At 40.4% G+C, this 144,179-nt stretch overlaps 1 protein-coding gene across 1 annotated transcript; it reads right to left on the minus strand.

The window, feature by feature from the left end:
• Positions 1-26,396: 26,396 nt before the first annotated feature.
• On the minus strand, positions 26,397-109,829 carry edil3a (EGF like and discoidin domains 3a). The gene is made up of 9 exons (XM_088291861.1): positions 109,460-109,829; positions 78,892-79,020; positions 66,268-66,381; positions 61,493-61,674; positions 55,884-56,039; positions 54,346-54,490; positions 54,055-54,239; positions 35,413-35,568; positions 26,397-29,095 (listed from the first exon to the last, which is right to left on the minus strand). Exons 1-9 carry the CDS (start codon positions 109,521-109,523, stop codon positions 28,946-28,948), a joined length of 1,281 nt encoding a protein of 426 aa, XP_088147987.1. The 5' UTR covers positions 109,524-109,829; the 3' UTR covers positions 26,397-28,945.
• Positions 109,830-144,179: the final 34,350 nt, after the last annotated feature.

A 144,179-nucleotide genomic window follows, 5' to 3' on the forward strand; every position in this document is an offset into this window, starting at 1 on the left:
GCACACCACTCCAGGGAGCACTCACACTTGGAGAATCTTTATTGGACTTATCTATTCTCAACTTTCACGTCCTGTTTCTGACCGGCAGCTTCAAGCACGCAAGTTCTTTTCGCCTTCCATGTGTAGGACTCAAAGAAATAACAATATGTTTCTTTCATCAGAGGGTGCAACAGTCCTTGCTGTGGAGATAGACGGACATTTTGTCAAAGAAAACCATGAGGGCAACAGATGAAAGTGAAACAAAACAGAAAACACATTTTATGTGCTTACACTTCTTTGTGGCTGTCAAATATACATAGAGTACCACAGGACTTCGAACTTCAAAGCCATTTCCATCTGTAACACGACAAAACAATTTCTTCAGACCAAAGCAGACCTACATTATAACATTAGTAAAATACAACCTCAAAACTCAGTGGATCAATGAGGTCTGAGTAAAGACACCATACAGCATGAGCTGGACTTGTTTTTTTTTGTTTTTTAATTATTTATTCATTTCCTTTAACACTCCTCTCACTGCCACTGAAGTCAGAGGAAAAGAGGACAAACGCCAGCCGTACGACGTGAGTAGACTTCAATGAATGAGCCCATTATGCTCATTCGGGGTCAGATGTCAAGCACAAATATTTAGGATTTGCATCCTGTATGAAAGCAAAGTTGTGTGTGAATGACAAGAAATACTACTAATGACTCAATGCGAAAACATCAACATTATTTCCCAAGCACGCTGTAATGCAGTATTTACGATCTACTGTCGACCAGCTCAGACACATGCGGGTGCCTGACGCAACTCGGGAGCAACTGCATTACCCGGATGTGACTGTTTGTGAAAGGCCAAAGGTGCTCGGTATTATTCGGCGAAGGCGACAAGGCTGGAGAATTGGTTCAATATTGACTGTGTCTGTGTACTGACATTCTTGCGTCTGGGAAACATGACAACGCAAAGGCAACAAATTAACCCCTTGTTGAAACCACCCTTGATGAAAGGCTTACTGTGATACTTTCCCACTCCATTGCTGTTGAACTTCCAAACCGTGGAAGAAGCAATTTATAGTGGACATGCGTCGAATAAGACAAACGACAACAATAATGTTGAATGAAGGTGTCGTGTAGGGCCGGGACGATACACCTTTGTCACAATCCGATACGGATCCAGATAATTGGGTGACGATGCGATACAAATTGCGATACTTATATATTATAGTATTTAACATAAAATATGTATTACAAAGCAGAGGCATGTGTTCCCAACGTTTTAACTTAACTCATTCACTGCCATCAAAGGTAGAATGAGTGTACTTTTTTGTCTTCTCTATCAGTCAATGGCAGTGAATTAAGTGCCATTTCCCATTTATTCAAGCGTCAGAATAGAAAAATAAACAACCCGTTCCAGTAACTGTTGCTGACTCACAGAAGAGCAAGTTAGAAAAAAAAAAAAAAGAAAGTTTGGATACTTCCTCAACGTATCGATACTTGGTATCGGCACAAATAGCAGTGCTGTAACAAAGCACTTTCCATATGGTGTAATATAAATGTGTTATAAAGGGATAATATCATACGCTATGCACATTTAAAACAAGCCAGTGTTCTAAATACAAAAAGTTAGAAATGACAAGACTCAAGGAAAGTTTTAGCGAAAGCAGAAGCTCATCCGTAAGTCCTCGCTAAATTCCAGTCTTGTATCTGCATGCAGACACGTGTTCCACCGTTGCCAGCATCTACTGGCGCGTCTCAACAGACCAAACGACAGTAAATGGAAATCACAGACATCCTGGAGGCTTCCAGGCCACACACCAACACGACTCAAACAGCTGTGTCAATGCCCCCTCCCAGCACCAAAAGCCAAATAACGGAATGGTAATAAGATTCTGCCTGGTGCCATTTCACAGTGTGCAAACAGGAGGAACATTTAAGCGCCAACATTTCTTTTAAAAATGTGAGCCTCTTTATTTACTATGTAATGTAATGCTTGTAATGCTTTTCTTCACTTTCATTTCAAATGAAACGTCTACGATGAGGTGAGGTTACCAAAACACTCCATCCATCTGCTCCTGGTCCGGCCCCTCTGTCAAATTTTCGAACCCATTGTGGCCCGCCAATCAAAAAGTTTGTCCACGATAACTATAATTTCCAAACACGTGCATATGCATATATTTTGACCATGGATTTGGAATTTCATTGAAAAGTGCGAAAGAAAATTTGCCAAACACAGTCAAATAAAATGTTGGGTGAACTCAGCATTTCAAGGTAACACAATTTGATAACATTTTAAGTTGGCAATTCAACTACATGTTTGAAGCTTTGCCGTTGCAAAAGTTGGCTTTCCTCCATTTTACAAATCAAGAATGAACTTTTGACAGAACAGTTGTCCTAAAAAAGAACATTTTGCTCGCGCCGACTAACCTTGTTGGCATTGATGTGAGTAATTGACATTTTAAGTTTTTCCAACTTGAAATGTTTAAGGTCCCAAGAATACAAGTTGCATTTGTTTTTTTTCAACAGTGACTCTCTTTCTCTTTGTGGAAGCTTGAGACTTCCCTGCTCAGTTCGAGCTTTATTGAGCTGTGATTGGCTTCTCACGTTGGCTTGAACACATCATCAATCACTGCCGTCCCCAGGTGCCCCACTTCTGGCCCCCCCCTTTTATATTAGTCTCTGAAGGGCCAATAGCCTGATGGATATCGCCGAGGGATATCGTTCATCTCTGCGGGAGATGGTAACAAGAGGGGGTGCGGAAAATGGACCCACCCCCACCGTCTGGCACAGACATGAAGGGAACCTCGACACACCATTTAGGTGTTTATGCGCTATGATACATCAAGGCCACGGATGTTATTTTACTAAGACGTTTCTCGATGACTGCACCGAGCATTGTTATCCATCCATGGTTTTGATGTGTTTAAAGGGAATGAGGAAAATAGACAATGATAGATTTATCCCGGGAAAGATATCCATTCAACCACATTAGCCATTCGGCATGCAACTAAAAGAGATGCTGTGACATAATGTAGTATACGAAAGCGAAAGAGCAGGTAGAGATGCTTGTATGGTTAATGGAGCCACAGCACCGCATTTTGTTTTTGCAATGAAGGAGATAAGAGCCTGGCTGAGCTCAACTGTATCTGTTAAGGGATGCAAACACACATATATTCCCAGCTGCTGATATTATCGGTGGTGGGAAATAAAAGCGCAAATACTCTGTTACTGTACTGTACTGTACTAGATTTTTCCGGTAGGCCTATCTGTTTTTACAGTATTTATTTTTTGGGGGTGACTTTTTATTTCATTTCATTATTTAAACCAGTTATTGTATCTGACAGATACAAGTGATTATATTTGATAGCTAATTAATTACAAAAAATCTGTAATTAATTGTGATTAGTCACATTTTTCAACTACTAATTTTTGTGAAGTTCGCAACAGATATTTACTTGATTAATATCTTGTAATTATTTTGAAATAACCAAATATTAAGTGTATTTGAAATGAAATAGCTTTCTTTGATCCCTGAATACGATTTAAACAACATCTTAACAGGCATTTTCCTTTGTAAAAAATTCTCAAAACGTATACCTTTAGTTGTGCCCACAAGCACCACACGCCAGCTTTGTTGGTTTGCAAGGTTCGGTGTTAACTTAAGCATTGTGTTTTGTTCTGAGATGATGTGTTAAATATGTACAGCTAATATGGTACATTATTTGAATTTGCCTTTGCAAGATATGCAAAACATTTTTTAAGTAAATAAAATGGAATTAACTGTGTTAAAATATTTCATTGCTTTAAAAAAATTTAAATTAATCTAGAGTTCACGCTTACATTTTGACAGACCTATACCTGTACTTTTTTCCTCCTTACTTTGTCAATATAGGCTTGTTACTTTTTTATTTTTTTTTTTAAATGGCAGAGGACGACACTTAAGATGCTGTCCTTTATTTGAATTTCAGGAAGGTACAGAAATACCGAATCTAAAGTTCTTCCTTTACGTTAACTTATTTCATACAAATTTCTGTACTTCTACTTAAGTTAAGAGTGTGCGTACTTTTGCCACCTGTGGTTATTGTACTGTGGAGTTATGTCATATAGAGGGTTGCATTTTGCATGAAGCAAACAACCCAAATTATTATGAGTTGTATCAAGTTGATACGCTTGTGATGTCTTGCAGTATTTAGTATATTTTAAACATATAAACAGCATTAAAATCTACAATGCAGTTTATAAGAAAGGTTCAGCAAATGACGTCAAGTGCTCTGTGAGGTATTGACCACTAGATGGCAGTATTGTACACGTTTCACTTTACTCCACTATTTAAACGGGTTGCGGTTCGGGTAGGGTGTAGTCAGGTTGGATGCTGCCACTGCACTGGATGTCGTAAAATGAACTCATTTCAGTCCTGAGTCCTGAGTCCTGACCCATTACACCCCACCGTTGCAATGAACATTTGAAACGTCAAATAAGCCAGATACAAACAACAGAAATATGCACTTATTGTTGAAATGACAAAATATACCTGAAAATCATACAAAAATATTTCCTAACAACCCAATTTTTTTCTCATGTTACTCCCTGCTACTAAAATCTTTTAGCCATCTAGAGGAAGAGAAAAAAAGTGAGAACATGACGCAGCAGAAAATGACACCAATTGCATCGGTAAGCCTTTTATTTATTTATTTATTTTAAATTTAATTTTCAGCCACTCAAACCAATGCAACACCGCTACTCACATGAGAAACACAGGCTTATATTGAATTACTTATATATAAGTAAATACTTATATTCAATTTAACTTTTTTAATATAGCTAGTGTAGCAGTTAGCATAGCAGGGAACACAGCTAGTATGTACTCCCTGGTAAAAACTGTAACATTAGCATTAATTTGCGACCATGTGACTGTAAGGAGAATAGCAATGAAGATTAGTTTGTATTAAAAAATTTAATTGTAGTTTTATTTATTTATATAAGGTTTATTAAAAACACACATTTTATTTATGGCAACAAGATATTACAAGCTTTTTTTTTTTTTTTTTACATACATGAATACCAGCTTGCCACTATTTTCTTTTGGCTTCTCTTTTTTTCTCTCTCTCTAGAGAGAGTCTGCTCCACCGTATTGAGAGGAGTCAGATGAGCTGGCTTGGGTCTCTAGTTAGGAAGCCTTCTGGACGCCTCCCTGCTGATGTGTTCTGGGAGACCTCCCACTGGGAGGAGGCTGGACTGCAAATTCCTCGGGATCCCCCTGGAAGTGCTGGACAAAGTGGCTTCAGCTGCTGCTCCGGCAAGTGCATGAGTGGAAGAAGATGGATGGACGGATCTGGATTTCAAAACTAAGTATCCATTAATTTGTTGGTGGAAAAAAAAGAGAGAACAATAGAGGGCAATTATGCAGTAGATAAGGAGTCATATGTTTATATATTTTCATAGTGAAACTGACACTCTTGGGGCGACCATAATCCTGAACGCTTTTGGTGGTTAAATTAAAGGTTATTCCATAGTCGTTACATACTCTGTTTGGTCAACTTTCCAAACACTTGTGTGTTCTCTTCTCTGTTGGAGTATGTTAAAATGTTCATTTTCCTGCCAGACCCTTTCACCTTTCTCTGTTTGTTGAGGAAGGAGTAAAGTGGTATTGAAGAACGCTCTTCAACCACCTCCACCAGCACCTTCTACCAGCCCAGCTTGCATTATTGAACATTCTGCAGCACGACCACGAGCAAAGACACCAGGTCAATGTGAGAGAATCCGATCAGATGTAGTGGACATGTTCTATTTAGATAAAGGTCAAACCTGTCCTCAGACAAGAATGCCACCCATTTGGGAATGGTCCAAGGGTAAAGCCAGGTTAACATTATCATTTACTTTCACTAACAGTGATTTAGCGAATAATTGCGAAACTGCGAAAATTCCAGATTCAGACTCAGCGTAAATTGTTTCTCTTCTTCGGTGAACTGAAAAGTCAAGTGAGGAAAGAGGTCATCGACACATCCAAGCATCCCTCGATGTACCTTGCTTTGCATGCTGGAACAAATAAGGCCCTTTACCAAACAGCTGGAAGCATAAAACTATCCAATTTGTGTTTCCAATTGCAATTCAGGCGCCTTGTCCAACCTCTGATTGAATTGATCAATAAAATCAATTGATTAAAGTCTCTCCAGACGCTTTCGCCCGCAAAAGGAAGCCCAATTGAATAAAGCAATAAGGAATCAAATAAGTAAAGCACAATAAAAATGTGTCGTTAAATGCAGAAAAGGATGACCTCATCGAAACAGAAATGATATCATTGGGAGGGGTCCGTCTGCAGCAGCTTGAAGCGTGAAGGATGATTTAGCTATTTTTGGCCACACTAAGAGAATAACCATGCAGCTTGTTTCACGTGACCTGAGGTGTCCTGCTGCTTAATAGCTTCGAGGCATGTCAGCAAGGCCATGGGGGGGTTAAAAAAAAAAAAATTCCCTCTTAAAATTAGAAATTAGTTGTTCATTTGTACAATAAGTGACTATTTATGGTCTTTTAATGCATGCATTTTATGTTATTTTTATTAATAGAGGTAAGTAGCATTATATTTGATTTGTCATTATACATTATTTTGCACTCCAGTTGTATTGGAAACTTTACCTGTGGAAAAAAAATCTGCAATGTCTTCCGTGTGATTAAAACGAAATAGATCTTCCTGAACAAGAAAGTATTTACATATGAGTCATTATCCAATTATTGTCACAGCTGACTGCACTGGAAGATGAGCGATTTAATGGGATGCATTTGGGGATACTGAGATGGAAAGTGGGGGTGGTGAGTGAAAAAAAAGAATCGGGCCACAGGGACCTAACAGGAGCAGCATCCTTTTGACAAATGGATCTGTAGGAGTTTAGAATATTTCTTGCTGTTTAGTTCATCTCCTGATGTTTCTAGATAGCTGGTAATTTCTCTTCATAACACCCAATGGATGAAGATAATTCAGTTTGTGAATCGTGAAATGTGTCCACTGTAATTTGTTCAGTGTTGCACGTACAATTTTCTACTTTTCTTTAGTTCTTTCTTTGTGCTATGTAGCTCTGTCTTTTTCTTTCTGTATCACAATGAGGTGGTCTGTCGATAAATTACAGCGCGAATAGCAAAAGTGAAATGTGAATGTGCCGTGTGTGTGTGTGTTTGTGTGTTAGGGCACCTGGCCCTGCACCTTGAGCCCCTCCCTTTGTGTGTGTGTGTTTCAGGGCTGATGAGACTGTGGTGCTTGGCCCAGGTGTAATCAATTAGTGTCAACAACAGTACTTAAGATGGGCCCAGGCTCCACCTCGTCGCCTGATCTACACTCGCACCTTTGAGTTTGTGCGTCCAGCCAGCTTGTATAGCCAACAAGTGTTTTAGTATCCTGACCTTCCTTGTTCCACAGATTGTTTGTACTCTGCTCCTTGCTGTATCCTGCAACCCCTCGGATTCCTTTTTTTTTTGACCTGGCACTGCTCTCACTGGACTGCCAACACCTGCTGCAGCTTTTGTTAAATAAAACCCTCACCCTTTCTTACCAATTCAACCGCCTTTTTGCTCTCGGGTCCTCCACACACCCAACGACCTAATAGCGTGTCTCTTGCAGTCGATTGATTCACACGTAATGTATTAGACAAAGGTGTATTTTCAATTTAGGGTAATTGTCACCAAGCCTTAAGTGGCAGTTTACAATGTGAATGTGACGATGTGAATAAGCAATTTTCTTATCTGTACTCAAAGACACAAAAGGCTTTTTGTATTGATGGTGTTCAATGACGCAGATATTTACTTTTGAGAGCTGTTTTCAGGATTTTGAGAAAGAAAATGGCTTTTGCAGAGGAACAGGTGCATTACTGCACATTAAGATAACTAACTAGTACAGCAAATGTCAAACTTCATTCGACATCCATACATAACTCACTGTTTATTTTTGAGAAAATTAAAGTGTGCCTTATAGTCTGAAAAATAAGGGATGTAAATTGTTTGAAATGCACAAACCGTTTTGAAAATTTCAATTCTGCTCTGAGATGTGTCCCAAAACAAGTGCAAAAAAAACTCGAAACACATGCTTCGGTGGAATTGTAAAGCTCATCTACAACTCCTTTGTAATGAGTGTTACAAAGAAGCCAGAAAGATGAAATCTTTTTATGCTAGTGCGACTGAGGTCTCGCAAGATTTACTCCGTCTTGCATTTGTCATTTCGTTTTCAACTTTAGAAGTTACAACCACAAAAATAAAAGGAGACACTATTAATTTGAATCACGATTGAATTAAATGGAATCAGAAAAAGTCTTGTGTGTGTGATTCTGGCCTATTTCCCACTGTGTCTTGTGTTACGATGGTACCTTGCCTTTCTGTATATGAGAGTACTGAGAAAGCAACTGATTGTATGTTGGTGCCAGCTAATCCCCCAGTCATGTGTGAAGACTATCTGTTAATAAGGAAAACCAGCAAATCTGCCAGGATGGCCTAGTGGTCTAAGGCGCCGCGTTCAGGACCCAGTCTCCCCAGGAGGCCTGGGTTCGAATCTCGAATTTCCCCATTGTGGGACTAATAAAGGCAATATTATTATATTATTATTATTATTAAAAGAGAAATCCTCCAAGGCATAAGGTATCATATGCATGTGAAATAAGTGCACTGAAGATTTCCCTGGCCCAGATGCCGAGTGCTGTAATAATATTCTTTCTTCCGAGGATCATTTGTTGACAAACGCAATTCATGTCTAGAGGCTGTGAGATTTGACCAATTATCCATGTGTGCCATTGAGCATCCCTGCTTGAGCTGCATATAATAATGCATGTGTTTGCCTCCACAAAACCCACTGGAAAGGCCATTCCGTCCGTTCAGCCAGCACTGAAGCTAGCGGGGAACCTATCGTTTAAATCAGTACGTGACTAATAAAGCAGCAATTGAAAAGACATTAGAAGATAGTATGTTATTTCTTGGCGCAGTTTAAACAGCTTGATGGAGGATATTTTGCAAAGTGTTTCCTTATCAACAGGAAAAAAACAAAAGGAATTTATGTTTACTCTCGTTTAATTCTGATACTTCAGTACGGGCGTTATAGGGGTACGTAAAAAGAATATCTCTCAAAAATAATTTAAATTTAATAAAATTTTTAGGAATAAAACCTCTGCTTTGCTTTTGTTCATATTTTGAAGACCTTAGAATTTAGTTTTATGTGGTACCAGAACCACTGTTAAAGTTTATTACGCTTCAGTTTTGTCTTTTCAGGATCACCGTCCGAAAGTCATGATTGGAGTGTGTGAGTGTCCTGTTCCCTTGAAGCTTTCGCACAAACTAAAGAAGTTAATATGAATGTGGTAGGAATTACGCAATAAAACGGACTAGCATCATGTGGGGGCGAACATACGTGTCACAAATGAGAGAGTAAAATCAGTGTACAAATTGTTGAGGCATACTAAAACAACACGGTGTCGTTTTCTTTTAATTCTAAGTTCTCTTTATGGCAGCACAATCTTTCTGCGAGGTTAAAAAAATGGAAGTTTCTCTGCATGTTGCGTCGCGGCAGCCAATCAGCTCAGAGACGTAATACGTCACACTCAGTGTCATGTATACTTGTCGTTGTTTGAAGGATGAGATAATTGTCGTTGCCGTCTGCGGACATCCAGAGCTTTACAACATGGCCAGTTAGCACTACAGGCAGTTAAAAAAAACAAAAACAAAAAACGAGACCAGGCTTGGAGGCAAGTGAGCAAGGAGTTTGACGTACCTGCTATGTTTTACTTTTTATTTATTAAAAAAAAAGAACATAAGGTCATATATTGTAGAAATAAAAACTTCAGCAAACTCAAAGACGAATGATTTCGTCTGTCTGAGGTCTTACATTGTGTGACTTTGTATCCACTTTGGATGAGAGGTCCTCTGAAGGTCGGAAGACGCTTTGACGCGGCGTTGGCTGCTCAGACAGAGCGCAGGTGACAGCCATGCATTATGTAGAAGACAGGAAGGGACGACTGGATGCAACATTAAGACATTCACACGCGAGCAAAGAGCGGCATGGTTGACTTTGAAATGATCGCGCTGACATGAACATGAAGAGCGGGGAGTGAACCCATATACCGAAGAAAGCTCGCAGTTCCTGTTAGGTCCAGACACGGGGGGAATGGGAGGTGAGTGGTGGGCTTTGTGGATGATCCTGGGTACTGGATGGTCAATATGGGGGCACGTCAGTGATTAATTATGTCTTGAGAGTTGTGAACTTCTTTCACTGTCGGCTTTCCACCCGTACTTTGGTCGTCAGTAACTGCAAATCATCAAGTTAGCTTGTGATCAGGCCACTTTCTTAACCGGTGAACATATTACATTTTCTTCTTTCTGAAAGTCTTGAGTTGCTTTGACAGTATTTCACAGAAAGATAAATGAATTTTCTTTCCAAAGGAAAAAAAAAAATCATCACAGTGTCAAGAAGCCCGGAATACTCTGTAGGAGATCAACATTATTTCTTTTTCTCTGAGCACAGCTCATCCGGTTTCAAATATAGTGGAGGTCATGGCAGGGACATGCGGGACTACAAATGGAACAGGCTCACTTGTGTTTATTGATGATGTAACGGTTGATATAAGTAACAAAATGAAATTGTGCGGTGTTTTAGAATGTAAAAAAAAAACTGGTAAGATGGTGCTTTTTTGTGCAGATGAAGAACAACCTGAAGCTTTTTTTTTTTAATATTATGAGAGCAGCTGAAGACCTTTTGAGGGAAAATGAAAGGAATATATTTTAATGGGCAAGTCAAGCGTCTGATCTGACCTCAAAAGAGCAGTGCTTTTCAAAGTTTTTACACCAAGTGCCACTTCAAGAATATACTTAGCTGTCCAAGTACCGCTATTATGACTGACATGATAATACAGTTATGTAAAAGGCCAAAGTGTTCATCAAAAATGCAAAAGCTGTTTCATTCTTTATCTCTTAATTATTCCTTCTTTAATGTCAGATACTGTAACATAATGCACATCAACTCATTTTAGTCGCCGGACACTTGGAATTTACGGCTTCCCTCGTGGGCCGTTATGACGGTGAACCTAAATAAACGTTTAATTGTGTTATTACACAAGAAATTGTTGGATTACTAGTTAGCACCTTGTGATGGTACAAGTTACGACCCGCTTGTTAGCATATGCAAATCTCCATCTCTCCTCTCTCTCTCGGGCCTAACCAGATGCTCCACAGACCAGCAGCAGTGATCTCTTCAAAGACACTCAGAAATATCAGAACTCAGCACAACGCAACAAGACAGGCTCTCTATAACCCCATTACGGTATTATACAATATTATAAATGAAACCAATATCACAAAGCACTTCAGTATTGCACAGTAAGTCCACAGTGGAAGCTTAACTCCCACCACAAGCAGAAACTCCCTCAGTCTTTGCTGCACCACGCTGGCCCCTTTGCAATAAAAAACGAACTCAGGCCGCATTTCTACACAAGGTAACACAAGCGTTTATCTTTTAAAGAACTATAATGTATTCACCAGCCGTTTGACTAAGATCCCCCTCAGAGAACTCCTCGCAGGGTCACATCTGTCCTCCATTGTGGTTGGGAGAGACGCCTCAAGTAAAGCACATTCATCATCTTCAAAGTTGTTGATGATATTTTTTATTAACTGTGAAAGATTAATGCCGCAGATTAGGTCACTGCAGGAACTGGCATCTCGTTCACTGTTCACGGTTGGTTTTGCAGGAATAATGGTGATATATTTTAATTTGCAGTAAAAGGGAGATATCAGATCAGCCAAATGTCGTTTGGGCTTATTACTCCCAGCAGTAGAGGGAGTAGCGCCATACCAGATCGAGAAGTCTGAACTGTTTTCAGCACATCATTTTTTTTTTCAACCTCTATTAATAACATTGTCTTATCTTGTTTTGGTGCAATTTTCTTAGTGACTGACCTATGGCATACAGTGCTCGCCTTGACTGGGAGTAGATCTCCAGTACCCTAAGTCCAAAGTCAGCAGTGATACCCACTGCACCATATCTTACATTGAATGATAATAATCATTACAAGTTTGCAAATAACTGGAGAAAAAACACAAATTAAGACAGGACACCAGTCAACTCTGAAAATGTTAAAATGACACTTTTGGAGTTGAACCCCAAAAAGTAACCCTGAAATTTTAACACTCCAAACGGCTGCTGCCTAGTAACAAGTGACGATTAAACACGACGGATCGGTGTTTTCCAACCTATATTGAACAAAGGCAAAATGCAAATCCTTTGAAAAAAAAAATCTCTCAAATGGGAAGACCATTACACATCTTATCACTGTACTATAAGCCACTGGCATAGACCGGCAGACAAAGACAAATTATAAATAATTTTTCTAAACAATTCAATGAAATTGGACAATTTCCCTACATAGCTTAGGTTTTCATGTCAGCTTCCAGACTTGACAATAATTCCCTCACGATTTTAGCGCTCTGTGCTATCCTTGGTAAAAGACATTTGAATTTTTCAAAGGTACACTTAATTAAGGGAGCTAATGAATGTAAACAGAGAATCTTGGGAAGCTCAAGGCTGAGGTAAAACTGGAAAGAGACCACCGGTAAGCGTAATAAAGAAAGGCAGAATATTAGCTCCTGCATGCACACAAATCAACGACACACGAGGGGGACGTACTCCACAGGCTTCAAACGGTTCTTGTAGGTACTACTGACATTAACAAGTGTACACGGCGCCTCTTGATTAGTCTTTCAACAAGCTGCAAGTTCTTAATCTTAATCAGTCTCTTATCTCTGGCACCAGTTGAGGTGAATTAGTGGCCTTCACCCCCCCCTACCCCCCCTTGGCGTCTCCTCATAACTCGGCCATTTCTCCTCATTACTGCTTGAAAGGACGATGTGGCTTGGCATGATAATGCAGCACAGCGCTGTTCGCTTGTTAGCGCTATTCTCATTTTCTGCTGTATGACTGATGTGTGTCCTCTGAGCGCTCGCCCACACCGATTTTGCAACTGCTGTTAAAATTGGAAGAGTGCAAATTGAGGCATTCAGTTGTGTATGAGAATGAGAATTCACAGATTTGTGCAAAAGAAAACTTTCATGCGGTATTCCGTAATGCTCCATTTAGGGAAAATAAAGTTTTACATTTTATTCACCATTGCATTGATTTGCAGTGATCATTTGCACTTGGCACACTCAGCAACCATGCTGATAAAACAAATTATAGTAAATACATCGTGTACTTCTGCCAACTTGCTTCCAAGGATACTTGCTACTTTTTCTTCAAATCAGAACCAGCCAACTGGGACACACATGCTGAAACTTGCCTCCAGCTTTTTGGAAGATTGTGATTGTTCAACACAAACTCACAGTCATTTCAACCGCAACACTCTAATCCCAGAACAGCTCAGGCCAAAAACAAGATGTAAATAAGTGATGAAAAAGTGTATGGGGCAAAAAAAAAAACATACAAAATGGAAAATGGAACAAAAAAATGTGCATCTTATCTATGATATTTTTTTCATGTTCCTCTCCCCTTTCAATTAAAATGACAGCCCCTGAGTTGTTTTAAAGGAATGCCATTTTGGGGATTGCTTTGCCCGATCTGATTGTGATTTCACTCGCATTCTTCTCATGCAAATGTGGTTTTCTGTCATCCTGTTTTTTTTTGTTTTTTTTTCATGTGCAAATGAAACAACCACTACGCTGACAGCTTGGACCTCGTTGGCCACATTAGCCGTATCAGTGGTTAGATGTCTCAACACTTCTAAGGGTTGTTCTCCTTTCGGTGATGCTGAAAGGAGATGTGCTGATGCTCAATGTGTTCAGGTTAAAGAAAATGAGAAAGAACAGATAAGAGGCAATCCAACACCCAATGTACAAGGTTGTAGAGTGTACCTGGGAAGCCAATATAAAATGTATCATGCAAAAAAACGTTGTCAGTTTGGAAATTTCACTTATATCACACATATCACTTATGACAAAACTCTTAAACTCTTCATTTCCTTTTGTCTGGGTCATTGTAGCACAGAAGGACAATTTCCAAAGTAACCACCGACTGTCAGGATCCACCTCATTTCTTTTTCCATCATCACTCTCAACAATGGTTCTCCTCAGGGCTGTGTGCCGAGCCTCCCTTTGCTTCATTATGGTGACTTATGAATGCTCAGCCCTAAACACAAAATTATTAAGTGCACGGCTAACATCGCTGTAGTCGAATGCTGGTGAGTTAGAGTACTAAGGAGATGATCACGGATTTCAGGAGGAACAAACATTGTCCTCACATCAGTGGAGCAGCAGTGGACGGGGTCTCCGCTTTTAAGCACCTGAGCGTCAATCTCAACCAAATCTTGCCATCTGATTAGAGAGGCACGCCAGTGCAGTGCCTCTACTTACTGAGGAAACTAACTTAGGAACGCTGTCCTCAGCGGCACAGTCCCATCACAGTTCTAAAGACGTGTGCTACAGCGTACTCTCTGCTCCAGCATCAGTCAGAACAGCACTCGGTGGTGAAGGCTGTGTAAAAGATTCTCAGGTGCAGCCTTCCTTCCACCACTGACATCTTAATTTTAAATCGCAAGACGTGTGCCACTAGCATAAGGAAGGATTCCACACATTATACAGACTGCTTTCCCCTCTTCCGCTGGGAAAGACACTGCGGCGCAGTCAGAACAAGGCAACGCACCTGAGGATTAGTTTCTTCCCCATAGCCGTGAGATGACAACAAACAAACACACACGCATCCACACAGCCAAAACTGCATACTGATGGATTTCACATGTTCTAGACCAGGGGTGGGCAAACTTTTGGATTGGCAGGCCACAAAAGGTTCTAAAATTTTTCAGAGGGGCCGGACCAGGAGCAGATTAATGGAGTGTTTTGGTAACCTCACATCATCAGAGAAAAAGAAATATGTTTAATTTTAAATGTAAGTGAACAAAAGCATTATAACATTACATATGTCTTTGAAAAACCACAGTATTTAGAAAATAAAACATTAACCAGGTTTATTCATTTAGTTTTTTGCAAGTTCGGCGGGCCGGATTCAAACGTTTAACGGGCTGCATGTGGCCCCCGGGCCGTAGTTTGCCCACACCTGTTCTCGACTGTTCAAATATTGTATTTATGTATGGCTCAGATAATGGATGGCAGTATGAATATGTTGTTGTTGCAAATTGTTCAAAAGTGACATTTTGATCTAGATTAAGCTCTTGATAAAAATGAAAGTATTTTAATAAACAAGAACCAATGACGTGGACGAGAGCACGACCTGCTGTTTTCACCAACAAGAGATACGATCCAAATGGCTCATGAATTAAAATGTCATTAAAACGTAAAGCCTTATCAGACCACATAGACTCTTATTGCGCGCCTGCTAAGGAAACGTGAGTGCACAATTTTCATGAGAGCGCTTAGATGCCGCTACTCCTGCAACAGCCATTCGAGTAATGAGATAGATGTGAGCGCATGGCGTTTGGACAATTAGCTAACGGCAATTCATCTTGGTATTACTGGTATGGGTTTGTGGAGCCGCTCGCCTCATGCAAATATCTCATTAAAACTAAATTAGGTTTCATGACGACCAGTTTTCATGCTCCATAATATTTCCTCTCACATCATGAACTCGGAAACATATACGACGTAACTCTCAGGTCAGCGGGTCAGGACCCATGTTAGTGCGTATGTGGCTTGGAGGGGGGGTTGATGAATACAGATGATTTTCTCAAATTAATTACAGTCATTTAAAATGATGTTTTGCAGCAAATGTTAATCAAGTTCTGACTTCAGCGCATGCAATACAACATAAATACTGGATGAGAAAAATGTTGAGGACAGAATAAAGGATGTTGTTGAACAAGATGCATCATACATAGCAACGGGGCAGCAAAAAGGTTCTCTGTTTGAGCCCTGCAGCACTAAACATAAAACAGTGAGCGATGTGGCTTCATACTGTTCGTATCTAATCAAAGCCCAGACCTTCTTGTATTGAGTGAAATACAGAAATGTCTGTGCCTTTGTAAACATGGCTCGAAACGAAAGCAAAGGACAGAAAACACTTTTGTCGAACACAGTTCGTTTCGCTGTGAAAAGCATACAACAAACAAACAAAGCAAGACATTCATGTCAAAATACATATTATGCCAGATACTGTTTCTATTAGTACGGCCTATGCCAGCCGTAGGCAAACTACGGCACGGGGGCCACATGCGGCCCGTTAAACGTTTGAATCCGGTCCGCCAAACTTGAAAAAATTGAAATGAATAAATCTTGTTAATGTTTTATTATGTAAATACTGTGGTGTGTCAAAGACAAATATTTTGTTGCAATGCTTTTGTTCATTTTCATTTAAAATTAAATGGGTTTTTTTTTTCAGATAAGGTGAGGTTACCAAAACATTCCATCCTCCATCCATCTGTTCCTGGTCCGGCCCCTCTGTCAAATGTTAGAACCCATTGTGGCCCACCAATCAAAACGTTTGCCCACCCCTGGCCTAGGCTACCTTCCAGCATGTGTGTTTATCTCGTTAAAGTGATATGGTGTCCTCAACGGAATCACTCAGTCATCATGAAAATGTCGTAGAAAAATTAAACTTTATTTCTTATCACTAGTGGACTGTAATTTCACACCTATAGGCTTTCAGTGAAGTCCTACTTTGTTCAACTTGAATAAATCCCCCTCATTATACAATCATTTATGACACCTTGGCTTTAGAAATAATATACAGACGTATACTTACGCTCTACTGGGCGCTTCTCCTGAAAGGTCCGTCTTGAAATTGGCCTTTCAAGTATATCTGCAATCAAATCCACACTTTTCCCAACTTCGGCCATTCATAAAAAAAATAAATTCTATTTTCTAATGGTCCCCGGATAACAACAAAAGCTAGCTGAAATCTTATATATATATATATATATATATATATATATCAACACATTTCAGGCGGATGAACCATTACATTCCCAGTGACTCTGGTTGTTGGAAAGTTTCTCATCAAACATACACTTTCTGATTATCCTTGACCTTTTTGTTCATTAGTTGCTTGATTTAGAGCTCAGTGCTGAGCAAAAAAAAAAAAAAAGTGCAGTGTTTCTAAGAGGAAAATGCAAATGCACCCGTTTGAGTCATGACTCCCTGGGTGCCGCCAAGACACTTCACCTGTCCAAGCTAAACTACTGGCATCATCATTTCTGTGGATGTTTGAGCCTCCAGCCAACAGAAAGTGGTTATGGTAGGTGTCCTGACCTCAGCAGATGAGAGCCAGCGAGAACAGCTGCAGGGGACATATGCCACCATTTCAGGATTTATAGTGGATTTCAGCTCTGCGAATATTATTCGGCGGCATTGTTGTGGAGGCCTTTCCAATGAGCTGATTCACTCTGCAGGAGTGATTCCCCAATCCAAGTGAACATTCATCTCAAGACTTTTCAGTTAAATTCCATATCCTGTACATCGGGAGTAGGTGTGAATACTTCACGGAAACTCCTCATTAGTGTTGAATATGAGCGGAACACGCTGAGGTTGGCGCTTGGCGGTATCAAAATTATTTATTTTTTTCCCAAGTCACAACCTGCCCTACATATCTCTCCTTATCATCCACTGACTTGAACATTGTGGGCTCAGGCTTCATTTGTATGTTTTCAGTTTCACTTTGCCAGTGTCGGATTTTGGAAGAGAGTGAACTACAGGGACAAGGAAAAATACCAAAGCTGTTTTCGCCAACATTTTGTCGACTTTGGATCTCCGCCGATGCCAAAAGAGAAGGGTTGTCATATTGATGAGTTGGTTTCGTTTATCACAGGCTAGCAACAATTTAGTTAAATTTTTATTCAATTTTATTTACTTTTTTTTTTTTTTTTTTGCAATTTTGTCCTGAAAAAAAATCATCTGTTATTTAGAGGTTGTGTAATAATAAAGAGATGGTCAGTAAATACTGAATAAAAAATGTGTTATTTGATCAAAGGAGTCATTGTGATCATGTGGATTGTATTCTTGTAATATTTACCATTTTGCATAGTGTTGATATTTGACTTTAATTTAATCCTGTCATGATCGATTTTGTTGATTTAGGTTTTTGCGTTTAGTTTCATGTTTTGCCTTGTGTTCCTTTGTGTCTTCTGTCTCGTCACACTGATTGTGTCCACCTGTGTTCGTTTACCCAGCCCTTGTGTGGACCAATCAGCTCCCTCCAACCCTTTTGTCTTGTACAGGTGTTCCTTGTTGTCTCGTCAATTTGTTTGAATTTAGTTCCTTGTTACTTTTCAGTTCGGGTTGGGTTATTGTCCATGTCAGTTGACCTCATGCCTGTTTCGTACCTTTTTCTAAACCCCATTCACGGCCCTTTTCTAAAGTTTGTTTCTTACTTTGGTCCTTGTTATTTTGTCCTTTTACATTTTTCTTTAATCCTTTTTTTTCTTTATATGAAATACCCTTTTGAGTAGTGATGGGTAGGTGAGGCATCCTGTATCGTTTTGACACAGTGACACACTGTATTGACACTGTGTTGCTGAATACTGACACCTGGTGGACTCGCAGGAAACATTTGACAGGGTCATCTGACACTGATCTGTCAAACTAATTTTATCCAATTCCATTGATTAGTCATTTGCATTCACATTATTTTTACATATACATACTTTCATAAAAAAATCTTTGATATTCAGGACGCAGTTGATAAATTAAGTGAAAATCTGTCTGAATGCCTAAGTAAAAGTGTTGTGAATGACAATGGCCTCATTGTAATTAAAGATTTTTATCAAAAAAGAAATAGTTTCTCCAGCGTTTTGTTCTTCAGTCTATTTCTTTTTTTTTTTTAGGCAATTTCCCCCGCCTTTGAGAAGATCCTCTTACAAGGCACTGAAGAGGCCGGTGTGCACAACACCTGTGTGGCCAATATAAATAGGTGAGGGAACGTTGCCTCCATGGACTTCCAGTATAAGAGCGGGTCTTCCGTATGTGCAACGTGTCCTGCTGACATATAGCGCTGCACGTCTGAGTGCGCACACGGCAGAAAACTTGCGTTTACCAGTGACGTCTCCCATCTTGCGGATATTTAACGCAGAGTAAGGCGCCAATAACTTGATGCTTGTTTTGAGCGTGCATCCTGTTGACAGATGCGCTTCCTTATAAACACAGTTTGGCGCGCGACCGCTGTGTCGACACGGTTCCGGTAGTGGTCACGTGACTTTCTTAAAGCAGTACGCGCACCGACACGGGATTTTCCCTGGAAGCTCGCCGCACGCATCGACGCCTCAGTGTCGCTGGACCCATCACTACTTTTGAGTTACTCCTGCCTCGTTTCCCTGCTTTTGGGTCCTCCTCCACCTTGACCTCCTCGCAAGACAAATCTCACTTGAAATATAAAGCATAAAGTGGACATTTGTGGCGATAGTTCCGATTCTGGCAAGCAGACAATCCAATTGTGACACGTGTCAATGACATGACGTCGTTTTAAACAAATCATCAAATGCTGAGCTGGTGGAGCCATTGTCTCATGACTCCAACACCTTTCCGGTGGAAGCTGCTAGCATGTAAACAGAGGTTGGGATGAGCCCCTAGTCAATGCAGTCCTCTCAAAGCAAACCAGTATAAATTCACCCTCATGAACAAACATGACACATGAGACAGGGCGCGTTTCTTTCCATCAGTTATGGACTCAGAAGGTTCGTTGGTACTGACCCGGTTGGTGACAATTCTGGTATTGGATTTAAATCTAGTCCCTCAGATTCATTATATTGCCGTTATTTGTGATTTGCCAGCAAAACGGGTGTCGGTTGGTGACGGATTAACGGACCTTCTGTCAGTTCCTCTGATTTTCTTCATTTTGTATAAATTTGTTGCATTGATTTTGTTCAAACGAAAATGACGATCAACACAAAACCTCTTACTCCGATGCTTTTGCAATTTTAATTCAACACGCAATAATACGCAGAGTTCATTGTCAGACTACTTTTAAAAGTTTCACAAGATAAAATTTTGGTTTGTAATTACCTTTTTTTCTACAATTTTTTTTCCTAACAATTTTTCATCTGTCCTTGAAGACAACAACATAGCTGTTGTTTACCCGAATCCAGCAACCACATCTTAGTAGATACATTTTTCAAGACAGATTTTCTCTTATGATAAAGAGTCACCTGCTTTGGCTCGATTGCAGCCCAACATGTGTGCCGAGATGGATGGCGGTTTCTATGAAAGGCTCTCTCAAGTGAAACGTTGGACCCAAATGACTCGTCAGGCTTCCCACACCTTCTCATATTGATTTAAAAAATAAATAAATAAAAGCTCATGCAAATGGATTTTACAAGACACACATTTGCTTACTTGTCTCTTTCTTCGGGTTACGGGCTAATTTGCATCTAATCATAATACTATTACTACTGTGTCACATTGTTTGCAGCAGGAGGGGCACACGCTGAAATTAACATTCTACATGAACACAACGTCAAGAAAATGCATCCGTAATTATTTAATGAGACATATTTTGTTTAATTATAATGCAACAGGACTAGTTTGCACGTCCGCCTCACAGTCCGGAGGTGCAGTGTTCGAATCCGGCTCTGGCCTTCCTGCGTGGGGTTTGCATGTTCTTTCCGTGCCTCCGTGGGTTTTCTCCAGGTGATCCGGTTTCCTCCCACATTCCAAAAACATACATGATAGGTTAATTGAACACTCCAAATTGTCCCCAGGTTTGATTGTGGGTGCGAATGGTTGTTTGTTGATGTGTGCCCTGTGATTGGCTGGCAACTAGTCCAGGGAGTATCCCACCTACTGCCCAAAGACTGCTAAATAAACACCTTGAAAAGCGCTCAAATGACTCAGCTACGTATGGTATACATAGCATGTTTTCCAACGCTAAAGATCGAATTGTGCATCACAGTATAAATATCTTAATAGTAATACATGTGTCGGTCGATGAGCGACAGAATCCATCGCAGTGACCTCGCAATTCAATCTCTGATCCACCGAAATGCCCTTGAGGTTGTGATCTTGAATCAGAATCTTATCATTCATCTCCAAGCGATGTGCTTTGAAAGATTACCAAGCGTGCTGTACTCGGATATAATTCTCCGAAACATATTTCATTAATATGTAATGTTTGTTTGCTCAATTTTCTGTGGCAGCAATGTAAAGTCGTATCACCGTCATGTCGGCGGATGGCGATGACATGCAGCTTCAGCTGTCAGAGCTTGCCCCAAATTATCGTTTGAAACCAAACTAAACTGCGTAGCTATTTTAGAAACGTAAAGACCATCCTCATGTTACGCTATTAGAGTGATTTAGTTTTTTTTCCCCCATTTTCACCAGCACCTGTAAAACTATTTTTTTAGTCCAATGTGTGTGCATGTCAAGATAGACATGTATTTCATTGGCTAAGTCATATGAGATGTGTGCATTAGTCCTAAATGAATTATTTTATCTTTTTTTTAAATTCTGTAATGTAAGAAGCGCTTCAAAAAAAAAATTGACATGCATTTAATGTCAGCGCCAAAGACAAATGATGCAAGGTCACAGTGTTGTAGCAAAAACATGCTTGAGGTCAAAGCACAATTATCTCCACCACACTACCTGGGGGAGGGGAGGGATTTGCTTGTAGTTCTGAAGTTTAATTGGGTCCAAAGAGGTTTGGTAGAATTCTGCAATTTTTTTTAATGGTCAGTCAAAGATTTATCATACATGACTGTGATTCACACGCCTTCGGGATCAACAAAAGACAACAGACAAGATTTGTTTCTTTTCAAAGGTTGAAGAAACCACTGAACAAAATATTTTATCGTCATAGCTTTAAATTATTACTATTATAGTTGTTTTTCTTTTTTGCCTCAAGGGAGAATCAGTACAAAAACAAGTATTTATTTATTTATAAACTATTTCAAAATTGTATACCAAATGCCAGAATGAGTTAGGTCAGTTTGTTTTCATATAAACTGTTATATTTAAGTGGAGATAACCGAGGCCGCAGTGCTTGCAAAGCCCTTGAACGTATTTATTACGAGCTGATTGGCAGAGATTGTCACAGAAGTAGCGACTTATCTTGGAAACATCAGGGAAAAGATGTAGTCTAAACGACCTTGCAGAGTATGGACGTGGTATGCAGGGAAGGTTCCTTGAAATAATGCGTATTACCTTCTGATTCGGCCCAAGATGTCCTTCATAGTTCCTTTCCCGAACAAGGGTTTTCATAATACGTGCACTTGAATTGTGCACTATTTTATCACTGCATTGGCATTCTGCTGAAGAACACATTTGTACCGCGACAGTCAAGATCACCTCAGTAATGAATGAAGAGGGAATTTTAACAGCCTCTTGTGGCTTCCATGGTAATTTTGGCCCCATTTGAATGCGCTATATGTCTGACAAGTAAACCCAAAATAACATTTGCAGTGTTTTCATTAGGTGAGCAGAAGGCACAAGATTGGCCCAGTTCTGCCAAAAAAAAAAAAACAAACCCTCCCCATAGACGACACAAACAAGATAAGCAGCGATATCACACAAAACTTGCTTGCCCTCAATAGTGATTGTGACAAAGCGCCATGAAGACAAATTTAGTCCATATGATAAGTGACACTAAATTTAGCGCAAATGGTGATGTGTGTGGTATTTTGACGTGTGTGGCATTGTGATGTTCCAGATTTCAAGTGTTTGTGCAAAATGGATGTTGTCATCACACATTTTTAAATGTGTGATAGTTTAGAGCATTACTGAATGTGCTCTGCTTTGCCTCAGGAAAGCTTTAAGAAGAATTAAAGGGTAAGTCAACCCATTGAATTTCTTTTTGCAATAATACTTTCTATGCGCCTTCACTAGTCTAAACGTGGCATTCTGATTATTATTGTGTTGGTGGAATATGAATTAAGTTGCTAAATGCACCTGTTTTTAGCCATCTCAGGGTCGGCCATTTTGTCACTTCGTTCGACTGAAAATGACATGACAGTTACTCAGTGCTCTGGTACTGACCAATCACGGCTCACCTGTTTTCTGAAGATGAGCCATCATTTTCCGTTAGCTGAGCCCTGAGCAACTCTTTTAATTGCTACCACTATTACGATGCAGATTCGATTGACACGGCAACAAATGTGATTGGATGATGCAACTAACATTTTCGCTGATTCTACAATATTTTGAATCATTAAAAAACTTGGTGTGTCTTTGTGCTCCTCACGTTCGGCGTTGCCTTCACAACCACGTCAAGCATCACACATGCCAAATCACGCGGCTTCGCCTCCAGTTTACATTGTACTGTATTGTTTCCATCGATGCGTGGCAACCTGCCACTTTGTTGTGCATTTTTTAAATCGTATTTATTCCCTTGGGCTAGCCCCTCAGTCCCAGTCTTTTTTTGTGGAACATCTGCTGTCTGCGTGAGGTTGGACTCTGCCAATTGTTGCACCGCAGTAAAGCAACGACCTAGATAGGAGAGCCATCGATAAAATCGGAGAAGCATTGATGGCCACGCGTACGTTATGTGGTTTGACGCAGCATAAAGATCATATTGTTATCTGTCTTACAAGAAGCTCATCTGGCTCAATGTCTTTTGGTCTTGCTTGCACCAGCCTTTTCTTGTGTTGTCACACAATATGCAGTACAAGTTCATCATATTCAACCTGGTAGAACAAAATCTAGCAACTGGAAATGTGGCTATAACCAAAGAAAAAGATTAGACTTTACGAAACTAAAAAAATAAAATAAAGGAATCATGATTTGTTACATCATTATTAATATAATTATTAATGGCTTTATTTTTGTTACAGCTAAATGTATTATTTTTCCCTCAAAAAAACATTCATAATTTGGTTGACAGCATTATTTTAATAAAACGCATCCAAATGCATTTTATTTATTTTACTTTGGAATGAAATAAATTGCTGCCGTATTCATCACGCACAGTCAAGTTTATTACTTTATCCCAAGTTGAATTTCAGATTCAGTATGAGGAACATTTTTTAATTATACATTCATCAATACAGTTTCTTTGGTCACAAAGCAAAACTTAATTCAGTTTAAAACTGAAATTTTAACCACATAAAAGACAATTTTACGTCAGGCAACATCACAGACAACACATTTACAGTCAAGTATCACATAATAAAAACAGGGAATTGTCCTCAAAAGACCGAGTTTTATTGTGATGGTCTATTTTTTTTTCAAACATTGTGCAACCTTTTTGTAAAATGTAGACGTCTTAACTCGCGAGTCTTGCGACACTGGCCGTTGATTGGTCATTAGCGATGATTGACGAAGTGCGCGTTCCTGAGCTCAAATGTGCTGAGGGAAGAACGAATCACTTGAGGAAGTGATCCATTGACTCAGGTTCACACAAAATGTTTTTGAAGGAATCGGCGAAGAACGACCCAACGCGAGACGACAGATGACGCCGGATGTTTCGCCGCATGACTTGCAAATCGTTAGCTGTCCTTCGACTGTTTGCTGCCAGGTGTAATTTGCTCATCCTTTCCTCTTTTGAGTTCCCGTGCAGAACTCTCTTCAATTTCCAACTTCTCCGTGTTGATTCTTGTATGATTTATTTATTTTTTTTGGTTATCATTGCTGGCCAAAAAACATTTGACAAATTTTCCACACACACACGATTTCCTGAGGTGACGTTCTCTCATCCGCCAGAAAATCTGAACTAAAAGAAAACATGGTTGAAAGTAAAACATCACAGTTTTGTTTTTATCCCATACTATTATGTCCAAACATTAAGTGTTTGAAATACGCATCTGATTTTACAGCGTCAACTCTAAATTTACAATGTTTTTCTGTTGTTGTTACCAGTGCAGCACCCGGGGCACTTAAGTAGCAAGCATAGAATAGAACTGCTATTTCCGAACCTTGCGATCGATTCAATGCCATGAGAATGAAATGACCGGGATGAATGAGAAGACTTCCAGGCATGTTTCTACCTGGCCGATGGCCTGCCGGAAAATAGCTAAGTGCACTCCAAGTGGGACCTTGCAAGCTAATTATTCCCCTTCACACGTTGAATAGATGTGCTGTGCTTTGCTTATAGACGCCATTCTTGCACAATACTTGCTTGCAGTGTCATCTGTCTCAGGGGGGGGCTAATTATAGTTTAATTAAGCAATCACTCATTTTACTCAAACCCTGATTAGTTATTTTACTCGCACCAGTCCATTTGGGCAGATGTGGTCATCTCGGATGGTGATACTTAAAGTAAGTATTTGTAGTCCTTGAAATAATGACTTTAATATGAGTAAATAGTCAAAGAAATACTCAAGTACAGAGTAACTGGTGAGTAACTTCTGATTTATTTTACTTAATTAAAGCATGAACCTCAAATGTAAAAGTATATATAAAATGGATAAAGGTGCAACTAATATTATCACATAACTGACACGATAAGAACGAATTTGCGCACATTTGCCCAGGAGATATGGCCTTTAATTAATATCGTTGTTTCTTCTTTGAAACATCACAAGTTGGTGACTTGGTGGCCATGTGACTGTCCGATTCATTTGACAAATAATTTAACAGTTGGTGCAGGATAATTAAATCGTTAGATTTATATATGCAGACATAAATGTTGAAAAGTTACTTTTGGGAGTAACTTTGTAATCCACAGTAATATTAGTTACATATCTCACAGCATCACTGATGTTGTCACAATTTATTTTTTTTATTATTGTTAGATATACTGCAATCGGGCTTGCTCATAGTTGCAGTTAACCATGCACTTCCATTTTAGTTGTGCAAAAATGTACACCAGAGTAAATGATTTATCTGGAGGCCTGGGATGTGTTATTTAAATAAGCAGCTTGACATTCTGGGAGAGTAAACATGATGAAGCTGCTGCCTGGAGCCAGTCAGCTTAGAACATCAGGACCTGCAGTGACTTCCCAGAGCTGCAGCCGCTTGCCTTAAGCCTCGCCAAACACAGGTGAATTTTCCAAAAGTACATTTTTGTGAATACATCTGTGCAGCTGCTTTTCTTAGTTTTTTTTTTTTTTTTAAGTATTACAACTTGTCTGACCACATTGATCTTGATATGTGATCAAGTAATGGGAGGGTTGTGATCTTACCAAGAGGAAGTTTGAGCCTCATCTGTATTCACATTTTTGCTTATTGTTGTCTTTGAGCCAAATATTTGTTCCTCTGCTCAATGATGTATATCGGCCTTAAGCGGTGAAGACAGTGCTTGATGAAATACAGCAGACCTTGACTGAGTTGGGTGAAAGATTCATCATTTATTTAAAGATCTTGTCCAGCAGTATTTGGACAATGACATAGTTCTTGTAATTTTTGCCTTTATAAAGTACCCCCCCCCCCCCCCCCCCCACATCGGTGCAGTCCTCCCTCACTCAGTTGGGCCTCAGTTAGGTTAGTTGTTTGTGAAATTACCAACATCAGGTCCAACCCACCTGCAGCGCATGATCATCCCCTTTTCCGAAAATAGAGCCCTGAGCGTTTAGACGGATTTGAAGAAAACACAAGCACAACACTTTCACAGATATGGTTTTATTTGTCGAACTGAACTGAGTTTTGGAATTGAAGCATCATTTTTATTTTTTTTAGCTTTTACACATCTGGTGTCCCTCAGCTGGTTTGAACCTATTCAGAGTTGTTCTTAATTACATTTTCTCGTTTGAAACTCAGCTTGAGCAGATAAAATGACGTTAGACATACAAAGACAAGATGAGCATCTCTTCATTTTTCTCCCCCTTGAGATGCACTTGTACAACACACAAGACAATCAGTGGTGAGTACAAATCAAAACCTGTGTGAAATACAACAACTTCATGTACCGGTGGACATCGTTATATTATACAGTTCAAACTCATCATGCAAATCCGCCTGCTCTTGAGCTCATAGGCGTCAAGAACCAGATGCCGGCTGAAGGGATGCTGCAGGAAACAACTTTTCTCCAAATAAGTGAACAGAAAATATTTGTCAATGTGTGTCACTGAATGACATTTCAAAAATTTGTCATCTACAACATAATTTTTATGTGTAAATACTGTTTTTTGCACACAACAACAGTTTGCACAGCTAAAATATTTTGTAAATGTTTTTTTTTTTTTTTGCTGTGCTTCCTCATTTGGACAAAGACTTCCTTAATGTTTTGCTTCCCTAAATTTGAATACGAAGTGAACGAAGCAACTGCTGCCATTTGGTGAGCTTGGAGCATTAAATTAAATTGTTTATTTTCTCTTAATACAGTTTCATTTTCCATTTCAGGCTCTAGTGCAATCTAAGATTGGATGAGTTGCATTTGTACAATATGAAATAAAATGGATAAATTCATTTGAGGTCGTCAGTAATGCGACACAAGAGAGCTCTTTCCCTTCAACTTTCCTCCAAACGATAAAGTTTGGAACGAATAGAGAACGGTAATAGTAATTTTAGACCATTCTAAAGAATATTTTTAGACCACCTAACGCCATTTTGTAACCATTCAAGTCAACGCGAATATTCAAAATGTGATTGCTATCAGGATATCTTAATTTCTTTCTCCGCGTTTTCACAGCACACTACGTACTCGTCATCAGAGCGCAACAAGGAATTGATGCTTTTCCATGCTTGTCACATGGAGAATGTATGGCTAGAAACAACCAAAATAATATCGAGATCTGAATACAGGAGTATTTTTTTTTCCTTACCATGCCCAACAGCCACATGCCAGTAAGAAAACTGATATTTTTGCCTATCTTGTTCTCACTGATGCAGCATTTTATTTAGTTATTACTTTACAGCAATTCTCATTTTGAAGCGGAAGCCCGATCACACCAAATTGCTAAACCGGCACCCGTGTGTGTTGGAAATATAGTGAGAACTGCGTGAAAAAGCACAAAAGTGTCTCACTTTAAGATTGGAGGAACCGCCCTATCGAATTTAAGACGCAATGCTTATTCAGTTTGAACTGCTCTCACGGTGCATTGCTTATGTTGCTGTATATCTTCATCGAGCAGGTCTACTTTCAAAAACAAGAGACAATTGTCAATTTAAACTTAACACACATAAATGGTTCACTTATTGACTCAAACGGCTAACCATTGTGGTTAAATAATAATGTAGTGTACACGTTTGTGGGTTTTATGAGTGACATACAGTATATCCTGAGCTTTTTAATAAATTCAGCTTACATATCGCCAACGGTGAACACGGATTTATAAAATGCGATCAAAAAAATGAAAGCAAATTATTTGAATAAATACAAAACGCACAGACACTAAGCACAATGAAATAATCGTAATCCAGACATATGAACATTGAGAAATGTCAACATCTGTGTCAGTGCTGCAATACAAATGAATGACTTGTCATCTTCACAAAGCTTTTTGTTTTAGAATAATTTGAAAATGTATTGGGGGGGGGGGTGTTCCCTAAATTGAAGCCATTACGTTGACGGCTGGAGGTTTTGACAGACTTGTCGTATGAAGCAGTCTTTTTCTTCACGCACCATGCAATTTCCTAGTCTTTTACATATAATACAAGAGCATTAAATAGTGTTTTGTTTGATGCAGTAATGCAAGTGCCCATTAAGGTGAAAACATGGCCGAACAAAGTTAAAGTAAAAATATTTGACAGTATGGTGTGTGTGCGTCGGGGTGTGCGGGTGTGTGTGTGTGTATGTGTGTGCTAATGCAACATGGCCATTTGTTTAAAAAGTGACTTTGTACAATATAGTTTATATGGCAAATCCACAGTGAGACCCCAGCTTCAAACAGACAACTTCCCAACCCACTACCCCGGCCCCCACAAATGTATATTACAGTTCTCAAGAACAATAATAATAAAAAAAAAAAGAATCACGCTGTAAAGAAAACAAAATTGACATAAGAAAAAAACAGAGCATTAAATTATTGTACAAATCATAGATCAAAAATGGTGACTCTCCACAAATTCTTGAAACAAAAAAAAAAAAGAGACTGGAAATCAATTTGTTTTTTTGTTTTTACAGGTTGCACAGTTTGTTTTTCCACTACTGGGTGACACACGCCAGTATACCGTTAAAACGGGAGAGATGTCGGAACAGAGGGAGGGAAGGACATCACTCTTCCACAGTGCAGCCGAGTACCTCTGCGCGCAAAGTGATCCTTCCGTACCACGACCACGGAAGGATCCGGATGAGCCGAGCGTAGATCGGTGGATCGATCACGTTCTTTCTGTGTGTGTCGTTGTCAAAGTTCCCCTGAAAGACCTGCAAACACAGAAATACACAGAACCTTGGTTCATTTGGATCATGAGTAGATCCATTCTCCACTCTTTCTCCGTATTTTCGCCTTCCCGTCACGTTAATCTCGGTCTCATCAGTCCATAAATCTTTGTTCCAAAACTTGAGGCTCATCTCTGTATTTCTTTGTGAAGCATGGTGGAGGTAATGTCACGGCATGGGCTTGCTTCCTGAACGGTGGTCTTTAACGCTGGTCTTTAATTACGATGGAATGAACTCATGATGGTAGCAGCTGAATGAATTCTAAAGTCTGCAAAACTATTTTGGCTTGGCAATTTACAGAAACATGCATCCAAACGAATTAGGGATAAGCTCCATCATGCAACCCGATAATGACCCAAAACACACTGATGGGCCAAGTCGATCACCAGACCTAAACCCAATAGAGCATGCATTTAACGCCTGACAAGGGGACTGAAGGGAGAAACACAAAGAAATAAATCAGAACTGAAAGAGGCTGCAGTAATGGCGCCACCAAATATTAAATGGCATTCACTTCAAGTCAATTTATTAATGCCTGTTCCAATACTTTTGTTAACTTGAAACATGAGGTGGCTTCAAACAAAAGGTGCTGGCTCCTGAATTGTTTACACATCAAAATAAAATCTGGAATTCTCTCGTGATCTGAAACGCATGATTTCAGTATACCTTAAAAAAAAAAAAAAAAATTGTGCCTTGCTGGTCTAATAATATCGGAGGCAACAGTATAATACCAAATATAATGTTCCGCTAAATATTTTTTTTTCACTTGTGTGCACTTGAATTTTTGGCCCTCACGTCAGTACGCTGATACAGGATGACAGTCTTCAAGTTTGCAACATTGTGTTGCTATGGCAGAGATCTCGCCTTGAGTGAGATGGTGATGATTCTGAGCATCGACTTTGTTTTTTTTTCTTCATATCCTCACAAATGAAATAGACACTTTGATGTCTGCCAAAAAAAAATATTTCACAAGCTCCGTTCCTCTATTGTTGGCTTGGCACTGTAAAATCTAATCAACATAACACTTCGTGGCGCGTGCTGATAGGAATTGTCGTCACATGTACACTGCAGTGCCGCCATTGAACTACCCAGGCAACAAATGGAGGCTAAATGAAGTCTGATAATTAATTTATGAATCACTTTGCTTGCAATAAACCTTTAAACAACAGTGCAGGGCCCAACTAATGGCTACAAACACGCAGGATTGCAGCGTTGCATTCGTAAGTGCTTAATTGACAGTAGAACGAAGTTTATTAAGAGGAAATGAATCTACGGGGGTATCTTCATTGAAGGATATGATCATTCCAATTAAAAACACATGATTATGCCCATGTAATTGGAATGTAATGGGACTCACTGTGGTGCAAAATGGAAAAATCAGTGGGCCAAATCCAAGCAGCTGATGGACATTTTTTGACTCATTTCCGTGTATCATTTTTTAATACACATCGTGGGGTATTTCATTTAATTCTCCTAAAATAAGCCAGAAAATATCTTGCTCGATTTTACTATGCCGTATGTGGCTGTTACATTCTAAGCGTCTCTTACGCAATTGGAAAATGGTTCTAAACTGTAAACTTGTATCGCATAATACCATCATTTATGATTCCATGGCTGGAGAAATAATATACAAACAGACGCTTATGCGCTACTGGTGTTGGACGACCTCGGCTCATGAGAGCAAACTTCTCTTGAAAGGTCCGTCTTAAAAATGGTCTTGCAAGTAAAGCTTCAATCAAATGCTAACAGCTAGCTAGTAGTAGCGACGAACGCTGGAGACTTGTGTCGTGTCATACAATGACGCCGTAATTAATTAGCAGTTTGTTAGGATCCTAAATTAGTGACTGAATATGATTTGGGGATGGCGTTGTGATGATGTATTTGGCAATGTCGTGAATTAAAACGTCCTTCTCTTTGTGCCTTCACACGATACTTCATTCATCCTGTTTGATTTTGTTGTGGACTGCGACTTAGTGTTTTGATCATGTGACAATTGTATTATTTCACTAATCTTCCTATACATTTGATATTCTTAAAAAAAAAAAAAAAAAAGAGAGATAAATCCAAACGATCACTTTTCTAGCCCGTTCTGTTTCATCATATTTGCAGCTCCAGTGAAAGGTTTTTTCTTATGTGTCACTCTTATCTATGAAGTAAGATAGAGTTTGGAACTGTGTACAAACAACCAATGTTATATTTTATATGCCGGGTTTAAAAACCTTCCTGGTGATATCTGTCACAATTTTATTACCACATTTCCACCTCCTCAGAAACTCAAGTCAAAAATGGAAGTCGTCAATCCGATTGGGATATTGACCTCAGGAGGAGGTTACTGTTGGTCGTGACTTATACTTCTTATTATTAGCGCAAAACTTGCAGCTTAATATGCATGATGAAATGTTCCTAATGACGCTGCATATCCGCCCAGTAGGTATCTTTAATCACCCTGTGGGAAGACTGAATTTAATCCTTAATTGCAAACCAATTTTGCAATCGCGTCTCCGGGGACCTGCTATCTCGAGTAATCAGCACTGGATGGATGATTTAAAAATAGACATAATAGTGCAACTCAAAATTCTTTCTCAAAACTGACACTGGAACTGCAAACTCCATTTCCAACTATTGATTGGTGGTGTTTGGTAAAGTGTTTGGCCAGCGGAGGCCTTGTGTGCCTTGGGAAATACTAATGTGGCTGTAATTTAAACCTGCTGGTTAAGTTAAGAATCCAGGTCACCCGCAAACTGAGCAGTATTCTCACTGAAACATCAGCCCTAGGCATCGACACGGTGCACAAGTTCTCCCCCAAAATGTAGTATTAAATTTAGTATTAATTATTGATGATGGATGCGAATTTTCCCCACTGTGCCAGGCATGTGATAGAATTTTAAAAGTTAACACGTGAAATTGTTTTCACAGCAACTAGATTGTTCTTACCTCTATGCGAATAAAGAAGCTAATGGCTACTTAACCTCATGCTGCCTGAGTGGAAACAGTGTGACGCATAAATCAATTCGTAACTTGGTCTTGATTGATCCCAACGAGTGGCGGTGTACATTTAGTCAGTGAGATAAATGGGAAAGAGAATGAGAATGAAGTGAAGACATAATGTAGGGAAGAATTTCTATAGTTATGGCTACATTTGTTCAGACACCGGCCACAAGAACTACAAATATGAGGACGCCTTTGTGAAATTTTCCCAAAATAAATAAATAAATAAGAAATACAAAAAAATAATGGAATGAACATTTCAAACATCTTGTATTGATAAATGCATTACGATTACTACTTTGTTCTGTGTTAACTGAGAGCCAGAATTTGAGTGACAGAGCAAGCTTTGCATATTGCATTGTTCAAGTGGCCGCCATCTTTGTGGAATTTTCTAAGAATGATAAAATTGAAAAAAAACCCACATAAATAAAAGAAAAATGCACAATAAAAAAATAATTAAATCCTTCCAACAAAAATAAGACATCCAAGTTTGAAAGCAGTCAAAATGACGGCTCCGGTAGTCCTAGTGTTAATTCCCCCCAAAAAGGAAATTGTGAATATTTGTAATTTAAATCTGAAGACAACTTTATAAAACGCGTTGCCCTGCTCGTGCATCACCTCCAACCGTACAAGTTCTCCAATTACAAATTCCTTTGAACTGAAATGATCATATTGCGGGATTCATTTTTATTTTATTGCAGATGGGAACCTGAAATGAAGTAAACACATATACTGTAGTTGACCTTTCTTTTGCGATGGGCTGAAACAAAACAGGGCTTTTCTTAATGTTTTCCAACAAAGTTGGAAGCCGAAAATTCTCAGAAATGTCTTGGTCAGAATTAGCATTCAGGAAGAAAGCTCCATCGATTAACACAATGATTAAAATATTTGACCATACGGTGTATCACCAAGTAAAGGTCACCATGTGACACGTCTCTTGTGTGGAAAAAAAAATGCAAACATGGTGTCTTATGGACCCTGTAAGGAGACCCTGATATGAAAGCCGGTAAGCTGCTGACTCCCGATATCTGTATTCTGACAGAGGCTCCTCTCTAAATCTCCATCTAACCGCCTTTAGCCGCTGCCACACAAGAGCTGAAGGCAGCAGCTGAGAAGAATACTTAGAAGCATCTAACACCGTGCCCAAACCAAACAGCCAGACACACGTGCACACGGACACACTATATATATCCCTGTCAAGTCCACTATTGTGGTGTGGCAGGAGGAGCCACAGGAGTCCAACAGTCAAATGTGTCCTCTGGCATTAATAGCAAATTGAACCGTCTGAGGGGGAAAGCACCTTGAAGAATCATACTTGTGAAAGGTCCCCTGGCTCCCTCTCAGGACAAACTGATTGACATTCTTTCTCCGCAGCCCTGCTAAACAAGCGCTCTTCCTCTAATACACAGCAAACACTCCGGCTGACTGGCTGTCCTTGTTTTGCTCTGAAGTATATTGGCAAAACAACAAGGGGGAGCTGGATTATACACTTGAAAGAAATAGCTTTTATCTGTTTTTAAAATCTGACATCATTGCGTAGTTCATCGGCAAAGTCAAAAGTGGATAGCCAGACAAAAGTGTCAAGGAATTCCTAGACGAGGCGCAGCGACTGCCTTGCAGGCTCGTCCGGGAAAAAAAAAAGTATCTGCGATAGAGTTGCTTCACCCTGGATCTTGACATATTATTTCCAATTGACATTCAGATACACTGAAATTGTCTTTAAGGCTTTATTATGGGCAGTTACAGTATTTTTGTTTGTTTGTTTTGTTTTTTCTTTGGATTTTGTGCCACATCCTGCAAAAGAAGGAGCTCTTTTAACGAGAACAATGTGGGGAGAAAAAAGAGAAAAACTTACATCGACATCGCAGTAACTAGTTTTCATGTACGGCATCACTTTGTCAAAGTCAAGGTTGAGTGTTTCTTTTTTATGAATATTGAAACCTTTCTCCGCGACTCCTCCATCGCAGATTTAATCCAATATCCAGTTTGACACTGCTGTGTTGGTGGTGCTCACATAATGATGTTTTTTTTTTTTCTCAACCACTATCTGCTTATCAGGAACATCTGTCAGCATTTTTAACTTTGTCAACTTATTACGATTTATGATGACTCGGGTTGTGTGGTATCGATCTCATTTCCTTTATGAATCATTTAACATCTTTTTTATACAAATGCTTATTAATAAATGTATTACGGTTACGACTTTGTTCTGTGTTAACTACCAGCCAGAATTTGAGTTACAAGGTTTGCCATATCGCACCACTCAACTGAAGTGAAACCAAAAAAACGGAACAATTAAGGGAATGCAATGCTCTTGCATGTGCCAAAAAGACCTTTCTATTTCATATACATGTCTGCTTATGTCAATTTCTTTTTTATTTACCAAATTTTTCACAGTATTAGGTGCATTTAAAATCCTTTCATTTTCTCAAAAATCAACAGTTAGCCTTATAATTGGTTGCTCCTTACGTATGGATGTAAAATGGAAGTGGAATGAAGTTTGACTTATTTGCTGTATTTGATTTGTTTCCCTTAATGCGCCTTATAATCCGGTGCGTCTTATAGTCGGAATATACTTTTTGGGGGGTGCGGAATTACCCATCTTAAATATACCGTAAACTTCCACACCTGTGCAACCCAAATGATAGCACAACCTAATTTCAACTCGCTCAATGTGGAAAGGTCTTCAAAGGGTTCCAGATTTTCCATCGCCATGGTGTCACCCAGTCACACATAATCAGAAGAGGCAGTGCTTATCTGTCTGTAACACGGAGAGTGAGAAAAGTAAACAGCCCCTCACTTGCCGACAGCATGTGAAAGACAAAGGTTTTTAGTTCCGGCTGCAGCTCCCCTCATATCAACTGAGAGGCAACTGCAGCCCCCACTGCCTCCGATGTCGAGGCCGATTGGAGGGGACATGTGTACTCTGCTGAAGGGCCGTAAACAAGATTTTCTGAACCGAACTGGTCAAGCTTGGTTGACACAACGGTCTTATCTGATCCTAAAGCAGAGAGGCAATCTGAGCTAGGTCAGTCTGGGGCCCAGAAGAGGAGATGCAAGTGGAAAAGAGATTCAGGCAAGGCCCAAAATGGATATTTTGCATTTTAATCAGCTTCATACTTTGTTTTTTTTTTCTGTTTTATTTTATATATATATATATATATATATATATATGTATATACCCCTGACTCACCGGACGTCACTGTGACGATTACACTGACGGCATGAGCATGCATTTGAAACGACACATTGTCTTTTTCACGAAGTGTGTGCGTTATGCACAAGGTGGGTGTAATGGTGTGAACGCTCCATACCTTGTCCTTTCCTTGCTTCTCATCTTGGTATACTTTCCACCGCTCGCCATCATTACTGTATGCCAATTTGTACGAGCCGACAAACTGCACATGGCCGAAGTCTTTAGCTCCCTGCGTGATGACACCCGTGATCTTGGTAGGAACCAACAAGTCCACCTGAAAAAACACACAAAAAGAAAAAAAAACACAAGAGAACAAGAAGATGCATGAATTAAGTTTGCAAGTGAACCAGTATTGAAAAATGCTGACAAGATTAGAAGAATCAAATTTTTGCAAGTCTGCATGTCATTTTTTTTCCACACAATGAGAGAATTGATTGAAAAGAAACACGGACGTGGTGAATCGCTTTCATTATTCACAGATATTGAACAGCAGGGGCGAGTTAAGCAGTATTGAAATCTGAACTTGGAGCTTCAAAGAGCCAGACATGTTGAATTGGGCTTCATTTCAAATAGGTTCTATGTTCATGGCTTACGAGTAAAAACATTATTGACATTCGAGGTTTCGCTTGTAATACTTTTACTAATGTAAATTAGTAATTTGGAAACGAGATTCGGCAAGTGCTTTTCCGATACATCGTTAACAGAAAAAAGCATAGAGTGTGTTGTGCTACTGCTCACACTGTAGAAGTACCTTGCTTTGTGTCACATGTTCAGAATCACATAATGAATCCAATTTTGAGTGTGATTTAATACGCCATTATCCCCCCCCCAAATTTGACCCGTTTTTATTTATTATTGTCTTTTTCATCTGGACGAAGAGACGTTGCAACTCTGCCATTGATGTCACATGGGAAGAAGCTGACAAATTTAGAAACTGGAAGCGTACCACGACTACAAAGGTGAGCATTCCTTTTGCTGAATATACACGCTGAGGGAACATACATCAAACTAATTGGCCTAGCCTACGTAGTCCAGATCACAGCACGCTGACAGGACTAAACCACAGCTAGTCTTTATTAACTACAAAGCCCTTCTATAGTGCATTAGAATAGGCTCCGCCTCCTGCTTTCCACTGAACACAGTGGTAACTCTTAGAACACCACACTGCACTTTCATTTCTCAAAATAGCCTACATAATCTGAAATATATATTTTTAAGCAATGCAAAGCAGTGAGGGAGCCAAGTCCCGCAGTTTTCCTCTCAAGACATTTGAACACTGCTTAAGAGATTCCCCCTGGACCTCTCGATTGTGAGGTGAATTTTAGAGGCGCTTTCTGAAACACAGCCAGTGAAAACAAGAAGGAAAAGACCTTGGTCCTCCTGACAAATATGCCTGACCTTACTAAAAAAAGCAAAGTCAGAAGGCTATTGTGATCGTCAAGACCACTGGACATAAAAGCGTGGGCAAGCTTCTCCTGCTTCTGCTTGGAACAAGAAACCTTTCAATCTCAATTGTATCCTCTTCAGGTGGCAAAATCAGATCTGGACTTGGTCTTTGTTTTTTTTTTTCAAGACAACAAATCCAGGTATTTACTAAGAACAATAATCATAAATTCAAGTACTTCCATTTGAGTACTTGCCAATACTGAGACCCCAAAGTTTTCATGGCATTATGTCTTGCAAATAAAACACAAACTTTCCTTGAACATGCAAACATTTTCCTCAAATATGGCACTTTTTGCGAAATGTTCTTCTAAGAGTCTTGTCCCACATTGCTCTTAGGCTGTAACGGGGGGGGGGGGGTTACTTAAGTTGCACCTCAGTATAAAAACCCAGAAGCATTCTGAGAAAGGAGCACATGGGGAGATGAGAGATTAATAAGAAACGCGGGGCAGCACCCTCCGTTGCCGCCCCAGCAGAGTTCATCCTTTTCGCAGAAGATAAATTATCATCGGCTTATTACCCGTGTCGACCTTAAAGAATCAATATTGTCATATTGGTGCATCTCTAAATGTTACAGCAGCCGAAACAAGATATGATGGCTATTCTATCTTCTTGAGCAACAACATTTGACTTGGAACATTCTAAAGTTCCATATTTAGCATTTTTTTTCCATTCTTGATCTTTATAAAAACATCTTTGAATTTGATTTCAGCAAGCATCTCAAGAGTACTGAGATTGATTTGACAGGCTGAGCATTTTTCAGCATCCCCTCAATTAAAAACGACAGTACGTTTCATAGTTGCAAACAATGTTTGTATTTATTTGTATGCAGAGCAAGAGAGTGGGACGCAAGCCCAAAACTTCAGACAAGATGAATATGGAGACGCATTCCAACACAGAGCCACACTCTTGGCATCTGATCACCCTGATGCATGTTGAGATGCACACGTCTGAACTGACTTGCTGAACATAAAAAGCAGCAAATGTTCAGTTGAATCTGATGTTATTCTTAGCGAACAATCAAATTGGGCATCCAAATAAAAGTACGCTTAAATTGGAACGTGAAATGGTCAGATAATCCAAAGCACCTTTTGCAAAACTAAATTTGTGAGCAATCTAAACTTGTTAGCGCAAGACAGTCACTCCCTCCTCCTCAGTCTTCTTCCAACTCAATGATCTGGTACCAAACGAGCTTTTAGAAATCACAAAATATCTCTGAGAAGAATCCATTTCATGTTTCCTGCATGAGTGAAAACTCTGCAAATCTGATCCTCGCGCTTCTAATGTGCATTACCAAGATTGTTACAAAAGCAGAAGTGACCCTAATTGTTCTGGCAGGAGACACTTGAGCCGAACAAACACTCATCTGCTCATTAGCATGAGATTTGATGGGCAAACTTTGTGTCCCTATTAGAAGTAGCTTTGCTGGTGCAAAATAAACAGATTAATGCAGCGAGGGCAGGCAGAGGAGACTTGCTTTCCCCTATCTTATAAATACAGCACATGCATGCATGACAGCATCGCTCTAGCTGTGCCGCTTTAACTGAATGTGGTGAAGCCTCATTTAGTCTTCTTAGCCTGCAGCAAATGTGTGTGCGTGCGAGAGATGCATGTTCTCCACGAAGTCACAGTGCAAAGGTCGGAGTTGTCGGCGCACTAAACTCAGGGTTGCATGAAAGAGATGATGCTATGGACCATCAACTCCACAAAAAGGGTATAAACACTGCTTAAAGCTGACAAGGACTTGTAAAAAAAAAAAAATCTCATGATTTATCGAAAGAGGCAGCCTGGAAAACACCATCCATACATACATTACACTTATAGCCTCTCCCAGCTGACTTTGAGTGAGATGGAGTAAGTAAGGTTTATTTGTAGAGCGCATTTAAACAGCTCACACTACACCAAAATGCTGTACATATTGCAGAAGTAAAAAAAAAAAACGCAGTTAAAGTGAATAGAACGATACGGTTGCAAATCAGAGATTGAAACAAAAATGGCACCAAGAGACAAAGGCTTCATTTCAGTCAATGTTCAAAACACCACCAAAATAAATCCAGTTACAATAGTCTAGATGCTATCTTATGATGTTATGATTGATTCCCCCCCCCCCCCCCAGATCATTGTTAACAGAGTTTAGTCTGGCAAGGGTACACCACGGAGTAATAACCAGACAATCACAGGGAGGGCTGACAATGAGACAGAAAACAAATCAAATTCTCACATAAGAGCAGTTTAAAGTGTAATTAAGCTAACGAAGATGCATTGTATCAGGGGCGTGGTGACCATTTATCGAAATTCCCGAATGACTGATCCATTTCATATTTCACTACTGCCGTCTGTGCACCCAACAAGGCCCCTTTCCCCGTAAACGAATATACCCTGGTCGGATTTTGGTCCCCGTACGTCCGTGAATGTTGTCGGCTCTTCAGCCTTATACTATTGGGAGAAAAAAACGCAATTCTTAAACTGCAAGACATTGAGGAATCAGTAATTTCCTAATTGTCAGTTTTGTCTAACATGTGCAGTTTAATCAATCAAATCAGCTGCAACAGATTAGCCAGAAACATATTAAATAGATTTTGCCTGTGCTCCTTCATTAGTTTATCTAGGGCGGACAAAAGCACCAGAACGTATCAAACCGAAAAGCAGAGGAGGTCATGATGAAGAGCTATGGACGCAAATAGGTGCCATCCAGTTAACGACTTGATCATGAACACACACACTAAATCATCTTGGCTTCGTTTGTGATCATTTTTTTATCTACATCTAGATGGACATGGAGAAAATCACAACTGTGGTAAAATTCTATAAAAAAAACCCCCCCAAAAAAAAAACTTTATTTAATTGATTTAGCCCAAAGCAAAAAACGTTTGGGAAAACATTTAGTTTAGGGGGAGGATTTCAGAGAATGTCATTAGATAAGTTTTGTCATGGTCTGTTTGTTGTTTTTGGTTTAGTATTTAGTTTCATGTTTTTCCTTCTTTGGTATGTGTCTCATGCTCAATCTGATTGGGTTCACCTGTGCTTGTCGTCTCACTCCTAGTGTGAACCAATCAGCTCTCTCAACCCTTTGTGTCTTGCCCAGCTGTTCCTCATTGTCTCGTTACTTGGTTTGTATTTAGTTCCTTGTTTGCTTGCAGTTTGTGTTGGTCTGTTGTCGGCATCCCGTTCAGATGTTATTCATGTCAAGGTGTCCTGTCTCCTGTTAAGTGTCTGTCGTCCGGTTCTTAGAGTGTTTCGGTTTTCTTACTCATAGTCATAGTTATTTAGTCCTTTTCAAGTCCTTGTTTTGTTGATCCTTGTTATTTTGTACTTTGATCTTTTTGTTTTTCCCACTCCCTTGTTTGCCTTTTTGTATTCAATTAAATACCATTTAAGTTACCCACCCCGCCTCGCTTCCCTGCGTTTGGTCTTCCTTAACCGCCGCCATAACCTGACAAGCTTGATGACACACTATTTACACCCTTACATTTTTCTTGGAATCAATACATCACATGTTACCAAAATAGGTACCAGATGGAAAACAAAAGTCTCAGGTACGGGTATTTATTTTTGTGTCAGTGCAGTTATAAGAAATCAAAAACACGGTGCACCACACCTGTGAAAGTTGTCTCACTATATGAGGTACGATGTCACAACTGTGATTTTGTAACTACCATATTTTCTGGACTATATGCAGCGGGTGGTCCTGCGACTTATACTCGGGAGCAATTTATACATGGAAAAAAAGACACATGCCATGAGAGGGGACTCTAAACTTATGCACCAATATCTCCTACTCCTTACAAAGACATAAGAACGACTCAACAGAAAGGCCCCTTCAGGGGATCATATTCTGAGACTACCAAGCTGCAAGTAGTGATTTTGGCAGCTGAAAACCACAATCGAGCAACGCAGAAAAAGTTTGGCGTGAATGAGAAACTTGTTAGGGACTGGCGAAAAGCGGCGGCTACTCTTACAGCGATGAAGAAAACAAAAGAAAATAACAACCTGAAAGCTCAAGGAACGAGTTGGCCGGTGACTGCTTGAACAATGTAATGCGGGAGATGACTGTCAACTGTGCAGTTATGTCTCCACGCTCAGTTCGTTGCCATGGCAATGAAGATAAAGGTCTTTGCTGCTTCCGTTTCATACAACTCAACTGCTTCACGATCAGAGCACGGACAGCGGCGTGCCAAAAACATGAACATTAACACCTTTTCTGTTCGTGCTTATTTTCCGTGTAGCTAAATGACCTTCATTGTGTTAGCATACCTTACACCTATTCAGCCTGTTCTTCATTCTTTTATGAATGTTAAAACTTGACCTCCAAGATAAAATGTTTTTTTTTTTTAGCTAGTATTTTGTCAAAAAAATTGCTCGCGAAAAATGTAACTTATACTCCGGTGCGCCTTATGTATGTTTTTTCTATCACATTATGAATTTTTGTGCTCATATTTATATTCCGGAGCGACTTGTCCGGAAAATACTGTAATGAAACACGGACAAATGTATTGCTGTTCTCTATTTTTTTTTATTATTTTTTTTACTTTGACTGAAGTTGGTTGTTTGGTCAAAGCGCATCTCAAAGCCAAACGAGTAAAGGGATAAAAGATGGGAAGAAAGCACAGTGGAGAATAGCGGCAAGCACACAAACAGTTTTACATGGCACGGACATCACTATGCATTAGGCAGCAGCTCCCTCCTCCTCTGGGAACCTGATCACTTCCAAAGTCAGTCTTTACATGCCAGTGCGATGGATGGAGCAATTCTGCAGCTGGCATCATTTCGGATCATCTGTTACCCAGACCAGAGATATTTTGGTCTTTGCTGTCTGCCTAGAATTGTTTCATTATAGTTGATAATTTAAAAATTTCTAAACCGCATGAACAATAATGACAAAATTGGCAATAAGAGCTGGCTGACTGGTTGGTCTGTTTCCTTGTTAGCGTTGTTAATTCTGAGTAAACGGCCGCGGTTTGAACCTAGATGAAATATATTTCCGCCAACAACTGTTTTAGTGCATGTAGTAAAACTTTAGACTTCTACACTATATGTATGTAAAATCATTCACATTTGTGATTAGCCGCGATAAATCAAATGGGTGTATTTCTTTATGAGCATTTTGCCTCACGTTTAATTCACCAGACGCTCGATAAAGAGCTTCAATTAAATTTGCGACTCACTCCACATTTAGTCAAGCTTCATCATCACGCCGATCTGTTCAGCGTTTCACGTACCATAATGTTCCATCCACAACAGTTCGTGTTGCCTTGGCAATGCACCGTGACATGAAAGGTGGGGAAGGAGCGCTGATAAGAATGGTATCGCTTCAAAATGTCAACACTTGTGTTGCAGTTATGTTGGTTCATAAATTGCGGACCTCAATCAGGACATCTTTCATTTAGTCATTGCCACATTCATTGGATTAAAAGACTCATATTTGTAGGGGAAATGAACAGCACTATGCATACTTGTTCATGGTCACAAGTCTTTGGAGGAATCTATTGATTTGTTTGTATTACATTATGTTGTATTAAAATTTGGATAAGACTTACCATAGCATTGAGATTCTACTGAACAGATCCGAACCAGACCATGAAATCACTGTCCAATTCCCTTTCTCTTTTGTGACGAGGCCAAAACAAATACAATAAGCACACTATTCTAAAACTGAATTCATATTTTCCCAACAACCATTTTCAGCGCTCTACTTGACATTGTTAGAGTCAGACTGCAGCAACACAGATGGAGCCTCAGTGCAGCTTGTCAAGTTTACTCCAAATGGCTGCAGGAACAGATGAAGGGAATTGGCCGTGGCAACGCCAACAGGAAGGAAATCAACCATGATGCTGTGGGTCATTTAAAGCTCTCCCAGCAAGGAGAACAACATCTGTGACTTTCATAGTGTGTCAGTATGAGTGAAGATGAAAAATGGCCTTGATATTGCCTTAGAGCAAGACCCGGTAGATTTCACTCTTTTCTTAATGTTTACTGTGACTGAGCATGTGATGGACACGGAGACGATATTCGCAATAAGGAATCTGCCCCAATGTGTATCGTGTCTAGAATCCAATCTGGAACTCACACAGAGTACTACGCGTGAAAAGAAAGATCATCTAAAAATACTTGTGTAGTCGGCATACATTCAGAGAGGCGATTGTATAAGTAGCTGTATATGTGACATGCACGGTGAAACACCAAAGTCACCTAATTGTGTTATTTGCAATGCTTTTCTCCTGATGCAGCTAATAGTCTGTGAAGTTGACTTTGTTGTTACAATTTGCCCGTACTCCCAAACAATTATTGTCTGTAAACTTAAAAGTGATTTTAATGACTTTTAGCCTTTGTGTAAAATGTTACAGTGCATAATTTGTCAAGGTTGAGGAAGGTGAGGACCCAAACGCAGGGAAGCCAGGCAGGGGTAACTTAAAGGGGATTTATTAAACAGAAAACTAAGGCAAACAAGGAACTTGGAAAAACTTAACGACAGGAAACCAACGACAGGGAGAGGCGACAGGAACTGGCAACAGGCACAGGCAACCGGGACAAGCGACAGGGACAAGCGACACTTAAAATGACAATGAACCAACAAGAACTGAAAGCAACCAGGGAACTAAATACACACAAATTGACGAGACAACGAGGAGCACCTGGACAAGACATGGAGGGTTGGAAGGACCGGATTGGTTGACACTAGGGGTTGGGTAAACGAGCACAGGTGGACACAATAGACAAGACGAGACAAGACACATGAACAAGGCCAAAACATGAAACCAAATACTAAACCAAAAATAACAAATACAAATCATGACAGTACCCCCCCTTTAAGGGACGGATCCCAGACGTCCCAAACACAAACAAAAGAAAATTGTCCAAAATCAGGGTGGGCGGAAGGGGGCCAGGAGGCGGGACCACAGTCCGCAATCAAGGCTGGTCAGGCGGGCGTCCGGGAGGCCAGACCAGCGAGTCCAGCCGTGGCCCTTCAGGCGGCCGTCCGGGAAACCAGACCAGGGAGTCTAGCCGTGGCCATTCAGGCGGGCGTCCGGGAGGACAGACGCATAAGTCCAAGGGCGGCCATTCAGGCGGACGTCCAGGATGACCCGAACACTGCATGGAGTCCGCTGACGAGGCTGAGACGAGACGCGGCGGCTGGACGCCGCATGCAGCCGAGACCGGAGCTTGGAGCAGCGACGGGGCGGGCGCAGCCGATGCAGGCACTTGGAGCGGCGGCTGGTCATCGAGCCCCGCCGAGACAGGAACGTGGAGCGGCGGCCGGTCGTCGAACGCCGCCGAGAATGGAACGTGGAGCGGCGGCTGGTCGTCGAACCCCGCCGAGACAGGAACGTAGAACGGCGGCTGGTCGTCGAACCCCGCCGAGACAGGAACGTGGAGCGGCGACCGGTCGTCGAACGCCGCCGAGACTGGATCGTGGAGCGGCGGCCGGTTGTTGAACGCCGCCGAGACTGGAACGTGGAGCGGCGGCGCTTCGTCGGGCGCCGCTGTGGCAGAGACGAGAAGCGACGGCGGGTCGTCATCCACCGCCCAGGCAGGAAACTGGAGCGCCGGCGGATCGTCGAGTCCCGCCGAAAAAGGAGCTTGGGGCGACGGCGGATCGTCGAGCACCGCCGAGGCAGCGACGGGAAGCGACGGCGTGTCCTCGGGCGCCGCCGGGACAGGGAAGTGGGGTGGCGGCGGGCCGTCTGGCACCGCCGAGGCAGGGATTTGGAGCGGCGGCGGGCCGGGCGCACCAGAGGCCGGGACTTGGAGCTGCGGCGGGCCGGGCGCAGCGGGGACAGGGACTGGTGGCGGACGCAGAACGTGCTCCGCCGGAACAGGGACTTGTGGCGGACGCAGAACGTGCTCAGCCGGAACAGGGACTTGTGGCGGACGCGTGGCGTGCTCCGCCGGAGCCGGGACTGGTGGCGGACGCAGGACGTGCTCCGCCGGAACAGGGACTTGTGGCAGACGCAGGACGTGCTCCGCCGGAAGAGGGACTTGTGGCGGACGCAGGGCATGCTCCGCCGGAACAGGGACTGGTGGCGGAAGCAGGACGTGCTCCGCCGGAACAGGGACTGGTGGCGGACGCAGGACGTGCTCCGCCGGAACAGGGACTGGTGGCGGACGCAGGGCGTGCTCCGCCGGACCAGGGACTTGTGGCGGACGCAGGGCGTGCTCCGCCGGAACAGGGACTGGTGGCGGACGCAGAACGTGCTCCGCCGGAATAGGAACTTGTGGCGGACGCAGAACGTGCTCCGCTGGAACAGGGACTTGTGGCGGACGCGTGGCGTGCTCCGCCGGGACTGGTGGCGGACGCAGGACGTGCTCCGCCGGAACAGGGACTGGTGGCGGACGCAGGACGTGCTCCGCCGGAACAGGGACTGGTGGCGGACGCAGGACGTGCTCCGCCGGAACAGGGACTTGTGGCGGACGCAGGGCGTGCTCCGCCGGACCAGGGACTTGTGGCGGACGCAGGGCGTGCTCCGCCGGAACAGGGACTGGTGGCGGACGCAGAACGTACTCCGCCGGAATAGGGACTTGTGGCGGACGCAGAACGTGCTCCGCTGGAACAGGGACTTGTGGCGGACGCGTGGCGTGCTCCGCCGGGACTGGTGGCGGACGCAGGACGTGCTCCGCCGGAACAGGGACTTGAAGCGCTGGCGAGGCGCCGGAACGGGGGTCAGCAGCTCTCGGGAGGCCAGAACGGGCCCCAGCAGCTCGGGGGGAACCGGGACGGGGCTTATCAGCTGGCGGGGAGCCGGAACGGGACTCATCCGCTGGCGGGGAGCCGGAACGGGGCTCATCCGCTGGCGGGGAGCCGGAACGGGGCTCATCCGCTGGCGGGGAGCCGGAACGGGGCTCATCCGCTGGCGGGGAGCCGGAACGGGGCTCAGCAGCTGGCGGGGAGCCGGGACGGGGCTCAGCAGCTGGGGAGGAGCCGGAACAGGGTTCAGCAGCTGGCGGTGAGCCCGAGTGGGACTCTGGAGGCTGCGTGGTTTGCTGCAGCTGGCGAGGAGCCGGGACGGGACGCTGCAGCTGGCGAGGAGCCGGGACGGGAGGCTCCAGCTGGCGAGGAGCCGGGACGGGACGCTGCAGCTGGCGAGGAGCCGGGACGGGACGCTGCAGCTGGCGAGGGGCCGGCACTGGAGGCTGCAGCTCGTGAGGAGCTGGGTCGGGGGCCGGATCCCTATCAGCCTGCCGCCATAGGGATTCAGGGGAACGGGAGACGCGAAGGACACGAGGGACCGGGACTACAGGGGCTGGTGAACGTGCGCTACAAAACGTGGGTCGAACGGAAGGTGGTGCAGAAAACGACTGTGGACGAGGTACAGAAACAGACGGACGAAGTGAACTAAGTGAATCGGAAAAACGTGACTCAGGGTGTAAAAAGTGGGTGCTATTACGAGAGGTGGCAGATCCTTTACTCGGGCGCCGTCGTTGACCACCTCGCGGAGGTCCAGGATAGATGGCCAACCGGGTGCCCAAGTAAAGGTCTGATGGGTGTGATTCAGGTGTGGACTCAAAGGACTCGAAAGGAAACCGTGACAAAAACTGACTGGGAGAAGAAAACTCATGAGAAAAATCAAAATCTGGGTCAAACTCGGAATCAGACAACTGAAAATAGGGGTCATCATCTAAATCTGAATTAACAAAAACATGGGGGGACAAAATGGTGTCGTAATCAAAGATGTTAACACAAGACGAAGAAGAGTGGCAAACTGGCTTGGCGGAACATATGGAACTCACACGAAGGGGTTGGTCGGCAGGCTGAGGGGGGTACCAGCTTGGGCGGCGACGGCGAACTCGTCGCCGTGAGCTTCCTGCTGGGTCCAGTATTGGTTGGTTCATTCTGTCAAGGTTGAGGAAGGTGAGGACCCAAACGCAGGGAAGCCAGGCAGGGGTAACTTAAAGGGGATTTATTAAACAGAAAACTAAGGCAAACAAGGAACTTGGAAAAACTTAACGACAGGAAACCAACGACAGGGAGAGGCGACAGGAACTGGCAACAGGCACAGGCAACCGGGACAAGCGACAGGGACAAGCGACACTTAAAATGACAATGAACCAACAAGAACTGAAAGCAACCAGGGAACTAAATACACACAAATTGACGAGACAACGAGGAGCACCTGGACAAGACATGGAGGGTTGGAAGGACCGGATTGGTTGACACTAGGGGTTGGGTAAACGAGCACAGGTGGACACAATAGACAAGACGAGACAAGACACATGAACAAGGCCAAAACATGAAACCAAATACTAAACCAAAAATAACAAATACAAATCATGACATAATTATCTTTTACGAATTGCATTGCTAACATTTTATTCAGGCTAGCATGCTAACTAACAGTAGCCTCATGTTTTATTTTGTGTTGATCCATTTAACTATTTAATGGGGTTATTAGTCTAACATGGCTTACTAGTTGAGCGCAAACCACATGCATGGTGTTGTTGATTTGCCAATCATACGTTGTCTGTTGTTACAATAAATAAAACAATCCCAACAGAATGTTTGTGTGTTCTTTTTTTATGAACCCCCGTTTTAAGTGCTGTACTATTGTTGCAATGGCATCTATAAAGAATTGGAAACACATTTATTTTTTTGGCAATTATTTTACTTTTTTCGCTGTGGGAGGGCTCAGTTCCCATCCCCGACGAATAGTTGAAGTTCACAGTAGCATGTTTTATGCATGATACACTCGGAATTTTAAAATGTACAAAGGTTAGAGTCATTAACCACTTAAAGCACAAAATTCACATACAAAATTAATTTGAGTTCAGGTCGCTGCACTCTAGACCGTTCCGGCAGATTCCGCACTCACTGCAAGAGCTGTTGAAAAATCGTGAATCCATCATCGCCAGATAAAACAGATGCATGCATCCTGAGTTTGTTGAGAGCTGGCAACGGGAAGGGAGAGAGCAAGTGCGGGATGGAGGCGTGCAATGGATGTGTTGTGGAAAGATAAGATGGCGTCCTTGGATAATGAAAAGGTACAATGGCACCGGCAGCGACATACAGAATGTTTAATTGGAGGCAGGCGATAGTAAAAATCTCCTACCGTAAGTTAATCAAGGAAGCAGATGGAGTCACCGTATATTCGGTAATCTAATTTGGGAGCTAATTAAATCATCATACTAGTTGTAGGAAAATTGAATAAAACGGAGGAGAAAATTGGTATAATGAAGCGGATTATACAATACAGCAATAATATTAAAAGAAATGTACGTCTTTAGATTCCTCAAACACCATGGGCAGGTCAAAGACTCTAGAAGCATAAAGAAGAATTTGACCCAAAGGTAACTTATACAGACTGAACCGAAGGGATCTGAGGACAGACCCTTGAGGGGCCCCACACATCATGGCCATTGGATCAGATTCAAAACTTCAAATGATCACAAAGGCAATCCTTTCCTCAAAGTAGGACCTGGATGACCATTTTAGGACTATTGCATTTAATCCCACCCAAGTTTCCAACCTCCTCAACAGTATATTTTGATCAATTGTATGAAATGCTGCACTGAGATCCACTAAGCGTAGCACCGGCACCTTCACTGCATCAGTGTTCAAGCTTATGTCATCTTGTACTTTAATAAAAACCACTTCTGTACTGCGATGAGGTTGGAATCCTGATTGGAATTTAGAGAAAGTCTGTTTGAGTTTAAGTATTTGGAGAGTTGATTAAAAAACACTTTCCTCGACGATCTTTGCTGAGAAGGGAAGATTTGAAATGATTTGCTAAGAAGACATCCAGCGTTTTTTGAAAGGCCATTGATGGTGACGACTTTCCGGGATTCAGGAAATTCGTCTGACTGAAGTGAGCAATTGATTATTTGCTATCCAGCTACACATTTGTTTGTTACATGGTTATGCAGTGGACAACATTTTTTGTTCAGAGATGCTGCATAAATCAATAAAACAATTACAGAGCATTATTATTTCAAGCCGGTTCACATAAGTTTAAAACAGCCATAAAACTAGTCATGCAACTGCAGCTTCCACTAATGACGCTATCTAAATATTGGTTTTATTTTAGTGCAAAATTGGGAGTTAATTCTAACAAAACAAATAAGACTGCTTTAGCAGAATTAGTCATTAGTGTTTAATGTTGTACGGATATGTGCAGTGGCTGTGGGCCACCTACCCCAGTTTCTTGTTTGTCATTTGCTAATGATTAATTCAGCTTCTCAATGTTATTTTGGGTTCAGGCCTCCTCAAAAGATAAATAAACAAATAAATAAATGCAACTTGAGTGTATCGTCTCATCTGCAGATCAGGCACATGATGAAATATAATTTGATTTCTGGAAAACAAAAACAATCATGACTTCATCATATATGATTTGCGATGAAGCAGAATGGTGACGGTGTAATGAATAAATACAATCAGTGGGAAAGTAATGAGCATGAAGCAAACAAAAAGGTAGATGCACCTTTATCTTTGTCCAACTAGATCGATACATGTCAACAAGATAAATTCTGGATTTGGCAAGAACTATGAGTTGTTTTATACATTTTTTTTATATATCAAGCTTGAAGAAGTCAGACAAAGGCTCAGTGATGAAAGTTCCTGATAAGTCTACAAAGAAGTACGCTCGTGTTCTGGAAATAAATCACTTGATCATTGCTATTAAACTTAATCAAAATCCACTTTCAAGCCCTTTTTGATATCCTGCCTCAGTGGATGGATGAAACAAACATCCGCCTAAGTCTGACTACCGTAATCGAAAGAAATACAGTTTGTTGTCAGCGGCGCTCCATTTGAGGTGACGATTAGACCAGGAGGAAGTGCAAAAGTATCCGCGGAGTGATAAAACCCAGTTTGATTACAACGGCATGCTCCTAGACACGGATGGAGCAGTAATCAGTCACACTTTAAGATCTAATTGTTCCCTCAGGCCCTCTGCAGCACGTGGGACACCGCTACACATGTCAACCTGCTGCTTTTCAGGCGACTTGCACACAGATGGCCCGTTCGAGTTTTGTGGTCTATCGAGTCATGCATTTAGCAAAGGGCATTCTAGATTTCATTATTACAGAAACATACATGAGAAGACTTAGAAATGGGATGAACAGAATGAAGCTAATAATTATATTAGTTCATATACAGCTACAAAGCAACACTTGAGGTTATTTTTTTCCGATTGATCGTATGTTAATTGACCTTTGCCAGCAAATTCTTTGTTTACTGTTTTTAACATGTTCCTACTGTAAAAGCCTTCCAAAGCACTTTAGACTCCCAAATATTCCATGGTGGAAACTATCAGAGCTACTTAATTACAGGGTAAGCCCCATTCGAGGTTTGCACCTGTTGCCACCAACACGTGAAATCGATTCGAGTGAGCAAACACAGATTTTAGCTATTTTGAGGCCCATTATTACTCAGCTCATTGTGAAATATGGGCCTGTTGTGTTACTGTTCTGGCAACATGTAGCAACGCAGGTTCACTGCACCGTCAGCCTTTTACCATGTTTTCTGGACCGTAAGGCACACCCGTATATAAGCAGCATTAGCAGCAAGATACTTTATTCATGAATTAAGCAGCATTAGATAACATCCCAAAACACATTTGATGGTCTCTTGGCAATCAATGGTATATGCCCCAAAAAATATGGCTGCAGTAGAGAAAATGTGTTCAAAATGTCCAACAAAGAAACCAAAATTTAGTGTGAACAGCAGATGTTAATGACACCTAAAACTGCAGATGCACAGCAGATCTGCTTTAAATGGCTGAGTTTTATGTTGTTTACGAAGTTTAAACATGGCTATTAAGCGCTCGTAGACTTTATCTTTCTTTTGATGTTTCCACGCGGGATTTGCAAGAATGTGAGAAAACGCGCTTCATGTTTATTATCGCTAAATATAATGTAAGTGCCTGAATCTGTGAGAGAACGATCATTCTCGTCTGGCAACATGACATAACAAGTGCCTACTGACAAAGTTACTTTAAATAATAAAGATGATAGATGTTGGATATAAAAATTGATAAAGTGGGTGTGAAAAAGTTGTTTCATAGCACAGGACTGTGCAATCGGAGTACATAACAGAGAGACGGAGAAAGTCGAAAGCAGTTAGGAGTTGTTGGAGTGGATAATAAACTAATCTGCTCAGACCAGCTGGAGCATTTGGCAGCTCAGTCTGACAAGCTTCAGCTTCCCTCCTTAAAACATCTTGAACGATGATTTCTTTTCCTCGCAGCATGAAATAATTCTGCCTTGGACAAATCCCAAACAGGCATGCTTCTTCACGTCCGTTGAACGTTTTAGAGGTTCTGGGCACCGCCAATATTAACTCTGTTTTCGCTCAGCGGAAGACGAGATCAGCGTTTCAACGAATGATTATGTTCACATATTTAATCACATGTATGAGCTGTCCGTTATTCATGATGGACATAAATATGGTGCAGAATTTCATCATTGTTTCTGCTATGAGATGTTTTTTTGCTGAAAATTTGGTCTAGTTGTCATAATCAGTGGAAATATATATGTAATTAAACATTCGCTACAATAATCAATTCAATTCAAATATTGGTTTTACACAACATCAAATAATTCTACATGTTTCCAACAGATCTTTGGTAATTGAGACTTTGATCAAAGAGCACTGAAATCAAATCAGAAGACATGCAAATCCAGAGTGGCTCCAACCTTGTCGTTCATTCTTTCATGCTCTAAATACGGCACGTTGTTTAGATATTATCATTGAAATAAAGCAATACTATACCGTATTACTGCAATAAGTTATTCTTTGTGCACGTGTGACTTCTCTCACTGAACTGTACGTGAATGGGAAATAACATGACGTTAACGCACTGTTGGGTAAAGTTCAGTGCACATCTAAACAAGTATTCCCACCACATCATGTTGCTGTGAGAAATCGTTAAGTGTGCCTTGGGGAAATAATCCAAATATTTCTCTAAATAATTTATTCATTCCAAATCCCGCATATTTGTTCATCCATCTATGATGACAGGCAGAGCAATTAAAGTCTATTTCACCAAATGACAGCAGGTACAAAAAAAAAAAAGTGTGCACCCACCTGATGCATTCATGCAACAGAATTTGAGCTTTGTGCTCAAGTAAACAAGCTCCGTTTGAAACTGAGTCAGTAAATGCGTGAGTAAATTGTTAATTACTTTTTGTTGGTAGTGTGATTTTTTTTTTCATTTCTTTCTGAGACAACAGCTTTGAAGGATTAACGCCACACGTTTATTTACCTTTTTTTTTAAATTACGGTCTTGTTTCTTTTTCCTAAAAAGATGCGAATAAATGACAGCGAAGACACTAGAATTGCAACTGGACACAAAATGTGGAGATGCTTTAGATACATGTTTAAAAAAAATCTAATCAAAATCTATTTATTTTTTTTCCTCCCATTGTAATGAAACTAAATGCATCAAGAAGTACAGTTTACCATTTAGTGCCTGAACAGTTACACCACATTGCACAGCAGCGAAAGCACTGGCTGTCTTGATTAATTGGAATACTTAACTTGTCATTAAGAATGATTTATTTCATTAATTTGGAAGGTTGAAACAAATTACGTCATGTGGCTAAGAATCAATTATTTGTAACGGTAGCACAACAAAGGTACCTGATGGGTTGATGTTGAATAATGAATACATACAGCATTGATAACTACTTGATTAGTCAAGTTCAATAGAAGTAGAAACGTGATAGCACACCACACAGCACACAAGATTTTGCTTTTTTTTAAGCCTGATGCTGTGTATTTGTGCACAAAAAGGGGCCTTTGTCAGTGAGCATCGATTTTTCTGAGTGCAACTATATAGCGTCTAAAGATTCCTGCAGGCACAGCATGTAATATGAGACAAGTTTTCTTTTACCCACAACAATCAATTTTGCTCAGCCGAGCTCTCACGTCAGGATGGGGCCAGCCTAAGTACCCGTCCGTCTCCTCCGGCACACACCTTCCCATAACCTCGCCTCTTGACAAAGGCTTTCAGTCTAATCAAAAACATATCGGACCAGAGCCCAACCAATCTAATAACGACTAGATAAGTCAGTGTGACAACCGAACAGTGTCATCCATGGGCAGGCTGTATGCAAGGAGCGGCGCTCACAGCAGAAAGGCCAATATATCAAAGAAATCACTCTGATCTTCAATTCCCAAGGAGGACGAGCCACATGGCCATTCCCTCTGTGCTATCGGTTTTACAGATTGAACTTGGAGCAGGGGGGCTCACTTGAAAAGAAGTCAGCATTTTCTGCCTTTTAACAGGGATAACGGCAACACAACAGATCATATAAATGAAGGCATGCTGCTAAATTGACAATAATCCTAAAATGTATTGGTCTCAGATTGTGAAACGGAAAGCGAGGAGCGCAATGGTTCACTTAGTGGCATATCGTTCCCATTTTAGGAGACATTTCCAGCCATCACTTACAGTAATGAAAACAGATGAATGACTGCTTTGATGGAGATAATAAACCTCAACTGAAGAGCAAGATAACTGCACTCATTCAACAATGGGTAGGTTCATCAAAATGAATGAATCCAAAGAACTGTTTTGGCACACAATATTTTCAGCGAGTGAATATAAACCGCAATTCCAATGAAGTAGGATACACTAAATAGAAAAGACATTTAGGGCCCTACTTTTGAGACAAAGTCTGACGGTTTTTGCGCATGGGTGAAGTTTTCTTCCTTTAGGTATTTTGCATGACAATTGGAAGAGGGCGTATGCGCCGTTGTGGGTTGGGAACATAGTCGAGTCCTGGCCAACTGAAGTGAAGGCTCCCATAAGACCGCATAGCTCAATCTGTCTGTCTGCACCTCCATCAAATCCACCAAAATCATGTTGCACCAACTGTGCCACAACTTAGACCTGCTTTTTTTCTAAAATCTAATCTACTTTTGGTCACATAATTGTGTAACGTTGCAGCGCCTTTTGAGGCGTAGCCGGGTCTACCAAATTCACAAACACGGTAAACTAGACTTGTGTTTGCACAAAAAAGAAGATTCCCTCGTTTTTGCAGCGAGCACAAGGGCACCCGTTTATAATAATATGGCCCATAATACTATTATCTAATTTTGGAATTGATGCTGGCAGAATGTTCCAACAAGCTGAGACGGGGCAACAAAAGACTCGGAAAGTTGGGGGATGCTCAAAAAACACCTGTTTGGACTAATGCATTTGCCTCCTTCAATTTTTCTGTATACAGCCCTCATGAAAAAAAAACGTAAGTTGTTAGTTAATGTAGTATGCCTAATGTTATGGTCCCAAGCAAATACGTAAAAAATTGGATGTCTATTTTCATTCCCCTGCTGTCATATAGACATTCAAGTGTCAGTTCAGCTCTGGTCATTCCTTACCTGCAGCCACTGTGACTGGTCACTGCGCCCTGCAGTCCAAGCATTAACTTTGCCCTGCTTGTCCAAACGGGCTTTTCCGGGCTCCCAAGTGAACATGTCCATGTTGAGCGTCCTGAAGATGGAGGAGGCCGTGATCTGGTAGTCCTGGACATGACCCGACTTCATCCCCAAAGGTTCCGAGCAACCTGGAGACGACAATAACAGATTCCTTTGGTATTTGGGTGGCCAAATTGCATATTACACATTGCAAATACGTAGTTAATGAGCTGAGTTTGCAATCAGCTCACTCACCTGTTACCTCACATCCCAGCAGTTCCATGCGTAAAGTGCAGTGCCTTCTGCACACTTGGGGATAAATGCGCACAAACTGAGCTTCAACGGGTGGGGTGAAGGAATTGGCCGACGGAGCGTTGTTGTCGACATTTCCTCTGAAAATCTGGCGCGGGGGATGAAAACACAGAGCATACGGAGGTGACGAGGATGCTGGAACAGACCAGTTTTACCATTATGTAGTCGTCTGGCACCATGCATGTCTCTGGTGTCTACTCAACACTCAGCAAATTGCTCTCCTTCAAGGTCAATGAGCTCCAAGTGTGGCAAAATAGACAATTTCTCGCACTATTTGAGCTGGTGATTCATAAGAACAGTAGTGTATTTTAAATTAGTGCTCCAATTATATAACTATTCCTTCTGACAGTCTGACAACACTCCCATATCAAAGGACTCGCGCACCGTGAAATGGTACATTCACTGTAAAGCATTTTTAGCTGAGGAGATAATGTGCTTGAAAATATCACTCGAGTTAGATGTTCAGCTATGATGTCACATTATTCACATATAGAGTGAACCCTCACATAGTTGCAATTTTTTTGGGGTGCCATCTTGTACAATCTCGGAATTGTTTGGTGTTTAGCACCTTGCGTGAGGAACCAGCGAAATTGACAGAAAAGTTTGGATTCTCTCCTCATGCAGCTTTTACAAGCCAGTGTGGTCGACTTTGTCGTTACAATTTGCATGCATGTATGCACACTGAAAAACATTTGAATTTACTCAATTTCATCTCATCATGTTGCGGCACAAAATAAAATCACCTGGATCCAGATGATTTTATTTTGTGCAACCGTGACATAATAGGGAAGTAAATTCCAGAAAAAAAGTATGTACGTATAACATGAATTATTGTTTAAAAATGCCAGAAGTTGAATTGAATGACTACATTTGTTTCTGCGTCTGTGGCGTTATATCACTTTATGCTAGCATGCTATTTAGCCGTATATGTCAGCTAATACTGTTGAAAAGGCTCATGTGAAGATGATTCGTTTGAGTTGAGTCTCTTTTTATCTGACTCTTAAATATAGCCATTTATGTAATATAGATCATTGATTGTGTACATGCAAGATGCATGGTGTGGATGCTCCACTGATTATTCTTGGTCTGTTACAATCCACAGTGACTAAATTCATTTTGCCCAGAAGTGTCCATTTTAAAAGTTTTGGAGGTCAGGACTGTCTGGCGCATGGCCTAATGGAGGACAGAGCTGGTGTGCTGTCAGCAATGACAAAGTGCTTTGTGACCTATTTGGTTTTCACCTCATCCACAAATAGTATAAAAACGTCAATAAAAAAATCATAAAAGTGAAGAGGGTAAGGGGTAGCAAGATAAGCGCAGTGTGTGCTAGCTAATTAAACAGCAATCTCAGCTTGTCCTCTCGCCCTGCCCTTGACTGAGCGAACAGCATCTTACTGCTGTGCGTAGCTTCAACAATGGAGACGGTTTACTGTACACAGCGGTCGAGCGTTGTGTTTCGTGTGGATGTGTGTTTCTCTCACCATGTCTTCATCTTTGCCCTTGACTTTGTATGTTCTCCATGTCTTCCCATCCTCACTGTAAGCCACTTTGTAAGACTTGACATACTCTGGGCTGCCAATTCGCTTTGCACCCTGGGTAATTAGGCCCGTGACCCTCATTCGCCTCTGCAGGTTTATCTGTGGGAATGAGAAAAAAAATAAATGAAAAATCATGCAAATGCCAGAATTGTCAGGCTTCGCAGGGACTGTGCATGCATGCTCACTGCACCAATTTAAGTCATAGAAATCAATTGCGCCTCTTGAATCTCACTTGTCAGGGCCATACAGCTCTTTCAGAAAGTCTGTGATCGGATTGAACATTTAATCAATCCTCCCATTCCAAAGCCAATCTGCCGTCTCTGCGCAGACTGCCTATACGGTGGCATGTAAATTGTCAAGGAATAAGAGTTGAAGAGAAGAAAGTGATAAATGCCTCAATATACGGTGTTAGGAGCACACAAAGGAAGATCATTATCAGTGGATGACAGATGTATTCCACACATGTTTTTTCTTTGGAATCCACGTTAAATAGCTTTTTTTAAATCTACTGGTATTTTACATGTTTGTATTGTCTGAAAATGACTAAATTAGTTTTTTTTATGTTCAGATTCTATTCATTTTTACAATACATAAAGAAAAAAAATCTAATAAATCATACTCATTATAATATTACCCAATTGCAGATATTGACTTTACCGTCATTTACGGGCTATTGGGTTATATTTCCAGAAAACAAGCCGTACCGACTAAATTAAAAGAAAATGAAAAAAAAAATCTACAGTATAGGTCACATTTGTGCATAATTTTAATTAACACGCACCTGTGTGTACCACCCTTCCAAATAATTTTGTCCTCTGTACTCATGTATTATGTGGCACCCCGATTTCCTGATATCCAGGTGGAAAAAGTAGTATCCGCATAGTAAATTGATAGAGTGGTATTTCTTGTGTTCACAATGATCTTTTGTGACAGTCGCACGAGAGGGCTTGGTCACACGTCAGGTGGCACGTTGACTGCTCACGGGCTACATCTTAGAGCTGTAGTCGCTTCCCGATGTGAGACCAACACCTCTGAAAATTGGGACACTCCTTGCTTCTCGCTATAGGGGGAAGTGCTTAAAGGTACAATTGGAATTAGCCCTTAATGTACTGGCGGTATAAATCTCGTTAGTCAGTCCAATTCGATAAATTAGCCACATCATTGGCTATGCTGCCAGGTTCAAAGCGTGTGTAAGACGTGGTAGCAAAAAGTCCGGAAATTATTGTATATGGTCAAACGTGTTGAGACTTTTACTGCACTGATACATATACAGTAATTTAACCCTATATACAACTAAATAATGTGAATAAATATGCAAAATATTAATTACACATAATCAAAATTCCACATTTAAACCTATTACTTATATTGGCATATTATAGATTCAACATGAAATAACCACAACCAACCATTGCTCCATGTACAGCACCCTTACTCTTGACATAAAACCCCCTCAAAATTCATTGAAATGTTGATTTTCACTTGCAAAAAAGAGACCTAGTCCACAGTGGTATATTCCAAAACAAAAATGTGGCATTTCAGAGCAAATCTGGATATAAATAAATAAATTGAGGTATAAAAGGTGCTTAAAACTAAATAAAAGATGTAGACTTACGTAGAAGGGAAGTAATCAGCAGAGTTGCTTCTCTGTTCATTTAATAAAGGACTGTCTTATATAGTATATCGGTGTGTCCCTTTCCATTTAGACTAATGCTATATACGGTGATAGCCTGGTTTACTCACAATTTTAGATGGAACCATCCAAAACAATTGCCAATAGCCCTCTCGTACCAGCTACTTAAAATATGAATCTGTTTCAAGATCATATTTCCGAATTACACTTAAAATGGTTCCATTTCTAAGATCCCATTCACAAAGTATGAGATCATACCTTGAACAGTTCGGAATGTCACTGAATTAAACTATTTCCGAATATAATTTGGTGCCCATTCAGTTAATGCAAAAAGTACAGATAAGAGTAACCAATCATTTGATTACTTTATCACCAGCTTTGTCAACACTGTGAATGTGGTATCTTTCTGTGAACTACAATGGTTCTATTGAGTGTGGCTCTCCTGCAGTTTTAACAGCGGTTACAAAAACTCATTTTTCCCGCTACAAACTTAATGCAACTTATAAAGTTAATTATATATAAGGACGCCACTTAGAGCCGCAGAGCTGCCGTGACCCACTCTTTTCCATGCAGGGCATTTCTCCTTTCACTCCCCCTCCACAGAGACATATACTTCTTTCACTAATTAGAAGCCCGGTTACTAAAAGGCCACGGCCAAGGTAATTGGGGTGATCCCTCACATTTTTAATGAGCACTCAGTAACACACCTCTGACACTTCCGTGCTAATAGTGATGCCTATATTTGTTTGAGTGAGGCACCTTTGGAAGCATCCTGCTGAGTCATTGGGCCACAAACTTGCATGGATGACCTAGTTTGAAGGAAACATCGGTCACATCGACAAACAATTAACCTAAATTTGGCAGATAGTTTTTTTGTTTTATATATATATACATGTATGTATACACACATATATGTATGTATATACATATATATATATATATATATATATATATATAAAACTGTGAGGCCATCGTGCTAACCAGTCGACCAAAGTGCCGGCCCCATAACAAATCCGTGGTGGAAACTGTTTATAAGGTAGTTTAGAATGACTAAGATGTGAAAAAGATGAGGCTGAAATTAACAAAATGTCATTGTGAAATGTAATTAGTGGTGCGCAGGTGCGCATGTTTATTGAAAATTGTCATATGGGGGCCAGACTCAATTGCCTCAGTGCAGTCATTTGTGTTCCAAGCATATTGCAACTCAGTCAGTATGCGTAACCGTCAGCAGGCCACCCTACAGTCAAAAAAGTCCAAGTCCAAGTCAGTAGCAACAACGACTGCTTCCGAAGGCTAACTTCAGAATATAATATTGCAAAAGCCCCCTTATTTGGCTTTTATTTTGAAGTTTGCTTCACAGCGAGTTGCATACTCTGAACCACTATTATCGTGGCCGGAGTGACTTTGCTGGCTCTCACACAAATGGCCGTTAGCTTCAAGCAAAACGTGGGAACACTGCCGACGGGACAGTCATATCGATCTTGTTGCGCCACAGCTTCGACGGTCAATGTTGATGTGTGTCTGTTATTATAATACCTGTTTAACATCTTTTCAATTATGTATGGACTTTCACAGGTGCCTTGGGCTTATCATTTCCCCAACAGTGCCGATTGAAAGCGTATTTTGCTGATATTGGTCAGAACTGCAGTATATTTCCCTGGAGTGTTCAAATGCATTTTTATGTGTGAGCTAGTTGTCGAAAAGAGAAAAAAATGACACTCGCACTGCATAGATGTGTGAAGAGAAACAAGTGCATGAACCAACACAAACAAACTCAGTGCATGCGAGCTTGTAGGCAACGCTGTGATGTATTATTCAAAGTCTGTTGCTTTTGTGATTCATTTGTTTAGGTTCAGAGGAAAAAGCTCCACTGACTAGCTCCCAAAGATGCACACTGCACCAGAACAACACTTTCCAATAGCCGGAAGAAGCTGATTCTTCCACAGACAAGGCTGTCATCTGTCAGTATTACCTGTCACATTATAGACATTCAAACGCAGTCTGCCAAATTGTTTTGTAATACAAAAGCAGCCCCAGAATAATCCCGAACCACTGATGTAACTGTACATGTCTGCTCATGTCCCAATTATTTGAACCCACGTGTAGAAACATACAATGCCTACAGCATCCTGCTCAACATCCCACATGACATCATTAAAACCAAACAAACTGCCTGAATGTTAGATGTCCTGTTCTCCTCAACCTCTGCATGTGCCAAGCACCTCGTCTCTCGTTAATCTTGCCTTTGCCTCGTGTTTCTTCTACAAAACCCCTTTTCTTGTCTCTCATTTGTCTAAAGGTGCCATTTCTGTGTCTCCGTTGCGCAGTCTGGATGATAAAGATGAGCTAAATATTTTGTCGTACAAAAGGGTTTCATCTTACAAAGCATGCAAGATCATCAAATGTTATCTAAAACAAACTAAAACACCAAAAGTGAGCGTTCTCATCAAAGGATGCTGATTGCTGATCTTTTGATACAACAAGATTGATATCAAGTTTGGCAAATCAAGAAGAGAACACACAGAGGTGGGCATTCCGTTGGACCGACGGAATGGTACATCATTCCGTCACTAACTGACGGACGCCTGTTTTGCTGATGATTGACGATAGACGCGAAACTAAAAAAAAGAAATAAAATGCTTAAATGCCCCACTTCAAAGCCAAGTATAATTACGCTATGAGAGTCAGGCAGCTTTTGACAAAACAGAAAAGAAATGTACCTGGACTGGTATCACAATGGATATATTTCAAATCCAAACTATAAACTATTAAGTTTTCCCCCTCGAAGTAATCCACTTGGAGTGCAATGTCCTTTTCTAGCCTTCTCTAAGTGGCCTTCCTGAAATGATTCCTCCTGCATCCTCACTCGCCAGTTGTCATGGCCGTCTTGATGTAATCCACATCTTCAACAACAACAAGCCCCACTTCATCGAGCCCATGAGCTTGGGAATGAGGGGGAAAAAAATCACCATGAGCCGGGCGGGTCGAGTGAGAAGTAGGGCTGCCAAGATTAGTCGACGAATCACGACGACGTTGTCAATCCAAATCGTCGACATTTAATTTAAGTCGTCGACGAGTCGTTTATTCATACATTCTTGCGCTTTCCCCCGCTAGCTGTTTGCTTGTATAGTTTTGGATAAAGGTTAAATAAAAAGAAAATTAAAATCCAATGCCAGTGTTTACTTTCGTTTTCTTAAGCACAGTGCATTTGCCCAATTTACTACCGTACAATGATTTCATTACATTCTACATTTGAAAAAAAGGCTTGGTGCCCAAGAAGTGTGAATTTTTTTTCCCCCAGTATTTCTTTTTGCATTCAGAGATAGTTATGTAGTGTTAGTGTATAGTTATGGTTCCATTTTAGAATGTACAAAACTTTTAAGACCTGTATTGCCTTCAATTTTAACTACTCCATCATTTATAAACATCTAAAAAATGTTGGGACAAGCTGCATAGTGTCATCAAATTGGAATATTCTATCATCCTATTCATTTCTACATACCCATGGTTATATAAGAGGAGCTGTTTGCTGGTGCGACACGCTACAATTTACATACGATCCGATTAGTCGACTAATCGTGACTACTGCTGATTAGTTGACTGCCAAAATAATCATTTGTGGCAGCCCTAGTAAGAAGGGAGATTGATGTTCTTCCCGGGCAGGAAGTGTCAGATGCTCAAGGGCATTATGAGCGTTGTTTTGATGGTGAATTCAAGGACTTGATTTGCCCACATCAAGATCCAACAAGAATTTATGGCTTAACAAATAACTTAGAAAGTCCTTTTTTCACATTAAAACATTGTTATCTCAAACAAACGATGCTTCCTCCTGGCACAGACAACATAGACAATAAAACTGCCTGTTGACTCGTCATTTATTGGCCATGTGTTTGGCCTTCTGAGAGTAATGTGTATTTACCTGAATCCACGGCCATCTGTCATTTTCAGCTGCAGTCCATGCGTTCACCAGACCCTTCTTGTTGAGGCGTGCAAAGTACGGGTACCACTTCTGCAAGCCAAATAAAGCCCGGTGGGTGGAGGAGGCTGTTATCTGCTGGTTGGAGATTATGCCCCCTTCCATGCCCAGTGGTCCAGAGCATTCTGAGTAAAGAACACACAGCGGAACATTTGTCATATTTCAGCTGTCAAAGCGCAGCATGGACAACGACAGCAAACCGTCATGTCGATCTTAGAAGTACATAGGACAAAATGATCCATTTGGAAAAACACAATTTCCTGCACGTCCCCTTAAACTACCCAGCCATTTCTTTTCTAAAAGTTTTGGACTGTTTGCGCACACAGTGAACATGTGCTCAGCATATTACTGGCACAACTTGATTTTTGTGCAGGTGCAAGCCTCATTTAGCGTATTTGGGAATTTGGCTGACTGCGCTACGTCAGGACGTATTTGTTTACACACCCAAAGAGCACCAGGCATTTTATAAATTAATTACTTGAACTCATTCTTATCATTAAGATGGATTGAAATCACCCCCCTGGTCGCAGCAAAGCTATCAAGGCAGGGGTCACACATGCATATTCCCGTTTCCCGTTGGAGATATGTGATCGCCATGGCAAACTTTACATTATCCGTAAGTGAAGATCCAAGAGTTTCTTATCAACATAATTTGCGCTCATATATTTATATACTTTAGCATCTAATTTAATTATTTGTTGGCCTGTTTACTGCCGCTTCTTCTCTTTTCTGCCCCCAAGGAAATACAACTGTTTCATCAGCATTTCTTCAACATGTGTTTCAGGCTTTTAAAGATACAGCTGCCAAGACACATTTTTTTAACATCTTCTTTTCCTCCTCACATCACATCCATTTAAGAATCATCCCTGTACTTCGGTTTAAAAGGCCTTAAACTTCAGATCAATAGAATGCTAGACCACAGAACTACACGTGCATTTCAGAGCGCATTATTAAGGAACAAAGGAGTAACAAAGACAGAACTGGGGAGAAATATGACAACACGTTTAAAAATGTGGAAAAATATTCACACTTCCCCAAATATCACACAGTGGGGTCTCTAACATAATGTAGAGAAATCCACATTTTAAAAACCCCTGGGTCATATTCACACGTTTGCATTTCGCTCCAACTTTTAACCCTAACTTGTTGTTAACGTCAATTTAAATGATCACAGCGTAGACTCTTGGCTGCTGCACATGCCCTTCAAAATTCAATAAATTAATACAAACATAAGATACCAACGTTGGACGTACATCTAGATGTACATTTATTCATTGTGTATAAAGCTTATCCTCCGCAGGGTTGTCAGGTGAGCTGGAGCCGACACTAATTCGACTTGTTTGGGTGTAAGGTTGAGTACACCCTGCTCTGGTAGCTTATCAACCACAAATACATGGAGAGACAGACAACCATTCATTCATTGTATTTTAGACTTGTCGTCCATAACTTGTTCAGAAAGGGTCCTTCCCATCAGTTGATAGTCACTGCCACAAATAAATACAAAAATCAATTTAGTTCAAAAACAATGTCAACAAATCAAGAGCCTGAGCAACTAGTGGAAAAAAAAGCAAAATTATGACCATCAAAAAATATGAAAACAGGATGGATACACAAAGAGAGCGAGCAAATCTGTGTGGTATTTGCACTGAAAACTTTTTTTGTTTGTATAATTCCACCATGGTTAGCCCATCTCACCTCAGTCGACTTTTCTTGTGTGCGTGTGTGGGGGTGTGTGTGTGTGTGTGTGAGAGGCACAATAGTTCCAGACGGGTGAGATAATGTCGGCGGTGAATGTGGCATTCCACTATTTATTTTCCAAGTCAATTCATTTGACCCTCTAAGGAATCTGGAAGACTCGCATTTCACCAAATGGCGTTTTTGTAAAGCTTCTCAAAAAAAAAAGAAAGGCCTTGCAATCACCTCTAGCCAGTGATCAATTAATTAGGTTAAATAAATTCATAAATCCAAACAAATTTTTTTTCAAGCCCTTTCAGGAAGTAGTGATGTGTCCCGAGCGAAAACACCAAGCTAAAGGAGTGGCACCATACGTACGGTAAATACATTATCTATACAAACAGAAATGCAAATATATGTATGTGGGCTTTAGTGTTTCATCTCCTAAATATATGTGCAGGCACACTAATTAGACCAACCTTGATAAATGTGTTTAAAGGGCAGCGTGATTCCTCACGTGATTTATGGCATATGCCCACAGAATGGAAATAACTGGCTCATTTTCATGTACGTACTTTTGATGCAGCATCAAGAGTACCTGAACTCACTCAGTATCCTGCTCAAATTCCAGAGGTACAATTGGGGAAAAAAGATGCACCCTTTCGGTTGCAAGAAAGGCACTCATACACGCCGACTTTAATCCTCCACATCAACGGGAAATCAGTGCAGTTGTTCCATCCAGTTTCTTTCATCTTAGGCAGCTGGCTAAAGTGAAGCCCTTTCTTTCCCCAGCAGCACTTGGAAACAGTGATCCATGCCTTCATTACATCTAGGCGAGATTACAGTAATGCACTTTCACTTTTGGAGTCAGCCAGTCCTCCCTAAAAGCGCCTCCAACTGGTCCAAAATGCTGCTGCTCGTCTTTTAAATGGGTCTCGGAAGACGGATCACAAAACCCCAATCTTGGCCTCTCTTTACTGGCTCACAGTGCACTTTAGACTTTGCTTTAAGATACTTCTATTCATCTTCAAATCTTAAAATGGCCTCGCCCCAGCGTATCTCTCCAAGCTCCTCCCCCCCCCCCTACGCATTTGCCCGCTGAATCGGGTCTGCGGACCAAATCCTGCTGGAGGTGCCGAGGACTAAGCAAAGCCTCAGGGGGGATTGCGCCTTTTCTCTTGTCTGTCCTTCTCTCTCGAATGAGCTCCCATTGAATATTAGGCCTCCCTGTCCACTTTTAAAACTCGTTTGAAGACACATTTTTATTCTTTAGCTTTCGACTCAACATGAGACTGTCGCTGTTCTGCTGTTCTTCTTGTATCTATTGTATATGTGTTTTAGTTTGGGTTCTAATTTCCTGCTAATTTATAAGACACCATATGTAACCTGCTTTGTAACAGCTGCAGCTGTTGAGAAATGCGCTATAGAAATAAAATTGCGCTGTGGTTATCCAACCCCTAAAAAGCATTCAAACTGATTTTGCCACCATGTCATTTTCTTTATGGCTCCAGCACCATATTGCATCCGTTTCAATGTTGTACCCACTTGGGCAGGAGACAAGCCATCAACCAACAACATGCTGTTGCAAAGCCATGGTCCTTCTCACCTTGCAGACATGAGTGGGCACTCTTAATGATCTGTCTGCCAGTCGTCTATCAGAGCAGCAGAGGCAGCAAGCCCCTGAGCCTTGGCCTGCTGGCCCCTGTGCATACATCAGCGCTGCGACAGCCCCCATCACTAACGGCAGCACCACCATGCTGTGACAGCTGAATCCATCTCACACAAGCACTAGCTACAGCCGAAATAAATTAGCACAGCAATACTAATGAGCACGCAGCAGATGGGGAGATGAATAAAAATAATAATAACCATATCTACACGGCAGCAGGTGTCAACAGGGGAGTCAACATGTGACACACGAGGCTGGATAAAAAACACCTGTATGAGTATGGTATGTTAAAATGTGTTCAAAGTTGCAAGGGCATGGTGCCCCGACTATAAACTCAGAAAGCAAATACAATATCTAGTGTGGGTCACTTCCATTATTCCGGTAGTGATTCTTTTGAGTATTTCTTGTTGGTGGAAATGAGTAAAAAGAAGACAGCATTACCAACTTAGTCCGACTTTAATAAATAACCCTTTATTATTTATGACGCCACGGCTGGAAAAATAATATACAGACAAATACCAACGCATGTCCCGTTATCCGTGGCACTAACGCTTGCTTATTCATGTTTATTTTTATTTTTTTTAAATATTTTTTAATTCATGGCAATAATTATGAACAGCAATTATTTGAGGCCACACATACTGCACATACCAGAAACCGCCACTGCTTGCGTGTCATATTTAAAGTACTTCATCCATGAACTATATGATTTGGCAACCATAGAGACAGAAAAGTGAAATGTAACCCGTTGAAGAAAGCTGTAAATATTCTAATACAATAGGCGCATATCTTCGCTCCCAGACAAACTACACCTGCAAAATAGAGCGGGAAGGCTTTCTGTGAACTGTAGACATGCTGTGAGATAGAAAAGCAGATGAATACATTTGTGAGTCACAGTGCAGTGGAGGCTCACGGTTCCGAGTCTACTGGTACATTAATCCTAATCTGCTCCTAGAGTGAGTCGGCAAAATCCTCAGAAGAAGCATAATATACACTTAAATTCCTTTTGAGCTACTGAGCATTTTGTAAAAGAGAAAGCCACTTGTGATAAGACAGAAGCTCTCTCTCATTTCCTACACAGCCAAGGGGGAACACTTTAGTAAAAAATAAAAATAACAAATTGCTTGTGAGTCGACAGCATTGTAATGTTTGAACATATTGTCATTACTTTATGCTTGGGGGGTTTAATGTGATTTTTATAACCATGTTGTGTTTTTTGTATTAAATGTATTCATTATGACGTGAACTAAATTGAAATGAAAGAACCTGACAGTTTTTTACGTTTGGTAATCACTGCGATTTGCGGCAACTTCAGATGTGCTGCGTCAAGTGGCTGGACAAAAGGCATTTAAAGATGAATAAAGCATGTACATACTATGTTGGCAGTTCCTCCCCATGTACTCCCCGGGGCATTCGCAGGAATAGTTTGCAACGAGGTCGGTGCACAGGCCCCCATTCTTGCATGGTTCTCTTTCGCATTCATTAACATCTGAAAACACAAACACATACAACCACAGATTAGCAGAAAAAACAACTTTACATTTAAATTGGAACTAATGACATGTCTTGAAGATATGCAAATTGGATAATATAACTCTGAATTTAAAACTACTGTCATGATACTAAAAATACTCAAAAAATATTTAAACCAAACCTTAAAATCACATGTGTATTACTCTGACTTGCTCAAATATTGGGATTCTGAATGATGATTTATTTTTTATGACTGTTTTTCCTTTAATTGTACTTAAACCCATGTCAAACCAACGTGAAAGAAAGAAGGAAAGCAAAAGAGCAGAACCTTATTCTGCACCATTATGTCCACTGCACAGCAATTTGTACTTTAATTTGTCCTCGTACTTTGGTCGATCTAATTGGAACACCCACCTGGAATCGGATTTAATAGTTGATTCGATGTGTTGATTTAACTTAATTAAGGTGGTCAGTGGTTGTTTTTTCATTTCATTTGATTCATGTTGGCCATTTATTTCACTTTACAGACACACACTTTCCAACTTTGGAAATAAATGATTAAGTCCAGTTCCCAAAACTAACGCACTAGAATTGTTTAACATTTTGCCAAATTAAAACGAATTACACAATGTAGTGACTACTTGACAGAAACACTTGTGTTAGTGTTTAGCTTTTGTGTAAAAAAAAAATAAAGGTCACGTTTTAGTCTGATGTCACTCACGTTGTTAAAGGGACAGTTGATTGAGCTTAATATCTGTACTTTTATAATAAGTTTGCAAGTAGAAATGACATCAGTACTAAAATTCACCCCCCTAAGAGACTTTGCAGTGATTTAATGGCTTTTTTTGTGATGACATTTACGACAAAGTGGCACGCAGCCTTTTGACGCTCGACTAATTTTTTCTGGTCTCAGCTGTCGACGTCACAGCAGGGAGGCATACATTGTAATATTGCTCGGTTCTGTTGCAAAGAAACGGCAACCCTATCGCCATCAAAATGCAAATGCACATTGCTACTCTCCACTTCAACCTGTGAAAGTATAAAAGCGTTCTGCTGAATAGTTTGGATTTATTGACATCAAACATGAGATCATGTGATCACCTCCACTAAATCAAAAATTCTGATGCCGATTGATTCTCCACTTATGCAGGGTGAAGCGGACAAGAGCATGAATGCCGACTGGTTATATTTCAGACATTTAGCTACGCTAAAGTTTGGTCAAGTCTCGGAAGGCAGACGGCGGGGCGGCAGGCGGCCAGCAGGCGGGTATGGATGAAAATACAATGATTTCCAAAGTAGAGTTTATGATCGGTCCCTTTCGTGACTCCCACCCTAGACACAGAGAGAGCCGAGGGGGGCGTGGCCATATTCTTCATTAAAAGTAGGTGTTTTTCAAGCCTTCATTTATTTCCTAACTTCTCTGAAATGAATGGATACAAAGAAAATGATGATTAATTTCAGTTTCCTGATCAAAAAATATGGCTAAAGGAAGTTTTCAACCACCTGACAATCAGGCCAATAAAAACCCACACCAAAGGTACATGTCGCAAGACACAGAACATTACTGATGCACAAGCTATTGTAACAACCATGTGCTGTAGGCTGAAGAGAAATGAAAAGGACGCCCACAGTGACAGAATTATTTCACCACAGCACTAAACAATACTGTAGGTACTCAAAGTTCATAACACGTTATTTTTTTATTACTAGGTTCAAACACGAAGGTTATAGGCAAGCCACTAAAATTGCCTGGAGCCCAACGCACAGCAGAGGAAAGCATGGAGAGTACTTGTACCGTTTACCTCCATTTTATGAGCAGTCATAAGCCCCCAAGGAGATCCGGACCAGGACTTCACGACCGCAAAATCATAAGGGGGGAGGATGATTGCCTCAAGGAATGTAGTAAAAGCAGTGAATGAAAAGGCAACGGTGAAAGAGTGACAGCGTGACAGACCGAGCAAGAATCTATACAGGTGGGATGGAAGGAAAGACGCTCTACTCGTGATCGACTAAATAAACTAGTTCTGGAGACATCTTAACTGTGTTTGCAGTCTTATTAAAATACACTGTCACTAAAATCTTCTACTCTACAATTACTGGCCACAAAAATTATCCATTCCATTATCCATTTTTTACATACAGTAGTCCTTCATTTATTGTGGTGGTTATGTACTAAAACCAACCGCAATAGATTCAATCCTGCTAAGTTTATTTATTTATTTCAACATCTCAAATCTATTTTGAAATGTTATGCCGAATAACTAATACAAAATATGCATGTGAGGTGCAAGTTTTATTTTTGTCCACTTCTGGTAACCATCCTCACGGTCTATATTGTAGTATCTGTGAATTTCAATGCCTGTGGATTTAATCGTTGGTGCCTTGGCTGTTGAGTACAAGGAATTCACTTCAGGAAATAATGGTCTTGTTAGCTCAGGTGAGCCGGTCTGTGTGTTGAGTCAGTCCATCACTTGTGGCCGTAGCTGCAAGTGGAAGAATGTGCTTCATTTTGTTACCTTTTGTTTAACAAAATAAAAATGAAATGATTGAAAGTGCACAGTCAAGGGTATTACTCTACGCGCTTATTGTTACGTGATTTGTTAGCTGATTTGGGTTGAGAGGCGGGGTACTCCCTGACCTGGTTGCCAGCTATTTGCTTGTGATCTAGACAAACAAATGTCTATATGTGATGTTATTTGTTTCCTCCTTCTAACAAATGGTTTGCATTATACTGTATGCAGAAAAGAGACACGAAAAAAAAAGGCAATGTATTGGTCAAGGTAAAAAAATGGAACAGCTGCAAATAGACTCACACTGCTCTCTGGGTCTTTGGTTGGACGCTAAAATGGCTCTCATCAGTTCACTGGAATATCTCTTTCTTTGCCTCACCTCCTATTATTCTCGGGGAAAGTGTCTCCATTGGACAATAATGAGAGCAATGAATAGTGTTATACGTCAGGAACCAAGGGTAGCCGTGTGCATAAATTGTCTGCGGTGTGTGCAGGGAGCAGGAAAATGCCTTGAGGTTTGCAATGGTATGGGTCAGTGGTGACCTTTCTACTGGGCTGCAATGACCTCAACGGCGGCTGCACCTGCTGCGGACACATAGCCAGATGAAACATGTCTTCCGGTTCTCCCAGGTCACTGTAGAATGGTACGTTTTGGAGATTCAAAATTAGCATATAAATGAGATTGTGAGACCAACCAAAGTAAAACAATGCATGGAATTTATTTACAGAGAACAAGTCAAACATTTGAATTGTTTTCCTACAAGATTTATTGAATTAATTCGATCATGGTTTTATTGGTGTATAAATGTCTACAAAAATGCATTCGATCTCATCGTGCTAAAATATTTTATTGTTTTTAGAAATCTTCAAAAATTAATGAAATTCTAGTCCACCAACTTTACCACTAGGAAGAGTGATGATGCTCAGGGGGAATGGCAAGTGAAGGGGAAAGTTCTTAAGTTCCTTGGTTGTATAAATGAGCGCCAAAAAAGGACAAGTTGGTGTGCATATAGTAGCTGTGTCCCGGAAGGAAGAACCTTCCTTGGATAAGAACGAGCGAGCCCCGCCCCCCCGGTGATGGAACTGAGCTCTATATAGTATTTTGTTTGCCGAAGTTGTTTTTCATCAACCCAAAATCCACTCACATATTGCTTCTCCTGTATGAGATCATAGCAGCTGTCACCCATTCATATATGAAAAGAGATAACGATTCACATATATTTTCACCATCAGTGACCTGACGTGCTCTGTGTTTCCCGCTCTCACAATAAAGAAATACGAAATAACGTAATTTTATTATCGTATTTTTCAGACTATTGGATTATAATATATGTCTAACCACAAGTTTTAACATTGAGAAAGTGCAGTAGCTAAGTGGTGGCCACCCACTGCAGCGACTTCTCAGTTTTATAAGAAGCAGCAAGCACATCCTTTTGACCTTCAGGTTCCGAACGTTGGTTTGACCTCTTCGTTCAGTGATTGTCATGAATGAAGCAGACAATATAATTAGCCTCTGACCCTGAAGACTCAAACCTTGCTTGAACTAATCCTCCCGACCGACTTCCTTAAACGGTGAGGGTTGAGCCTGGAAAAGCCTCCCTGCTGATGGGCTTCATGGTGGTCCGGCAGTCAGACGTTGGATTTGATACAGAAAAGCTTGCGATTCTCAAGATAGCAGCATGAATTCTTTAAGAGGGATTTGAAAAACAAACGGCCAATGATTTGAGTTTGTTTGAATGCTACACTAGGTGGACTTAATGTACTGTATATCATCTGTTTATAAGCACAATGACAGAACACTTTATTAGATAAGTTAAAAGAAGATGATTTATACATTTCTATCTGGGAATGAAGGTCATTTAAATATTTTTATATGGAGTCCACATAAAAGTCATGGATTGTGTTAGCGTGACTCAATAAAAGCAAACTCTTTCACTCAATAAGTACTTGAGTAAGTGATACACAACGATGTCCCAAGCAGCTTCTTTTCTAACCACAAGTGATTAATATGCACATCACCATTGGTACACAGAGTACATTTCTTTCCTCCGTGTTTCGCAGCAGGTTCTAATATCGAGTGGCAATAAAAGATCTGCTCACATTTCAGTACAAAAGAAAGAGCGCCTCATGTTCACAACAAAGCTGGAGGAAAGAATCAATTATTTTTTTTTTTTTACTTCATTTAAAGTTAGATGTCCTTATTTTGGTACCCATGCGTCATTTTCGTGCCAGCGCAAGTCAAGTATAGCATGTTTAGGGCCGTGTTGTGCCTGTCTGAGCTGGTGCACGAAGCATCTTCGCCCCCGAAGCATGTGCTAATTTGTTGACAGAAAGTAGTCTGTGCTCGGCGTTAAAATGGGCGCTGACAATTTTTATGAATAAGGCCGGTGGGTTGAGGCCGTAACGGTACAGAGATTGCGGCCAGAGGGTGGGCGACTGACCGGCAAAAAAGGGGCAAGTGCCTAGCTCTGCAGTCGACGCTACCAAACTCTTGGTAGTTGCACTTGTCATAGTTTGCAACAACCGCTGCCAAAAGAAAATAAAAGGGAAGAAAATCTGTTTATAAAATCTAAATGTCACTTAATTGTCACAATCTGCTTTGTTGGTTTTGGTTTTTGACTTTAGTTTCATGTCTTGCCTTGTGTTCCTGTGTCTTCTGTCTCGTCATGCTTATTGTGTCCATATACATATACGTACTTTCATAAAAAATCTTTGATATTCAGGACGCAGTTGATAAATTAAGTGAAAATCTGTCTGAATGCCTAAGTAAAAGTGTTGTGAATGACAATGGACTCATTGTAATTAAAGATTTTTATAAAAAAAAAAAAAAGTTTCTCCAGCGTTTTGTTATTGAGTCTATTTCTTTTTTTTTGAGAAGATCCTCTCACAAGGCACTGAAGAGGTCGGTGTGCACAACGCCTGTGTGGCTAATATAGTAAATAGGTGAGGGGACGTTGCCTCCATGGACTTCCAGTATAAGAGCGGGTTTCCGTACGTGCAACGTGTCCTGCTGACATATGGCGCTGCGCGTCTGAGTGCGCACACGGCAGAAAACTTGCGTTTACAAGAGTTGTGTCTCACCTTTTGCTTATATTTAACGCAGAGTAACGCGCCAATAACTCGATGCTTGTTTTGAGCGTGCATCTTGTTGATAGATGCGCTTCCTTATAAACACAGTTTGGCGCGTGACCGCTGTGTCGACACGGTTCCGGTAGTGGTCATGTGACTTTCTTAAAGCAGTACGCGCACCGACACTGGGTTTGCCCTGGAAGCTCGGCGCACGTATCGACGCCTCAGGGTTGCTGGACCCATCACTAGCACCTTCTCATTTGATGGCCGAGCTTTTATCAGTGAGTCGTTGTGGCTGCTAGTGCCAGACAAAAGCCTCGGGCAGGATTGAGTGTGAGCGTTTACACATGCCTCTCGGATGATGCTGTCACCATCTTCCCGGTCCCGCGGGTCTTTCGTTCCTTTTGAGGCCAGGAGGTCACAGTCTAGCTGAATTAAAGCCAATGGGAGTTTAACACGTTAGAAAAACTTCTTCACATTAAGTAGAAGAAAAGTTGAAGAAATGCATCCTTTTTATGGGCTCTTTAATGGGGAGGAATTGGTCGGAGAAGGTTATATGTGGAATACAACACATCTCATTCTTAAATTATTTGTGATCGGTCTGGCAAAGAAGGGAGTGAAAATTCCCATTAGGCCAAAAACCACTAACTAAGTGAAAAACGCTTCACACAATTGAAAAAAAAAAATAAAAATCTTGTGCCGTTGTGTTGGAACAAGAAAAAAAAAAAACAGACTGCTTTCAAGTCTAAAGACAAAGGTCCAATTGTAAAAGGTTAAATAACATATCTGTGTCAGGGGCTCAGACAAAAGTGGTCCCTAACACCTTGATCCTACCTTGTCACCCTCGGTTTGTTATCCTGAATGCCCTCTGACAGAGAAGAGATAGCTTTGTCTTTATCCAGGATGCAGCAACGACAACAGAAATTTCCGCGTCGCGTACACGTGCAGACAATAAAGAGCTGGGGTGAAACTTATTTGCATATGAATATACAACGTATGTATACAGTGTGTGAAAGGTCCGTCTTGAAAACGGCCTGGCAAGTATGTATAATTGACCAGGAATATTTCTGAAATTAGCGGATATGTTCCCCTCTTTTGCAGCCACAATGAATTTTCGACCCAGTGATTGCTTGGATTTACTGACTTTTGCTATGTGTAGCTAAAAAAAACTGTACTTCGCTGAAAGCCATAACCTGAAGTCGTTTTCCGTATTGGACTTCAGAGACCATTAAGAGCCAATCTGTGAGATATTGTTCAATGATGTCTCAAAGTCTGGCAGTGTGACAGTGGTCACCTTGAGATATTCGGCCAACTGTGGAACTTTTCACCCGGTAGACTCTCCTCTCTTTCTGTAAATGTATCTGGCCACCAACTGAAAGGAGTAAGAACGGTGGGTGGGCTAATCCAGTTTGTGAAAACAGCCGTGTCCTCCATACAGATCTGAAGCACAGTAACCGAGAACAGTGGCAAGCATTTGAATTCACTACGAATGGAAAAAAAAAAATCTTCACTGAAGTGGTTAGCCTCACAAACACAATACAATATTTTATCTAATGTTTGTTGGATATAATTAAAACATGTCTTATGTGATTATTAGTGTCGCCTACAACAATTTTACCTTATTGGGTGATACATTCACTGATCTCAGTAAGTTCGCTGGAAAAGAGATCACTCGCTATACTTTAAAATAGCTGCTATAAGATTCTACATTATGGGTCTCATTAAGGCATTGGATTTCTGTTTACAGAAAGTTTTACTTTTACATATTAATTGCTTTATTTTGGTGTTCAATAGCAGTAGGCAAGAGAAATAGTATTATGACTCAAGGCACGTCAGTTTTATGTATAAAGCACATTTCAGAGAAAAGGTAACTCAATGTGCTTCACACAAGCAAAGAGACAACACCGGCAAGCAAATAAAAAGACAACGAGGTAATCGGTGTGCTTGTAGTCACCGTTGCAATCAAGGCTCCTATGAACTAAGAACCCAGAAACAGCAGCAGAAAAAAACGAACTTCACCACCGACTTGGAGATATATTTACATTATTGGATTTGCTTTGAGAGAGACAGAGATCCTAATGCCTCCAGCCAGAGCTGTCGCAGAAGCAGAGGCAGAACAAAACTGGTGTGCAGATTACCATAATATCCATTATCCGTCACAACTTTTGTGACCCAAAGTCACATTAAAAATAAATAAATAAATGCATAAAAAAACATGAACAGACCCAAGGCACCCTGACTGAAACTTTTTTTCTGGACAACTATTTCTTCAGTCTGTTTACATTGGAACTTTGTTTTCTCTTGAGCAAACATTTGCGCAAACTTTTAGCTGTACATCTTAATCAATTTAGCTAAGCCTGCCCCCGGAGCATAATTTTTGACGGATGAGGTTAAAATCTTCCCTAGTAATGAGTTCAGCTTTGCTGCTTAAATAGATGATAGCTTTGAGCATTTCAGATAAATAACAAATCGATTTTGTGGCCACATTGGCACAATATGGTATTTTTATTTGTATTACTACTATTAATCAAAGTTCAATTTCCTGATGGTAAAGCAGCTAACGGAGTAGCGGCAACCTCACCCTCATATGTGTGACAATTTATTTAATGCTTGTAATGTTCTGATTCTGTTTTGAAATGTTCCCATTCCAAAACGTATGCTTCTGATGATTAAAAAGCACACAAGATGTAAGAATGGATAACTCACTGTTTATATTGACCGAACAATATGAAAATAAAAAAAAGTATGAAATTGTTGTACATCAGTTTTTGGAAGTTGGTGGAAGGGAAACCAGATCATCTCACAACTCAGCAGGGCTGGGTATTAATTGGAATTTCCAAAATCGATTTAATTCAATACACAAGGTCCTGATTCGATTTTTGATTCATGATTCACTTTGATTGATTTTAGAATCAAAGATTTCCTGCAATTTTACTGTCGTATGGAAGGCATTCTCAGAAGAACCAGTGCTGAAATTAGAACAAACTTCTGACTGGAACTAGGTTAATTAGTGAAAATATTATTTACATTGATTTGAAGCCAATGCAGTTAGATTAATCATGAGCGTTTTATTTAACAAGCCATGATCAAAAGAATAAATACATCTGCTTTCATGTTGTTGGCGCTGAATTTACTGCTTCCATCATTTTGTTTTGATACGCTACTTTTGCATAGTGACAAGATCTTGCGTGACGCGTGAATTCAAGTAAATTTATGTGCCATTAAACGTATTGATATATGGTTTTATGAATCGATATCAGGTTATGAAAATGAAAATTGAATCAAATCAATAAATCCATTTTTTTAAACCTAGCCCTACAACACGGTAAGTATAAGTTGATGATGATGTTCATGATCAGTAGCGTTTCTACATGTAATGAAATGGAATATTTCACCTGTCATTGATGAGCATTTACAAAAACTGCCGGAATTGGCAATGATGTGAGATTCACGCGAATTTGCACTCTCATTTAGTGCAAAAACACCTAGTACGCCGTAAACAAAGGCAGATGTGATGTTCACTATTTACTGCAAACTGCTCTGCATGGAAATTGGTGTGGAGAAATACAGCGATGCCTTTATATCCAACACCTATAAAAACACTGATCGATGCAGTCTGCCATTTATTTTTCTCTCATCAGCTCCAAGTATTTCCGCCTTGCCAGTAATCTGAAATCCAGCATTAACATGCTTATGACTATCTTACCATGCACAATGTGAGCAGAAAGTTAATTTCACTGGCTTTTACCGGATTTAAAATTCAAGTCAAGGCAAGATGTCAGCAGTGCGGCGAACATTATTGAGGATATAAATGAATTTAAAGAGAAAAAAACTACAGGTGCATCAGCACAGTTTGATGAAAGGTAGCCTGTGATCTGTGGCAAGGGAATTGATTAAAAGTCATGGCGCACAGCAGATTTAAGTCGGACCGCTTGTCCTGTGGCAAGAGCCGAGATAACGACTGTCGATGAACAAAATACGCTGTCTGTCTTATTCACGTTTCCTACATTTAGTCCTTATCAGTTTTCCCCGACCGCCGTGTTGCAAGAGGAATGGCAAAAAGTCCGTAGTCAGCGCCCGCCATCAAAACGACAACCATCAGCAATTCAGGCGGCGCAGTTCATCTCTTTTGTTCAACAGGCCACTGCCATGTTGAGCGTGACTTACAGTTTGTGGCTAGAGGAGGAAAAATAACACACTTGCCGGGGAAAAATAGTTCTATCCTTCATTTGTCCTTGATAAACTTAGAGCACGCACCCTTAAAATGATTTGGCATCCCATGACAAGTGAGGCAATAGGTTGCTATCTTTCCCCTGTGACAGTTCATTACGATGTTTGACTCCTTTCCCAATATTAGTGGGGTGGCTCAGTTGTCGTGGTGGTTCACGAAACACTTTTACAAACGCTGAACGATTGTGAGAATGAAGCCTGAAACAATAAAATCAGTCACACTAATGCCAACCTTGAGTTGGGATGGCCAATTAAGCTTGGAAACACTCATTTAATACTAAAGCACAATGTTAGGTAATGGGCTGTCAGGTGATGGAATTACTGAAAACATATCGGGACGATTGAGTAAATGGAAATTTATAAAGCTTTCGACCTGGAAGCAAATATACAGAAATTTTAACCTGTCATTAAATTCAGAGAATACCATAAATGGGACATCAACATTTTAAATGTAGAACTGTCAAAGACATTGGTGTCTCTCAATACGAGAAAACTAAAAAAGGTACATGGGCAATCAAGCAAAAATGTATTTGATCTGAATATTTGATGATTTAATCGAATTTCAGATGAGAGGATACTTGAATTATAATATGTTCAATTGTTGCATGGTGGCCGACACGATGGCCTCAAAATACAGAGTTGCAGGGTTAGATTCCGGCTCTGGCCTTGCAGTGTGGCGTTTGAGTGTTCTCTTCCAAATTACAAACTCTCACCTCAAATGAAGCCATTGAATCGGAAAAAAAAATACTCTTCAAAAAAGAAATTATATTTCAAGCCTTGAACTACAATACAGTCCATTTAGGAAACTCCAAGCACTTGTAGTTATTCTTCTTGTCCACGTGTGACACATTTGCAGCAGAGCTTCATAAAGCAGCTCTAACAAGCAGGATGTGTAATGCACGTATTAAGGATGATGTTCAAAGGTGTGAAATTGGATTTGGCTCTGACAGAGCAGTAAAGCAAATGCGGTAAAAGCCAGACGATGGTGTGCTAAAGCTCGGATAGTCCGAGCAACTGCTTTTAAAACGCCGTATTTGTCTTTCGTTTAACTATGAGTGCTTCTAAGGCGTATTCATTGCCTGATACCGAACATATAACCCTATCGTATTAAACACAAGACTATTCCATGGAGATACACTAGAGGCTGCACCAGCTAGTCGAGTGTGTGGCTATATTTCACAAAAAAAACATATTTCTATCATTATCACTTGCAACATATGCAAGTCTATCTTGAAGACAATTTCCAGTCGGGTATATAATGAACGAGAGACAAGCAGTGATTAATCAATGACTTCTCTTTTGTAAAAATAATTTATTTCCGCCAAAGATTTTTTTTTTTGCATTTCTGGCTCGCAATCCTCTTTTTCCTTCCACAGGCGCCACCCCATGACTCACTCATCCAATCACATCTTGCTGTTTAAAACTTGGAGGATATTACTGATTTGACATTGTACAGTTAACTTTTGCACTTGATGCATATCCAAAGTGAATTTTATTTCCCTCCTGTCATTCACTCTGAAAGAGTGATTTAATTTGCTGACGCGTATGTTATCAAGAATGCCAAAATGTTGATTCAAGTTTATGATTGCAATCTATTCATTCAGTTTCAATTGATTTAAAATGTTCAGCATTCTTTATTTCCAAACAATGATGTATTAAAATACTTCAAAAACCTGAATCCAATAATCTTGTGTCGTCTCCAGTTCAAGGTGTGTGAGATGATAATTTTTCTCGGCGTTAAGTCAGACTGCCATTGGAAAGTAGCAATTATTTATGTCTGTTTATCATTTAATTTGATTATTTGTCTCTCCAGATGAACAATTGTCAATCTCTCTTTCTTTCGCTCACTCATTTTCTCGCATTGAACTGTGATGACTGTGAGGAAAATTGGCAGACATTAGTGCATTCAGCCCATTTCAAATCAGCTTCCCGCAACCCTGAGGGCTTAAAAGGAAACAATAACTGAATTATGATGCCAATGCTTGCCAGCAGCGCACTGTTTTGGCTGGACACAAATATAATAATGTGATATTGATATGCTGACTTTTTCCATTTCCCTTTGTGTTATGTCTTTTAATAAAAACGAGATTACATGTTAGCAAACAACTCATCTGATATCAGCGTATCACTTCGAGGAACAGCATTATTAGTGTAATGGAGTAAGCGGGCATGTTACAGGGACACCTGCAATGATCATGCTCTGGAAAAAAAAAGGCTGATTAAATGATGTAGAGTGCAGGTGTCAAACTCAAGGCCTGGGGGCCAGATCTGGCTCACCATCTCATTTTATGTGGCCCGCGACGGGCAAATCACCTGCGTCAACTTCCTGATGCTAGCACATTTTCTTCACTTTTAACAACATTGACATATGCGTTATTGCTATTTATTTGTAACAAATCCTCCCCTTTTAAAATAAAATGAAGAATTGTTGAACAAACAATTACTTACTGGCTTCTGATTTCGAAACTGGCTTTCCATCAATTTGTTGTGTGCATGTGATAACGTAAGGTGATCATACATTTATGAGTTCACTCACAACGGCCTTCAGAGGGAAACCATAACTACGACGTGACCCGTCCACAAAGATGAGCTTGACACCCCTGATATAAAGTGTCAAAATGTTTTTTGTTCATACAATATTGACTAAACATTTTTGGCAAAGGTTAAATGTGTCTTGATATGTTTATTTGTCAACAAAAAGTTGGGCTGCAACTTACTGTGTTGGCAGTGAACACCACTGAAGCCAGGAGGACACTTGCAGACATATCCAATGAAGGTGTCCCCCCTGTAGGTCTCACTGATCTCACACGCCCCTCTGTTGTGGCAGGGGTTTGGGTGGCAAGGCCCTAAATGCAAAAACAGAAACAAAAAAAGCATTGCAGTATTTCTGTATCTCTGTCGGAATCTGCTGATGACATCGCAACACACTACCGAAAGCTCAGTGGCTACGTCTTGCAATGTGAACATATTTTAGGTCCACACTGTTCATACCAATTGTAAATGAACCACATTCATGGATCAAACACCTGTTCTGAACTTTGAGGTCCAGCTCCTTGTTGGAGCACAGCAAGAAGTACTGAAAAAAAGAAACGAACAGTGGTATATATGGGGCCCTATTTTGGTAGGCTGGCAACTGTGTGCTCAACCCAAAAATGGGTGTAACTTGATTTTCGTGCCAGCGACAGTCTCCGACACCCAGAGTCATCCGCCAATTTGGTAAAAGAAAGTAGTCTTCACCCTAAAAAAAGCCACTTCGTCATTTTTGTGCCAGGGCTATGGACTAATTCAGCAAATTTGTGAATTTGATTCCTGCCCCGACCCCCAGCTCATCTGCAAAACTGGTCACTAAAAGCAAATTCAATTTGAGATTTCTCAAAAGCAGGTTTATGGTTGTTTATTGAACAAATTATAAAGGTTAGAGTTCTAAATATAAATGATTGACATATTTCAATAGCATCGCCGTCACCAGTCACTCTTGCGGGTGTGTGCGTGCGTCTGGTTGTGGTGTGTGTGGTTGCGGTTCACACACAGACGCACGAGGGGGGTGCAATGCGGTCAATGTAAGGCAGAAGCTGGTAATGGGAAGCTTTTCCCAATAGATTAAAAAAACAACATCCAATAGAGATGAAACAAATCCTACAATGCCAAAAGCATTATTTTCACCACTAACACTGTCCTGATTTGCTTGTTTTTTTTTGTGTGTGTGCGTGTCTCTATTCGTCACTTCTGCAGATCAGCAGCACAATTAGGTCTTAATATTTGATCAGTTCAACATTTAGGGTGCTTTCAAGTGTAAAAGCAGGAGCTGGCTTTAATGGGTCACATACAAATTTTTAATGGATTCATCATTCGAAAAAACATATAATAAAATAATACAATGCAGTTCCAAATTTAGCGCTACCATTGTTTCAATTCAGCATTTTCAGTGTCGCAAACACTAGGAAGAATTTAATCATCTGTAGTTTGAGTTAGAAACAAAAGGAAACATTTCATTTCAAAAGGAAAGGCTGAAGATTAATAACGCTGGTTGAGAGTGATAATTATTCATTAACAACCCCGCTCCCCTCTTATCGCTAATGGTGATGATCAAGACTCTGAGACTTTTACAACTTATTAAAACCAGAGCGTATGACACATGAATCAGCTTCAATGGCATAGCTCTGAGCTACGGTATATTGCCGCCCATGTAAACGTGCACCATGTGCTTTATGACAAGGTCTTGAGGCTGGGTTATTAGTTTTATAAATCAATGGGATGCAAATGGCAGCTCTCTCATACATGAAATACTGAGTTAAATAACTGCTCCGAGGCTGGCCGAACTTCAAAAAGAAAAAGAAACTATTTGGTTTATGACAGAAGTTATAACCCAACCCTAGGAGCAGGTGGGAGGCGTGAGTTACGTGTTGTCAGAATCATGATATAAAGGCACTGATGAACGCACGCTGCTGTCTCATGACGCTTCTTACACAAACAATAATCTTAAAATAAACCTCTGCCGTTAGCATCTCTCCCGTGGCGGCGTCATGCACGGGGTCGGGGGTCGACAATTTTTAAGGCCGGACGGTCAAGGCCGGACCGATAACTAGGTTGTGGCCGGAGGGTGGAGGGCGGGCTCTGGAATAGAGAACATTTTAAGACAATTTTAAATAATGAAGTTATTTTTCCTCCAGATGGCATCCCGCCGTAGCGTGGAAAAAACGGAAGCCGGAAGCTAGTACGTCCTCATATTTTCCACCGGGACTTTGTCAAGAGCTTCTGTGCATATAGTCCATTGCATTGGCATAGTCACGTGAGGAGCGGGATTTGGGCCATGAAGCTGAAAAGTAAACTACACAGAGCAGGGCAAGGCTTTGGAAGACATGGAAGAAAGCTTGACGTACTGACAATGTGTCAACGAGTAACTCGAGCTTAAATTCTGTAGACATCAGGCCGATATGACATAAAAAACAACATAGCGTACAAGGACTGTATAGCTACAGATACATCAAGATACGTCAAGGAACATCAAGTCATAACGGGCAAAATCTTTTTTTTTTTATTATTATTGTTTTTATTTGAGGAAGCCAAATTACTGAAGGAGTTTAATGAGTATGACCAAGTCCAAGAAAAGTCTTGGTATAACAAAAAAATCCCGCCACGCTAGAAGCTGAAAGGGAGCCGTGCGGAGACTCCGTACGTTTGCATACTGGCCCGCTTAAAGCGCTCATCATGTAAAACACCTTGTAACAATTCTGTCAATGACTCACCAAAACACACAACATTTTTTTTCTCCAAGTCTACATATAAATGACAAAATAAATAAATACAAGCAATCAGGAAAAAAAGAATGAAACAGATTATCGTTCTGCACGAATTAGCCTCTAAACGGGAATTACAAACAAGGTAATCCCTTCAAACTGGTGCCATTTCCAAGTGAGAACCTGTATCACTAATAATGAGAGTGGCAGCAAATCAGCTGAGCAGAACAATGTGTAAGAGCCTTGACAGAGGCTCGGCCTGTTGAGGGAGTCCGGGTGACAGGTTTGTGGGATGTTTTGACGTGCCGATCTATAGTGGCACCAAAGCGTGCTGACACCCCGCTAATGGAGAATGCATAAAGCAGAAAAAAATGGGAAAAGTGTTGGAGAGTGGGAGGGGGTGTTGCGGTCTGACAGATACTGAGACATTGTGCTCTGAATGGCAGAGGCTTGAAGGTTTAAAAAAAGAAAATCATTAAAGGCATTCTTTTTTTTAAAAAGACTCAGCTTTGATTTATGGAACTGGATGGCAAAATGAGCCAAAAAGTCAAGAAAATATGAAAAAAAAAAAATACAGATTTAAAAAAAAACTGAACAATATACTCTCAATAATTCAACTCCTTTCTACTCGGTATTCATAGAAATGACCTACTTCAACTGTTTATCTTTTAAAATCTGGATAGCAGATGAGAATAAATATCATTTTAAAGTCAAGTAACTCCATAGCTCTCATGCAGTCAACAGTCCAACATTGATAATAAAAAAAGTGTCTCACCCCAAAATGTCAGAGAACAAATTTCAGACACCATTCAATGGTTGTCGTGACAAGAAAGCCTACACCAATTTTCCATGATTGGAAAGACACAAAAGTTCACTTGCGTCAGTGTTTTCCTGTTTTGGCCAGTAATTGTAATCAACAGATATGTTCTCTTTATGGTATTTTGCGCTGTTATTTTGCCAGACGCGGGTCACTAATGACGCCTCCGTAGGTCCGCAAGGATGATTATAGAAAGAACATTACAGTAGCATAGTAGGCCAAAGTGTTCATCAAAACACAAGGAAGATGTTTCATTGCTAAAAAGGCCAAATGAAGATCCATGAAGCAATGAAGCCAACTGATTTGCTCATGGTTCAAAGCTTCTTGGTGCTTCATTTGCTCCATGGCGTCATCACGTGGTCAATGAAATGCACTACAATCCTGCTGTACAGTGGCAAGGAAAGCAAATACAAATTTTGAAATGCTTTTAAGTCTTATAAGTATGATAAAAGAATGTCTCAAGATGGAGAAATTAAGCTTCATGAATCATTGTTCCAAACGGGGGATGTAGAAGTGATGGACTACCTAAAAGCGGGCAACAGATAACCCTGCCTCTAAAACAAGCAACTTTGGAGCCACGTATGTCGTCTCAGTACATCTCCACAGGATGTCAAAAGTATCACTCCGTTCGCTGCTCTGTTTTCGTTGTGTGATTCTGACTGTGGGGTGCATGTCTGCAGGCAAAAGGCGGCATTTTTCCTGTCTGAATGTCAGGTGCTCGAGTCATCGCTCGCCCTGTGATTGATGCGAGTTGGCGCACAGTCCAGCAGGAGCGTCGTGATTTCTTTTCATGGCTGCAAAGAAAGTTCAATCAATCAGGCGGCGAAACATGTCTGGTGTTTTAACGCAGGAAAGTAATATTTGTTTCCTTTTGGAGATCTGCCACAAGACGCCTTCAGGTTCAAAGCTATGGATTTTGTGCACCTAAATCTTAGCTGACAGTTTTTATGGATATGTGCTTATTCCTAATAACTGAATTGCTAATCCAATTACACGGGACTCTATCTCTCAGCTATACATTAATTCTATTAAAAATGCTACACTTTAAAGTGAGCTATTGAACTTCCGATAGTAATATTTTTGACCTGGTAATAGCCAATTAAAAAAAAAAAAATCTACTGTACGTGATAATTGTCAATTGATCCGTTTTTATATATATATTTTTAGACCCGCACTTGGTTTAATTTCGTGTCATTTAGCACAAAATAATACAGCCTGGAGAAATATCCAACTAAAAAAGTCGCATTTATGAAATTCAGCTTCCCTGATTTCTTGCTCGGCTTTGACGGCAGAGACAAAATCAAATGCTCCTTCCATTTTGCCCCAATTGCTTCCAAAATACATCATCACCAATTGATTCAGTACAACTGAGATCATTGTGAACAACCACTTCAACTATTATGTTTCCCAACACAAACACATATTTATCTTTTTTTGTTGTTTACTATGTCCTTCTTTCATCAGGCATCTGACTGATGTTTTACATGGTGGCAGAAGGTTTAATTAAGGGTGGTATAATTGCTACAAAAACTACTGATCTACAACATCACGCGCATCCAATTGGTTTTTTTCAAAACTTATTGTAAAAGTCCCCAAAAAGGTGCTTCAGCTTCACTAATGATGAATGAAGCTCTGTTAAGACGATGTTCTGTTCCTATAATCCCTGTTTTAATTCCTGTAAATTTATATCATTACGATGGGGGTCACAGAGCGGCCAGACATCAAATGACCGTCTGGATGGCTGCTTTTCTCCTGATCCTAGTGAAATAGGTCAAGTTGTGGAGCTAGAGGATCAAATACACAAGCAGTGTGTTTAACCTAATGCTCGACAAAGTGTGTCTCACATGGCTTAAATTTCCCTGACCGTAACAACAATTATGAAACACGCACTTCCATTGTCAGATCAGCAGGACTCATCTCAGTCAAATGCGACATGGACTGATTGTGTCGAATGTTGTTCAACCACGCCTTACATTACACATGGGCCGTTGTGGAGCTCTTGGTCACTGAACCTATCCTTCACCTCCATTGACTAATGTTGGCACCGCAGCACCAAAAAGACTTCAGTACTCCCAGCAGGGGCTGCAAAGTGCACAAGTTGGAGGCGTCTCCAGTACCATTTGTGCTCTTGCCATTTTGTTATTTCAGTGCTTCAACATTTGACAAAGTCGGACAAATGCACTTAGAGTCGAACGGATTAAGAACCACGCAGAGGCAAAATGGCTCGGGATATGTCAAACAGTAATGAAAGCCAAGGTTCACATTGAAGATCGACATCTTTCTGGACGTCTTGTCAGAGACTAAATGTCACCAAAATGTCACAGCGCCACCCTTAAAGGTCTCCTCGAAATAAGGTGTTTTTTCTTGATTATGATTGTGAGCAATAGAAAATTGTTGATAATAACATCAATTATAATGATTTTTTTTTCATTCAAATAAATCAGGATTACAACATACTGCAAATTAAAAAGAAATGCTAATCGCAGTCCAATAATTTACAGCTTCAATCACTTAATTTTTCAAATGAGGATACCATATATCACAATTTTTTTCATAGGTTGGCTGTTCTAGCGACTTCATGATACTATATGAAATACAATACATGTATGAAATGATGATGAAAGACAAAAGAACACATTTTAACAGTATTTTAGAAAGCAGAATTTCAGCTTTTAGATGAATAAGTAGGTAAATGACTCACACTGTGTTCTTTTCTAGAATGGATTCTTATTTTTTGCCAAGATGCTATTACGCATCAGATTAGCACCCATCAGAGCATGTAATAAGTTACACTGCCCAGATACAGCAGAGGGACATTTGGAACAGTAGAGGCTCTTGATACATAATGGAAGACTAGGATATTTCATAATCACATTTTATGAACCCAAGATGGGTTTCATTTTTCCAATACAGTTTTAGTTTTTTCGTGCAAAATTTGACTGCATTCAGTAGCCACACTGAATTCATTTATGAAACTAACTCTGTGAATTCAACAGAAAAAAGATAAGGGGCATTTGTTCTCATTGTACTCGTGTCGCATTCCGCAAAGCCATTTTTTTCCCCTCCCAAGTTTTGCAGCTAAATTCAAAGTGGGTCACAGTGGTAAGGAATTTTCTATTTGTCAGATGGTGAGTAGGCATTCTAACATAAAGAAAAGTTCCATCGGTAGCTCAGCCAGATGAAATAGAGCCAATTTATCAGTTGTATTGCTCTAGATTGACAACAAAATGAGAGCTACGTTTAGCAAACGAAGCACATTTTCATCCCGCTACACTCGGATTTCGATGCAAATGCGAATGCGGTTTGAATGGCAGAAGATGATGCATGCGCACTGTTGAAGGACTCAGGTACAAAAGTGCCTTAGGAAAATACCAAGTACTCTGTTTTGGAGAATATTTTTTTTACTGAGACAAAAGGAGGAGAATATGCAGATTAGATGCATCAAATCAGACAATATGCAAAATTGTGTCATGAGCAATGACAAGCTGTGCGGTCTCATGTGTGACTTTCCTCATCATACTGTCCTATTTTCTCAAGTCCAGTTCCAGGTCAGTGGTCACCAGTCAGACCTAATTTAGGTCGATATGAAGTCTGATAATTGTTTCACCGGCTGCACTTCTCATTCTGCATGTCATGTGAAATGAGGAAACCTTAGCCATTGCTTGTAATATTGAATCATATCAGACTAAAAATAACACGTGTTTATTCTTAATAATTAATTTGTCCAAATTTGAAAACAAAGTCCCAATCGAGATCAGAATGTTAAACAGTGATACCTTGCAATAAGAGTGACCCGGCTAATAGGTTTGCTGTCCGGTAGTGGTGAATTCAACACAGCGCGTATTCGAGCAGCCTTGCGGCAGATACTACACATTTTTTCAAAAAAAGAGGTTTCAAGCTGTTTAATGCCATGCCTAGTTAATATTTACTGTCAAACGAATTATAAAACATACTGAATTGAAAGTCTATTAAAAAGAACTTTAAATCTGCTAGCTTAATGCTAACACATAATTGGAAACACTGTAGACAGGCTAACAAATATTAACATGTTATCGTGTATATTTGAACACAAACAGAGGCACAACACACGTAGACTGGATAATATAGTAATGCTCACAGGAATGTGTTCTTTATCCTATCCCATCTATGACTAAAAGTAATGAGTAACTTAAAGTAGTTGAGCGAACTTCATTTGTCTGTGTGACTGTATTATGGTCAAGTCATCAGCAAACTGTTTCATTATTTACATTATTTTAAATTATGTTGTTGTTGTATGTTTTTATTTAGTACAATATTATGGAGTGGTATTTTCATTTGTAAAAGCACATGACTTTTGCGTTTTGAGGTGAAGGCTAGAACAGAATCATGACATTTCATTAATTTCAATGGGGAAAGATGATTGAAGTAAAATTTATTTGAGTCAGGGGCATGCTCTTGGACAAAATGAAACTCGTGTATCAATGTACTAATGTATTTTTGGTAAATAGTTCAAGAGTCACAAAAAAAAATATCAATGGCAACGTCTTAGGTTGTATTTCATATATTTGTAAGAGTCAAGTATGAGCAAATGTTAAAAATTCTGACATTAAAATATTTAAAAATAGTGAAACTAAACAAAAGATAGTATTATGTGCTTAGCGTAATCAATATGTACCAATGGATGTGCTTCCTTTAATTTGTTTTATATGCATTATAACAGAGGGAGTTTCTGCATAATTGCTTCCTTAAGACAGAAACTCCAAAAGAAACATGTTCTTGCTCAGTCGAGATAATGAGCTGCATTTTAGGAGGTAAAGCATCATGCTCTGGAGAAACATGAATAAATGATAACTGAGGTTATAAGTTATTGAACTTGTTGGTTTGGTTTTATTTCTGGATTGTAAAACAACTTTAGCACACCAATGACGAGGAAAACAACGTAGCCGACAAAATATTGTTGGGACAGATTATTGTACAATATTAAATGGAACAGAATAAGTGGTAAGTCAATGAAGGAAGGACGAAGCTCAGCTGAGACTTTCAAACTCACTGTAAGACACAGTGTGCGTGCCCACAAGACACAAATCAATGGAAATCCTGTTATCAAGCATAAAAAAATCTCCCACCTGCTGAAGTTGGTTCCTCGCCATCTGCTGCTGCGAAGAGCGCAAGGTGGGAGGAATGAAGAAGGAAAATTCAGCGTCTCTGCTATCTTACAGTATGCACTGATCTGACTACTACTGAGCCAACATTAATTGCAATATGCACTCACATATGGGTAGTAACAGTTTGCAAGCAATCTGAGAACACGCATAGTTTAAAAAGAAGGCCACACCTGCTTCCTGCCAGGTTAAGAATTCTGCCAAACTGCCCATCCCCCCCACTTACACCAAGCAATTATCCGATGTCCTGGTTGGAGGCCTTGGACTAATATGTATCCATCATTCTGGAGCAATGTCAGATTAACCCCTGTGGCACACGAGCTTACTGGCTAGGCATCACTCCAGCACAGTGGCTAAGATTTGGCTCGTCTACAATCATTGCCGCAGACCTCTATCTCCATCATCACTTTTAAAATTGCCCCAAAATGGGCCAGAAAACTGGACGCTCGTGTGGAAGAACAAGGGAGGCTGACCAATGGGATGACAGAAAGTATTACCATCACTGATGGGGTGGTGAGCCAAAACCCGCGGGAGAGCTCCATTTAATTTACGAATGGAAGTGGAATGAAGTTTGACTTATTTGCTGTACTGGTTTCCCTTTATGTGTGCCTTAGAACCCAGTGAGCCTTATAATTCATATAGCCTATATATGGAAATTTCCAAATAATAGAACTCCGATGTGCCTTATAGTCCAAAAAATACGGTAATACAACCTTGCTTGTATAAGTAAAGTAGGATTCAAACTAAGGTCCATGTTTCCACCTAGAGTATTTAATACTAATTAGGAAATATATAGATGAAATAAATACAACATAAACCAAAACATTGCAATGCATGGTAAATAGGTCAAACTTAAAAGTAAAAATATGAAAATATCCATATCCACATCACCGCTTTACATTGTATTTTTTTTTTGTTTGTTTGTTTAAATCAGGATAAAAAAAATACATTTAGGGACACATAAAGCCATCATTGATCCGAATATGCGGTTATTAATGTCATCATCCATCTTCTATACCTCTTTACCCCACTGCAGAAAATTCCAATTGCATTCAGACGCCAATAGAGTAGCATTACTCCTCATGACGAACAAAAAAATCAGCAAGCATGTGGCACATAATGTTCTCTATGGGCTTTAATAACATGTATTCCATGTAATCCAATCTGGGTGATCTACTTGTATCTTCGGATAACGAACATTTTAATTCCATCGCATTTGTCTGAGCAGTTGAAATCTCATAGAGAACGCGAGTCAAGTAGATGTCACTGGGACAGACAGAGAGTCTTAAGCAGCTCTTTAAATTTGAGAGTATGCTTGAATTGAAGGTGTGTGGAGGAGCCAAAAGCTGCAGCAGAAGGCTCCTATTTGTATTTTCCCAGAAAAAAATAATCACCAGTTTCTTTAGTGTAGTTTTCTCGCTGACATTTCCGCTCTTCTTTTTCTATATGTCATGACCCGTGTCGAGCATGTCAGGTTTTAGCTGTTATTGTCACGCACCAGGCCATGTGTTGTTTGTTTTTGTCAGCTGAGTGGGGGGCGTCTCCTTCAGCGCTTGTTCCCGCCCTGTCTCGTCCAGCTGAGGAGACGCACCCACCAGCCACACACCGGTTCCCCATTAGCCTCACACCTGACTCCCATCTGCTCCTCTAATCATCGGACTATTTAAGCACCCCGTGCCGACGGTTCGGCGTCGGTGCATTGCCCCATTTGCGGACATCACTGCCCTTGCCTTGTCTACTCCCTCTACATCCTCTATCCGCGTTCGTCCCGATTGCTCGTTCCCAAGTTCTCGTTCACGTTCCTAGTTCACAGCTCATGTTACTTGTCACTGTTCCTGTTTCATAGTCCCGTTTAGTTCTGTCCCGTCGTGTTTTGTTCGTCCTCGTCGTTTCGTTTATTTGTTTCCAAGTCCCTTGTTTGCCTTTGTTTGTTTTGTTAATTAAACTCCCTTCAAGTTACCCTTGCCTTGGCTTCCCCGCATCTTTGGGTCCTCCCCGCTACCTTGCCTACCAGCGAGCCTGACACTATAGGGGTCAAGACGACGCACACAAGCAATATTGCGCAGCTACTGTACATGCTTGTGAAGATGAAACAAATATAAACGCACCTCGCAGTGCAAATGACTTAGTCACACCCACGCGTAGATAGAAAGACTGAGGAGAGATAAATACATGTGTGCTTAATCTCTTTATCCGACCGTTTAAGTGGCGAAACACAAGCGCGTACATTTTCACACAGAGGACTTATCATTTGGCTTGAAATCGACATTTTTCCATGATGAGCGTACCGCATGACTTATTTCACATTATTTGAAATTCATCTAGTAGCTAAAAAATATTACGTTCAGGGGGGGTACATTTAGGCAGTGGTCGGTCTTCAAGGCCTTCTCTTCTGGCCTAACATAATCAAGAAAAAAATATATCAAATTCGTCACATTGACGTCATATTATGTCCTTATGTATTTCTAGGTGAGAGATTGTATCCAATCAGAATTCAGCTAGCTTGTGTTGCCAGGCAAGTTTCCCAATACCTGTAGCACGCACTATTCGTACGAGGCCTTCAGATATAATTGTGCGGGTGTCTCTTCTGTGTGAGTGTTGGGGCCCTTCTCGCTGCTTACGCTGAAGGTGATGAATGTGTTTTATGATTGCATACTCACTCGCGAGTGGGCAGCACAATGCTGAATCATCACTCCAGAAAGTCATAACTGGTGACCGTTCGAAAATCTAAAATATATTTTTGCTTTTTTTAAAGCACAATGGCCGAAGGAAGGAAAAGTGTGGATTTAATTGCGGATACACATGCGAGGTCAATTTCAAGACGGCCTTTTTAAGGGAAGCTAGGTCAGCCAACATTCGCTCAGTACTGTATAAGTGTGTTTCTGCATATTATTTGTCAAGCTGTGGTGTCATTAATGATGGCATGAGGAGGGGGATTCATTCAAGTCGGACTAAGCAGGACTTCACTGAAGGCCTACGTGTGAAATACACAGATGAGAAGATCAAACAGTCTTCTGGGAGTTGTAGTGCTGTGAATGTTTGTTGCACAGAAGTTACGTCATCAAACAGCAGCCAATAAAAAAATAGCCTTCATATGACATAAATTCAGCCCGAATCGCATCGCAAGGTAAAAAGTCCTGACTGTCATGTACTGTCTTGGTTGTTTTTGGTTTAAGATTTAGTTTCATCTTTTTTCCTTGTTTGGTGGGTCTCATCAAGTTTATTGTGTCCACCTGTGTTCGTTTACCCAAGCCCCAATCAGCTCCTTCCAACACTTTGTGTCTTGTCCAGGTGCTCCTCGTTGTCTCGTTAATTTGTTTGTATTTAGTTCCCTGTTCACGTTTAGTTCTTGTCAGTGCATTGTCCCTCTCGATGTCAGTGTCCATGTAAGAGTCTATGTCAGTTATCCTTCTGCCCTTGCCAAGTTAAGTTGTACTAGTGTTGTTTGTTACTTTGATCCTTGATATTTTGAACTATTTTTGATTCCGTTGTTTGCGTTTTTAGTTTTTCAAATTAAATACACCATTAAGTTACTCACTTCCCTGCATTGGGGTCCTCCTCTTCTTGAACCTCCACCTAAGACCTGACCCTTTCCTTTTATGGTTAATATATATGAGAAAAAAATACAATATAAAAAAAAAGAATTCATTACAAAACCAGTTTTAATGCCTCTCAACAATAATTCAAGTCACAAATCCACATTGGATGTTGGCAACTCGGCACACAAAGCATCGTAGCTTTATTATAATTAGGGCGCATGCTTGAATCTATCTTTAGAAGTGGCATGCACCGCACTAAGTCTGTGTACTGTTAAAACTATAACTCTACCCTGTATTATAAATGTTTTAAAATATTTTTGTTGAATTATATCCCACACAATACTTACCATGGCATGTTTTTAATCTTGCACACAACTAAAGCACACAAAAAAAAACACTAAAACTAAGTGTTTTTGAATAAACGAAAACTAATAAAACCCGAAAAGCAATTCACACTAACAAAATTAAAAAATCAAAACTCAGAATTAAATAAAACGTAACTATAATATTTCAAAACTATAATGAGCCTGTTTGGCATCTTATTTCCTCGAAGGTTGATCAAGTAAAGGTTAGACATATTACGGAGAGCTCAATTGTGCAAAGCACATGAACATACACTCTGCTCAATAAATAAATGAAACAAAAGGAGGAGATGAATTAATTCAACGAGTAGTCCTTATTTTCTTTTTGAAACATGATAAGAGTCCATCCTGGGACATATTGGTTTAATCTGACTGATAGCCAGAAGGCAGTAACAACATCCATAATCAAAATGGGACCAGCCACTCGGTCCGGCATGGCGCTGATATGTCTTCCAATGTGTTCCGTGGAGATAGGAGGGGCTGTGTGCAGGGTACATGATACAAAACCCGACAAAATGGGACATTTGCACGTCATCACTGGGCTTGATGATGTGGATAAGAAACACATGCATGTAATAAAACGTGCAGGGGTTTAAAGACACTTGTTGCAATGGTTTGGGCTGTTTAACAGACACAATTTGAAACTCTTGGATCTTTTAAAGTCTACCATAACCTGTTCATTGATGCCTCAATTCTAATAAGAATCTACTATATATCTAAATCAATCATGACCACGGGAAATAATTGCTCCAGAGTCTTATTGTCACCTTAATCAACTGTACAGGCAGTGTTCAAGTAACACGGTAACATCAAAATAATCACTATTTGACGTTAATAATAAAACGGAGAGAGAAAGGAAAGATGTGAGTCACATCACAGAGGTGCAAAGATGAATCGACATCTAATCGATTTAAAATTGTCCAAAACCTCATCATTTTAAGTTTTCAATGATAAAGTCTCTGATTTGAGCAATTCTCCATGAAATCAGATTAATCATGCATTAACGTTAAATCAAAATACTTTAAAACATTTGCAAACAAATTCTATTCCTGTGGAAAGCAATGATCAACATTTCTAATTTTTGACACGATACAGATTAAACCCGCGACTAAGTTACAATGACTTTAAGTTTGTGCAATTTCTACCCAGTCAATTTGAATTACGATCCTGTTTTATAATATAGTAATGGAAACGGAAATGGAAATAATCTGATTGATTAATCAACAACAACAACAAAAATTACGGATTAATTAATCGGGTCTACTGACTGACTACTCACATGCCTGATTTCCATTAACACAAAACTGAATTTTCCATAACCAGAGGCCGGGTGGACTGACAATGAACTAACTCTGCGATAAAAGTAAAACGAACTACAGGTCTATTCAACTTTCAGGGTTTTACTGTAGTTGGGATTGAAGTGATGAAGCTGGTTACTAGATTGTAGTCACTATGATATACACTTGACGCCATAAAGCTTTTCGCTTGCATCTTCATAGGCAGTCAGCACATGGCAATGTCAAAAACAATCCGGGTAATGGATTGTAGCCTTATTTAGCAGTGTGGCATGAAGACTGACAGTCGGCTGTCACTGCTAATGCTGGCAGCCCAGACAGCACTCACTGAGGCTGACAAATCCTGTTTGTGTCTGTCAATTCTCTCTTGTTCTGAATCTAAAGCAGTAAAACTTTTGTCAGAGTTTCACAAATTTCTTGCTGACGAGTGAGCCAATTGAGGAAGTGTGTCAAAGTATGTCTTTTACCAATTCCAAAAATCTAATCTACTTTGAACACCTAAATAGCTCTGCTTTCATGTGCAGTGATTCCTGAAGATAAATTAATGGAAACAATTTTATCCATATCTATCTCTTCATCTTCGCCCCATATCACTCTTTCCATTGTTTTTAAATTGCCAGTTTAACAGCATCTGTACAGACAAGTAAGAAAACCAGAGAGTACATCAACATTTTACAATTATTATCCTCATACGGTGTTAATGAACATCATTGTTACTTGTAAATCTGCATGATCAAAAGACAACGCTTAATTGTTGTTTTGGTCCGTTGGCTACACGGCTAGTTAGTAGCGGTTAAACTGCTAATGTTTACGTAGGACGGCTGCTCAATCTCCGCTTGTGTTTTCATGCTTTCCACATCATCACTTGAGCGGTTCTTGATGTTCATTTACTCCGCATTGCTTTGCTTTGTTTCATCAAAATCGCATCATCTCCGAAGGATCATGATAAGTCATGGATGCCCAGCGAACATTTTAACACCTGTAACTTATTATTATCACTGTCTATTTACTTCTACTTGCAATCCAAAGTAAAGGAGGAAAGGGTCGACACTAACTGGCTGCTGTCATGCACATTTCCGCCACATCTCACTGAGGAAATACGCTCACAGCTGGTCACGATTCTCGGTCATATCATAACCCAACCTTATGTATATTGCCCAACGGATGCAAGAATATATCCATCCATTGTCCATGTCTGTTATGCTTCTCCATACAAGGGTCATGGAGCCTATTCCAGCTGTCTTCGGGCAGTAAGCGGGGAGTATACCCGGAACCGGTTGCCAGCCAATCCCAGGGCACACATAGACGAACAACCATCCGCTCTCACCCTCATACTGAGGAACAATTTAGAGTGTTCAATTAACCTACCATGCATGTTTTTGGAACGTGGAAGGAAACCGGAGTACCCGGAGGAAACCCACACAGGCACAGGCAGAGCATGCAAACTCCACACAGGAAAGTGGGAGTTGGACTCAAATCCACTACGTCTGCACTGTGAGGCCGTCGTGCCGCGCAGCAATTTATATTTGGTAACATTTTATTTGAATGTGAGTTTATTAGACTGTAATAATCATGGCATGACACTTGTCACGAACATGAATGAATCCTTATGACAGATGTCATTAAGTGTCATTTGGTAAATTAAATTGAAGGTGTCTTTGTCATCGTAATGTCAACTTTGCAGCAAAAGTGACATAATTTACCGCATGGCACTTAATGACGTCTGTCGTAAGGATTCATTCATGTTCATGACAGGTGTCACGTCATGACGTCTCATGAACCCACATTCAAATAAAGTGTCAACATATATTTTTATTTATTTAATTTTGTCTGTCCCATCATGCTCCTGATACCAAATGTTCTTTGAAACAGTTGTCAATTTCACCGGTAAATTTCAAATGGGGGTGGCGCTAATCAGATTGGGGCCTCTTTTTCAAAGAGTTGGTTACTCTCTGCCAAACTGCTGCTTGTTGTGAACTGAGTACACTCTCACCATACACTGCTCATCAAATCTCAAGTTTTTGCTTGCATGACAAACCGAAAAATCTGTCAACGATTGGCCGAACACCAAGAACACAAGTTGCATACTTGTATTTTACGGCACCGCTGAATTTAGTATTGTTGAAAAATTTAAGCAGGATAACATAGTTTGAAGCAATTAACTGGAATTATCTACATTTTCCAAACAAGACTGTATGTACTGATTTAGGTTTTACTTTGACATGTTTCATGTCTGACTTTTCAGCTCCAATATCAATTATAAATGAAAGTTAGCTGCAGCCTTGGAATGAAAATAAATGGTACACGATCCTAAAGAAGGTCATGTTAAAAATTCAATATCATCTATTGATTGTGACGACATAGTTCGGCATCTGCCTGTACTCTTTTAGTCTGTAATATTACTCAGGCGCAGACTAATTGAATGGCCTGCACTATGGAATAAAAATTAATCCATGTCTTTTCAGCTTGTCCTCACAAGGCAGCAATAGCTCCACTGAATGATGTAAAAAAGAAAATAGGGAAAAACAGAATGAATGTTTTATTCATTGAATTTACAGGTTGATTTGAATCATTATATTGTGTCTAAATGAATCTGCATCTTTAGTTAACTGCAATGATGCACATATGGCAATGAGTGCATGTGCCATATTGCAATTGTCACTTTTATGTCCAGAACTAACACACACACACACACACACGCACCCCACCCCCCCACACGTAAACAATTCAAATCCCAACAGATGCTCAGTGCGCATCCATCTCCCACATAATGTCACCCTTAGAGGTGTTTGTTCCATTATGGCAGTGCTTATTAACATTAAACATTCTTGGTTTGGAGTGGGTGGCTGACTGTGAAATGACTCACACACGCAAACGATACCCACAATAATTAGAAAGACATTGTTGATGCTTCTCTGAACCAAGTGAATGAAGCCCAATATCCATTTTTATCAACGCCATCTAAAATGCTACCACTTCATCCAGCCAAATCAACAGAGACGATTTCAAGGGTAACGTGATCCCTGAAACATTCTCAGCTTTTAACAAGCACTTAAAAAAAATGTCATCCATTTTTCTGCCAGTTGACAGACATATAAAGGCACAGTCAATGATTCAAGTACCAACAATGCAGACTCTTTCTGGAGGATTCCATTGCCCCACTAGTACAGTACGCCATCCCCATCATCAGCATTGGCCTTAAAATTAAAAGTAAATGTATTAGAAAGCTGTAGTACCCAGAGAAAAACCCAAAGAAGCATTTTTCACAAAAAAGGCCAGAGCATAGATTTCAACAACAAACCGCAGAACTGCAACTCAGACGTACTAGGCATTGATTGCTGTCGGCCAAGCCCAGCATCTTATTGTTGTTTTGATCAGAACTATTTGATCTGACTTGAAAGGATGTGGTGTATGTAGCATAGTGCAAATACAAAGACAATACATCACGTGTGTGTGCGTGTGTGGCATGTACGGTACTTCAAGAAAAAGAATGAGAAAAACAACTGGTAGACACTCAGAGCAAACGTGCCGTAATGTACTCAAGCGACAAAGACAAACCTATTCATGTTCTCGAATGTTTTGTAAGTCCTCCTTAAACTTCCAGACCATTTGTGAACAATACAGTGCATCTATTTGGACTAGTATTGATTGCACATACAAAATCCTACAGAAGATAACGTCAAGAATACACAAACGGAAACATTGACAACATTCTGACAAATGTCAATAAAATGCAATCTCTGATGTTTGTAGCTGGAGTTGCACGATGTGGCTGATTGATCCTCAGACAACTCAAGACATCCAGTACATCAAGATACAAAAACGTTTGTTTAAGAAGCAGCAACATGTAACTTGACAACAGGGCAAACAGAAGATGACCAGAAGCCAGAGTTAAACTCTTGCATAAAATGCCACGCAACTCCTCCCACTGTATTTTATTCATGGACATTTAAGATTGACTGCATGCTATCTTCTGAACTCATTCGCTACCAGCCAAATTAAAAAAAAAAATGGATATTTGAGATCTTTAGCCGTCAATGGCAGTAAATGAGTTAATCAGGTTCAAGGAGGTTCTGAAATGTCATCTGGATACCTCCAGTTTCTGCTAGTACATACATTATATATGCATGAAAAAGTCTGCCAAGAGATGTTTTTTTTTATTTACTATTCGCAAAACCTTTAAACAAAAACTCTGAACAAGTGAGTTTTTCAATTGTGAGCGTAGCTCGTCAAAGGGCAAAGAGTCCAAACTTGAAAAACAGTCTGTCTTTGTTTCCTTGCCAAACGTGTATTGTGATTTCCCACACTAAAGAATAGAAGAAAAATCCCTGACATGCTTCCATGTATTCCACATTGTTAGTGTGAGAAGAAGCAGGAGGGGCGAAACTCTGTCTTCGTAATTGGATGTAATGGCTCGGGAGGAATGTGCTTGCTTTGGTTTAAAGAAGGAGAGAGAGTTACTGGTGAAGACTAAAATATGGATAACATTTATTTTGGTCTACATGTCTTCGGATAAGAAACAATGTGAAGAGCAGCTTGATTAAAAGTCAAGTGTAGGACCTACAATGAATTAAAAAAAAAAGGTGACGTCATAAGAGACAGGGTCAGGTTAAAAAGGGCAGCTTCTGAAAAAGGTGAATGAATCATTGATGACAGAGAACACGGTGGCCATTAAGGAGCTTTTGAAAAAGACAACCAGGTCTTCATTAAAAATAAAGTCAAAGTCGAAGACAGCTCAGATGTCGTTCCTTTAAATGTTTATTTAAATGACAATTACTGGCCACTAATGATGTATGTATTTGAAACATGATCAGTTATAAGATGATATGCATCATCACTTACACCGTCCCCATCCAAAATGGGCTTAGCTTGTGCTAGCCATGTAACTTAATTTAATCATCATTCTGGGAGCGTACGTGTTCCTCCAGAACTGAGATTGAATGATTTGTTGCCTTAATGAACTGGTATAACTTATTGACCAATCAGTGGTCTGCTGCCCACATAGCAATTATACACAAGTGATTGAAGAAATTCGACACCAAACCAGATTTCTCAATGCAATTTTCTGCTTGGACTAAGACATGCTAATAAACTAAGAATAGGTACTGCTTCAACCACCATAAACTAAAACTAATGCTCCGGATATGTCGAGATTTTACTAAAGCACCCACCCAATCAGTTCACATATTCATTGTTAAGCTTTGATCACTGTGTTAGGCGATCACCTCTAGTGTCATCCTTACCTCAAAAACTGTCTCACACAAGTACTCAGTGGAGAACGACTGTCATGAAAACAAGTTCTGAGGCCACAAAGCCACAAACCGCAGCCATCAAGGATGTAGAATCATTCTCCTCCCCAGCCTGAGGTATTCTTCTCTCTATGTCCTGCTGAAACTTACGGCAGGCTTTGAAAGAAGTATTTCATTAAACCATCTAAGACCACCACAAATGCTTTTCCAAAAGTAAACGATGAGGTTGCTATGTGAATCTATATCACCATAAGGTGCCTTTGAGGCTTTAATTCACCCTCCAAAAAACGCTTCAGATGTTATGTTAGAAATGTATGTTGTTCAAGCTTCACAATTTAAAAACAAATGTTAGCATTTAGCAGGTGGACCATCACTTTGCAACCTGATCTTGTTAGCAAGCTGACCGTGTACTGATCAACAAATACGTTTCAGTATGCACACAAAAAAAAGATTTGACATCTGATATTTTACTTTAACCAAGTGGCTATACTAAGCTTGACAACTTTCCACAACACATAATATGATGAAACACAACACATAATATGATGAAACAAGTGTAAATATTTATTGTGCACCTATCCATTCTTTCAGTCTCAATGGGGGAAAAAAAGAATAACGTGCCAATAATGTCACCGAAATCAGACGGTTTTAAAGTTGACAGGTGAACGCCACTTTCTGGGATACTCGCAGAATGTATGATTAGGAAAATAGGATGTGTCCCCCCCCCCCCGCATTATCTTAGCCCCTTTTCCTCACAGGGGTCGCAGGAGTGCTGGAGCCTATTCCAGCTGTATCCGGACAATACGCGGGGTACACCCTGCCCTGCCAGCCAATTGCAGGCCACACAAAGATTAACAACCATCAGCACTCACACTCATACCTAGGGACAATTTTAGAATGTTCAATCAACCTACCATGCATGTCTTTGGAACGTGGGAAGAAAACAGAGTACCGCACAATTCTGCTGCAGGCGTTTCATATTTTACGATGTTGGTGTCTACCGTACATCTTAAGTAACTCAGCATAAATGACGGTCATTGTTCACCGTTCAGAGTTAGTTTTAACATACAATTGGTCATTTGTACCAACTCGATATCTTTATATGAAGGTAGCGAGGTAACTTTATTTGAGGGCTTTAATTGTTGCTCAAGTTTTTAATATGGAGTAGACCACGACATTCACCAATCCCTTGCGAACAAAGAGGTGAGTGAACTATCTTTATTTATTCAGTGCACACTCAAGGGACGTTTGATTTATAGCATATATCCTTTTGACCTGGTTTTTGATCAAGTTTATTTTTGGGGTCTCATGTCACACTCCTGGACCACGTTTTCTGAGAACCACCCATATACTGACACTGTCTAATGAAAAAAGCTCTCTAACCCCAATACAAAGTGCAGTTTTGAGCTTGCTAACGTCAGATGACATTTACTTATGAAGTAGACAAAGGGATTTATATTAACATGATGACCTCAACAGGTAGCCAATAACAGCAGTGGCTTTTGGTTAACTATCCCATTCGGTCTTTTTAATACTTTGATTTGTACCTGAATGGCAAAAAGCAGAATGTGTTTCAGGCTTATTAAGTGTGACTGGTTGAGGGAATTTAATACAAGAATCTGCCACATTGAAAACCTATTAATGACATCAAATATGAATACAGCTTCAATTTTTAAACAGTAGTGATGTAATTACCCCTGGTGCTATTCTCCGACATCAGTTTAGGTAGGCCTAAAAAGTGAAAACGATATCAATGACTTCCTATCTCTCACAAGAATACGATTGCAACTAAAAATACATCACAAAGCGTGTCTGAATCCTGACGCGTTGCAAATCACATGCTGACAGAAATTTGCATTAAAACCCTTTGATGTCAACATCAGCTTTTGTAATATTACATTTGTACTGACAAAGCACAGTACTGCCTATTACGAAATAAGGCATCTGGATAATATTGTATCGTTATCATCTGTGATTCTTGTAGAATAACAGTTGAAGAACGCCGATGAGTGGAAAATGATAACCGGTACTACTGCTTTTCGAAGTAACTCGCGTTAAATGGGATATTTAGAAATCAGCAATATGTGATTGATTATATGTTGCTAAAGAAGAAGTTGGCGAGCGCCCAGTCCAGGGTGTAGCCAAGGACAGGTTCCACTTATGTGCAACCCTAATGAGTATAACGTGCATTCATCCATCCATTATCAGAGCCGCTTCTCCTCACAAGGGTCGCAGGCTCGCTGGAACCAATCCCAGCTATCTTTGGGCAGTACACTGGGTACACCATCCAAAGGGAAGAAACCGGATTACCCGGAGAAAACCCATGCATGCACGGGGAGAACATGCAAAGTCAGCTGCAACTGTGCGGCGGATGTGCAAACCAGACAACCCTGAGGACAACCCATTTAAAATGACATAAATAACTGGACATATAAAACAACTTGACACATTAAGATTCAGCTTCTTCTTCTCACTCTGTCTCGCTCTTAAAGTGTTGTACAGTCGAGGTTTGTGGCGATGTTCAGGTTCACAACACGTCTCTCTATCGCTAAGCCCACCCCCAAAGCTCATTAGAGATGCCCTAGTTTGCTTGTGAGCCAGCAGAGCCTTTTTAGCCTCATTACAAACTTGGACACCTCCCATCGCTTGTACCTTTCTACCAGACAGGCACTCCCACATGGACTGTATTTTCCCAGAAGAAGCTTAAAGAGTCTGAGATGGAGGAGTGGCTACAAATGACCAGATATAGTGAAACGGGGCAAAGAACCAACCGAAAGCCGTACCGCAAATTCACTGTCACATGAATTCATTCTGTGACTGAACTATACATGGGAATGAAATGCAAAGAGTAGTGTGACAACAAGCAACACCCTTTTACTGACAACAGAGCCCTACCAAATCGTGAATTTGCTTTTTACAAAGAACCCAGCGAGGGTGGAATACTGTGGCAATGGCGTAAAAAAGCAACCTGGGATTTGCTCTCAGACTATCGCTTTATTGCTTTCATAACTGGATTTTCACACCGTCCTTGCCGAACCTCAACTCAGGTGTTCAAATTGAGCAACGCCACATTTCAAAAGTTGACACAGCGATATGCTGCTCAGAAGACAGTCGTTTCCCACCAAAAGTCGCCATTCAAAACTCTAAAATACATGCAATTTATATTGATAACACTATATTAATCTTCAATGACGTCCTTTAAAAATCCAACACGATCAGATTGTGCAAGGGGAACTCGGAGGAGAAAGAACTGCATTGAACTGTTTGAAAGTCCTGCTGTTCTTTTAACATGTCACACACTTCCCAGCTTCAAAGTCCGACACAAGACGAAGCAAGGCAGTCACCACGTCCTTCAGTACGGTTTTGCTAGTGTCTGCTGTATCCTAGACGCCACAGGTTCATGAGGGAAAATATTTGATTCACTCTTGTTAATTGAGTCCGGACTGTCAAATTAGCTGGTCGGGATAACAAGAACAAGCTTTGTGCGAAAAAAGTGAAATTAAGGCGACTCCTTCTCAATCTTGAAATGTCATGTCAACATCCGTGGTTGACTATGAAATGTGTTAACAATGATGGTAATATACATATTTGTACTTACAACAGCAAGCGACAACGTTTGTTTATAAAAAGTGACGGTGGAATGTGAAGTTTCACGTCTTGTATTTAGTAGCCTGTTAGCTTTCGTTATTACACATTGCTGTGCAGCAAATGTATATGCGCAAGGACCAAATGCGTTCAGTTTGTGGATGCTGAAAACACCCTTATTTGTGCCTGAACTCTCACTTTAACCAATTCACTTCACAGTCAGAATTTTATTCGGTGTCCTTCTGAAAGGCAATCCAACAATGTCATTTTCTCCCATCTCTTTTCACGAAGCCTCTCCCAATGGGGCGCTTTAAAAACCTTGTCTTTATGCAAATGTAAAAATGCTCATCCATTCACTTCAAGGCAGCAATTTTGGTGCGATGAAAATTATAGCACTGAATGCAAAATTGCTCGTGTTGTCAGTTGTTCAATAACAACCACCTCAGAATTATTTGACTGCAGCAAAGGATTAAAAACTCTGTAAGGCAATGGTTTATTTCCAGGTATGGGAGGTTCTCTAAAAAATGATGACCACTCATATACCGTAGTTTCACTCGTAAACGGCACACTTAAAAGTTTTGCATTTTCTCCCAAAAGGACGGGGCACCTTATAACGCCGGGCGCCGTATGTGTGCCCAGTGTTGCAAAATCTGGAAATATGACTGTGATTATTTCCTGCTGACATACTGCTTATAATGACGCAAAAAAGCGGACGTGACTGAGGACAGCATATGTTATAGGGGGAAGGGTGCCCATGAAAGAGGAGGTAAAGCACACTCCCCAGTAGGTACGGGGGGTTTATAAGTTTCATCAACAACGCTTGTGTTTGCAGCGTCGTCATAATGACTTATAAGCCTTCACTTTATCTTTGGTTGGAAACACTCGTCGTTTCCATTAGGGGGTGGGCTGACTTGTTAAATCATGAGTGAGGGCGTAGGGATTGGTAAATATCCCGTCAGTCATTCAACTTCTTAAAGTAACATTTACGGTCGTGGACAGTGAGTTGACTGATATTCTCACTCAAACGACTATTTTTTTTAGTCCATTCCTTCGTAAAAAAAATGCTGTTGGAATATAACCAGAGTTTTTCAAACACACGTGCTAGTTTTTTTGTGACATTGTTTACAAACTGTGAAGGGGTCTTATATAGGATGAGGTGAACTCAGCTTTACTAAGACTGGTAGGCAGTGCTGGGCGAGTTGCACCACAATTTGTGAATGGATCGGGGATACTTGGGCTAATGTGTTGTTTGCGCTTTCGCAAATTCTGTCATCGTTTCTGAGGGTCCGGACAGCAACGAGACTGACTCTGACAACGACGAGTGGGAAACTGGCTTGTTAAATACTTCAATATTTCAATAAAGTTTAACCACACTTAATTTTGCTCCTGCTGTTTTATTAAAAACATGCTAGCGTATGTTTTAGGGTGCATGGATGCTACCATATATTTTAAGCTAAAGCATGATTTACCTTGCCCGATAATACGGTGCGCCATGCATACGACATTTGCAACTGAGACTGCGGCATTAAATACGGTGCACCTTATGCCCATGAAAATACGGTATTCGTGTAATCTAAAAAAGAAAAACAGGGTAAAAAATAACTGTAAAGATTAGGCTATTAGTGTCTGAGCGCTAAGGATTTTATGTCCGTGTAGTCTAAGCATTTTTTTCATGGCAAATGATTTTTCACCGCAAACTGAAAAACAATTAGAACATTCATTTCAACAGAAGATCCAATCTTTTTATTAGTGACTGGAGAGACCAGTCCGCATGAGAAAGTCGCGCCGTCACCTCACTTCACTGCGGTGTGTTTTAATAGAGCGGATGTTACCATGTGATTGTCCCTTTAGCCCAATTTTTATCCTGTTTTTGACAATTCCCACAGCTTGTTGAAACCATTGGCCTTTTACGTGAATAAATATAATAAAAATTATATCATAAAAATTGAATACGTGATAACTAGGTGGACACGATGATTCTTTCCCCTGGTTTTATTTGAAGCTTTATTAGTAGAGTTGCCGTTCATTGAAATGACTTTCCAAGATCGCTTCCTCTCTTTGTCCTTGCAATTATTTATGCAATTCAAGGGTAATATTTAACATCTGTGCTGGAGATAGTCTGATTTAATAAACTGCATGTCAAACTGCAAAGAACGACATATGCTTTATTACCCCCAAATAACCCTTCTGTAAAATACACTTTGCCTTAATTGACTATTTATTTCAATGATTGAACAGGCCTCTACTCTGCAAATATCGAACACCCCCTTTATGGCACCCAGTATGATTTTAGTAGAAGAAAATGGTAGCATGCTATAAAAACGAACATTGTTTCCTCAAATGAGGCAAATTGTAGACATGCTGGTTGATCAGCCGGCCGATTGGTTTTGTGACACGAGTCCTGTAACTTTTCTGACACTCCTCATATATGTTCAAGCTTAATATTCTCTACATAATCCAAAATGGAGAGTAGATGAGGCTGAACATGAAATCAAATGCAGAGCAATATACAGACATGCTTAAATACCTTGGGACAAAGAGGGAGTGATGAGTTGGTAAAAACAACAGCGGTACAGCAAGTGCTGTATGCTTTAGTGAAAGACATAAACAGAAATAGAATGAGAAGATATTAGAGGAGTCACAATAATGCCAAAAAATGCCTGTCTTCCTTTTGCGTGAAGCTCCAACAATCCATCCATTTTGTATCGTATACCGCTGATCTTGTTCGGGGTCTCTGTTTCACTAGAGCCGATCTTGGACTACCCCCAGGACTGGCTTCCAGTCAGTTGCAGGGCACATAAACAGACTGACAACCATTCACCCTCTCACTGAGTGGGAACTGAATCCACACTGCCTGTACCAAAAACGGACACACATCCTATAGCGAAGATCACTCACACAAAAAGTCACCGTGTAATTCATTGAAGCAGGTAATCGCTAACGAAATGCATCACAGCGCCAGTGCTTGTCACTTGATTTACAAGCTACCACCGCTTTCACACGTTATCCAAAGAAATTTTATCTTCATTGAATTTCTGTAGCGGCACCCGTAGCTGACAGTGAGCGGTGATGTTTGATGCTGATGCGAGAACCTCACCAAACTGTACTTGGCTCACGTAAGGATTGCCTCTGAACTTTGAGTTGGATTTCCCTTCATCAGTATATAGTGACACATGCAGTGTGTTAAATACAAACATTGCTTTTATTAAATTGAATACGCCACTGTTATCTAATTTGAAAGTATGAAACAGACAGCAAAGATCTTTTTTTCCACCATAACATTGCATTTTTTTCTACTTAATGGAATGTAAACCGACTAAAAGAGTCTCAACTGAGTAAACTTAAACAAGGAGAACTGCAAGAGCTTTGCATTGATTGTTTTCAGATTGGAAGTGTAACAAATATGGGTCGAATCGAACAGAACACCACCATATAACTATCCACAAAAATGTAAATCGTGAGTTAATGATCATTTGGTCTCCTTTTATCTACAAATGTACTACAAATTAATAAAATATGATCCTGTTAAATTGAGCACAAATCAGATCTTCTCAAAGGCAGTCAAGAATTATTCTGTTTAGATGAGTGGCAACAGGTGTGTTAACGGTTTATTGGACCTTCGGCCATCCTATGGATGTGCGCTTAATTATTCTGTCTGTCACGAGCTTGCTGGCATCAATAGTTGAACAAAGATAGTCTTTGAATCAATAAACACAAGTTTGCGGACAAATATTAAAATTGGATCATTTCCTGCCGCACCCCTGATGATGTTTCCCAACACACTAATGTGCGGCTCTTTACGAATCACTGAAGGTGTGGTTATTTCACCACAACTACATTAAAGTTCCCTACTAAGAGCGACTTTATTGCTTTAAATTGTCATTCTTTTCTACTGACAGTTTTCCACTTTGAAAATTCACACAATTTTGCAACCGTGGTGTTCCATTTCAACACCGTATTATACCCATGCTTCTCTCAGGTCCCATTAAAGTTCTTTGATAAGCACTTCCTCAGCATGTGTCCTTGCCGTGTCCATAGCTGTCCCTCTACTGTCCTTCTAATCAGTCAAGCTTGAAATGTGGGCAGCACAATACAGACTCGAGCGGCACGAAGACAAATAGCAGCGTATCCATTAACTTGTCAGCATCACGGACAAATAAAATCTTCTTCAAATCCTAATGGGAATCAAGTTCTGCGATCAAAAGTGAAGCCACTGACCAGTGATGAGGGAGGGCGTTATAAAGATTGACTCATAAATCCCAATCAACCATTAAGTACGGCTTGTCCTCCAATGAGTGACTTTGACTCCTTTTGATCGTCATGGCAGGGGATCTTGACAGTGGCATGACCTCTCTCGACTGATTGAAGACCATGACTTTTAAAAGCCGATTGAAGGACACTGTGGAGGTCGGCCACAAGCCATTGTTAGTCAAAGTCACCTGGACTTAAACTAGAACTGTCTATCTTAAATATAAGTCGCGTTTCAAAAGATTCATCCATTTAAGCCATTAGACCGCTTTTTTGTTCATGGTGGTCAGTTATTGGTTTGACGGTATATATAGTTTTCTTTTTTAAATCCGTCATTGCAGGCAAAGTATCACGGCCCCTCCGCCTTCCTGTCTTTGGTGTGAGTACACACTGAGCCGACGGCTTTTCCCCTTCTTGAAAAAGTCGTCTCCTGGTCATTTTTGGCTTGCTTCCCAAGATGCACTGCTTGGGCAGGGAATTATTCAAATATGCTATCACATTTACGAGAGGGCCACCCCTCACTCCTCAACAAATTCAAGGTAACGTTAATATGCAACCCCGTCTTGAAATGAACGTTTACATCAGCTTCAAGTCTAAGTGTGCCTATAGTTGGGGAAATTCCGACTTCAGCCTTCCCGTGTGGGGATTGCATGTTTTCCCCGTGCCTGCGTGGGTTTTCTCCGCATACTCTGGTTTCCTCCCACATTCCTAAGACATATATGATAGGTTGATAAAACGCTCTAAATTGGCCATGTGTATGATTGGGAGTGCCAGTGGTTGTTTGTCTGTGTGTGACCTGCGACTGGCTGGCAACTAGTCCGGGGTGTACCCCGCCTTCTGCCCAAGAACGGATGCAGCTGGATGAATTGAAATGATAATTAGCTCGCTAAACTAAGATCTGTTCGTTGACTCGCATAGGATACTTGGCAAAACAGAGAAGAGCACAGAAGTAGATGGTAATTTTCTGGAAAAATAAGTACTTTTCTGGTTGTGTTAAATAACTTATTCAGATTTCAGAAATGACCCCCGTGCACTCACATTGTATTTTATCCAGATTTGTTTTTACTTCTTGGTGAACCAACCATACAGCGTCCTTGAGTGCCCTGAAAGGTGCTTCCATGACTGTGTTTCGATCGTATTCAAGAATCAAACAAAGCTATTAGAACAGTCTTTGAATTAAATATACTTTATATTTGGTAAGATATTATTCAAGTAAATATCTGTTCCAGGCTTCACAAAAACTAGTTGAAATGTGATTAATCGCAATTAATCTTGGATTTTTTTTTTGTGATTAATTAGTTAGAATTTGAATCACTTGACTGCACTAAAAAAATACATTTTACATTTCAAAATAATTTCTAATCTTTGATTGCATTACTGGGAAACCTTGATATTTTGATCACGCAGATAAGAAATCAAATACTGGCCAAATATATATGCACCATTTCCACTGCAAAGTTCTGCCATATTTGTGGTACTTTGCCAGCTGGGATTCTAAGTGTGAAGAGTGGCTGCTATTTGAGTGAATGTACTTTGCGTGGTACTGCTAGCCATCGATAGTCTTCTCTTCTGCTTCGCTAAGATTGAAATTGAGAGGAAGAGCAACTAATTGTACAGATGCCTCTAAAACCCCAAGCATGATAAAAAAAAAAACGCGCCATGCTGTGTTAAACAAACTTCTAATGGATAATGGTTGCTTGAACAACATGAACAGTGACCAACAGAACAATACTTGTCATGACTCATCAATAACAAACAACCACAGCATCGCCTTTCCAGCTGGCCGTCCATTTGCCTAAGAGACTCTAATTTCGCAGCCATTATGAAAGGACAGAACCCGGAAACAAGATGCATAATATTCATGAAAGCAGCCTTTCCGAACAAGCACAAAAACATCTTTTCGTTCACGGAGCGGGGGCCCACGGGTGCAGACGTGCTGCCTGGTACAGCTGGACAGCCGGGCTCCGAAACAATGTGTGCGACTCAACACCAGTAACCAAGCAGAGAAAGAGATGGATTGCGATGCTCCCTTAAAACAATGCAGTCTGTTTTACCTGAAGGCGAACGCTTCCACCCCATCAATTTGTTGTGGAGGACAAAGACACTCGATGATATCCTCCAAAGGATGTTTGCTAGCATCTGTCTCTCAGAGGACACTTGCCACCTCCAGCAAAGAATAAAGCCTTTGTAGGGTGTCAACAGAGAGAATCCCTAATGAGCCCAAGTTCCATGTGCTAGTATTCTGATTGGAACTCAAAATTAAAAGACAGCATTCTATCAGCCTTTTAGATTACCGCCAACTCCTCAAAATAGCTCCCGTCTATGGATTACTCTGATTTGCCGCACGACACGGATAATTAATTGGGATGGTATTTTGACTGGAATAAGTCAACATAGTTGCCATCAATTACACGTGTCGACCACACGTTTGACAATGAGAGGCTTAGGGCGCCTCCGGAATTCAGTCTGTATGACATGTGTGACTCCCGAGGCGTGTATGTTACTAAATGTGCACAGACAAGGAGGCTGTCATGACCCACTTCCATGGAGAGCTACGCTGCTTTCTACAGCAATCCCACAGGTAGGCTTGCCCTGACTCTGACTGAAAAATATACACTCTAGAAAGGCTCACATCGTCCTGTCACCACACAACTGGAGGGCAAAGATGGAGGAGGATGTTTAATCTGGAGCTCAAGCAGCCAACTGAATACTGTACACCTAATTCGAGAATGCTATTTCTGTAGAAACCGCATGCTGACGCTAAACAGCAACATTTCTTTAGATGTTGAAATGGTATGATGTGGGACATGGAATGATATGAACGTTTATGCATAAATTTGCTCTTGAATTTGGTGATTTTTTTTCTTATCACGGAAATTAGGGAATTCTGGGTCTACATATACATACATATATATATATATATATATATATATATATATATATATATATGATTCTAAAATGCCCTGAATGAGAATCAATCAAAAGTCTCGAATTTTTTTTCCATTATGAAAATCTGAGTCTGTGGGAACATGAATAACTCCCTAATTTTATGATGATGGCATTTTGGGAAAATGGGAATTCTTGTCATGTAAAAAAAAAACAAGATGTACTGAACAAACTGAAAAGTTTGAAGTTTCAATAGCAAATGTTTACCCGCTGTTTTTGAAGAAGAAAAAAATGTGAAATTGGGAAATGTGGAAAATAGGTGCCCCGGTATCCTGAAAGTGAATAATATCTTGAATTGGCAAATAAAAGAAAAGCAGCAGAATTTGGTGAATGGGTAATAAAACCCCCAAAAAATAAACACTTCTAAGGGGTGGGGGTAGAATTATAAAATCTGCAGCAGTCATACAATAAATGAGCCAAATTGGAAGTATTTCACTGAAGTCATTCTAAAAGGTGCCACGCTAAAAAGGTCTCAACCTAATATCATGGCCAACAACCCTGACCATTTAGCCCTCGAGTTATTCACTTTGAGGGGGAATTAAAAGTGACGACTCTTTGTCTTGATCAACTTGTTATCCAGTGACACCAAACCCAGCTCAGGATGAGAGTGCATTCGAAATGACATATGCTTTTCGAAAGCCACTTAATTGGCAGAGAAATAACAAACGGAATGGTAGAAATTGCTACTTGGACGAGACTCATTAAAAAAAAAATATAACGACATGGGAAATCTCAGCGCGGTCCAATTCCAATTACGCACGGGATACAAACACAACTACAGTCCTGTTTACGCACAAAACACAAGTGGTTCTTTTCAACACATAATCACTTCATGCGATAACAAGTGGAAGGCTTTCCCCACTCACCCATCACATGCTGCGGGACAGCGGCGCTCACGCACAGGGCGATGGAGAGGAGGAGCGGTCCCATCCTCTCAGAACGAGAAGAGACGTGCTTCTTCGGCAAAGATGAAGAGAAAAAGGGGGGGAGAAGGGGTGGGGTGGTGGTGGAGGGGGGAAAATCACAACGAGATCAACTAAAAGTTGTCCCTCTGTCACCTCCAGGAGAGTACTGGAACGGATAAATATGTCCCGTTTGATAAAGTCCTCCTCTGTGCTGGAGTGGAGTGAAGAGACGAGGCGGAACAAGTGGAGCGACGTTGCCTGGTGTCTGTTTGGCCCGTTACTACCGCAGTGAGCGGAGACAGACTTGCGTGCGTGCGCGCAATTCGCCAGGACCGCCGTTCAAGTTAGGGAAGATACAGTGAAAATCATTTCCGGTTGAGCCTTACAAAATAAAGGATAACAAACGCGTCAAATCCATTAGTGGAGAAAGACTCGAGCTGTGACCGAGGACATATTTGTTCGAATATCACATCCATCTTTGACTTTGATTGACATTTGCTTTCTAAAGCTGTTCTATGGCATGTTTTATTTTGTTACATGAGGCCAATCAACCAATTGGTTGAATTTAAGAAAAGACTGGTTATATTTGACCAATCTAGTTGGTAGTTATTTATGGAGGACGGAACGTGCCCCCCCCAAAAAAATACACCATGAAATGTTTACTTAAAATTGTCATTAATATATTTTTTTAATTCCTTCATTAAATATGGAATTAAAAAATCAAATAAATTAATAAATGCTCCATTAAATAATTAATTACAAATTTTATTAATGAAATATTTCATTTATTATTTAAAGAGAAATGAAACAACTCAATCTGTAATACATATATATATATATATATATATATATATTTATATATATATATATATATATATATGACGACAAAGCCATTCATTTTAGATGTTGAGGAACTATTTGGTATCTGACAGCCTCACTTAACCCATCTTTCAAATCTACTATAGATATAACATCACCGGTACATTATTTGTTACCTTCTGTGCCTTCGGTGTAAATATTAAATATACCAATTAGTGCCAGAGGATGAATTCAGATCGTGTTCCACTGTTTAGTGAAACAGCATGACAACATTATCGTTGAGCGCAGTGAGCTGGCATTCTTTCGATGTCGAGTTGTTACCACCTGTGCTGCATTCTCATTGGAATGACATTCTGCTGCATCCTTCCATCTCTGTGCAGTCCATACATCATGTTGAGGCCAAACAGCGACTCTGTAACGCCCATGGGGGGAAACATCAGTGTAGAAGGGGGAAATATCTCAATGATGGAGACGATCTCCTCTTCAGCAGCACACAAGCTCTTCAATGGAAGGTGCTGAATCAGTCTCAGCAGATTTGCTTTTTGAATTTGTCTCTTCAGCCTTACTCTAACCTCTTCTCATGTCGTGCTGTGACACGTTAAAGCCTGAGGAGCCTGCATCACGCCATTTTTATTTTTCCCCTACAAAGCTCCCTCACTCACACGAATACGCGGGATTAGCACCCCTGTCATCAACGTTGACTTATTTGCTACATTTCATGTCGTTGCAGACTGGATACAATCGTAGACAGTCAGTCAATATAAACACTGTTTTATAATATCGTAAAAAGGAAGCAACTGAAAATGTCATAGTACAAGAGTGGGAAGTCAACCCACACCTGCCACCATTTAAAGTGCCTTTGAGTAACCTCAAATTAAGTTCATCTGTTCGAGTAGGCGTTTTGTTGCCTGATCACATGACCCCATTATCTCTCACATTTTTGCACATATTACATTTCGCGTCCCATATTGAACACTGTAAGCAATTTGAATCAAGTGAAAAAGGCTTGAATGAGGGGTAGGATGACATCATCCACATGGTTAAATTAGATTTCAGTTTAATGGGATCACTTTTGGACAGCACAGTGGGCTAGTTGTTCACACATCTGAGGTTTGGGATTGTAATTTTGGATTTTGGCTTTAGAAGGGGAGTTTGCGTTATCCTCCTACATTCTAAAAAGGTGCGTGTCGGTTAAGCCAAGACGAAATTGCCCACATGGTTGAATATGCGTGTTTGTTTACAAGCATCCTGGGATTGGCTGGTGGTAAGTTAAGAGTGTGACCTACCTCTCTCCCAAAGTTAAAGAGCGTCGGCACTATAGAAAATGGATGGATAGATTGAATTTTATTTCTCAGTGACCTGGCTGTATATTTCACACCGAGGCCTTTTTACAGAAATCTTGGAAGGGTTCGGTCAAGGTTTGACAAATGTGCCTGACTGTGAACTACGATAAGATAAACTTTCATTTGAATGTTCATTTGCACAAAGGTGTTTTTTCTTGGGCCATTTTATCAATGTAGAACTAAGGTTAAATGCTACTGACAATTGCACTTTTGCTGTACATTACACGGACATTAACCCACAATGGGCACGGTAATTAAAGTTTAGATCACGCAGAGTAATTACAGAAAGAGTTCTTATTTATCTATTATAATTTATTTCTTGTCAGATGTTTTATTTACAGTCCAAAAGACGATGCAAGGCAGTTCGAGTCTGCAAAAGTATAAACTAAAACTCTTTTCACACAGGTCTTTGACCGTGGAGGACATCATCACCAAACATCGCGCAGTTATCAGTCTGACCTTGAGTTATTCGCAACCTCGGCTTCATGAATCATGAAAGATATCGGGTGTCCTTTTGTTTAATGCAGATATAGACCTCTAACTTTATGCACTTAGTCAAGTCTAATAAATCATCCCAGTTGGTCAGTTACGTTCCCTTGCACCTTAATGTGATACCGCTTTCTGTTCCTGCAATCATATTTGCGCTATTTCATATTTCCAGCCTTTGCTTTTGCAGAAAACAGGGGTCTCAGTTACTTTCACTAATTACAAATAATTTTCTGAAAACAATTTAATGCGATTGATTACGATCCATGGATCCATATAGGCCAAACACAGGGGGGTATTTCTTCAGCGCGCCTACTCTCTGCTGAGACTAGGATTAAGGATGTATTGTTTAGCCGGCAGAAACATTTGTTGACTCTGCAGTTACAAGCAGTAAAAAATCATCCTCATTGGTCGTTTGCTTCCATATGAGCCACAAGGATGACCGTGACGGAGTACAGTCCCTCAGCTAGCCACACTAAATCCTTCATGGTAGTTTATCTGAAACATCAGTCCTTCCTTTAACTCAACTTTCCTCATCTTGTTTGCCCTTCACTTGCTTTTTTTTTTTTTTTCTGGAGTGGCTGAACTCAGACCACCGAGTCCTGCACGGCTCACATCCATCCTCATTAAGATCCAATGGGACCCGCTTAGGATGAGCAACGGGCTGGAAAACACAGTGACCTTCTCATATTTGATTCAGTCACAATTTTTTTTCTATTATTTTATCCACTGAGATGTGGCCATGTTTTCATTGCTTCCAAAGTTTGAGATTCGACGGGGAGGCCTGCCTGACACTAATGCTCCCCTTGAAGGATACAAAGACTTTATTTGATCCATTGGCAAAAGACGGGGGGATTTTTAGCATCTATGAGGCACAAACAGCCTCAAATTAAACTTGACGATGAACTGAGTATGCATTCCGATAAAGTATGTACCATTCGCGCAAGACTTTATTTCATGTCATGACCTCAACATTTCCATAGCCGCAAAATTAATGAGGTTAACCTCTTCAAAACTGCAAGTAAGAGGATAAGCACCCCCCTGCCCCTGCCTGTTTTCCTATCAGTATTTCTATTGGCTTCCTCCCCCCCCTCACCACTCACTGGACGTGAAGAGTTATTTTCATAACCACTCTGTCTCACTCTCATCTTCCATGTCTGCAGGTTCTCGTCCCTCCCAATCAGACTTCTAGGCTGTTAGTCTTGTTTCTCCCTCTCTATACACTCGCCACAAAGACAGTCTCACAAAAGCCTAAGGCAAAAGGAAAGTGTGCTGCTTCTGCTGCTGCTACTTGCTTCTGGCTGCGGTGATGTGGAGGGAAAGAGCAGGCTGGAAAGAGAAGAGATGGATGAAGAAAGTGGCAGAGACAGAGAGAGAGAGAGAGAGAGAGAGTGGAATGTGGGAAGGAAGGCAAGCTACACTAAATTTGACGCTCTTGGAGAAAAGACATTGAATAAATTCCAAAGAGAATATTGCATTGTATCATATCTTCCCGTTCTCCCTCAGCACCGGGACACACAGTGGAGTTATGTTACCCACTGCAAGCGTCTGTATTTCTCTCTCCCCTCTTCCGCTCATCCCAGACGACTGAGCTGCTTGGCATGAGCGAAGACGTCTCACATTTTCATCAGTAAACATCTTGCTAGATTCTCAGTGCTGTCATTACGCAACCGCTGGCAGGATTTCCGTCTTTGAAGGCCCATACGACGACATTTCATCATCATCTAATGAGCTTTTTAGATATTACATTGAATCCAAAGCGTTATTTGTGATCCAAAGACATTTAGCAGATTTGACTGGATAATATTCCAGAGTCCGTCCCAGTGTACACGTTGTAATAACAATGGTATGCGCTGGTATAACCAAGAAAATGTTTCCACCGCCACCGTGACTAAGTCAAGAATATGTTAGTCGCCACAAACTCTGGAAACTTTTAATGTCTGGAAATGCTGAGTACTTCATTTTACCCTTGTGAAGTTGCATTTTGTGTCAACTAAAAACAACTTAATGAAGTAAAGTGGCACTAATTGCAGTGAACCTCAAAGGTCAGACAGAAGCTGTTCTGAGTTGGACTGAGTCTAAAAAAAAAAAAAAATTAAAGTATCGATTTTAATCGATTTTCCTTTTCATAGCTCGATATTGATTCATAAAACCATATATTGATACTTTTAATAATGTGTCGTTCCCCATAAAGTTACATGACTTCACACGTCACGTGAGATTTTGTCAGTACTCCAAAGCAGCGTGTCAAAACAAAATGACTGAAGCAGTGAAGTCCGCGCCAATAAACATTAATTATGTTTATTGTTTTGATCAGGTCATGTTAAAATAAATCGTACATGATTAACCTAACTGCATTGGCTTCAATTCTTGATGTAAATATTAATATTTTTACAAATTCCCAGCAGTTACAGCAAGAAGTTTGGACTGATTGCAGCATTGGTTCTTCTGGGAATGCCTTCCATACGAAAGGAAATTTGGTCCTGTATGAAATCATTGATTGTATCGAAAATCAATCAAAGTGAATTAGGAATCAAAATGGAGCGAGCGAGTCATGTCTAAGTCACTATGAGAAAGGCTTTGACTTCTTTTTAATTGCAAAAGTACCACACTATTCACTATTTGCATTTTAATCTGATTCATGGAGGCTAAGAAAGTGGGACTAATTCTTAAATTTGAAAAAAGGCTTTCGCACATTTTTCCGTGACGCTCCAAAAGCCATTAATAAACGGTTAATGAGTGACCGTCAACTTTTTTTTAGGTAAGAAATAACTGGATTTCCGACATTGTGTTTAATAGATTTCCAGCCAATTTAAACCACTTATTCAATGTGTGAAGAAATGTTCTGTTGCCGAGCAGTGTTTCCACCGTGTCAACACAAGGAAGATGGATCAAAACCCAGGCTCCCACAGACACCGCTAGGGTGGAAAAGGAGCAGATTAAAAGAGGGAAGTCACCCTTCACGCCAAGTTTCCATGCATCGAAAGTAAACCACACTGTTGTATTTTCTGGGTTGAAACTTGGAATTAGATTTGTATGAATGACTGTAATGACAGATAATTACCTTCAATGAACCACTTCTTTAACTATTTTTTTACCCTGCCGTGCAGTTTTGCGAGGTGATACAACTGCTGATCCAAAAGTGAGTGTTGTAAAATATGAAGACATTCTTCATTGGTGAAGGATTAATCATTTTTTATTAATGGCAGACGGGAAATTAATATCTTACGTTTAAAAAAAAGAGCTGCATTACATAATTTGATATAGAAAATCATTGTAAAGCTACTGAGCAGGAAGATACTGTGTGAAAAAATGTGTTTAAAAAATAAATGGCACCTAAATGAAGTGAAACTGGCTTTAACGTTTTGAAAATGGATGGTTGGATAGGGTAAAGCAGATTTTCTGTCATCACTGTCACGTCCACAAAGTTCCCTAATTATACTGCAGCGCCCCAGTTGCCGCAACTCCAACAGAACGTAACAGAGGATCCCAAAAAAAAAAGCTACTTTTAGCAGGCGGCTGGAGGACAATTCTCACATTGATAAGTAAAAACGACAAGTGTGATGTTTGTTAAAGATGAGGATGATAAATCTTTCCTGTCATCGTCTGTCATGAGCACAGTTAGCTGCTCACGTTCCATGTGAATTATTCACATATTCCAGCGAGGCTGCTAAAATATTATTGTTACATGTCAGCCTGGATAAAAATGGACCACAACACACACTGACAGCTATCATATTCCATTCGCACAGTATACTGGTTGAAGAACCCACTGAGAATATTCACTACGTCGCTATATTGAGCCCAACCCAAGCGCCAGTGAAACTGTCATTTCAATGGACACCGTTGCGCTGCTTAACCTATTGATTAGGTAGTAGTTGTGCTCAAAATGATTCATCTCGACTAGCTACCTTCCTACTGTCTGCAGGATTTCCTCATGGAGACGTTTACGAAAGATCTAATTGCCGCACGTTGCACATGAACCATCTGGATGGATGAACTACTTTATGTATGTTTTATGTTTCATGTTCCAGGAGGAACGTAAGATCTATAAAGGTAAGGCTGTTGAACTAAAAAGCTTGGAGGATTGTCAGCAGTCTTCCGAGCACTCTCCGCAACCAAGATGGAGGGCGTATTGGGCTTTTGATGACGTAATGTGTACGGATTAAGCGTTCGTACAGCAAATGCGTTACATACATATCCGATTCATATACACATTCGAAAAAAAGAAAATGGGTGCATATCGCATATTGGCAAAAAAATTGAGCTGCATTGCGAATATAGCCTAATGCGGTAAAGGAGTGGAAGAGTTTAAACCTGGCTAATTTTATTCGATGTCCTGCATCTTGTGTCACTGTTATTCTGTGGAATGCTGTGTGGGTGGCTGGTGAAGTTGGAAAAAGAAAGTGAAAGAATGTGAGGTTTGGGAGGTTTTAGGTCGGTGCCTGGCGCAGACAGATACCTCGAGGGGGAAGGGATGCACAAGAAACTGGACCCTTCAGCCACAAGCAGGAGGGGCCACCACTTGAAGAAAGACCAAGAGGAGCAAGCTAAAGTTAACTGCAGCATACACATAGCCAATAGAATCATGCCAGGATGCCTTTGTCTCTGTGTCATTTGCATATTGTGTCTATAAATTAATGCTGAACAGCGAAGACAGAGAGAGCTGTATTGAGAGGGACCCAAACTCAAGTTGTAGATTTGTGTGTTAGGAATAAATCCACTCGTGTGTGAAAATGCCGGCTTCCTGATACCTTTCTATTGCAGAACGAGCGCGCATATTGTTGGATGAGTGAGAGTTGGGTAAAGTCACAAATTGGAGTCAGATTATTAATTTGAGTTTACATTGGTTTAAAATTAAATTCTAACATTGATTTAAAGATAAATTCCAACAGCGGCCACAAAGAGGGAGTATCCTTTCTTGGGCCTGTGTAGCCTGTCACGTCAGGATGTCAACGATAACGTTCGGAAGAACTAGAAAAAATTTCCAACAAATTGTACATTTAACGCATAATGACTGCTACCAGTGGAGATACATTAATTGTTAAAATCTGCCATACAATATGCGACAATGACTAGTGTCAATTGTCATGGCTGGTTTGTGCTTCTTATTTGAACAAGCTCAAGCTAAATTTCAAGTTTAGTACGTTTCGCCACATTCTATCAAAACATCAAGATCCACACTTGCCGATAGAAAAAAAACCAATTGTGTTATCAATTGATTTCAACATTCAAATATGTACGAAGAAAAAAACCTCACGCAACAGCCAGGCTTTGAAAATCACTATCTTTGGGATCATGATGTCCAAGAACACAAGCTGTAATGGTGGATGTGGGCCCTCGGAGTAACGGAAACGGCGTCAGAAGAAGGTCTCCCTCGACTCCCCAACGGCATCACCCACGTCCGTATCCATGGAAACAATAAATCTCTGGGGGCGTGCAAGTATCAGTAACCAGACAAACACAAGCTCCGGCTATAGTCGTGCTTGGCAATCTTGAACAAAAGAATGACATTAATTTGCCTGAGCATCTTCTCATGTAGAACCATTTGCAAACTGAATATGAAATGTGGCTTGATATTTTTTTTTTTTAAATATGAAATCCAAAACCCCTTGGAGGAGATTACTGAAATGTTCCAAACATTTGTGGAAGGGCATTAAAGGTATAAATACGTTCTCAACTCGTAGACAGTACGGGAGACTTGAACTGTCTGCTTGATTTCAATATTTCTGCAGTTTAATTAAACAATCACGACAGATATCTTGTTGGAATTAAGTGTCCAGGATTTTTTTTTTTCTAATATGGAAATAATTAACTGTCAACACCTCCCTTTTAAAAAGTAATCGCCTTGAAGTTTTGCCAGGTATGAGCGACGGATTTCTTTGAGCAAAAGATTCTTGTTGATGACACCCAATCACCCGATACCCCTCGTGTTCATCTGCAGTTTTATTGATCTTCTGTCTCTCCTTGCCGCTCTCACATAAGGATGGACAAAGTTGCGGGGGTGAGTATAATCAAGACAATCTTTCAAAGTCCTGTCATGGATGCGTTCTGGTTTCTCCATCAAGTGTTTATTTTTATTCACTGAGGAAAACAATCTGTGCTTCTGTTTTGAGTTAAAGTGAGCATCAATGTAATTGCTTTTTCTTTTTTAAATGTTTTTCTCGCATCGACCACCCAACAGCACCCAGGGTCAAACATGGATATAATTTTGGGTCAAATGACCACATCAGTTGAGGGTAAAAATACTTCAGTGACTTGTAATTTCCCTCATCGAAAGCACATTATGTCAAAACTACTGCTTTGTGTAAGCGACAAACAAAACTGAAAATATATAGTGGAAACCAAATAATATATGCAAATTCAAAAAGGATCGGAAGCGTGACTGCTGTTCGCGATAAGGAAGTAGCCATGTTTAAGTTCCTTGATTGTAAATTCCCACGGCTTAGCAGAAAATAACACGCACCATTAAATAGTCCAGATGAAAGAAATGTTGTGTTTTCTAGCAACATAAAAATTACTGTGGTGCCTAATCAACACCAAAGGCGTCGCACTACAAGAATTTTTCAGACATCCAGTCCAAAAAAATGCTGTTATATTTTCCTCATAAATACTTTATACAAGGCCATGGTGTTGATCTTTTTTTTTTTTTTTAACAACAACAGCAATTCCCAAACAACCCCACAATACTTTCTGTAGCTCTGCCGTGTCGACAATGCATATGGAAACTCTTCCAAAATTCTGTGAGGAACAGATTCCAATAGATTTTGAATTGAATTCAAATGCCTGTCGTCGGGTTTAATGGCAACGTTTGTGTTCCGCATCTAAGAAGGATGTTGAACACAGATAAAGCCCAGAGCGCTGTGTTCCTGAGCCAATTCATCTTCACAGTGTGTGGCTTGTTTCCAGTGCGACATTTAGCGTGTCATATGAACAGAATCATTTTGAAGTTGCGGCTGTCTCTGGTACACATGTGGAAATACGTAATGTCTACTTTGCCAATATTTCTCTGATGTCTTCAAAATAAAAAACATTCAGTGGCAAGAAAACATACCCCTCGTATGTTTATCAATGAAAATCTCTGTCATTCTTAATTAAAAACGACGTGCTTTAGTCACAGTTGTTTTTTTTTTCTCAACTGATACAAGGCATGCATCAGGCGTCCTCTCGGCATAAAAGGCTCACACATCACTTGGTGTCATGCCGTGAGCATGTTGGGAGCACTTGACAGCCTGAAACGAAGCAGCCCTAAAGGCTTAGCGTGCCTGTAAAGTCAATGCCAGATTGGCAAAACTACTGACACTTCAGATAGATTTAATAAGATTTATTTTGAGAACCTGACAATACGTAATTGTAATGTTTCACTGTTCACGCTTGACCTGAAGTGAACTTTGCCAGAATCGACTTGTCAAACTGCTATATTAAAGCAATTGTACCAACACCAAAACTGGCAAATGTGAACCCAATTTTTGGGAGTAATATAATAAAAATATATAATAATAAAATAATAACTAATCCTACAACTGTCTTTAAGTCAACAGACAAATTTACTGTTTTGAAAGTTTGAGTTTTTTTTGTTTTTTTTTAATTATCTGCAACGTTCTTTAGTGCATACGTTTCAATTAAAGTTGTAACACAAATTCTTGAGTATCATCTAATATACTGGAATACTGAATATTTGTCAAAAACATAATCTAGTTAGACATTTCTTATTACAAGCATTTATTTGAAAATCAAATGATTCCTAAAATAAATGCGTTATCCAAAACATTGCACAACCATATTTTTATTTCGGCTCAACCCAACCAAACTCCTTCACTGCCAACTTCCCGTTTACATTGCATATTTGGCATCTATAGTCGTCCATGGTAGTGATTGAGATTGTTATGTGTGAACGTCTATTTATGACTATTCTATGCCTTACTACATTGTTACATCTTCATGCAGGGTCTGCATGTGCTTGGGATGCAGTTGCAGTATCGTTCTATCCTTCGCAGGTGGGGGTTGTTGATAAACACCACAGAGGATGTCTCAGAAGAGCCTGCAGAAGTGTTCCAACATTTCTAACTCCCACAGTCAGTGCAGCCAATCCTGATGTTGCCGTAATCATCAATGCTGAGCACATGCCAACGTGACCTATTGTTGATCACTGTGTTGGGGTTTGTTGGGACTGCTTGAAATGCTCGAGGTCGCCTGTTTGTGATTCAGTAGTGGCGCCGTGTTATATTTAATCACTTGCATGCATTTCAATGACATTGGACTAGAGGCGAGGGTGTGAGGGGTCCCATCCAAAATTTCACAGCCATCTGCTGATTTGCGGTACTTTGGTTCATTTGGTTTTCTACAGTCTACAAACCATATTCTTGCTTCGTTGTTTTTGTTTTCTTCCAGAAGCATTAAAAAACAAAAACAGCCTGTACTTTGTAAAGACAAACCACAAACAAAAAAAATAGCAACAAAAACAGACGGGTGATCCATGTGTGATATTTTTATGTTTTGACGTACTCAGAACTTTGTGTCGGGGTAATGATGGCCATGTGACATCATTTTGATCCATTTGTTTTCCTCTCAGCTTGGAGCAATATATAGGGAATTAAACCATTACCATGACACAAACTTGGAGATGTCATGATCATTTTATGTTGAAATGAGTTTGGAATGATCTATCTGCACACATCAATTGCTCTCACTTCAAAGAAACTATCATCTGATCACAACTTCTTGCTCATGGCTATGACCATGTAGTAACATAGACTACGATGTAAAATGCTTGAAATAGAGTTAACAATTTATTCTCTCGGCAGAGGCAAGTTTGGAACAAACAATTTCCATCAAAGGTATTTGAACCAAGTTTACAAACAAGTTGACAAATAGCTAGTGTCTCACAATTTACAGAATATCACAAACCACAAGCAACACATGTCGCACAAACGGGGCAAGCTGCACTATTAAGTCCCAGCCGCCTCGAGCAGCAGAACAGAGGTCCTTTTATTGGTCCCACTTGCAACAGGTGGAGATAGTTTATTGGGCAGTCCATCAGGAACGAGCGGCCAACCAGTTCACCAATGAGGGCTGAGCGGGAAACCAGTCCATTTAATTATGTTCACAAAGGTAGAAGAGTCAAAAACAGAAAGAAAGGGCAAGGGAAATGTAGCAGTCTCCAAAGCAAATACTCTAATGCCGGACCCAATGAACACCTCAAAGTGCTGGAGAACAAGCAACAGTGACCTTTCTTTTTCACTTTGCTTTATTCAAGTTTGTTGTCAATTAAAAGCTGCGTCATGTCCCGCCACATCTTTTAACCCAAGTTACACTATTCTGCTGAAGGATTGATTCAGTTAACGTAGTCATCACATCAGCTGCTCTTGTGGGACAATGACCCACCAAACCCCGCAGATACTCTAGAGCAACTGACACATTTTATTCCTACCTTCCAAGGTGAGAGACACAATGATTGCATTTATAGAGTTCAATGTCCCAAATGTAAACCAATATTGTCACTTGCAAATGTATCTCTCTGTCTCGTGCTAAGAGTATACTGTAAAAGGCAGCACATCACGCGTAGTGCTGAGTCTCAGAAACCTGCTTTGCCTTTTTCTGCTTACCATCACACTTTATCTGCACGCAATAGTCACAGAATGCAAGCCCTCAAAATGCAGACAAGAGAATGGAGTCCCTCATTTCTGATTTCTGCTGGATCTGCGCTTGATTAAAATCACTCACCTATTGAAAAAATGGTGAGGTTGTCTTTAATGATGAATGGGAGTCACGCAAACAGGAGATGTGGGACATGCAAATGAGTCCTTGTGCTTAGTGCTGTGAGGTCTCATGATATCACATGGAAAGATGCTTCATGAGTTGGATGAAGAAGAGAGGGGGCTTCATATGAAAGGGCTTCCTAGGGGTTGGTGCTCATATGTTTCAGGGGAATTCGCTTGCCAACTGGCGCCGGCACTTCTATTAAGAGAGACTTGAAAATTACACCTTTAAATGGCACAACTGCATCATCGTGTTCTGCTTTTGAGCAGAATGTCGTTTTAATTTCAACTCATAAAATGATGTCGTCTTTGGGGCTTTGTGAGTCATTTGGTACTAAATGAGGGATCGTAATATGAACATTTAGGAACGCTTCAACTCATGTCCATGTTGTTTGATGGTGTCGTAACTGAAATACAGCGCTGCCTTGAAAGACTAGATCTTCAATCACTTTGTCAAATCCGTCACCTCCTGCACCACAACTTGGACCTAGAAGGTCTAAGGTCTATTGACAAGGTCTCAGTTATTGACAAAACAAATGTCCAGCAGGTGCATTTTAGCCAGGTCCGCTCTCTCCTCAAGGCCCGTGACGCTGCCTTCAGGTCAGGCGACAAAGCCCAGTACAGGGTGGCTCGTGCTGACCTGAGCAAAGGCATCAAGCTAGCCAAGGCAAACTACAAGAGGAGGCTGGAGGCCCACCTTGCCAGCAACAGACCACGGGAGGTGTGGCAGGGTCTACGGAGCATCACCAACTTCCGAGGCAGCAGCACGACCTCTGTAGACCCGAGTGCATCGCTGGCAGAGGAGCTTAACTGCTTTTTCGCTCGCTTTGACTCGCCCCAACCGTCACACCCCCGCACTTCATGCCTCAACCGCCTCAACTCCCCCCCACTCACCGTAGAGGAATGCGATGTGAGGCGCGCGCACCTGGCTATCAACACCAGGAAAGCTACTGGACCCGACGGAATACCAGGCAAGGTGTTTTCTGCAGGGTCTTCAACCGCTCCCTGGCTCAAGCAGTCATCCCCTCCTGCTTGAAAACGTCCACCATTATTCCTGTCCCCAAAAAGTCACCCGCCGTCCACCTGAATGACTACCGTCCTGTTGCTCTTACACCAGTCATCATGAAGTGCTTCGAGAGGCTGGTTCTCCAGCACATCAGGGACTGCCTTCCTCCCACTCTGGACCCCTACCAGTTTGCATACCGGGCTAACAGATCCACTGAGGACGCCATCGACACTGCTCTGCATGTTGTGCTGGGCCACCTGGAACAACAGCAGAGCTATGCAAGGATGCTCTTTGTGGACTACAGCTCGGCATTCAACACAATCATGCCGGACATCCTCGTCGCCAAACTGGACATTCTCGGCCTCCCTGCCCTCACACGCATCTGGATTAAGGACTCTCTGACCAACAGACCCAAGACTGTGTTGCTCGGCCACTACACGTCCTCCACCCGTACGCTGAGCACCGGCTGCCAGGATGGCCGAGTGGTCTAAGGCGCCGCGTTCAGGACCCAGTCTCCCCAGGAGGCCTGGGTTCGAATCTCGAATTTCCCCATTGTGGGACTAATAAATGGAATATTATTATTATTATTATTATTATTCCCCTCAAGGATGCGTGCTGAGCCCTCTCCTATACGCCCTCTACACCTAGGACTGCAGCCCGGCCCACGGTAACAACACCATCGTCAAGTTTGCTGACGACACGACAGTGGTCGGTCTGATCTCGGAAGGTGACGAGACAGCCTACAGAGAGGAGGTAAAGAGACTGACAGCTTGGTGCAAGGACAACAGACTGCAACTCAACATTGCAAAAACAAAGGAGATCGTCATCGACTTCAGGAGGAACAAGACGGTGCCGCCCCCCCTCTGCATCGAAGGCGTGTGTGTGGAGAGGGTCCACACGTTCAAGTTCCTGGGAGTACAGATCTCCGATGACCTTTCTTGGACACACAACACCACAGCTGTGGTAAAGAAGGTCCACCAGCGTCTGCACTTCCTGAGAGTCCTCAGGAAATTCAACCTGGACAGGAAGCTGCTGCTGGCCTTCTACCACTCGTCCATCGAGAGCCTGCTGACGTACTGTGTCTCCACCTGGTACAGCGGCTGCACTGAGGCGGACAGACTCAGAAGGGCTCTCAACATCGTCAAAGACAATACCCACCCAAACTCACACCTGTTCGACCTGATGCCCTCTGGCAGGCGCTACAGGTGCATCAAATCAAGGACCAATAGACTAAGAAACAGTTTCTTTCCAAGAGCCATCTCCATTCTAAACTCACACACACACACGACCACCCTTACCTTGCAGAACAGCAACGTGATGTGTTTTTATATACCCTATTCAGTATTATTTTCCATTGCACTAACTATTCTCTTATTTATCTAATTTATATATTTTATTATTGTTGTATTGCACTGGAGAGGGGAGCTCTCTAATCTCGTTGCACACTTGAGTACAATGACAATAAAGGGATTTCTGATTCTGATTCTGATTAATAGCATACTGTAGCTTTGTAAAGATGGGAGACCGATGCTACGTGTTTGCAGCAGGTCACTGCCTTCTGAAAAATAATCAAATTCCGCAGTATATAGGAACATGCAGTCAATGTATCTTCTGTGTAACGAGGTACCGACTATGATTGACTGGAAGGTGTCATATGGTCAAGATGAAAAAGAGTCCAGATGGGGAAATGAGCTGAGTTGCTAAAACTGTCAGGAAAACTAAATGTTTTATGTACCGTGCTGTGCATGCTTATGCAGCGTACATGGACGTATATCAAAGGAAACCGCACAGGGGAACAAAATATATTTGTACTTCAACAACTATGCCTTGGTTTAAATTCAATCCACTGCGGGGGGTCAGATACTGTACAATTTTCCTGCAACCATTCAAATGAAGGATTAATTTAAAAATTTGGAAAAATGGAAGTATCTTTCTGCATTTCTTAGAGGAGACAGAGGCGGATTAAAGTATCGCTGTCCAATGTATAAATGCTACAAATTGATCGAATTGACGAATGCTAGTTCGTAGGATCGTACTGAAATTGTTTGTTTGTACAACTCAAGCCTGAATTTGTGTCTCAGGCACTGTTGTGGATGAAGCCCATTGAAATTGTGTTGGAATTTGGTCGTGGGCATTTCAGTGAAAAAAGATATCCGTGTGTGTGTGTGCTTGTGTATACTATATATAAATAAATATATCGTCATTTATGATTTATTCATTTTCCTTCTCTGATTTAGCATGCCAAGGGCAGGGTTTTTTTTTTCTTTGTTTTTCTTTTTTTTCCCCCCTGAGGTGTTTTTCATTCACAGAGAGAGAACGAGAAAAACAGTGAAAACAAGCAACAAGACGAGCACTGTTTTCTGTTGTTAGTATGTGACCCAAATGTTGCCACAGTCACTATGGACAGTCACTACATGCGGCGTAGCCTCCCATTTGCAATTCAATTCAGTTCAATTAAATTTACGCAGTAGTGAAAGACTACACGACTTGTCTGGCGGCTTTTTTTTAGATGGAGACGGTCTTTCGAAAACTCTTCTTATATTTACAGCAGCAGCAAATCCTCCCCAGCGGCGGGGAAAGACTCCCTTGTTGACTGCAGAAGATTCAAAGCTAAATATAGTAGCGCAGGTGCATCATAACGGAAGATTGGCCACATGTGCAGCAAGATGCGGCCACAGAGCAGCCTCTGTGTCTCAGGTGACACGGATGTTTTATTTTACCGTTAAAACGCTACGTTGAAAGTCCCTTTGGAATTAACCTCCATTAACACTAGGAAATTAAAATGCGTCTTAAAACACATTTTTATGCGTTGGCTTTCGTGTCCTGATGAGATTCGACATTGACAAGTGTTTTGTTGTACTTACACTGCTTCAAATTTAAAACCTTAAAGGTAGTTTAAAACCCAAACCCTAGTTTAAAAATCCTACATAGTAAACCCTGTCTATATTTTAAAACCCTCATTTAAAACTCAAACCCTAATTTTGAAACCTGTACAGCAGTTTAAAGTTGAACAACCTTGTGGTGATCTTCACTTTGTTTTTGGAGCTTCTGTGATTCCATACAGGGCTTGGGCGGCTCACTCTCACTTCCTGGTCACGCCCCCTGCAGTTTCAGGCTCCTGCTTCTGCGCACCTGCAGCTCATCAGGCACATCAACACCGCTATATAAACTCGCTGCAGCCAGGACTCAGGCGTCAGATCATTCCTACCTGTCTTGGTTTTTATGGCTTTTAAGCTTTTCTGCCTGCTCGCCCCAGTGCTGTGATGTATCAGACCAAGTGACTTGTAGATGAAAAAAAAAAATACATTTGGCAAAATGGTAAAAGACATTAATTATAACAAGAATAAAATGAGTTAAATAAACATACTTGCTGGAATTCATTTGTATTAACCACGACTTGAGGAAAAACTATCCAAATTTTGTTCTAACAAAAATACACAACCAAATTTTGGTGTTTGTAACTGTCCATCTGAAGTTTGAATGCTTCCTTCCACTGCCTTAATGTGTTGGCGCACAGTTTTACTTTCACCAGCACGGCTCGTACCCGGCCCGATCCTTGGTGCTTTATCCGTACGGGTCAAAGATGATCCGTTGCACCACTAGTCCATCGTAGAGGAGCAATGGAGAGAATCCTGTCACTTTTCAAAATATGATATTTTTTAGATCCAAATGATAAATAAACCAGAAGTACTGCAAGTTTTTGTCTTTGATCCGTGCGGCCCACCTGGAACCGCTCTAGCCATGGCCCGGTTGTTTAGGACCTCTGATATATCGCACAACTTCACTTCTGGCTTCCAACAGACAAACACGGCTCAAGGCTGTAATACACAGCTCTGCCTTCAAGTAGTGGCATTATTACATGACAGCATATACTTTATATGTAAATGCTTGAAGTGAATGTTATTGAAATCCAAAAAGACTTTTAATATTTTATAAGTTGTGGGTGGATGCGGGCATAGAAACTGCGTTTGCAGAACTCAATCTCATTGTTTCATGCCTGCCTTGACGACTCCGTTGCAATTGTGTGCACATTACAAGCCGCTGACTTGCCTTTGGTTCCACGTAATTGTCAAGTTAGCCTCTTTTGAATTAGCATGTTTATAGCTTCCTGTTTCCTGGTCACACATGTTTGCATATTAAGACTTCAGTCCGTACTGTTTGGTTTGAAGTTGCGCAATTGTCTATCCGTGATGCTCACCTTGCTTCAAGCGTGACAATTGCGCTTCCCTCAATTCAAAGCCTGACATTACTAACTGTTCATTTTCCCGTTATTCTTCTCCAGGCATAATTACAACCATTTTAATTAGCTTCAACTTGAAGTCTGACTGTAATAGAAAAGTGTTTGAATTCAAATGTTTGCTTGTTGATTGTGGCGTTTCTTGGGGACAAACACGAAAACAGAACTTTTTCGGTATGGGTAAAGACATTTTGTCAACTCAAAATCTTTCCAAGAGAAAGATTGGAAAATTCAGACGCTGGTCAGTCAGCAGTTATTCATGAAGCCCAACCTGGCTATAAAAAAATAAATAAATAAATAAAGCTGTTTGCCACAAAGTCACTTCTCCTTTCTCGCCTTGGCTCTTGGACACTAAGTGGCACAGCCACAAAAAAAAATCAAAGTGAAAGTGTTTCTTTCCTGACAACTTTCCAACAACAACCACTCCATTTGACACAAATGGAGTGGCTATGGCAAGGAATCGAATTAAGGGTGTAGGAGCTGAATACTTTTTTTCTTTTTTACTGTTAACTCACAATGAGCATCTTTACTGTTAGAACTTTGAGTAGTGACACTATGACCTACCGAGCCTGTAATTTTTTGGGAATCAACAAAATCAAGAGTGAACGAGCTTGTGCTTTTTTGAATCATTGTACTCATTTTTCTTTTTTCTTACGAGAATTGGGGAAAGCAAACATTCTTCTCTGTAAGCTGTATCGTCTGAACTGTTATTTTTTTTTTCTGGATTTGATCCCTTTGTGGCCCCAATCTACCGTCTTGTGTGTCCCCAGAAAAAGCATCTACTTGCTCCTAATAAAATGTCTTAAGCCATAATGAGTCTGTAGAGAAATAACAGCGGATCAGCTACCTGTGTCTCCACAGGGCCTTCCATTGAAATCTTGTTATGGTTCAGAACTAACACGGAGGTAAAAGAAATTGGAAAAAGTCGGGCTGCTGACTGTAACGATACTCAGTCTCTCTAACTAGACCGCAGGGAAAGCCTGTCACCCCACAATTGTACAATACGCACTCATTTGATCAGTGAACGTCAATTCGGCAGGCCGCGCCGAGTCATGCTGGGCGGTCCGAGGGTATTTCCTTTTACACACCCTCAGCGGACCTCACAATTTGATAACTGAAAGTATACTAGACTTTAGGAGCCTGTCTAAGTTGTGGTGCAGGTGGTGTTATGAAATTTGGGTGAATTTGATCGTGGTGCAGGCAGATAGATTCTGCACCCTGCTGATGGGCGGTGGATGTCATTGTATTCAATTCATAATTATGACAACATCGTATATTGAACCCGTTGAATCAGTGTATTAATCAATTCATACAACACTTCATTATTACCCGAGATGGGCGTGTCAGTAAAATTTTCCATTACATCACTGTTTTTGGGATGCAAACCAGTTCAGTTTTTTTAGGTTTTCTATAGTTTGTCATTCAGGGACCTTCTGTTAGTAATAATGGAAAACCCACCTCTGATTATGATCATCATCTGTGTTTTTTATTTATTTATTTATTTTTAATCCATGCCTCTGGGCCGCGACACAGTTGTGTGTGGCCGGTGTCACACATGGACACAAACCTCCTATACTCAATTTAAAGGAAATGAGAGGAGTTGCTCTCATTGGCAGGGAAATAAGTCAGTCATGCTCACTCCCACAACGGCATAAACGCCCCTCTCTAACTAGGAGCGTCTACCGTATACCAAAAAAAAAAGAAAATCCACGCGCACAGTTATGCTAGACTGCGCTATGCACAAAAATAGCGATGAAGTTTGTAGTGTCGATTTGAAATGACACCAGTCCAGGAACCTTTGTGACACAGGTGAAAAGAACAGCTCTCACTTTGGCACTTGACGCAATCTAAGATTACACTTGAGCAAATGTCGCCATACCTCACACCCAGTTAATCACTCCGACATTCTGCTTAAAATGCAAAGTATCTAGAAGAAGATACCTAATGATACGTCACCAGACATATTTGGATCAGTGCTGGCCTGCCTTTTACCTTGCATTCTCCATGTGCTCTGCCGCAGTGCGTTCCTTTCCTTCACACGCATGTTGCAATATGACATTGGGGGGAGAGGAATGTTGGGGGTGTTTTCGAGATGCTGGCAAATCCCCCATGTATGAAAAATTAGGTCATGTTATTGACAGAAATGAAGAGGCTTGGCTGTAAAATGTACTGTAGTAATTCATGCAGAATCTCAGCACCTCTCTCCCCGCAGACTTGGGTGTTCTATCTGAAGATCATTTTTACCGTTAATTAGAGCACAGCAACAATTATTTCTCACACTTCGTCACATAGGTAGGAAACTCGTTCGTTTCTTCAGGGCTTTGTTCCTGAGACAATCATGAATTAATCATTGGGACTGTATCAAATGCCGTATTGTAAATAAATAAATAACAAAACACATAGACGACAAAAAGTTCACGTTATCGTTACTTTTTGTTTTTGGGGAATATTAAAAGTTATTCTGTGTTTTAGTAATCATTTATTTATAGCTTTTTAGTTGACTCCAGCAAGACGTTAGAAAAGAGAATGAAAATGAGGCAACTGAATTGCAACCAGAGCCTAGTAGCTTGGGTGTGAACAACAGCAGATATTTATGACGTCGAGCGGAGTGGACCAAAGCTTCACCGTGGCAAAGGTTATATTCTTTTCTCTTCTGTTCTTTCCAGTGGCCTATAAGTAACATGACATTTGGGAAGGTAGAAAGATTTACCACTTCACTAAAGTAAATACAGCCTCTCTATTGGCTTTGTCGTCGACTACAAAGGACAGTCAAAGGGTCAAGCAGCCAATTTCTAGCTCACAATAGATCTCGTCACTCGTTTTAGTCACCTGGCAGAAGCACTATCTTAAGTTGAAAACATTGCCATAAGAAGGCTATTGCCTTGCATGTCTTTGAATCCTTGGTCAAAGATTTTTTGCTTCCCTCCTGTCAGAAGGGTTTTGTCACATCAGTGCACTTCATTGTGGAACACAACCATGCATTCAAAACACTTTTGAGCTCTGAATACACAGAGGAACATCCAAGGTGAACAAAATCTAATGCGGGATGTAGAAAATTCCCTGTTCCCTAGTCAAGCTGTCAACAACAAAAACAGATCCAGTCATGTAATTGCTCTGACTACTAAAAGGTGAATTTGCAATTTTTATATTTGGTAAAACTGTCAGTATGACCTCACATAATCTGTGAAAAAAAAAAAATCTGCTGTCTCTGGCTTTACGATTTTCAAGAAATCACCAACAAATTATCAGAGATAAAAAGCATAGCTGACGTCATGTCAATCTTTTCCATGTACCCGCGGCCCTGTTACCGTTAACCCAAAAATAATTTGTGGTGTGTTACTACTACAGGTTATATCAATGTTATTGGTTTGAAGTATCATTTTTGGGGGGAATGTACAATCAATGAAATAATTCCTGCATTGTTTCTGATTCCTCTGAGGTGCCCCCACCTCTAAAAGATAACTCCTATATTCACCCTCTCAGGATCTGTCAATTTCCTTTTAGCTGCTCTGCTGCTTTTAGGACTAGCAAACGGTCAATGAAGGATTGCCATTCTTCTATTTTGCAGAGGTGGATATTCCACCACAGTTTAAGCAAAGCTCCTGAAGTGCACGGTTAACAGGTCAGTGCTTGGCTACGGAGGCTTCCCCTTTATGAGTGTGCCCTCAAAAATGAAAGAAAACTGACTGACACCTCGTCGGTTACATCTTCTGTCGCTGATTGGTTGTTTTTCTTCCGCCGTGGTAGTGTCTTGAAAATCAACTTGGAGGCTCATGATGGGGCCAGAGTGGGCTGTTTTTTTTGTTTTTTTTCATGAATTATTTTAATCAGGCACTACTGCCATGTTTAATAAACGTGACAAAAGCATTGTTTGTTAATTACAAACTCCCCCTTTTAAACTGGTGAGTCAGACCAAGGATGTGCCAAACGTATCTCACTCTTTTTTTTTTCTTAACACTTCTTAATTGTTCCAGAAGTGTTACTTATTGAGATGGAGTGTGAAAACAACATGAAACAATCTGTAACTGAATGCGTTCTTAACACTCTGTTGAAGGTGCTGTGAAAAAAGCTACAAAGCTAAACTTGAAAAAGCAAAATGCATGCAGAGTTAATTCTTTGACTCTTGGTGACCTGACATACTAGATGTTGGTCGCTCAGGTATGCAAACTGTGTTCCACTGTGTGACTTTAAGCATAAGGATCCCCAGGGTGTTCGAATTCAAAGCTGCAGATTTTACAGGTGTTTGGCCATCATAGATGTACTTCCACTTGCTCCCCCCACCTTGAAATAAGACGCATACAATGATTCCTCAGTGCAGCTATAAAGATGCAGAGACCCTGGAAATAAAAAGCATCTACCCATTACATTTGGATTAAAATGCAGAACACTTTTGCTCTGAAAAATGGTGGTTATCGGCATGAATTCTTGGCAAGGATGATCACTGTGGCTTCATTGAAGTACTTTTGTCTCTGTGATGAATTCAGAAATAGATGACAAACCGGCAACATTGGTCCTGATTGAAAAGAAAACAGATTGTTGAACTAGCTTTGGATATGAATGAGTTAGTAAATGTTGCACCACACAAACATGACCCCCCGCCGTGACACACATTTTGGAGGTCTTACTTACTGTAGATGTACAGTAGTACTACTTCCCCATAATTCAATCCCCTCAGGCAAAACATGTGTTCCGAGCCAGCCATCCCTGAAATTGCTCAAGATCTCACAGACAAGGAATTGAAAAAGCAAATCCGCGATCTGGATGACGTAGTCCAATAGGTTCAGTGAATGATAAATTATTGTACTCATGCATTTTTGCAGTTGAAACAGTTGCTTTGGAGGTAAACTTTTTTGCATCAGACCGGGAGCTGTTTAGTATCAACCATAAGTAGTGTCCCCGTTTTTAGAGCAAAGCACATTTGACACAAGTAATAATAACGTAATTACATAATAATAATATGTCAGAAAATTTACATTGTATATTAGGGATGGACAGTTGTTGAGTACAAGTCAAATTTAACCCTTTAATATCCCCTCTAAATCATGCTCCAGCGCCCCCGCGACCCTTGTGAGAATAAGTGGCGCTGACAATGGTTGGATGGATGCATACTGTTACTCAAAACAACTTTGCAGGGTCGACCTCTCAGGTGCCAGCACTCTCCCGCCGCCCACGCGGAACGCATTTTGGGCCCTGGGTGATGTCAGTGACGCCTATATGTGACCTAACCGTTCAGACAGCGGTCACATTGCAAAAAATATGATACGTAAAAGATATTAAAAGACTTTGCCATTGTGAAGTCAAAACAGTGTAGGTATGTATGCGTACGTAAAACAAATGGAAGGGGGAAAAAATCACAGAGAAAAGGGGAAAAATCTACAAATAAGAGAAAAGGGGAAAAATCTACCAATAAGTAAAAATCTTGAGAAAAGAAACAGGGGGGAAAAAAATCATCAAATATTAGAATCCGTGGGTGACAAACTGCGAATATGTTGGGCGTGACTGTAGTTTTAAATTGTAATATCACCAATAGCCAAATGTAGCTAAATGGCAGATATGTGCTTACACTCTGTCTTAAACTGCCCTATACCACAGCAGGAGTAGGCCGAATACATTTTTGCAGATCTGGAACGATATGCAGAACGCAGCACCTCAATAATTGAAAATGAGTTGTTGCACTTAATGTTGCTTTCTTGTGGGTTGCTCCAAACCCTTTATTGTTGGGAAGATCCAATTATGCAATCGATGACATAATCTAATTTTGAAATCCAGAATATTTACAACTATATTCTTTGTGAAGGTTCAAAATCAGTCAACATTGGCAATCTGATTACCCTTGATGTTCATGCATTTTTTTTTTTTGTCATGCGTCGGGTTGTGTTTTTGTACTAGCATCCGTGCTGATTTTTACTTTATTGCTAACATTCAGAAACTTACTCTGTTGGTAGGTTGTGTCGACGGCGCACACAATGGCGATGTACTCCTTATTACTAAAGAGTTTGCAATTTGAAAGTCAGGATTCTATTCCTATGGTGTCATCTTATTAGTGGCACAGCTGCGCTAGAAGAGCTAATTGGCAAAGTTGTTGGTAATTTATCCTTTGGAGCCCTAAAACATAATGAACTGCAGAGAAATTCTCAATTTATTCTCTTTAAAAAAAGGCGAAAAAAGGGTTGTTTTTAGACACCGCAGTTCTCACTTGCAAATCCAGGCCCAACTCATCTGAGAACTACCAGCTTGTTTCAATGACGGAGCTAAAATGAACTCAAATGCTCAATGAAGTCCAGTCATACAAATGCAGTAAGTCAACTAGTACTTGAATATTTAAAAATAATGACTTCCAGCCTCAGCAGATTCTTTGTAAGCAATTGTCATGAAACAATCTTAGAAACAAAAAAGACACGACATATTGCGTTGAGTGCTGCCATGTCGACAATTCTCCCAATCACACCTAAAGACACCAGGAGCCCGCCCATATAAAACTGCATGGCGACTGTTGGCCGCTCTTCAGAAGCTGAGGGTTATATTTGAAGCTCAAGGGCATCTCTGTAGTGGTCTATGATCCCGGGGAGCCTGCGATTTACTTTCCAAGATCAGAGTCTCAAAAACTGCAGGGATTCCAAACGACTGCCACCTGGAAGGGAAAGAAAGCCATCTACTTCTTTGTTTGGGTCAAAATGATTTTCATACTTGCCAAGTGCCCGTCATCTGTTATGCCTCTTGACATTAGCAATAAATTCCCATTTTGCATTGTTCTTGTTTTAACGGGGGTGAATGTTTTATCCGCCTTCTCTCTGTGAGCGCACTCGGCTGTCAACGAGGCAGCAAGGTCAAATGTATTTTTGGAGTGTAGGCATAGTTAGCTAGCAAACTGCACATTACAAGCCACTCAAGTTCTTTTACGGTATCATGGGAAAGGCGGGACAAATATTTTCAGTATTTTGTATTTGATTGTCATATTCTACTGTCTATCAAATTTCAACAATAAATGTTAGATTGAACATTTCTGCAGTTTTTCCAGCACAGCCAAAGTGAATCATCACCATCAAATGACAAGTTGGGGTATAGTGGGAGATGAAATTCCTATTAGCTCTAATTAAGTCTCTGTTTTATCCTTGGCAATGACATGAAGAGATTAATGACGCCCTCCACTATTTTAAGCAAGGTTATTTAAATGAGCAAATTTTACTTTCCTTACATATGATCGCCTTAAAGTTAGGCACAAGTCAAGTGTGCCTGCTTTGCATTTTATTTGACTTGCATCTAGGATTTTTTTTTTTTACAATGACCTTTAAGGAGCATTTGTACAAAAATAAAGTTGGGGACTTAAGTGGTCATTAATTGAGTGTTGGGGTATGTGTCCTCTCAGAACATGAAAAACCAACCAGAGAGAACATTCCGATGTGTAGGTTGTCATCAGACAAAAAAAAAAAAAAAAAAGCATGGTATTGTTCACTGCCAAAAACAAGTTCATTTTACACTTTATATTCAATCATTCTCAATAAAACATACACTAACTAACAATCAAATTTGTCTCACCTTTCATGACCTCTGACCTCATTCCCATTGCCTCCAAATATCCACCTCCCGTAAATATGCACAAAAAGAAAACTATATATTGAGTGCAGTGGCATGCAGCAGAGGACACGCTAACTGTCCTGCACGATAACATTTTCCGATTGGCACGGGCCCACAACTCATTGAACCTGGAACCCTGCTGAAGAGCAGCCAAAGCGCTAATGGTGTTTATCTACAGAGAGCTGCTGTCTGGATATCATCTCATCACCAGCCCTCAAATGAAGGGTGTTCTCTGAAGTACTTGTAATCTACTAGATGCCATGTCTCAATTCTTTGACTTTGTCGCGTCTATACTTGCCAACTATGTAGACGTGCTAAAATTCTGATGAATGGAGGTGCATCCGCTTCCGATTTCTACTGGATCAGGTCACGATTTGAGAACAATTTACGTACCGTACTGTAATGTGTTGCTAGCACAACCGTGTTGTTGGCACTCAGGCACCAGTATATTGTATACTCCTAAAACATTGCGAAATACATCCTTTACATTAAATAAAGCTCCTTTTTATTTGAATGTTAATTCAACATTAATATTACTCTAATTACAATTATGGATGCAAGTAAGGCTCCAGCACCCCCAGCAACCTTGTGGCTCATAGAATGGATGGATGGATGTTTCATTGTTAAATTACAAAACACATCAACAAAATCATCCCAAAAACGCTGACTTGCATTAAATTTTTAATATGGTCAGTTGGTCAAGAGACGGGAAAAGATATTTTTGAGGGTGCACAAGTGCTGTTTACCAATTTAATTTATTTTAGGGACCACTTTTACGACTGCAAAAAAAAATATTTTGTGTTGGGACATCCAGCATTTAAACATCAACTGCATGTTTTTTATATTTTATAAATGGATTGTTTGAAATTTCATGGAGGGGATTATAAACGTCCTCCAATTCTGGAGTGACCACACTTTGATGTTTTAGTCAAGTGCATTTCCCATATCTTGCTGTGACAAAATTGATTCATGAAATGAAGATGAGTCCCTATAATGCTGAATTATGCAGACCTACGTTTTGCACTTATTTGTCAGCTTGCAAGAGTAGCAATTGAAAATGCCTCTTTTATGGATTTTTATTTAAAAGCTATTATAACTGGCAACCATTATCAGCCATTGTACACACAGACACCGCTTTCGGAATTGTACATTAGTGGATGACACCTGACTCATCATTTGAACAGTTTACCGAGCAGATCATTTAGAGGCAATGTACAAAAGTAGATAAAGCAGCTTAAAAACAACATTTGTACTTTTGCGTGTATGAAAGCGTTTTTGGGGGGCTAAAACACAATGGCTACGTGTGGGTGTGTGTGTGCGTGTGCGTGCGTGCGTGGCAACCAAATTCACAAAAAAAGTGTTCAGTGTGCACCGCTGTTTCACATTTACATCCATAATGCCCAGCACCGTGTGGCATTTTTGATGATAATGCTTCTCTAGTGTGCACTTTTATAACTCCCAGTAGAGTCGTTTTACTTATCAAACTTGAGCATATCACAGTATTATGCTGAAAAGACAATATCTGACAGGACAAGGGATCATTTTATATATATATATATATATGTATGTATAGCTGTATTTACACTTATAGGGGTGATTATAGACAGTAATGTTGACAGTACATAGTCAAATATGTTGACGAAAAAAGTCATTAAATGTGGATGTTGCAGTTATTGACTGAACTGTCATACCCAAAGTCCTGACTTGGTAAATGAAAGCATCATACCACGCTTTGCCTGGCTGGATTCATGTCCTTGTTGGTACCAGAGTGCACATCCTTGGTCTGTGTAAAAAAAAAAAAAAGATAAGAGCGTAATGGATTTTCTTCTTCTTTTTTAGTTTATCAATAGGAGGCAGATGGGAGTACAAGAATTGGAGTGAAACTATTGCACTCACACAACCACAAAAATACAAGCTTGCCTTACAGGTATCAGATTGATGTCAATCCACAAAGAAGAAAGTAGGCTGGCAGAAAAGAAAGATAGAAAATGCGAAAATAAAGTGCCTTTTTATTTTCGACTTGGCTGTTGCATGCTGCTTGTAACGCATATGCATTTATGTTTTATTTATTTAACCTTTATTTATCTGGATTCTCATTTGCAACGCTGATCTGACAGCAGTCAAAAGAGTAAAACAAAGCCAAATAAAAGTAAAAATCAAATGCATATGTAACATGAATGCCAATCAGCAGAGCACAGGCCTTAACCAGGGTTGTGCTGTTTCTAAAAATCCCCAAACTTTTAGTCTGTTGGTTTTTCTGTTGATATTTTCACTGTTCTCAAGTCCAAATATGCTTTTCTAAAGTTTTAAAGGATGGTCGTGATCTGAGGCAGCACGGACTTTGATGTGGCTGGTCGGTGTTGGTGACATGACATGTCTTAGCAATTTTAATCAAGAGAGTATTTTTTTTTCCTTTTTGTGTGTGTGTGTGTGTGTGTGTGTGAGTGATTGAAGATGATTTTGGTGTGGTGTGGTGTTGCTGTGCATCATCATATGATAATACAATACCGACTTGAATGACGCAGTCTGGTAACGCAAGCATAATGATTAATTTTGAACATGCAAGAATTCCATCCGACGGTCACAATATGCTATATCGGGTGTGGGCAAACTATGGCCCGGGGGCCACAAGCGGCCCGTTAAACGTTTTAATCCGGCCCGTCGAACTTGAAAAAAATTAAATGAATAAATCTTGTTAATGTTTTATTTTCTAAATACTGTGTTTCTTCAAAGATATATTGTTATAATGATTTTGTTCACTTTTATTTAAAATTAAATATATCTTTTTTCTCCGATGAGGGGAGGTTACCAAAACACTCCATCCATCTGCTCCTGGTCCGGCCCCTCTGTCAAATTTTAGAACCCATTGTGGCCCGCCAATCCAAAAGTTTGCCCACCCCTGTATATTCTTTAACGTTTTTCAATGTAATAGTATGACAAACTACAATCCAACACCAAAAGAAGATTGGCAAACCTGATTTAACTGTAAATAACCGAGCAGTAGGTTTTCTGTGTGCCATGTGCGATTCTGTACGTAACGGTATCACTCCTTACGTTTGCATTGTAACCAACAAATTTAATAACACACTGTTAGATCTGCCCTTATACTCCAAGTTAGCGATGGCATCAGCGAAACATTGTCTCATGGGGGACAGATGGATTCTTGCTTATAAAGAACAAAGCCCGGTTAGGACAAACAGATTATCTGGATTTGTGTAATCTGCTTATAATGCATTCTATCCCCCTTCTTTCTTTCCAGTATAATCCGCAAAAATCCCATTTAATTTCATTGTCCAGGAGATTACTCTGTTTTTAAGAAATGCAATTATTGGAGTTTAACACAGCAGAATGCATTATGCATGTTTCAGTAATGAATCATACATCATTGCTGCAATTTCTAGGTATTAACACCAATGTATGCATGTCTTCCAAATAAAGCAGGCATTTAATGAAATTTAAAAAGGTGAACGGAATAACAGCATATTCCAGAGTTATCCATTTTATTCCATGTAGAAAATAGAGCTGCTGGTGTCAAAATTAAGACAGAAGTGACACAATGTGGTCTGATTAAACTATTAATTCCATCAGTCAGACGCAATCAGTAGTCATCGCAGATTTTTAATTTACTGTCTGTGCAGCGCAATAGAGATGTGTCCCTCCCGTCACTTAATCTAATTTAGTGCGGCCCACCGCCCTTTGGAAATGACACCCTTGCTTTGTTCCTCAACTACTCTTGACGTCTTGCCTTTTCTCATCCTGTAAATGTTCTTGCACAAACAATGATCAGAGTAAAAAAAAACAAATGGATAAAGAAAGGGGCCTCCACCAGTTTGTTTTCTTTCCCCCATTGAAATGGATAAAAAATATGCCATTAAGCAGTTCAGCACTTCCAGAAAATCCAACATCATGGGGGATTTCTTTTTTATTGGAAAAAGAAATTTAGTGTTTCTGTGCTTTTAACCTATTTTGGAGCCTTTGGCTTTCCTTACTGGGCTTGGGCGGTTTCATCTCTCCTTTCCTGGCCACGCCCCTGCAGCTTCAGGCTCCTGCTCCAGCACACCTGCAGCTCGTCACGCTCATCAACAACCAGATAAAAGCTCAGTGCGGCCAGGAGTCGGGCGCCTGATTATTGTCGCTTACGTTGTGGTTCTATGGCAAAGGTGTGTGCTCCGAGAATTTATCCTGCCTTGTGTTTAGCCCAGTTTGTGCTAAACAGTTTCCCTGCATTCTTATTGCCTTCTCTATCTCAGCTTGCTCTTGGGTTCTCTTTTCACCTCCTTGGTTGATACCAACCACAACAAAAAAAAAATTGCATTCTATAATAATTGGCTTCATAAAAACATACAGTAATGGTGTAATTAAATGCAAACTATAAATAGAGCTTCAAGATTTCAACTTTTTTCGGGTCACATTTCCGGCTTTATTTTGCTGAATTGAATTCAGTTGACATGAGTACCATGGCAACCTGGGACAAAATAATAGAAAGTAGACGGTCAGCTGCTCAATAAGTAAATACTATATTTGTCATTTATCACAGAGGATAAAGAACATATGCCTGTTTGTATTCTTATTTTGTCTACGTGTTGCTCCACCGTTTGTGTTTAGATGACCGTTACTTGAAAGGTCATAAAGCCGTGTCGCTGATGCTATCCATTTGCCAGTTTATGGCGTTGTCAAGTTATGTGTCACTCTTAAGCTAATCAGACTATCAAGGCAAAGCGCGACATGTCATTTCCTTTGTTTTACGTTTAATTTGATCTTCAAGAGGGTGTGGCAATAAACATTTTGAAGCCGCTTTTAAAATGCTTTTCTACTATCTGCCACACGGCTTATTGTGAAGCGAGGTGAGTTCAATATCACAATAAAGTTCTCATACGTCTCAAATTTTTCCTCAGGAGACACAGCAAAAAAATGTTTTTTAAAAATATCCAAATGATGGCTCGCGTCTCGAAAATCTCATGAATCGAGTCACTAGTATCTCAAAGCGCAACTGTACATGTTGTGTTGTATTTGTGGAGTAGTAGTTGTATACGCTCCGTTTTTTTTTAAACAAAATAAAAAGTTGCACAGTAATACGTACATGTCATACAATCGCACATGCACATTTTCAGCATACTGCAGCATAACAAAGCATTTTCCAATCAACAATCTTGTTTGTTGCATTCATTATATTTGATTGTGAAGACGAATCTTTTTTGATGAACTCATGCATATTCATGAAATGTGTCCTTTGCATTCAACCCATCACAGTAGTGAACCTAAGGAATGCATACTGTTCGTGGCAGACTGCATGCGGTAGGGGGTGACAGTTCTGAGTGTCTTGCTCAAGGACACGAGTCCGGATGCGTTTTATTTATATTTCTTCTTCAGGGAGAAATTGTAGCTGAAGTTAAAAAAAAATGCATGTGATACATATTAGAAATGGGCTAACAGTCAGCACGCCTTAGACCTGCAAAGTGCGGAATTCTTATTGGACTACTCTAAATTGAAGAGGAGAACAACTGTATTAAGTTGATTTTGGTCCAGCGAAACCAAAACCAATAATCATTTCTAAATTGTGGCATATTTCATTTTGGAGAAGATTGAGACATTTTAATTGTCACCCCGGTTACATAAATTGCTCAGCATAAAAATGATCTCTAAAATGTCACGCACAATTTCATACTTGTGTTAAAGTGCCACTATCTTGTAATTCTCCCATTTGAGTTCAATGATGCGAGTTGCAATTGAGCTATTTTACAATATTTTCAAATATTAAGGAAGATGATGAAAATGACTGTGTGACACTCCAATCATTTAAACTGCTGCGTGACAAATAAACAACGTAGAAGAGAATGAGATGATGCTCAAGTTGTTATTGACCCTGTTCCAACTCCATTAGAACTCTGAACCATTTATCAATTCCAAATTGAAGCCATTACAACAAACGGAGACCCTGCAAATGTCAACACTGCATCCATTAATCTTCCAGGTGCGAATGTAATTCATATTCCATTAAGCAAATATTTAAAAGTGTGTCTTTAGCTTGAAAATAAATCATTGTGACCTTCATAAAAAAGAAAATATTTTAAAAGCAAATGCATTCTGCTGTGCTGACAAATCTTCATAAATATCTTGGACATGAATATTAATGATAAACATGTCGGTCTAAAGTAGATACATCTTTATAGATTGCCTGAGCAAAAAAAAAACATTTACTGCATCTATACTTTGAAATTAAAAAAATCTACATAAGTGATTTATAATTAAAGTGAAAATGCACTTCTGAAAAATAACTAATGCTTGTCTAAAAATGCTGATTCCAGATTACTGCAGACACTGGCAGAGATAGAGGGGGGCTGCAGGGGCAGTGCCCCCCCCCACCCCCCCACCCCTGAAATATGTTCGGAACCTGCAGGAGCCAGGCCAAATAATTGACTTTTGGGTGTTTTCACAATTTTTTCCAGGAATTATGTTTCTGCCCTGTAGAGAACAGAAGATTGTTTATCAGCGTTTTCTGAATTTTTATTTTTGTTTTCATTATTAGAATGGGAATAAAAACACCCTGAAAGATCCTTGATGAAATGAAAACTGGTTTTGTTACTTCTATGGAAATACATTATTAATACAGTGATAATTAAAAATAAAAGTTGTTTTTATTATAAATGAAATAAAGAAAGTTTTTGACCTACTAACATTATTTATTTTTATTATTAAATTATGGATTTCACTTAACATAAATTGGATACTTTTTTAATATAAAAAATATGAAAAGGAGTTTTACTATACATCATAAATATGAATAAAAGATAAATTACTTCAAAAGGCAGTGTTTTTTACTTGCCATATTTAACTATTAATATTGCAAAGGCAATTTATAATTACATTATTTCTAAATATCACAATTAAATTCGTGCACCTCCTGCACGTACATAATCTGGCGTGACTTTCTCTTTAAACCTGAATGCATCGTGCAAAAAAAAAAAAAAAAAAATCATCTAGTTGTTGGCGAGATGGTCGTCGGCTTCCTGGCGACTGTTGAGATGCCATCATGTGTGTGAACTGTGTGTTGTGCAACTCAAAGCATACACCAGACTGTGATTTCTGTGAATCCCCCCATGAGGTTCACCAATAAGTATAATAAAATCAAAAACGGCAATGACATCTGTATTCTCATACAATATTTTATGAATTTGGCTTTTTAAATGTTTCGCGATAGTAGGGACAGAGTACTGAACATCTGAATTACAAAACCCTAATGGTGAGATGTGTAGCATTGAAAATGAAATATAGACACAATACCTGGGAAGGGCCATCACAAAATACCTGATTGAGCGTTAAGTGTTAGACAGCATTACGCCGGACCCATTACTGCACAAAAACCTCCGTCATCCCCTTGACATTAAACTTGAGTGTTTTACATGGTCTGGTTCAGATGAGTCGTTATTACGCAGCTGGATTCCCTTCACCTAATTACACCAGTCACTTGCAAACGCGGAGTGTGTTGCGACTATGTGACATTATCTTATGAAGTATTCTTATTCTTCTTTCTGGGCGGATGAGTCCAACAGAGATGGAGTGTGCGTGCTGCCAAATCAACGGCAATGTGAGAGAGGAAAGAGGATGTTGAATATGGGCCAATTTTCAACATTCGCACATCTGACTTATTCCGCAGCTGTCGCTGGGAACCTTTTGATCAATGGTGACTGAGCTTTGCAAACATGTCACATCTCAAATTCTCACGTGTCTCAAGTGTAATTCTGGTAACTGCTATTTTATTGCTGTCAAAGACATCCGGCACTAATGTGGCTGCATTTAATACAGCATTTAATACAAATCTATGTAACTTTACTGAAAGCCAAACAAGAGGTACGATGGTGCCTTGACTTGTGAATTTAATTTGTTTTGTGACCACGTTGGTGATTCTAAACCAAGGGTGGGCAAACGTTTTGATTGGGGGGACCATAACGGGTTCTAAAATTTGACAGAGGGGCAAAGTAAATGTAGTGTTTTGGTAACCTCACCTCATCCGAGATAAAATACATTTAACTTTAAATGAAAGTGAACAAAAGCATTACAACAATATATATGTCTTTGAAAAACCACAGTATTTAGAAAATAAAACATGAAGAAGGTTTATTGATTTATCTTTCTTCAAGTTCGGTGGGCCGGATTAAAATGTTTAACGGGCCGCTTGTGGCCCCCGTGCCGTAATTTGCCCACGCCTGCTCTAAACACTGGTTGGTCAAATCATCTTTCCCCATTCAAAAAATATCGACGCGGGTTAAGGGAACAGTCACTGCTCCAAACTGTGTAGAGAGGATTTTATTAAGTATTTTACTTGGTAACTACGCTATTTGATGTTGGTTAACTGTCAGTCAACTTCCTGTCTTCCATCTATTTACCGGCCATACGGGTACCATATTTTTCCAACTATAAGGCACACATCAAATCATTTAGCTTTCCCAAAAATCGACAGCGAGCCTTATAATCGTACGCCTTATATATCGACGTCGAATGGAAGTGGTTTGCCTTATGTCGACATTTCAGTTCATGCACATTCCTCTAAAAGTTTGCGTTGAGTGTAGATGTTTGCCAATTCACTATTGCGGCCAAATCGGTCGTTTGTGGATTAATTACTCCTTGTGACTCCGTCTTATTAAGAGCAGCGCATAAATCGATATTCTGTGTTTTTATTGCTTTTTTTTTTTAGCCAATTTCATCTCCTTGCACATTTCCCTCTACACCAACAAACTCAACTCAAGCCAGCACCAAATCAAAAGGTGTGTTTACTGGAGCTCTAGGTCATTGGCTTTCTGGCCAAGTTCCACTTGTATTTCTCCTTCCTCGTATTGATTCATACAGTTCCCACTGCATTCACCTCGAATTCATTTTTTTGGTTTAATTATTCAGAAAAGTCCATCATTTAGCATGCATGTATGCATGAATTGGTGCCCATGGGTGTTGTTGTTGTTGTTTTTCTTTCCAGTACGGAATACTCGAGACAAACTGCAGACTGGAGGCATTGGGTGTAAATGTTAAATGGAACAACTTTAATGTTTGAAAACAGATAAACTGAAAAACACTATTGATTCTCAGTCTTCGTACACATATTCATATTTACTGATTAAAGGTATTGATTGGTCGAAAATGATGGACTTGTCACGGCAGTATTTACCGCAGGGAATACCTTTCCAATTATTAAATTTCCATCCTCTTTACAGCAACATTCAAACAAATGTATTTCGAACTGATATCGTGATGAGTTTAACCTCTCATCATCACATGTCCAACTCGGCTAAATTAAGTGTGAAAGAATGAACTTACCCTCCTCTGGCAAATCCGTTATTGATTTGAAACACTCGACTTCTCTGACCTTTGACTTCGGTGTGGACCTTACTGCATTATGGGTTGCGATCTTACAATATAACACTCCGGGCTGTCAATAAATATGGACGGTGGTTGGTTGCCTGCAGCT

The sequence above is a fragment of the Idiotropiscis lumnitzeri genome, chromosome 1 (genome assembly GCF_059441095.1).
Source record: "Idiotropiscis lumnitzeri isolate Australia: NSW breed Sydney's pygmy pipehorse chromosome 1, RoL_Ilum_1.0, whole genome shotgun sequence".
Lineage (NCBI taxonomy): Eukaryota > Metazoa > Chordata > Actinopteri > Syngnathiformes > Syngnathidae > Idiotropiscis > Idiotropiscis lumnitzeri.

What these genes read in the sequence shown, in the direction of transcription:
- edil3a (XM_088291861.1), bottom strand. Translation starts at nt 109,523, where the DNA reads ATGGGACCGCTCCTCCTCTCCATCGCCCTGTGCGTGAGCGCCGCTGTC. An exon ending in ACAGATGGCCGTGGATTCAG is followed by an intron (nt 56,040 to 61,492) that starts GTAAATACACAT and finishes TCATTCCCACAG; the next exon opens with ATAAACCTGCAGAGGCGAAT. An exon ending in GCTGGGATGTGAGGTAACAG is followed by an intron (nt 54,240 to 54,345) that starts GTGAGTGAGCTG and finishes TGTCGTCTCCAG; the next exon opens with GTTGCTCGGAACCTTTGGGG.